Source organism: Lepisosteus oculatus, chromosome 4 (assembly GCF_040954835.1).
Source record: "Lepisosteus oculatus isolate fLepOcu1 chromosome 4, fLepOcu1.hap2, whole genome shotgun sequence".
Lineage (NCBI taxonomy): Eukaryota > Metazoa > Chordata > Actinopteri > Semionotiformes > Lepisosteidae > Lepisosteus > Lepisosteus oculatus.
The window spans coordinates 66,571,488-66,688,933 of record NC_090699.1 but is presented as its reverse complement, the minus strand read 5'-3'; the positions used below and the strand labels follow the sequence as shown (position 1 = coordinate 66,688,933).

At 49.6% G+C, this 117,446-nt stretch overlaps 4 protein-coding genes and 1 long non-coding RNA gene across 23 annotated transcripts; 1 reads left to right on the top strand and 4 right to left on the bottom strand.

Annotated features, from left to right (window-relative positions):
* Window positions 1-10,099: 10,099 nt before the first annotated feature.
* On the bottom strand, window positions 10,100-23,608 carry cidec (cell death inducing DFFA like effector c). Of its 5 annotated transcripts, XM_069189671.1 has the most exons (7): window positions 23,518-23,608; window positions 22,675-22,843; window positions 15,624-15,699; window positions 15,216-15,357; window positions 14,939-15,088; window positions 14,555-14,742; window positions 10,100-13,230 (listed from the first exon to the last, which is right to left on the bottom strand). In XM_069189671.1, exons 3-7 carry the CDS (start codon window positions 15,674-15,676, stop codon window positions 13,056-13,058), a joined length of 708 nt encoding a protein of 235 aa, XP_069045772.1. In that variant the 5' UTR covers window positions 15,677-15,699; window positions 22,675-22,843; window positions 23,518-23,608; the 3' UTR covers window positions 10,100-13,055. The 5 variants fall into 5 exon arrangements, with proteins under 5 accessions (XP_069045772.1, XP_015203607.2, XP_015203610.2 ...); XM_015348121.2 differs by lacking the exons at window positions 22,675-22,843; window positions 23,518-23,608 and adding an exon at window positions 19,465-19,564; XM_015348124.2 differs by lacking the exons at window positions 22,675-22,843; window positions 23,518-23,608 and adding an exon at window positions 19,341-19,430.
* On the top strand, window positions 19,598-33,684 carry LOC138238466 (uncharacterized). Of its 2 annotated transcripts, XR_011189519.1 has the most exons (4): window positions 19,598-19,684; window positions 20,016-20,140; window positions 31,433-31,589; window positions 33,485-33,684. It is a non-coding gene; the product is annotated as an uncharacterized lncRNA (long non-coding RNA). The 2 variants fall into 2 exon arrangements; XR_011189520.1 differs by lacking the exon at window positions 20,016-20,140.
* Window positions 22,909-25,844, bottom strand: LOC107077448 (urocortin-3-like). The gene is made up of 3 exons (XM_015348126.2): window positions 25,696-25,844; window positions 24,657-24,854; window positions 22,909-23,729 (listed from the first exon to the last, which is right to left on the bottom strand). Coding segments are annotated over exons 2-3 (414 nt in total). The 5' UTR covers window positions 24,658-24,854; window positions 25,696-25,844; the 3' UTR covers window positions 22,909-23,316.
* Window positions 30,178-39,274, bottom strand: LOC138238464 (collagen alpha-1(XXVIII) chain). 4 transcript variants are annotated; one of them, XM_069189674.1, is made up of 7 exons: window positions 38,918-39,274; window positions 38,738-38,800; window positions 37,942-38,034; window positions 35,529-35,648; window positions 35,028-35,090; window positions 33,833-34,009; window positions 30,178-31,553 (listed from the first exon to the last, which is right to left on the bottom strand). In XM_069189674.1, the coding sequence occupies exons 1-7, from the start codon at window positions 38,934-38,936 to the stop codon at window positions 31,525-31,527; spliced, it is 564 nt and encodes a 187-aa protein (XP_069045775.1). In that variant the 5' UTR covers window positions 38,937-39,274; the 3' UTR covers window positions 30,178-31,524. The 4 variants fall into 4 exon arrangements, 3 of the variants coding, with proteins under 3 accessions (XP_069045775.1, XP_069045773.1, XP_069045774.1); XR_011189518.1 differs by lacking the exons at window positions 38,738-38,800; window positions 38,918-39,274 and having other exon boundaries at window positions 30,178-30,349; window positions 31,465-31,553; window positions 37,942-38,730; XM_069189672.1 differs by lacking the exons at window positions 38,738-38,800; window positions 38,918-39,274 and having other exon boundaries at window positions 37,942-38,730.
* A 75-nt stretch (window positions 39,275-39,349) lies between these two features.
* Window positions 39,350-108,280, bottom strand: col7a1 (collagen, type VII, alpha 1). 11 transcript variants are annotated; one of them, XM_069189665.1, is made up of 123 exons: window positions 107,960-108,280; window positions 103,015-103,081; window positions 101,937-102,117; window positions 101,665-101,821; window positions 101,093-101,186; window positions 100,263-100,421; window positions 99,785-99,942; window positions 99,142-99,271; window positions 98,891-99,010; window positions 96,547-96,702; window positions 96,215-96,334; window positions 95,629-95,775; window positions 91,416-91,532; window positions 90,433-90,579; window positions 90,062-90,187; window positions 89,693-89,839; window positions 89,400-89,516; window positions 89,076-89,219; window positions 88,576-88,704; window positions 88,344-88,487; window positions 87,791-87,913; window positions 87,165-87,434; window positions 86,777-86,920; window positions 85,935-86,054; window positions 85,325-85,468; window positions 84,918-85,049; window positions 84,598-84,744; window positions 83,997-84,125; window positions 83,323-83,469; window positions 83,072-83,191; window positions 82,562-82,711; window positions 82,325-82,461; window positions 81,959-82,085; window positions 81,498-81,641; window positions 81,207-81,385; window positions 80,079-80,117; window positions 79,805-79,831; window positions 79,528-79,572; window positions 78,881-78,994; window positions 78,589-78,660; window positions 78,436-78,471; window positions 78,214-78,267; window positions 77,714-77,785; window positions 77,275-77,388; window positions 77,007-77,033; window positions 75,576-75,629; window positions 75,370-75,441; window positions 75,124-75,183; window positions 74,846-74,881; window positions 74,420-74,464; window positions 74,251-74,286; window positions 73,748-73,792; window positions 73,590-73,625; window positions 73,315-73,350; window positions 73,191-73,223; window positions 72,949-73,020; window positions 72,130-72,189; window positions 71,822-71,857; window positions 71,278-71,358; window positions 71,068-71,103; window positions 70,791-70,835; window positions 69,936-70,007; window positions 69,785-69,829; window positions 69,441-69,476; window positions 69,028-69,069; window positions 68,795-68,875; window positions 67,824-67,859; window positions 67,209-67,244; window positions 65,912-65,992; window positions 65,792-65,827; window positions 65,480-65,551; window positions 65,095-65,139; window positions 63,876-63,911; window positions 63,313-63,348; window positions 62,788-62,892; window positions 62,506-62,571; window positions 62,264-62,299; window positions 62,065-62,100; window positions 61,604-61,651; window positions 61,460-61,495; window positions 61,202-61,324; window positions 60,395-60,604; window positions 58,529-58,564; window positions 57,960-58,004; window positions 57,099-57,170; window positions 56,732-56,776; window positions 56,570-56,641; window positions 56,356-56,400; window positions 55,748-55,783; window positions 54,719-54,754; window positions 54,188-54,232; window positions 53,736-53,768; window positions 53,357-53,419; window positions 52,590-52,625; window positions 52,418-52,498; window positions 52,267-52,335; window positions 51,881-51,916; window positions 51,684-51,743; window positions 51,126-51,170; window positions 50,424-50,459; window positions 49,941-49,976; window positions 49,758-49,817; window positions 49,139-49,264; window positions 48,903-48,974; window positions 47,875-47,910; window positions 47,419-47,478; window positions 47,011-47,055; window positions 46,674-46,709; window positions 46,416-46,451; window positions 46,049-46,105; window positions 45,500-45,571; window positions 45,130-45,201; window positions 44,497-44,532; window positions 43,620-43,700; window positions 42,896-42,949; window positions 42,520-42,573; window positions 42,211-42,273; window positions 42,024-42,086; window positions 41,798-41,914; window positions 41,231-41,308; window positions 40,128-40,181; window positions 39,964-40,012; window positions 39,350-39,519 (listed from the first exon to the last, which is right to left on the bottom strand). In XM_069189665.1, exons 2-123 carry the CDS (start codon window positions 103,070-103,072, stop codon window positions 39,440-39,442), a joined length of 9,789 nt encoding a protein of 3,262 aa, XP_069045766.1. In that variant the 5' UTR covers window positions 103,073-103,081; window positions 107,960-108,280; the 3' UTR covers window positions 39,350-39,439. The 11 variants fall into 11 exon arrangements, 6 of the variants coding, with proteins under 6 accessions (XP_069045766.1, XP_069045765.1, XP_069045767.1 ...); XM_069189664.1 differs by lacking the exon at window positions 55,748-55,783 and adding an exon at window positions 55,543-55,578; XR_011189513.1 differs by lacking the exons at window positions 39,350-39,519; window positions 39,964-40,012; window positions 40,128-40,181; ... (5 more) ...; window positions 42,896-42,949; window positions 55,748-55,783 and adding exons at window positions 44,763-44,924; window positions 55,543-55,578 and having other exon boundaries at window positions 43,649-43,700; window positions 107,960-108,279.
* Between the last annotated feature and the right edge of the window lie 9,166 nt (window positions 108,281-117,446).

The following is a 117,446-nucleotide window of genomic DNA, read 5'->3' as shown; positions in this document are numbered from 1 at the left end:
CACTTCTCCAGCAACAGGACCGTATACTGATGCACAAATTCTTGTTTTATTGTTTAATTGCAGAAATTGTTGTGATTTTATTGTCCTGAGAGCACAGTAAAGTTAGAAAAATCCTGAAGTGGACACCTTTCACAACACACAACATACACACACACAAAACATAAGTTACTAACACACATCACGCACAGTCAACACAATTCACACAAACTGGTGTTCATCTGGCTGAGTCCTGGCACAGCTGAGGGAAAAGCCCTCTCCTTCACCCTTCGGTCAGTCTGCACAGACAGGTGACTGGGGCACGGTCACCACAGGAGGAGAACAGGAATTCCTTATTTTCTCAGTTTGCTCAGTGAGCCTACAGTTAATTTTTTCTACCAACATTTCTGGGAGTCGCAGTTAAAGGGTTAATTATATAGACAGGTGCACAGGCATATTACAAAAACATCACATGGTATAGGTTTCTAATTAATCCCCTAATTAGCCCACTCTCTCCACCCCCACACACCGCCCTCGTGTTTGGAGTGGAGATCATTAAAGCTTGGTGGAAAAGGGACAGACCCTTGACAACACAGAGGCTTGAAAGGAGGGCTCATATACAAGGGATACAACACCAAGCATAAACAGGAGTTTACGTAAACACATACTTGAACTGGTACAGTTTGGTTTTGTGCAGATCCTGGCACCAACGCCCATCTAAAAGACCAGACCGTACTCAGAGGTGTGGGAGACCTGGATACGTCTACTTTGTTTCTGGGAAGACAAGGTCATGTACTGTACTTGCTGTGGAGGCTCAGGACCATATAATTACAGCCAAGGTGTGCACAGTTAACATCTGCTCAAACACAAGTGGCAGGGAGCAGAGAAGGTGGAAATAAAAAGACAAGGATGAGAGCTACAAATACAGGACAAGCTCACGACGCAAAGACAGAGATGGGGAGAGGGGGGCAGGAGACAGTTACTGGGAACTGGAGTATGAACAAGGAGCAAGAGGGCCGAGTGCATCAGCGCACAGATAATCTGAAGACACTGCCGTCCTGCGCGGAGAGAGGTGAGCTGAGTGACAGCGTGAGTGATTGGTGAGCGGAGAGGGCCGTGCATGAGGAATGAGGGAGAGAGCAAGAAGCAACGGATACAGAGAGAGAAGCAATGTAGGCAATTCCGGATGGGATTGGTGGTTAGCATTCCGGACAGGGTTCTCCAGAGAGCTACCGCACAATCCCAGAATACCGATGGGGAGGAGGAGAGCCCTGGAAGAACTGATCGGAGAGAGTGAGAGGGGGAAAAGAAGGCGGAGAGAGGTGAAGAGTGGAGTAGAAGGATGAAAGGTAAAGGATGGACAGGGAAGCAAAAAACACAGGAGTGACAGGCTGGGTGAAGAAAGAGGGAATGAAGCAGAGAGATGGCAGGTTGTGTGGAAAACAGCTGGATTCACACCTGTCCACCTGAATTTTACTGCAGATTTAAATATGATATTTTGTGATGATTAGCCTGATTATCAGCCTCTGGTACTTAGAGATATGTGATAAAAGTGCCACTGTTTACACAGGCTGTGTGCAGACACGCACGCACATATGCAAAAAGACCCATGGACACACATAGTCTCATGCACACACAGACATGCACAGAACCTTTCTGTTTATTTACGTTTGTCATTGGTGTTGCTGCCCAACACTCACACTTCAACTCTTACAAAAGGATGGGAACTACAGCTGCCTGTCAGTCCTAACGGTCCCCTTGTCACTTTCTCTCCTCCTGCTCTCATTCTCCTTCTGAGAGGACTCCTCATCAGGAATTCCATTAATAAGAAATCAATGGCTTGTAGTTCACAGAGGAGGAGCAGAAACATTCACACACTCTAACCCACAGCTAAACACTCTCAGACAGACACAAACAGACTCTTACACACAACTGGACAACAAAAAGGTGTTTATAGAATAATGTGTGTCTGCTTTGTGTGTTGAATTTGTCCCTGGTTAAATGTACAGTAGATGTGATTTCTCTTGAGTTTGAGGCTGATAACAGTGCCTCCTTCCTACTCACTACCTCATCCCTCTCTCTCTGCTTGTCATGCGCTGCCTCCGTCTCCCTCTGTGAGCAGCAGCTCTTGAAGCTGTTTGGTAACAGTAGAGGATTACCATGCAGTGTGAGACACTGCAGCAGAAATTAGGCCAACTTTAGATGCTGTTTAAAAATAAAATCTGTTTCCTCTCTCCCCTCATTCTCAGCTCTGAAGTATTTCTGGTCCTCCCTGCCTGAGAGAGAAGGAAGGAGAGAAGAGAGATACCATGATACCAGATACCAAAAGGCCACTTTGCGTCAACTCTGACACTGGAGAACAAATCATCACTTGGCAGTTAGATATGCCCAATGCTGTACAGAAATCCCCTTTCTTTCAAATTATGTATATATACTGTTTACATTTGCACAGCATAATGTCTGGATGTGAATTGATGTGCCTGTGTGTGAGATGTTGTGGGTAGAACTGTTATTTGAGTAAGAGGTGAAGAGGGAGGTGGTGACGTTGCTGGACCTCCTGGCACTGTCCTGGACGATGGAGGGCAGAGCTGGGGTGTTAAGGATCAGAGTAAGGTAGAGGAGGGGGATAATGAAAGGAGCAGGAGTTAGAGACAAGAGTGTAAAGTAACCAGGGGGATCAGAGTGAAAGTAGGAGAAGAGGAGATGGGAGAGACAGAATAAGAGGATGTCAACCCTGTAAACAATTAGAAATCCCTTCCTGTCTCCAAGTTACTTCTCTAGCCTGTTTCTGCCCAGAATCTTTCACCATATCAATTTACTTCAGCCTCTCTCTCTCTCCTTTGTATTTCTCTTTTGCTTTGGCATGAATATGTAAAACACATCCACTTTCTCTTCCCCCATCTTCTTCCCCTCTCTCACAGTGGCTCTTAGCATAAACATTTAGAATCATCCTTCCTCTGCCTTTATCCTCTGCCTCTCTGGGCCCCAGTGCAGCAACAGAGAATTCCTGCACAGTAATTGGCTCAGACTGCTGCAGCACAGAGAGGGGTTTAAGGATGATTTGGCTGTGTAGAAGCCTCTGCTCTGTCTCTGCAGAGGACAGTCACTTCCAGTGCAGCTTCAGCAGTCATGCAAACCCTGTGCTAAACACTGTCAAGTGCTACATAAGTGCCATAACAAAACAGAGGCATACTATTATTTGTTGATAAGTAACAATCTTGCAAACTGGGACAACACACTAAGATCATTCCAAAGCATTTAAAGCTATCCAAATGTTTTAAATCACATTTAAAACCCTTTAACACTAAGAAAAACAGGATATAAAGAGCCTGCAAAGGCCTGGCAGTGATGCCAGGGCATATGGGACACAAGAACTAGAGAAAGGTTATAAACTAGCGAAGAACATTCATCTAAGCTCTTCGTGAAGGAGGTCACAGTTGGGACTGTTCCAGACACTCACAACTCTTTGTGTAAAGAGGTTCTTTTTATTCTTCAACCTAAATGTATATACTTTTAGTTTACACTGCGTCCTTCTGAAATAGCACATATCAGGTTTCTTTGCTTTCAACTGAAGAGGATTTGTTCCTTTAAGTTGACTATATACAGCATAATAATACCCTGAGATTAAATAGAATTATTTTTGTTCTTCTTTGAACTCCCTCATTGCTGGTTGTGTATTTTCCATTTCCCTTATTTTGGTATACAGTTTGCCGACTGTATCAAAAATCGCTGAGAGAGATCCAGAACAAAATGGCACACCACTGTTAGAGCTCGTGCCCCTTAAGATGATGCATCGTTTCTTGTTCGCTAATCCATTTTTAATCTATGTGCATGCATTACCCTGGATTCCTAATGCTTTTAATTTCAGAATTAACCTTTTATGAATGACCTTATCAAAAGCTTTCTGGAAATGTCATGTCATAATTTTTAGATGTTTCAACTGTGCTGTTGTTTCTTTGAAGAATTCTGGTAAATAGGTTAAACAAGACCTTCCTTTTCTAAAATCCATGTGGGCTGTTTCTTAAATGCTCATTTGCACTTATCTGCAAACAAGCCATATGAATCATTTAATTCTGGGCTCAGACTGATACGCAATGCAGAGATTGTTAGGGGTACTAATGATTTACTGCTAACTGTTTTTTATGTCCTGCTGGACCTCAGTCATGCCTTTGATAATGTTGATCATATCATCTTGCTGAATAGATTAGAGAGGACTGTTCTGATCTGATCTTCCAAAACTAAAATGCAGGACTGTACCGTATTTAACCAAATATAAGCTGCACTTTTTTTTTTCAAATTTCAGGGTACAAGTGGCCCACAGTTTGTATTCAAATACAAGTAAAACAATGTTGTTGACGTATTTAGCACCACAGTGTTAAATAACAATTAAGATCTAAATATTCCATTAATTTAGCTCCAACTAAACTCCAGCTATTGTTTCCATAAACATACTAGTAACATTGACGGACAACAAGATTAACTGTTTCTGCTTCAGTTCTGTTCTGATTTAAGTAAATTGCTGACATACTTGCAGTTCTCCTGCCTGTGGGTACTGTTCTCATGCTTAGTGACAGTTAAAACATCCTAGTTAAATGTCTATGAATAACAGCCCTCATTCCCTTAAGTATGACTGGCCTTAGAGATTTATTCATTTTAAACTGTCCTAATCCCTGTAATACCTCAATGTCAGTTATACAAAAATCATTCAAGCTACTTCTATAACCAGGGGCATGATATTGACATCTTTGTAAAAATCTGCAAGAAATACAGTACTCACCGAGCTATCATTAAATAATTCCAATCGCTAATATTAATGGGCAGCAATGTGCTAGTGGTTATTATTACTGCCTGGATTCAATTCCTGAGATGCTGTCTGTGTGGAGTTTGCATGCTCTGCCTGTGTTTCCACGGTTTTCCTCCAGGTCATCTGGTTTCCTCCCACAGTCAAAGACATGCTGGTAGGTTAACTGGGTTCTGGTAAAAATGGCCCTGGTGTGCTTGTGTCTGTATCTGCATGTGCCCTACGATAGTACCATTCAGGGTACTTCCTGCCTTGTGCTTGCTGATGGCGCCACCCTGCTTTCATAAGTTGTCTATATGAAATTCGTACATGAGGGTGAAAGGGATGCTTTCCATGATGACGCCCAGGCACTCCCACCACTGTGCTCCCCAACAGCTGCGCCTGGTCTAAACCAGCTCTAAGGGAGTCAAAAATCTCCCAAACAGATGCTGCACAGAGGAGGACAGGCTGCAGTCATCTGTCTCAGGCCTCATCTTAAACAAATTAAACCTCTTCATTCTTTTCAAGAGAAGCACTTAATTAGCGATTAGATGAAGGGAGAAGACTTCTTCAGGCTTCTCCATCTGGAGAGTCAGAGTCTGGAGAGTCCCTCAGAACTCCCTGGGATGACAACATGTACAGATGGAAAGTGTCTGTAAACAACAGCATCCTCTTAGGGCCAGCAAATCTGTTCACCAAGTGTCACTCTGAACCAGTCCACCATGTCTCACTCTGACCCAGTCCACTATGAGTTACTCTGAACCAATTGTAAACTGGCGAATTCTATTTGGTGATAAAGCAAGTGGAAAAGGAAGTATTGCTCATGTGAAAGAAAGAGCACCTGTCCAGAAAAAAGAGAAAGAGAAGGAGACAGAGCACCCCTCCAGAAAAAGAAGGATATCAGGAGCAGTTTCATCCAAGTGACTGATGCTCCTCAGTATCAGGACTGAACGATGAGGAACTGCACCTCCAGCCCTCATTTTCTCTCTGCCCTGTTCTCTGTCCTGGCCTGATCTGGGAGTTTTTCCTCTTTCTTTAGGAATCAAGAAGGTGTTGATACCCAGTTTCTTTTAATTTCTGAAAATATGCTACTGCAACTCCAAGTTTAGGAAGAAGTTTCCTCGGTTGGCATCGGTTTCTTGTGTGAAGTGACACTGCTGACAGCTTAGCACTCATGCCATCCATGCCATCATTACTGCTGCAGTGTCGGAAACAGTGCTGTGCTGTCTTTAATAACAGACACGTCAACCACACAGCTCATGAGGTGATGTCAGAGATGTAAGGTTGAGGTGAGACAGAGTACACGCTGGTGCTGTCAGCTGTCAGCTGTCCACTGCAGATGGACCATGGGGGAATGGCTGCACTGTGCTGACCCTCCAGCTATGGAACACCTTAATGAAACCAGAATAAATGATAGATCTTCTGCTCCCTCTAGCTACTGGCAACACAGGCAGCCTTAACAATGCACCTCATTTAAAAAGCCCGCAAGGCATCTGCCAGCTTCCACAGCAAAGTTCCAGTCCTTCGCATCAGGCCGCTGCTTTAACAGCAAGGACAGAGTCTCCAGGGTCCTCCACTTCTCCTCCCAACACGGAGCTCAATTGCCTAATGAAGCTAATTATTACAACGAGAATCACCATCATCTTGATTAGAGGGACTGCAGCTCCCCACCTTCTTTAACAGTTTGTCTTTCTCCCACAGTCTATCAATGGGCAGAACTACAGTAGGAATAAAACAACAAGTCTTAAATCTTCACGAACATGGTAGCAGCCTCTACACATGTCTTCAGAACCTGAGAAAGGTCACTAATGAGAGGAGGCTAATTGGCCAATTTTACTTACTCAGCTGAAAAAGCCTAGTCTTTTATTGATTGAAGAATTTCATCTTCATAATGGTGAGAAATCTGCCACTTTAACTGAACCTTGTTAAAGACAGACTTTAACAGCATGATCACTGGTGTTAAAAGTAGAGTGTTGCTATTGTTATTATAAATGGTATGTGTTATTATAAAGATGTATGACTCAGTGTGTGCTATTACAACAGCATTAGAATCATTCTTAAGATATGACTCAGCTGGCCTGGCAGGGAGGGAGTGAATGATGCTATAGGAATAGGGAGAGCTACAGCACAAAACATATAGTACTTATATAAGTGACCACATTACATACATTACTCTTAGGTACCTTTAATACTGCTTGTTTGAGAGGCATGAATATGAACCAAGCTCTCTTCCTGCTCTTTCCCATCTTTCTACTGCCTCTCAGTATCTCTCCCATTACTACTATCTCCTCCAGCTCTCTTCCTCTCACTTTTTTTCACTCTTCTTTCACATCTCTCGCGACTCCCTCCCAGGCCATGATGTGATCTGTAAGGATCTCAGACATTTATCTTTTGATCACTCTTTCTCAGGCATGGCTGTCACTTTTCCAGTACCAGCCCACTGTGAGGTCAGTCAGAGAAGTTGGCATGCTGGCATTAGGTTAACAGTGAGTCTTTTGATGTTCTCTAGAGCTGCTCAGTTTCCCAGCACTGCCAAGAGCACCCTTCTGTAAGCCACCGCCCACTCTAGAACCACACCCACAGCCCCACCCTGTCATTCCACACAGTCAGAGACAGCAGCACCCCAGCTCCATTAGTTTGGTTCAGGCCCATTGTTTTATTGAGCTTTGAAACTTCTAAAATAATTTTGTTTTGCAAATTCATTTGTACAGTAACTTATTTAAAAAGATGTGCTTGGAAGGGAGTAGTCTGTTCCTCAAAAAGAAACAAATTTGTTATTGTCCATAACAAATGTGGGACAAAGAGAGAGAGGAGCCACAGATTTGTCAATAGAAAAGACCAACAGCACTGGGAAACTTGGCCACATTAATGAAGAACCAGCGTCTGCTGCTAAACCCTTCTTCACCTGCTGGTGCAGACTGCCTTGATCCATACGAGATCCATTAGAGAGTTAATGAGCACAGAAACATGGAGACAGGCAAGCAACAGAGAAACCTTCACAGTAAAATAAGAGTAACTGAAACTAATCTAGACTTCCCTACCATTCCTGCAAATTTAAATTTTAAGTATAGGGAAATAGTTTGTTCAATTCTTTATCAGTTCGACGCTCCTCCGCTCAACTCACCTCAAATGAGTGCATTTTAAACCACAATAATAATAAAGTACACAGTAACTTTTAAAACCTCCAATAGACCGAAATTCCAGGTATGCGCAGAGCCATGTTCTGCAATTCAGACTGAGGCAAGAAAAGTGTCAGAACTTGGGCATGCATTGCCATCTCTGGAGCTGGCTCACTCATCTTTATTGATGTAATGTAATGGTTGTAGCTGTAGAATGACTGCAGAAGAGTACAGAAACAGCTTGTCTGTATACAGGAAAATACCTCCTCACCCATTAAAAATATGTCACACTTATATAGCGCATTTCCGGACACTGCACTCCAGTATATACACACAGATACACTCAGAAATAAAATGTAATATTCTGTAGTATTGCCTCCTTGTTTATCTTTTCATCTGAAATCCGTAAGAGTAAATAGCAAAAATAGCAATTTTGACTTTGCTGTCCCAATATTACGGAGGGGACTGTAAATATCTGCTACCTGCTATTACAAAACATAAGAAAGATTATTTGCATAAGACTTGAAAATGTATTTTGCAAGCAAACTCCTTACAAGTATTCTCAGTTACCCAAAATAAATGCTTATCAAGCCGGATCAGAATAGGAGATGGGGAAAAAGCTGCATCTGCTGAATTAAAATATTGCATATTGTGCTGCAATCACACACTGATTATCAAGCTATCAAACTCCACCTACAGTAGCTCTCATTAACATGCTCACAGCTCTGCGGCAAAACTAGGGAGAGCTCAGGGCTGAAGCTCTTCACGCGTTCATGTGATCCTTTTGTTGATTTTATTTATAATTCAGACTTTTGTAATGGGAAAACGTACTGCGTTGATTTGGAACAGGCTGTTATTAAACCGGCTCGCCAATGCACCTAACCCTCTGCCTCCACCTCTACTCCTCCTGGCCACGTGAGTTCAGAGGGCACATGACTGTCTCACAGACTGACTCTTACTCTCACTTAAAATTAACTATTCTGCATATCAGGAAGTATATTTAAAACTGAAAACAAGCAACAATTCTTGCAAGAAAGAAGATGTAATCTGGTTTATATAGAGGTCACCTTCTCAGCGATCCTCAGCACCTACTTGCCCTTGTGAAAGCCATTTTCTTCAGTTCAATCCTCAGACTTATAGCGATACCTGTGCACACACACCTTCCGAGACTGCGTCATCAAGCCACTTCTCAGCCCCAGGTGAGAACTAGGAGCAGGACAGCAGATGCGTAAAGACCTGCAGTATAGTTTGGAGAATTCTCCATGTCACACTCTCTATTCCCTTGCTTCTGCAAGGAGCTGGAAGTTCCTCTCCTGATAGTGTAATTCAGTGAAGAAAGTCTTCAGCCCCCTGCCCCCTCCCAAAACACTGCCATCTGGGCTGGAGCTGCACATGCAGCCTGCCGGCCAGGGCAATTACCCTGATCCAGCTGCATCAGTACCGGGCTCTTCACGAGTCTCACGTCACAACTCTTCCTCACACAGGAACTGGGCTCAGAGACAGACAGCTGCAGAGAATGGCGTATATAATGATGATAAGCATGACCTGTTCTCTATTCGTGCCAGTCTTTAGCATGTGCATGCATCTAACTGAAAAGAGGCTCCAAGCTTTGTGCTGTAAACTTTTGTCCCCTTCTAATTGCTTTGTTAAAAAGTGGAATTACATTCTCGTCCCTCCAATCTCAGCTCCCCCTTTCCCTCGTTCTCACCCTCCCACTCCAATGTCCTTTTGTTTTCCATTTCCGAATCGGCCACATGGAAACCCAATTGCAGCTCCGAAGGCTATCATTTCCGCGGGAAGCAGTGGCAGAAGTAACAACGTTAGACCATAGGGGAGGCAGTGAAAAAAGAAACATCACTTATATTAAATTATAGAGATTAAATTGCAAGGGGCAACATTACACAATGTAATCAAACGTCTGACACTCCTGTGCCAGCATAAAGACTCCTGAAGCACAGCTGCACTCCAACCACATCTGCCTTTCTTTAAGGGCACCAATGCCCTGCCCAGCAGCCAAGACAGGATAAACCTCACTCACATTAAAGCAGACTGCCTCCGTCAGGACAGCATGGATCTGAAGATGGGAGACAAGCCGACGTGATGAGTGAGCCAGACTGAGTCTCTCCCAGAATTTGCATTGTCTGAAATACATGAAAAAATGGTTATGGAAAAAAACAAATGTACAGTTGCCTTCCCAAGAAGAAAAGAAAAGGACTGAATGTGATTGAATTTACATGTATTTTTATTGCAGTACAAATTGTAACAGGACATTATAATTTTACTTTAAGGTTTACAGGCATACTGTAGCTATAACACAACTAAAGGAGTGAGAAAGACATTAAATAAAAGAGGAGCAGCTCATTCAGAGAGCAGACACTCTGGGTCCCCTGCCCAACACAGGCTGACACCCACACCTCTAAAGCTATGACAGTACTGCCAGCACAGGGCATCGGGCTTCCTGGTATCCATTAAAGCTATCACGTGCACAAAGGAACATTAAACGATCTCTGGCATTAAGGCAGTAAATAGAAGACTGTTCCACGCCCTGAGGCGTGGGGTTTCCCCATCTGTACATACGAACATATGCATGCCTCAAAGAGTGCTGCAACATGGCTTTCAGCATTAGCCAGATTATATCACAGACGCCAGACCTTGGACTCCTGCAGGCAACTGATAGAGGACAGGAGATTTGCTCTGCAAATGCAGGAATTTAAGCTGCTGGACACCAGAGTTAGTGACATCCTGATCACTGTATTGTGAGCCATTATGCAAAAAGTCCATGAGAGATGTACATTTTTACATTATAAATCTGAAAGCATGCTTCAGCATTGAGTTGCCAATATATTTATAAATTTAAGCTTGTATAAATGTTGCCTTTTAGACCTTTAACCACTGAACTAAATCATTTATCAACCTAACGCTTTTATACTGGATTCAGAGGAGTTTCAGGACCCTATACAGCCTGCAGTGCTGTGCTCTCCAGGGAAGAGGAATAGAGCTTCTCTACTCTCCAGCTCGCATATTCATTATATTTTCATTAATGGATTGACCATTTATTAAATCATGGTCTGCCTGAGACAGATCAGGTGTATATCATGCTTTCCACATTCTGCAATTCAGCTCATCTCGCACAACTATACTTAAAACACCCATTGCTTATCTATAAACAGTTATTTTTTTATATTTATCCTACTGACAAAACTTCTGGTTAGCTTATGCATTAGGATTCCTGTTGAGGAGGCTGCTCTTGCAATGCCTTCCAGTCCCAGCCCTCCACACACGCAACCACCAACTGCAACACAGAGACTGAAGCCCAACATACTCCACTACCGGGCCAAAAGAAACATCAGGCAGATCAGTGACACACACCAGGGCAGGATAAAAGTTTTTACACTTTGACATGAGCCCTATCCTTGTCCTAGATACCCCAACAGTAGGAATGCAAACTCTCCTGCCCTCATTGAGCAGCTTTATGTGCAGACTGGAGGACAGGGCTCTCTAAGACTTTGCACAGCAGCCCTGCACCACTAGAGCCCTTCCGTGTCAGACTGCTTCATCAACAACACAGTGGAACTGTCCCATTTCATGCCACCACAGCAGGTGTATGACCATCACAATTCAAAGTCTCTTTCTGTGCGAAAGTGTTAGCTCCTTCAGAACCTGCATGATGCTCGGATCCTCTCAAGCAGAGCAGTTTAGCTTAAATGCAGAAGGGCTCCACTGACCGTAATCGTTATAAAAAACATAAATAAAAGTCATAAACAGGATAAAGGATCTTCATTTGTTTTCCATGTAAAAATGAAAACTACAAGCTCTGAACTGCAGTCTTTAAATGTGCCCCCCTTTCTTCTCCCCTCGCTACTCCAGCTGCTGTGTGGCACTGCGGACTCCCTGCAAGACCACGAGTGCTCTGTGCATCTCCATGATGTGGGGAAGAAACGGATGTGAGGGTGCGTGTTGGACTGGGAAGCTCTGCTGTGATTGTGAGTGAGCGCTGAGCGACACATCGCAGTGAAAACCACCACCAGACACTGGAAAAGGAGAACAGACCGAACCCCCTAAAGGCACAGGGCTGCATCCGCAAAGCAATCACAGGCAGGCTGCTCCCCAGCTGAAGCTCAGACAGTGCTCTGTCCCCTGGCTGCGTGCAGCTGGACACACTGTAATGACAGAGAAGGTATTCGAGTGGGGAGGGTTGGCAGCAAAGGAACAAGTAGAGGGTTCACAGCTTTCCACACTGAAAAGCAGAAAGATAAATTCCTGCTGTGGAGCTTTATTCATGTATAACACTGTTTTTACTGTCTTTTTACAGTGGAATTACCCTCTACGTATTACAAAGTAATCCATATTTCTATTTTATTATTTTCGTTTTTTCATTAGATCAAGCATGAAACACTCTTTGGCAAAGGAAACCACAAGGAGCAAAACCTGGAGCAGCTCCAACTGCTGGGCAATGGGAGTTTAAACTGCTGTCCTCAGAACTATTAAGACCAAAGTGATAAAACATAAGTCTCACATCTGCAGAGTAGCCCACATTTTGGAAAGACATAAATCAGCTGCCAGGACACAAACCCACACAGTACAGAGGCAGGAAAGAGCTTTCTTGTGAAAGAGTGTAAATCGCCAGCTGAGGACAGCTACAGATGCCATGCAGTGAGTTCTGAGAACAATCAGATTAATATAAATATATATACAGCTGGACGTTTTCTTCATTAATTAAACAGCACTGCTGCAGGTGCAACATCTTAATTCATAAACAGATACCACCAAATAAAATATACTAGAGACAAAAATCTATGTATATGAAATTAAGCTTGAGGCTCAATTTCTGAATACAACAAGCAAATAAATGGTACCAGGAATTTGTCAAAATTCCTAATTCTGTTAAACACCCCCCAAACACACACCTTCTACACTATCTCTGCCCCAAACTGCACATTCATGCAAAAACACCCTACACACTACAGACAAGGAAGGCAGAAATAAATACACAGCATTGAAGTATGAAGCTAGTCTGGTACTGAAACACAAGCCCCAGGTTCCCAACAGCAAGTCTGTGACATCATCCTTCATCAGGACAGAGCTGCATTGTGTTGCCTGGTAACAGGATTCCTCAACGGAGCTCCACCCCCAAGTCACTGCATTCAATCCCATGTGTATGTCTGCGCACTCCTCTGAGGTCACACCCCTGTCTTCCTCCATTGGATGGTCTGCACATGCTTGGGCGGGGCAACAGGCTCCTTAGATACAGCCTCTATTTCCTCCTCATCCAGTAGCTGCTGCATGTAACAAGAGGTGCCCAGCAGGACATGTCCTGTGGCCTGCATGACGAAGAGCGTCCATCTGAGGGCCTCTCTGTGCAGAAAAAGTCAGATTCATCATTAATGTCTGCAGTCTAACCTTTCCGGTCCTGCACAAAAACTACTTTTTACATTGCAGATCACACCTGTAAACTTGGAACTACTGTTTGACCTTTTGATTTAAATGCACTATCAAAATGATGCTCCAGTTCACCCTCGATGTGAAACAGCACGAAGACAGATTTGCACAAAGGCATTCTGCTCCTGATGCTCTGAGGTGTGGAGCAGAATGGCCGGAGAGGGAGGAGCTTGCCCAAGCACATAAAATGCTCCTCCTGCACCATTTAAAAAAAACAGGATAATCCTCAGGGGCTAGATAGCAAAAAGGTTTAGCTGAATGATCAAAGAGAATAACCTCAGAATTAAAGGCCAGTATTGTATTACTGTACTTTTAAGCACATAAAAAATACAAGCAACGTCACTGTTGGGTAACTAAATAGACAAGGGATTGCCTTTATAAATTCGATACAACCAAAGTTTTATCACCTGAATAGCATCTGACCCCTCATAATGATTATATGTAAGATTAACAAAAGCCAAATTGCTCCCATATATAAATGTTTTATTAATGAATACCCGAGTTTCCATGGCTTTTATATTCCACAGTTTTATTAAAGCATCATCTCCAACTCCAAAACACACTGTCGGCCTAACAACATGTTCAGAAACATTTTATATTTTAATATTGGTTTAAGAGCAGCCTTGATATTTATGTTTTATGCACAACATAAAGTGACTGGCTTTTAAGTGTAAATTCAGCAGGGCCCGTATCCTTTCGATATGAGTTCTTTCTTGATTTAAACAAAATATATTGATTTCTAAATAGTACTTTTCATTCTAAGGACCCCAATTTGCTTGGTCCATCACCGAGGAGCAGCTCCCCCTGCCGAGACAGCAGCAGATGTGCACTAGCTGAACTAAGAGGGAGCTTCAGTGAGGCCGGACTGTCCAGTCCACAGTGGAATTTAGCCAGAGCACCCTTACTCAACAGACATAAGATCTTTACTGACCAAAGGACAGAACCTCCTACAGCAGTATCCCTGGTCACAATGGGCAGTAATGTCCCAAAACCAACTAACAACAGCGGTCCCCAGAGGTTCTCTTAGTGGTTGCCCATCCCCACACTAATCTTGACCAGACTTTCTGAGACCTGACCAGATCGAGCCAGGTAACAATAATTTAATGGCGAGTCATTGAAAAACACACACCTTTGTATCTCTACCAATCACTCTCCCCACCTCCACCTCAATCCATCTCTCTTTCCTGCAACCACTTTTAGTCCCTGTCAATCTGTCTTCCACTCTGCCCCTCTTACTCACTTCAACATCTTCTTGGCCCCATGGCAGCGCAGGTCATAGGAGATCGAGTACATCCCATACAGAGTGGCCTTCACGTTCAGGCAGCCAATGAAATCGCGTGGGTTTGACTTGTAGAGGTCAAAGGTGATACGCGCCACATCTTTCCTGCGCTTGGGGCGGTCTGAGAGCTGCAGCCGGGTGTGACCACTCTGAGAAGAAGAGACGGACAAATGTGAGAGAGAAGACAGAACCGAGACTTGGTCTCCAAGTGTGCAGTTCAAGAAAAGCAATGTTAATTATGGATGTAACTAAAGCAAAAAGACTTCCAGAATAGAAGAAGCCGCTGCTTTTAAGGGCTGGAGATGAGGACTTCGGCTCTGCTTGTGTTATATCAGCCTTCCTCACCTGTGCAGGTGTCCACTTCTCCCCCTTATCCAGGGCCATGAACACGGTGTTGTCCTCTAGAGTCTGGAAGAATTCCTCTGTGTCCACCACTGTCCCATCCTCATCCAGCACCAGCGCGCTCACGCAGGGCATGTGCAGGGCATCTCTCACCTGGAGACAGACACCTGGATTAGCCAGACAGGCCGGCCAGTGGACAGACAGGCTCCGGGGGATTAAGGGACAGACACACAGGCACACACACATCCTCACAGAGCAGCTGCGCGTCTCCAGCACACACCTTGTCCAGGAGGTCCCGCAGCCCATCTGCCATGATGCCTTTCTTCACACTGCGGTCGGCGCTGGCAACCCGGAAGGGCCTGGGCCGAGCCGCCGGGCCTGCGAGCAGCTGCTGGGTCATGGACGCGCTGGCAGAGACACACCTGCGGAGAGAGGGAGGGAGTCGTACAGCTGCGCCGACAACCGCAAATCAGCTGAAAATGCAGACAGCCAAAAATCTTATTACAATACAAACACCAAGCAAGGCAGCAGACAACATGGTTAAATAGCTTTAAAAGTACCGTAAGCAGTTTCTGCCAGTTGCTTTGAATAAACCCCTTGATTAAAAACCTAATAATGCAGGTGATCATGAAAAATCATGACAGCAGCAAGCTGTGAGGCCTGCAAGACACTGGTAATTGGCCCTTACCTGGAGAGGGACTTGGTGGAAAGGAGGCTGAGAGATTTCATAGCGTACTCCATCTTCACTCACACGGCAACCTCACCTGCAACACACAGACAGGAGAGAACCAGTACGTCGCTTCCGCCATCAGAGGACAAAGATCTCCTCTTTGAAAAACAACGAAACATTACTGCCCCTGTGTTCCAGGAGCAGGCCTATGATGGATTCATGTCAGAACTGTCTGGAGGTTCTGAACAGGATGGGTACTAAGCCGAGTCAAGCCCTTTGTTCACACGAAGCGCCTCTCACACGTCAAGGTGCAACACCAAATAATTACCACTAGAGGGAGCTCTTGGCCTACAATTGCCAGTTCTAAAATTGCCCATTTTAAAATACTATGTCATAAAGGGCAGTTCAACTATCCTAAAATAAAGACTGCTATTCCTAAAAAATATTTTTAAGTGATATTTTAAATTAAATGCAACAAAAAAGGTTTTTGTTTTTTTTAAAGAAAAACCCAAAGTAAAATCATCATAAAGCAGATTTGGCTTCAGTTTTTGTTTGGACAAACCGCTGTTAATTAGGCTAAAAATCACAACAGCTACTAGATCAGACTTTCCATTTGCTACAGGTTTTAAGGGACACAGACAGACCTCTAATATACAGCAGATGTGGCACCAGCTGGTTAGAGAAAAAGACTCTCCAGTCCCCACTGTCTCGCTATAATCTACAGGTTTGGTAATGACATTTCATCCTCAACAGAACTGTGCTAAACTTCATCAGGTGTTGAGCACTTCAGACTTCTAAAAACATGTATATATAAACCTTTTTATCCTGATGTCTGTTCACACACACAGAGGGCAGCCCTGGGACAGAAGCGCAATTCTCGAATTCCCGTACGGACTTCCCCTCCTGATCGCACTGCTCAAACTCCACCCTTTCCCAGCTTTCTTCCCAGTCCTGCACGGAGACCCGACTGAGAACAGAGCAGCCTCAGTGCCTCTCTCCAGGCCCGAGAAACCGCGACAAGTGCTGTTTCTCGAGTCAAGTGCCGCTCTCACCCGGCCGCTCTAGTGTTCTGCTGCTGAACACCACCACTGGAACAAGACCACAGTACGTTCTAGTGAGACCTGCCCTCAGCTCACAGTCTGACAATCCCGGTAGACTCAGTAGACACCCCCAGTCTTTACGTCTCAGATGTTGGGGATCGTCTACAACTCCAGCTCCCTGTGCTGATGCCAACACGGCACCAGGGTGCTCTGGACACTGAGTGGAATTTCCGGATAACATTAATCACAGCCAGAAAAGCAGATTCTGCTCCCATCTCCTGCCTCACACCCTCGAGCTCATATTTAAATCACCAATTTAGAACAGATTCAAAATCTGTATTTTATGAAGCATGGAAAGAATGAACACAGCAGCGATACAGTGAACAGAAGCTGATCAGAGGCCCAGTTCAGTGAAACAGTACCTTCACTCAGTGCTTCTTTGCTATGATCCTGCCTGGTCAGTCACTGTGCTCACAGAAGAGTCTCTGTAGCTGTTCTAACAGCTGTCTCTGCTGCTCTCTTCCAGCTCTGCTGTGTCCTTTCACCTCAATGCAGTGATGTCAGCATTGATCAGTCGACTTTATTGAGCAACACTCTTCTTCCGTCCCTCCCCACCTCTTGCACTCCTCCCTCCCTTTGTGGGAAAGTATTTTAACTGCCCCCCCTCTTCCTCAAACAGCCCCTCCCTGCCACTTACACCCCCTCCTGATCAGTGAAAATATCAATGTTTGGCTTTTCTGCTCAATCTGAAAGTTTTTCTCCTTATCACCCCTCACTCTAACTCTGTGATCAGTGCTTACGAAATCATTCCTGCTGTGGCGAAATCAAATCTATAGCGGCCAAATAAATTACATTTACAATATCAAAACAACATTTTAGTCATATGCAGGAACTTTTAAATTACCTAATGACTTGTGTGGCATTCTATAGCTTGATTCTTTTATGCCAGTTTTCATCTCAGAAATACAAGAAAATGCTAAATACAGGAGTGACTTCCTGTATGATGTTGTCACTCTCTACTCCTCTTTTCCCAGATTATTTATCCTTTCTTATCCTTCTTTCTCAATCCCCCTGTGTTATGAAACGGCAGCGTACAGCAAGTTCCTCTCTCTCCCCTGGAGTTTCTCCAGTCTGTCACCCAGTCTCTCTGCGTCGTGCACTTTCAACCCCTCTCAGGCATTATGTGAAGTATGTGGGTGAGAGAACACCCCAGGTCAGGATAAACCTGATAATAATGATAAATGTAATTTTATATAGCACCTTTAAAGGTGGCTTCTCGAAGCAATAAATTAAATAAATCCCAGAAGCGCCAGACACTAACAAATGCCTCTGTTCACACACATACACAACAGACCTTCAGCCAAATGCAACCTAAAGGCTAGTACAGCACAGGACAGAAGGCAACCTGGGACAAGCACCTAGCAGCATGTTTAATATTTGAAATGTTGAGGGAGGAAATGATTAAACTCAAGACCTGATGTAATTTATAATGAACAAACACATAACACATTCAGACACAGCATGACAAAACATAAAACACACTAATGAGAAGAAAAAGGGATTACTTACTGGCAACACCATCAACATGCTGCTGACTCATTAACTTGTGGATTGATTAGATTATTGATTGGTTTATTATCCACTCACACTATACAATGCCCTTGACCCCCCCCACCCCAGATCACATCATCCCCCAACTCTGTATCACAGCTCCCTGGTGTCTGGCAGGGAGGCTGAGCTCAATTTCACATAATAAAGCCCCATTGTAGGTGTGACCCCAGGCCTCCTAATTTCTCAAGACAGTCCTGAGGCCAGGAGAGTGTGCCCAGCAATTTCGCCACCACCGTCTGTGAACCCAGGCGCTGGCGTCAGCAGAAGAGCCAAATACAGCATCCAGATCTGCACTCTCACCCACCTAATCAGCACTCGTTCACACACGCACATTCACACAGAGTGCCTAGGTCCATCCATGCTGAAGCACTTGTTCCTCCAAAGACTCTGTCACTCGTCTTGAAACACAGGCACTCTCAGGTGGGGAGGTGCAGCTTCAAAAGCACACAAGACAAAAAGTTGGCAAACACTGCTGACAAAAATAAACAGTCTGTGATCAAAAATAAATCGAATAGCCTTTTCTCTTTCCCTGCTTCTTGAAGACATTTAAGCAAACATTACCACATCTCCTGGAAGACAAGAGTCTTTGATAAGGCACTCTGAACACCAGCTGAACACACAACACTGGGGACTACAGAACCCCTCTCCAATTCATACACCTGCCAAATACAACCCACAACGATTTTGAAGCAAAAATATTTGCTGCCTGAGGATCTGGCTTTGCAAACGGAATGTTGTGTGTCCAAGGATTCATCCCGCAAGCCCGTGAGCTAAGAGAGACCGAAATAGTGGCTCAAAGTTTAAATACAGAGTTAATTATATTGAATCAAAACTCCAAGTAAGAACCAGCGATGAGCGTGACAGGCAGGAGAGGTGACTGTGGACCTCGGCTGTCCGAGAGGCGAGTACGCGCGGGCCGCAGCTGCCAGGAGCAGTCTTGACCCTTCGCTCTCGCATTAGTCGGGCAGTATTGCTTTAACCCTTTCAGGAGAGAACACCCCCCTACCGTTTCCACCGGTCAGCGCTCGGGCGCTCCCCCAGCCCCCGCAGCGGTTTCAATGTGACCACGCACGGATTGCCTCACCACAAACCACGGTACCGGACTGTACAGGGTCTTTTACTCGGGTATGCGCACAGTAACTGCCCCTTCCCGCTCGGCACCTGTGCACCGTGAAGTAACGAGGTACAAATCAAAATATGGTACTCACTGGCTCTCCGGCCGCTCCTACCCCTGTCCGTCCAGCTACTATCGACCCAAGACTGTGACGTCTGGAGAGGGGGGGGCGCAGGGAACGAGAAACAACCGACCTCGGTCATGTGACAGGAGCCCTAATCAGGGCAAAGGTCATTCGTGTGACTGGGTCAGCGTGTCTAGCGCACACCTGCATGATGTCACAACATCAGAGGAGCGGCACACGAGGGAATCAGGTATTTCTAATTTTCCTCGATACAAAATCTAAGATATATGTGGATTTTTATATGAGGTGAGCTGCAAATAATTAGGCAGAAGTTAGTCCCAGACTGAAAGGTAAAGGGGAGAGTTCCTAGCTTTTGAGAATTTGACGCGGTTTAGCTCGTTTTATGAAGAAGCGCTGGTGATGTAAAACTGACATCATTCGATCAAACTGAACGCAGCAGGAAACGCTCCTGGCGAAAGTTTTATGTGACAAAGAGCTCGTAATTGCGATCCTGGCCAGACGGGCGTTTCCATTTACACGCGAGAAACTCTCCCCTCCGTGTCTGCTTGCTTTATTTGTAGATGCGTGGAGTTTCTGAAGACTGAAGAAACTGCACTGTAGGCGAAAACAAATCGTTTCCGGTGTCTTAGAGCTCGTGGTGAAGAGGGCGGTCCGGTCCGGTCCGGTTACTGTGTCCCGTGGCCCGGTTAGTGTGCCAGCCGGGTAGAGAAGCAGGGGACCCGGTGTCGTATCCAGTTCAGAAATATCTTGCAGGAATCGTCCCGAGAGACGTTTTGTATGCAAATCCTTAGACTTAATTATAATTGTATGTGTCGCACGTTACCAGTGTTTATTTGTCTATGTTAATACCTTTCATACCTGAAGACATATATACTGCATGTCTCTTAAAAGGAAACATTGAGTTACGGGCATAGATAGAGCTGACAGGAAAGCTCTCTGAATTGACCAATAACATTACTAACAGAAACATGAGTGTTTTAGAGTAGCAAGTTGCATTGTGACATTTAACACTGAGAGAGAATGTGTGAGGCACACTACCAAACAGCTTTTGTATTGTAGTGTTTAGTTTTCATTTATTTGTTAAATCTTTCTTGTTTGCTTAATGATTTTTTAGTTACCTGCCAGCTGGTAGCCTAAGCAATTTTGTAAATTACAGTAAGTGGGCAGTCTAATTGTAATATATGATTTGTAAATATATTATTTTGTTTCTAGCTTATATACCCTCATATTGATTATTAACCTAACAGGTTAGAATATAAAAACAAAAGGGTGGTCATGAAAAACTTGTTTTATTGGGTAAGCCTTTCATAACATGACTGGAGGGAAATGTTGAGAGCTACACGATGTGAATGAATATGTTCTATCTGCTGTTTGGCTCATGTTTTCTCAGTAATATGAGAATTTCAGGAAGAAACAGATTCAAGATAATATAATACACATGGAAAAGGTATTCATGTGGAATTAATGTAATGTTGTTGTTAATCAGTTTAGTGATTCTGTTATTTCACCTGGTATAAGGCTAAGAAGTCCTAGTGATGGCACACAGTGAGCTGAGATAGTGAAAACTGCTCAGCTGTGTTGGAGAAACAATTTCACAGTTATACACAGAAAATTAATACTGATATTTTCTGTAAGAGTTATTTGTTGTTCCTGAGCACATGATCATCAGTTCAACATAACGGACATAACGGCACTGTTGAAGTACAGCAGCTGTACTGTTTTTTGTCTTTGTACTTTGGACATCATTTTTGTTTTTGTTTTTAGTATGTTTAATTCTATAGACATTGGGGGACAATCAGACAGAAATGATAGGTGAGGGATACTGGGATTCTCTGTCCCCTGCAGTGACTGTCCAGACGGAAGAGTAACGCGATTATAATTCTCGTGTGGTAAGAGAGGAAATTCAGAAAGCGCAGGCTGGCTGCTGATCGCAGCGTGCCAGTTTACGGTATAAAAGCTGCAGAAACGAGCTGTCCAAACAGTGTGAGCCCCTTTCTGATGTGAGCAGTAATCAGGCAGCCCAGCGCGCCCGAGGCGCCTGACTCGTCCCTCTTCAGTCACAGTTTATTTCCTTTCCTCTCGCCGAGCGGCACAGTATGTACTGTACGTCCATAGACCCAGTTTTGTCATCGGCTTGTTGCAGTTATCTGCGTGTCTGAGGTCCAGACTCGGGTTGTGTGACGCTGACACCTTGTCAAGCCTAAATCTCATCTGCACTCCAGGGCTCTTCACTGAGCCCAAAGCTGAGCTAATTGACCTGCTAATCGGAGCACCTTCACTATTTTCAGTCTATAGACATGGCAGATTTCAAATTGCATGTAAACAGTAATAGTTAACAGGTTCAAGTTAGGTGTTAATGGAACAGTTACACTTCCCATTAAGCAAATTAATTTAGTTAAAACGTATAATTAAGGACCTAGGACCTGGGTCGCAATGAGAAGCGGAAGACAGGGGGTCAAGATCCAGGACTGGGAAGCCTGGTCTACAGAGCTCCTTAGAGGGTAAAGAGTGGGATTCCTGCAGGGAGGAATCCGTAAAGGTTTTTACCTCTAAAGGAGAGAGAGAGATCAAGTGCTCATAAAGTTTGTTGGCCTATTCAGCAACTTATAATGAAGAATGTGGCCTCCAGCAGGGCAGTCCTTCACATTTCCTGAGGTTTAAGTGTCCAGGTCAGGGTGTCCAGATGTGAAACTGTAAATTGGTACAATAATGAGCTGATTTAATAATAACTTTTATTTATAAATCGCCTTTTCAAACCTAGGACAGCCGAACAGGAATAAAAACCCGCAGGAATGCCAGCCCTCCAGGGCTGAAGATTGACCTACCTGGCCCACACTGTGGAGCACTGAAAGCTGGACCATGGCCTATTATAGTACACACCAAGTGGCCCTGATGTACAGCAGTACCTCAGCTGTGCTGACTATTTGGTAGCCTGGAAACACACTGTTCACCCACTAGTGGACACTGTATAACTAAAGTTCACCATATTTGCAAAAGGAAAAACCTTATTGTCACAACAGTGCCAGGTGCCTGGGGTCTGCGAAAACCATTATCCTGAAAGATTAATATACACATCACTTCATAACAGCTTGTTTTGAAAAGGAGGAACAAATAGGTGAAATAATTCAGAGTGCTGTTAAATGATTTATGAACTCAGATGTTGTTTGATTAGCTTTTAGTTCATCCTTAATCAGGAATAGTAGACCATCCAGCACTTACTGTGCAACACCTCATGCAGCCCAAGCAATGCAACACTTTGACATCGCATTCAGACTCCCAGTCTTGTTTCTCCAGCCCTCTTGAGATTTGAACAGTTGGATGTGACTTTCCTCCTCCTCCACTTGTGTCACTGGAAGACATGTCCCACTCACTAAAGCGTCTTGGTTAGCTGTAGAAAACAATCAGTTTACTATGACCACTACTGAAGCACTAAAAAGATACCCAACACTGCATGGAGTAACAGGTTTAATTCAATAACTAATGGACCAGTAAATATATATATTATACAGTAGTCCAATAAAGAGCCCCTTGCTCCTGTCCTGAAGTGTGTGCCAGAGTAGTACAGAAAGATTAGAGTTTTATGAAACGTGCACAGAGCCCATTTTAAAACATGCAGCTTCAAGGGCAGTAGAATTATCCACTTTTCTCAACACGCTTCCCCTTTGATCCTGAGTACCTGCCTGCAGGCTGTACAAGTCCAGCTGTGTTACTGGCTGCTACGTTTTTGCTTAGTATTGTCCAGAGCAAAGCAGCTCATGTTCACTGGGCAGGGCTCTGTATATCAGCGCCCCAGTTTCCCACTATCCCCGTCACCCCTTTGCCACCCTCGTTCCGCATGTCCCTAAGTCTCCAGCCCTGTGGTCATTTCCGGCGCCCGATGCGTGCCATGAGCTCTGCGTTGGCAGCGGCCTTGGCTCGGAGCTCCTTGGCCTTTGCCAGGTCAATGAGGATGCTCAGGATACTGGTGGGGACGTCCAGGGAGAGGGAGAACCGTGTCCCCTGTGGGTTCCTCTTGGGGGCCGCGACCGATGCTCGGTGCTGAGTCCGTTTCCGAGGGCTCACCCGGGCGCTGACAGGGACCGGCACTGCGTCCAGCAGGGAGCTCAGCGCTCTGCCTCGGTCCAGGACGCTGATGGCCAGCAGGTCTCCAACCTCATACGCCTGTCTCCTGGCTGCGGGGAGAGGCTGCTCCCGCAGCTTCATGGCTTGGCCCAGGGCACCCCACAGCATCAGGAGCAGCAGGAGCACAGCCCCCCTCGCTGAAGGCGTGACCACTGAAGGGAGAGGCAGAGCAAGACAGGGGGTCCCGTTGCTGAGGGAGCTGAGAAAGCACATGCGCACGGGCTCTCAAATGAGAAAAGACAGCAGCAAGAGGACTCTGTTCATCTAATGCAAAATTTATGTTCAGACAAAGAGCCGGTGAAAGGATATAAAGACTGTATCAGTCAAGGAAAACTGGTAAAAACAGTCTGCCGTTTAGTAAGAGAACAAGTCTGCGACAGTTCAGCACCCTCTAACGCACTGTTTTTTTTTTTACGATCTCATGCAGCCCTAAGTGGATCTTTGCCCACTTTCTTAGAGAATTCTGTCATCCTTGTCGGAACGCCACAAAGTGTAGCATTTGTCATCTCTTCCTATGTGCAAACTGTGCTAGGAGAGAAATTTCCCGAGTCCAGCTCTGACCATAACACTGCGATATAAAAATGCTCCAGGATTCTCCATGAAAAATACATAACAGTATAATCGAAAATGTTAATTTAACGTGTGTATGTGTGCTTGTTTTGCTATATTCTGTACGAACTTTATATTAACATGTGCCATATGAAATTTAATCTTTTATTTTCTAAACATTCCAAAACTAATATTTCACTCTGTTAATACTCTGCTAATTGGAACCACAGTCATGGTTCTCGTCTGAGAGAATTTCTTTCTTTGTCAAACTGAGAGATCGCACCGCCGTGTTAGTTCCAGTCACAGTGTGAACACCTTGAAAATAGGAGAGAGAGAAGAGCTACGGTGTATGAAAAGGAAATTAAAACAAAAGTTTAATGATTTTTTGTGAGCTTGGTAAACCTTCCAAGACACAAATGTCAACTGACAGTACCTGACTCTAAAAGCAGTAAACTTGAACCTGTAACCACAGACAGTCCCATGGGCACTTGCGTTCACGTCTCCACACACAGGCTGCCTGACGCACTTACTTGGTGCAGCTCTTCCGGGCAGGTCTTCGTCAGCCGATGGAGTCCTTTACTTTTTCTTCGGGAATGCGGCAGGAGTCCAGCTCAGTGGCAGGCTTTGAGGCTCTGTCTTCCTCTCCTTCCTCTGTGTTGGTGTGTGTCTGTCTGTCCAGATGTGTCCAGCTGTGTGCTGCCCGTGGCTCTCGGCTCCAGCACAGTCTGCTGTGTGACAGCACTGATCAGGAGCCACTCCTCTCCTCTCCTCGACTCTCTCCCCCTCTCTCCCCACCGCCCTGTCCCCAGCATCATCTTCCCTCCATCCCTCCCATCATTCAGCTCTCCTCCCCATCCTCATCACTCTCAGCTCCAGAACATGTTATAGCACTTTTGCTTTCGCCCTATGAAAGCATTTGTACCCATTCTATCAGGCTGAAATTCTTCAAACTGAGACCAGTTCTCAAACAGAGCGTTTGACAACCTGCTCTCCAGCCATAATTCACCTGCAGTATTTCTGAATTTGCTAAGTCCTTCTGATGTCACAGTGACACCTCCTTTCAATTTCTGTGAGCACTTATTCAGCACAGCAAGCTTGACAGGGTATGAAGACCTATTGTGCAACTATAGTTAGCTCATTTGAAATCCAAGCTACCATGTGTTTGGAAGAGGCAGTGTTCAATAAACGAAAAAGAGGAATTGTTGTCAAGTATAGACTTCTTATTTATTCATTAGATATGTTAATGGTGGATGGAGCATGCCTGTAATCAGAACTACCTCGGATCTACAGCTTGTCTCTGTGTGCAGTACTGAACAGGTTTATTACAGCAGTCTGTTGTTTCAATTTGTTACACAGGAGAGATCAATCAGGCTTGACTGAAAATCCCTGAAGCATTCAGAATAGAGCCCACGGATGTAAAAAAAAGTGTAGAAGTGAAACAGGGCTCTGAAAACCAGGTACCAGAGACAGAGTTTCTCACAGCTCTGCTGGAGCTGTCCGTAAAGAAGATTGAGACCTGATCCTTCACACCCTGCTCAACAAAGTCCAGATTTACTGCTCAACAGTTACCTGCTGTCTGTCCCGTATGCAGTCCATCCTGTTCTCCGATTCCATACCTCTGCCAGGTGCTGCTGGGCCAGACAGATCCCCCGCACAGGGCAGTCCAGCCCTGCTACAGGCTCACTGCAAACCAGTAGCCTGCTCCGGGTCACTCTGGGTGAATGCTGACTCCCAGTCTGGGAATCGTTGATAAGTACACTGTTCACAAGTGTGCGTGGAGCTGGATATAACACTCCGATACCTGCAAAAATGGAGGTCTTTAATCAAGTTGGAGTGTTACTTCTCCTACTTTACTATATCTTTGTAGAATTAAAATGTGTAAGTCCTCAGGAACACCCTTAGAGGTGGAGGTCATCTCTCCGTCCAGTAGCTTGGCCGCGTGGCGGAGCACTTCTTCCTGAGCTGATCCACGGTGCGTGGGTGGCATCTGTCTCCGGATCAATGAGGCCTATTTATAACTGCGCTCATTATGGCCCAGCGAGCGCAGCCTCTTCCCATCACGGGGAAGAAAGTCAAAGAGCCTTAAAGCAATTAGTTCAATTTAATCAGTAGCAGCTCCACTACACACAGGGACTTTTAATCAGTGGAACATGCTGGCCGTGTCATCTGAATGCACAATAAATGCCGGTGTAATTACTTTGCAGCCTTACCAATAAATTGAGGACTTGCAGATAGTGAGATGTGGAGGCAAGGAGAGGGGACCTCGGTAATAATTAAAAAAGGAAAACAGCAGAAGTGAACTCTCTGGGCCTGGACTTGAGCACCATTATTGCACAAGGGAAGGAGCAGAGCTACAGTGAGACAGTGAGGCTTCTTGCCATCATGATTCCCATAGATTCCACTATCTTCTCCTCGTCTATGAATGATTATTTGTGTTCATCAAAGCGACTCTCCTAGACTAAGGGTGGTCAGCAAGGGCAATCACTGATAACAGGGCTTCAGTCTAAATTGCCTCTTCTGAAGACAAAGCAGAAGAAGGTTCAGTAACTCAGGGACTTGAGAGTCAGGGGCGACCAAGCAGCAAAGAGCCACAGAAACAATGTGCATTTCTCTTCACCTGTGCAACCTCGCATCATTAATCACAATTGCAAGTAAGATGTGGTCCATTCATCCTGTTGGGCTGTTTCTATCAAAAGAAGACAAGAAACCCCAGCCCCGTGATCTGTGCCCCCAACTCTTTCCTATCTAGCTTCCCAGAAAGCTGCACTGACAGCTTCACTCTATCTCAGGGCAGCATTGATGGGTGACTCACAATGATGAGCAATCAGAGCCGCTGAGCTCATTTTTTAGCCCCTTGGCCGTTACTCATTCACAAACGGCAGACTTGCTGGAGCTGCCTGTCCTCCATAAAATGTCCTGCCACCCTGCAGTCTGTGTGGCTCCTAATGCCCCTAATGAGGGGGACACTATAATGTTAAATCTGTGTCGTCCTCCGGGTGAGACATAAAACCGAGGTCCTGACTCTCTGTGGTCCTTAAAAATCCCAGTTCGTTTCTCCAAAAGAGTAGAAGTGTTTAAATTTCTCCCCAGCCTTTACAAATCATCGCCTCCTAATAATCCCCATCTCTGAACTGGCTTCACTCTGAGAGCTGGTGTGGGGAGCTTACTGGCGCACTCTTGTGGGGAATACACATTGGTGGTGGAAGGGGGTAAAGTGATTTGAGTGGAGTCTGCAGAAAAGCGTTAAATGAGTATTTATTATTATTAGGTGAGGGTCTCAGCAGGGAGGGAGTATGAAGCCAGGTGAGTGACTCACAGAGGGAGGCAGAGCAGGTAGAAGTGTTTTTCCTGTGAAAGGTGAGTGGTCAGTGAGGGAGGGGGTACGAGGCCATGTGGGGGTCTCAGCGGGAGAGCTGGTATGAGGCTGTTACGTCCCAGTGTGTGTTCTTTGTGTGTTTTTTCTGTTATGTCCACACTGCTGACCCTTGATTGTTCTCCCTCCCCCATTGGCCCACCATCACACCACTGTTTCAGTATGACGTCATCATCAATTAGCTCTCAGCCAATCAGAACACATCTTATTCAGCATATAACATGGAGGTTATCAGCAAGGAGAGGCCTTTCGTTTGACTTCAGTCCCGTTTGGTTTTGGTTATTGCTTCGCTTTTGGTTATTGCTTCGGTTTCGTTGGTTTGCTTTGTTTTACTTTGTGTGTGTGTATTTTCGTATAGCTTTGGCTTTGTTGTTTTGTTGGTTTTCTGTTAGTTTATTTGTACTTTTGTTTTTGTGTGTTCATCCTTGTTTTGCCATTATCTTGCCCTAACATGTTACATGTTCAACCTTTGTGTTCTTTTGTACCCTGTTCCTGTTGATTACTCTTGTTTTCCCTTTTTTTTTGTATTCCTGGTTCACTTGTGTTTTTGTGTGAACTTTTGTATATAAGGTTAGTTTAGGTTGTTGGGTACACTTTACACACTTAGTTGATTTTGTATTAGTACACTAGTTTAGTACGGGTGAGTGCCATTTGTCTTGTATGGTTTTGGGTAGTCAGTGGAGGTTAGTTTGGGTGTTGAAGATGCCGAAGACTGTGTGTTTCGAGTTTTCTTTTGCAGTCAGGTTAGCTTTCCCTCACAGTCCTAGCCAGCTCCATTTTGCAGGCATGTGTGACAGGGCTATGTGGTGCAGAGGGGACTCTTGTGCTGCTGGAGTCGCAGGAGAGGGCTGCAGACTGACAGCTGCCTGGGAGGCAAGGCAGCGTTGGGACGAGGAGCCCCTTTCCATCCTGGTCAGACAGCTCCATTACCGCAGTGCTGTTTGTCACTCTGATGATGTGGCCAGAGCAGGTGCAGTCTGCAGAGAGAGGCCCAGGGCTGCTCTCGGCACTGCGCTGCTTTAATTAAGACCGGGAAAGCTCCAGTCCCCTCGGACCTGTTTATTGATCTCTCCTCTTCCGTCTTTTTCAGAGTATTTATGTACTTCTTTGCGTGGGTGAGTTTTTAATCATTTAAGGCCATCGAAAGACAAGGGTCCACGAGTTCTTTTATCAGTCTTTTTGAATGTCATTTACTGCTTCTACTATGTCTGCTGTCCTGCCCTTCAAAGGCTTCACTGTAGTTCGGGCATCAGGCAGTCACAGGCAGAGTAACGCCTCTCGATGAGTCAGTCAGTCACTTACAGACTTCATGTTGTTTCTCAGATTTGCTTTACCTGCATTTGTCGGGTCCGTAAGTCCATAATTAAATTACAGCTCGCACATAATGACATGGAAAATCACATCTACTTTTATTTGAAATAATATGCATGAACGCTTTCAGTGAATTGTATGTGTATTTTATTCGAAAGTGAAAAATGAACAATTAGCACGTGTCTAGTCGGCTGTGCCTTAACCTGGCCATGAAGGAGACGCCCTAAACAAGGGGGCCCAATAAAAATAATTCAATTAAATTACAAACACAAAAAACATCCAGTAAATAAAGTAAATATAGCCTGAGCAGATGCAAAACAGTGCTATAATGATAGTTAATTTAATACAATCAAAATTTAAGAATGAATGATTAAAACAGCAATTAAGCAGAAGTACGCAGCTATACTGTAGATTTTAGATGAGAATATTAAAACCCTAAAGAGCTGAACTGTCGTGAGTATCTCTGGCACCTTAACCTTGATGGTTCTTAGCTGTTTTTCAAGTCCATATCCTAGGAAAGCTCTTATCCACACGTGTTGAAGTGGAACACAAGAGCAAGGTGCACCGCTTCATCACGAGGAATAGAGCCTTCAGCAAATACCTGTCATGTAATAAGTCTGTAAGCTTTTAGCATGAAGCCTCCTGGAACTTTACATCTGGCAGGGAAATCACTTCTCCAAGACAACACACCCTCAACCACTCACACAGATGGCCACCTGCTCGGGCCTTTCAGCCCAGGGATGAGGGTTCGATGACAGGCATGGCTCTAGTCCGTCATTAGGGCTCCTGTGTTTGTGTGCATTCAGGGGGCATCATAGAAAGACGTGGAGCCTTTTGTCTACATGTTGGGGACCATCGAGCACAAGTGTCTAATTTCACCCTGGCAGTGATTTTCAACAACATACTTGTGAAAGATTTGGCCAGTTGTGCAGATGCTTTAGCTTTGAAACATTAGCCATCACACAACATTCAATTACTTTAGGTTTTTTTAATAATTTTTTTTTTTTACATTTTGAAAATAAGACCTGTATTTAATACATTGCTTTAAAATTCCACCTTCAGTTTTTACAAAAAATGGCAGATTCCATCTTAATTTAAAACATAAAAGCTTCAATACAAATAACATTAAATATAGCACCATTCATTTGTGGAGACAAACATGCAAAGTTAAAAAAACATATTTCAGACAAAAAAATATGATTTCCCAGGCAATATAAAAACATTTGTACATTATATCAGATTCCCTTCTCACCCTAACGTGCACATGTTTAGAATATCTGACCATACATTTTTAAAGCTGGTTCTAGGCATTGGGGAGTGCATATATATAAACTGAAATTCCACTCAACTGTAAGGCAAAAGAGACGGTTGTGGACATCCTGGGCTCCCTCCCTGTACTACTGCGCTATTCTGTGGGACCAGATTTCCCCATGTCTCTGCCTCTCCAAGAACAGGATTCTCGTGCAACAGGCAGCAGGAGAAGGATGTGGCCGGTGCCTGACTCCTCCTGTGAAGGACTGAGCAGCAGGAGGAGCTCACCTGGGGTGACACACAGGGAGCAGCTGGCTCAAGCACTCACCTCGGGTCATGTGCTGGCCGGGCGCCAGAGTCTGAGCAGACAGGCAGGCAGTGGGCGTGGCGGCAGAGGGCGTGGCATGGTATGTGCTTTCAGCCTCGCCATTTGGCCACAAGCGAAACAGGATTTGAGATTTTCACACAGGTTTTAAAAGAAGGTAAAAAGAGCAGAAGATGGCTAACACACATGAGAGTCATCACACACCCCTCTGAGAGAGACTCGGGCACTAGTCCCCCTTCATCAGGGAAAGACGAACTGTCAGAAAGAGAGGTGCTGTCCAGGGTGCTGGTTTAAATTGACTACTGCAGAACAGCATTGTGTAATGTAAGTTGTAGGCAACGGGTCTTTGTTCCCTTTTCTATAATATCTACATAGATCTTCGTCTGAGAATCTGTTGAAAGATTGGCTGTGTGTTCAGGAGCTCTGCTGCTGACATCCAGTGTTTTGCTCCAAATTCCTTTGAATTTCCAGCCAGCACTGGTTGAAAAAAAGACAGTGTCCATGGCACTAAGCATTTTATCCATTCCCAAAGAATCAGTTCTGACTAAATCATATTTGGGGATTCTAGGATTCTTCCATGTGGAATATCTCAGGAATGACTGAGAATAGATGCTGCTATAGTTTTCTTAAAATATTTTTTGACAGTTTAATGGATCTTCAGTGTATATATAATTGAATTTGCCTGTGTGTAATAAAATAGTGTAAGGTTCAGTTTCCATAACACTAAATTTTCCTGTTTCTTTAGGAAAACTAAGTTCAGTTGTGAACACATGCTTAAATATACTTCTTTGATGCTGCATTTAGAGTTGGAACTGTCTGCTCTTTCAGCAGTTTAAAATCAAGAGTGTTTCAATTGTTAGTTTGTTCCTGTTCTGCCTCTTGCATAACAAATAGGTACGGCCAACACACATGGCACTGTTCATGTCTGTTTTCTATGTCAATCATTGTGTGTACTTTTCCCCAGTATCTTTGTGATTGTGTCTCCATCTGGCATTATTTGTGTGTGGCAGTGTGTGCAGCTCATTCCCCCATGTCTGTGTGTGCAGGGAGGGATGTGTCAGAAGTATGGGGTGCCTACTGCAGAGGTGAAAGGGAGTCCATTTTGTAAACTGCTCAGCGATGGATTGCTATGACCATCTCAGCTGTCCTTCTTCTCCAGCGCTGTGTCTGAAACAGAGAAACCCACAACTCAGCACACCGCAGGTAAAAGGCCGAAGCCTGTTGGGGCTCAAAGGCAGAGTTTATGCTGTTTTCTGACATGGGAAAGTGCATTACAGTGTGCCACCCAAGTGGTTTTCCCACAATTACTGTATCCATCTGGACTGGATAGAGGAATACAGGGGAAGTACAGCACCTTAGTGTCCCCAAGGGGATTTAAAACTCCCACTCCCCAGGGAAGGCTCCTATACTTGGTTCACCCAGACTCTCAGCCCCAGAAACCTGGGGAAATTGATGTGGGAGTGTAAACATTTCTTTTGAAAAATGTTGGGGGGCCTGGGAGAAGCTGTAACCCCCCTCCCCCCACCTCAAAAAGCAGAAGCTGTCACTTAGATCTCAGTATCTGGACACAGATATAGTTGTGACTCCAGTCAGCAAGAACAGGAGCCTGTAGCTCCAAACACCCATCTGCCCATGAAGCCTGGAAGCGCAGGCTGCTGGACGTACGTCTTTCTTACTGTGAGCAGAAGCATGCTGGAGCAACAGCCACGTTCCCAAAATAAGGAAAAAAGGAAGAAGAGGCTGAAGAAGATGATATAGAAAACTGTGCCTTTTAACCTTCTAGGACACAGAAGAATGACCCATTCATACAAAGAATCTACAAAGCCCTGCTCTGCCTGTGAAGAGCTCTTCCCAGTGTCTGTGCACTGTTACTGGTGCAGATACAGGTTATGCTTTGTGCAGGGTTGTGTGCTTCACTTTCCTGCCTGTGTTCCTGTGTGCGTGTGAGAGTGTCGTGTACAGTGAAGAACAGAGACAGACAGTTCATATGCAGTTCTCAGCTGATTTTATTTATAGCCATGTGTGTCTGTTCAGCTATGATAGGAGGAGAAAGATTCTAAATAGCTCATGACCCCAAGCACTAAGCTGAGTTTTTAGACATCATCTACCCCCAAGATTTCAGAATGATAAAGTCAGCACAAAGCAATACAGAGAGAGACAAGGATGTAGAGAGAGAGGATACAGAGAGACAGAACACTAGAGAAGGATAGCTGTGGGGAGAGAGAAAATACAGAATGATCTGTGAATGCTTCACCATATTAATCTGTCCTCTCCGTAATGAGAAGCGACTCTCACACAGATACATAGCTCTTTTAAAACTCCAGTGCTTTACAAGTAGCATGCAAAAAATATTGAAAATAAAGCAGGGCCAAAATATTTTTCTTTGAAATTGGATGCCAGTTTATATCTCAGTATCCTAAACATACAATTTTAATATTAACTACAGTTCTAATCCTCAAGCCCAGCATGTCTCCAAGTATTTTGGGTCTCTTTGTCCCCTGAGAGCACCAGCATTTGAATAACAAACTGATTTAGGTCATTACCAGAAAACATGGAATGAAGACCCAGAGGCAAATGGACCCTTCCAGATCAGCCATGCTGGCTCTTGCCTTAAACATATATATCACATGCAGGCTCTGTCCTAGTTTTTGCTTTTAACCTGCATTTTTTCATACTTTAGAATAGCCATCTCCTCATCTTTTCAGCTGTCCTCACTACAAAACACATAAGATGCAGACTCTCAGCATGTCCTCATATACATGTAATTCCCAGACAATCCACAAATGTTTCACTCTGAGTTTGGGCTCTGTCAGTAGCTGACTGAGACTGTCTTTCTCTAGTGCTGAAGGGGATGGTCCTGTGTCATTAGCTGACTGAGACCAGGTTTCTCTAGTGCTGGAGGGGATGGTCTTGTGTCAGTAGCTGACTGAGTCTGGGTTTCTCTAGTGCTGGAGGGGATGGTCTTGTGTCAGTAGCTGACTGTCTGGGTTTCTCTAGTGCTGGAGAGGATGGTCCAAGTGGCTTTGGCTATTCCACTCAACAGTGAGCACTGTTCTTATGAGCTAGAAACTTCTGAGCCTGTGATCTCTCCACTGCAGGTCAGAATGGAAAGAAGCATATAGCTCTGACAGGGCATGCTTCACAGGATTCCATTTTGCTCCATGCCTCTTCAAAGGATGCTGCGTACCTCTCCTGTTCTGTCTGACAACTGACACTTCTGATTGGTAAATTATGAAACACAAATTCAACTTTTTGTTCTTTGGAATATTGCGTCAATAAAAAAACAGCAAGACATCCATGAAGTGCTGAAGTGATATTTTTGTACACTCATCTTCTTCCTCGCCTGCTCCTGAAAGGCCACTCAGGTACAATTCCAGCCTGACAACAGCAGGTCTCCAATCTCCACACTCCTACACACCTGCCACTGCAGGTGGCAATGCCCTTACCTGCCCGCTTGCCCTGGCAGTGGAGCTGACAGTCCTCTTTAGAGGTGAAGTGGTTGGCGTTTCCTCCGCACCCGCTGTAGATGAAGGGGCGGCAGTCGGACACCCGAGAGTTGAAGTACCAGCGCAGGGTGTAGCGTGAGCAGGTGCCCTCCTCCAGAGGCAACAAGCAGGAGTCTGCTGGGCAGGGGAAGGCAGCATGAGTTCAGCTCTGGTTGCAGCTCTGTTCTGATGGGTTTGCGTTGGAGCTATCTGGCAAACTAACAGGCTGGAAGTGCTGTCATACTGACTTGTGTAACAGGATGTGCAGGTTTTGTAAGCACAAGCAAGTACAGACAGGCCTCCAGCTCTGTCTCAGTAACACAGAAATGTCCAATATGCATTGGTCACCACAAACAAGACCTTTTCATGCATAAAACACCAGTTTCCAAAACCACCAGTCTGTACTGCCAGGTCATGCCGACATGCAGAACTCAGCCAGCACCACCGTCCCTGCGTGCACATGGCCCTGGAGGGATGTTAGTAAAACTTGCACCAGAAACAAGGCAAGACCTTGATGGAAAAAGCTACAAAACAAAAGGCAGTTTTAGATGGTTAAACCTAGGAAATTAAGCAGGACACCAGCATGGGCAGCACTTCAGATCTGTGCGTTCCTGCAGATAAAGGCTGCAGAGTGACTCGGACTGTGTCATGGGACTGTTTAAACTCCTCAGACTGAAAGAGGGAATTCTAGTTGAGGCCTTTGCAGATCTCCAGTCTCACAAGTGCTTTGATCACTTAATTGATTCACTGGTACTTCTAATTAATACTTTGTTTCTGTCTAGTAGGCTGATAGGTTAGAGAAGCAGTGTGTCTCAGCATTAGTTTTCTTTCACAAGGGCTTTCACTTCATCTGATCACTTAACCACAATGTCTAAGTAACTCTTTGCTCAAATGCATCAACTGAATCTTTGTTCAGACTGGAGATCTGCACGCCTGCTGCGCTGCAGGAACACAGCTGGAAACCACAGACTCCCAGGTTGTTGCAGGGGCTGAAAGAAAAGAGAAGTGTCCAGCTGCCATGAACAGAACAGGTCCTGACCACTGGGCCACACCCCACCCATCAGTCCCCCATCAGCTCAACCCTGTCTGCCAGAAGAAGCTTTTGAAAGCAGCCAGCCTGGAGCGGTGAGCCGTGGTGCACCAGTAGCACCGTTACCTTCACCAGCGAGCGCTCGCCTGCTGCGCAGGGCCTGCCGGGGGTCGATGGTACTGGTTTCGCCTGAGGAGACAGAACAGTACAATCACTGCTCAGACCAGCACACGGACCCACTGGCAAGGCAAGAGCTACTGGGCATACAGCGACTGAGGGGGAACACGGTCAGATCATCATCTTCATCTTCTAGTGACTAAGGACTCACATCATGACTAGGCACTTTGAAATCAAGAGTATTTTAATGCTGGTTAGCTCATTAATGCAGCATAATCCAATCGTCAATAATACTAAATTTCTCTTGTGTGAGCAGTGCCAATTTGGAGTAGCACAACCTACATAAAAAATGTTCCACAATTTTTTCCACTTTTCCATAGCAAGTACCATGCTTTGTTAACACAGTAACTTACCAGCCATACCAGCAAAGCACTTTGTATTTGAATCTGAATTTGTGGGAGAAACAAGAGACTGAAGTACAGAGAGGTGAGAGGAAAGGAGCATACTGACCCTCAGTTAAGGTGACGGTGGGAAACAGGTCTTCCTCTGTGGGGTCATCGTAGCTCTCCACAGAGTATACATGCTCGTAGTCAGGGTCATTTGTATTCACCACCACACGCAGCTCCCGCCCTGAAACATAGGGGGCGCCAGACAATCAGAGCCCCCTCTGCCCTACACTGCCTGCCCTGCTGACCTACAGCTGTCTGTCCATCAGGCAGTCATCACTCCATCAGCCCAGATTATCTGTAGCGTTCAGTTTGTCAGTCAATCAATGGGTCAGTCAGTCATCCGGTCCCATTAGGGACTCAGTACACTGGCAGTCAGTGTCATCCAATCAGACACACTGGCACTGAGTCCCCATTTCGTTCAGCCAGACCAAACAGCAGGGCAGGCTGGACCAGGCCAAGCTTTTCAGCACTGCTGAACCAGCCACTGGAAGCCGTGTCTGCAGAATGGAACTTCCTCTGCTGGACAGACCGGGACGAATTCACTCAGGGACCAGGCTGTGGGAAATGACAGCACCCCAACACACTCCACACACATTCTGTACACCCCCAAACCAACAGACAGCAGACTGGCTTCAAGCAGAGCTCAATGATGAGAAAGAGTGGCCCGCTACACAGTCCTGCCATGCTAAAATGAGCCTCTCATTTCCCCCACATTTCTTCTGCAACCTTGTTTTCTTCGTGACTTTGTGGCCCGCATCAGGCCCTGCAGCAAGCACAAGGCTCCAATTGTAGCCTTGGACACTGCTGCAGCTGGGTCTGCTCCAATGTGTGTTCAGGGTTGTGACATTATCTCACAGATCTGCTCATTTTAACATGGGAAGACTCTGATCTTCACGGCTTCAAACACTGCTGACTGATCTGCAGAAACAGGGCTGGCCAGAAAAAGCATTCCAAAGCAAGAAGCTAATATGATGTTACTCATATGCACTTCACCAAAGTGATCTCTCAGTTACACACAGGTACAAAGCATACACAGGAGTAAGTATGGCCCAGTAGTTGAAGAAAGGACTGATCTCATGAAACAACCTGGTAATTCTGTGGTTTGCCCTGCTGTTGCCCCTGTACAACACCTAGGATTGACATGTCCCAGAATGCTCCACTCTGCACCCTTTACTGAAGCTAGAGCTGAGCCCCCCAGGTGTTTCTGCAAACGGCATCTCGTGTTCCGACAGTGCTCTGCGAGCCTGCAGGCTCAGTGGGTTTTCTTAAGCCTGCTTGACTGTGCCTGACCTTGCTCACCGACACTGACAGCAGCAAGCTGATTCAGCTGGCAACCACAACAAGATTTTACAGGCCTTGAAAATAAAACCTTTAAAAATATGTACAAAAAACATTAAAAGTACAGCAAATGAAGAATAAGAGAGTGGCAAAATAACAAGGACAGGGACAGAGAGAGAAGATGAGGTGATCAGCACACTTGGAGCCCAGTGAATGTCAAAGCAGTGAACAGGGAGATGAACACAGAATCGCAACACAGCTCCCACCCTGAAAACAGTGGACCTGTGTTGTCACTGCAGGTCTATCAACTGCAAAGACTTGTGCATTAGTCCACAGCTCTAACTGTGTTGATGACGAGGAGGAGCAGGCAATCGGAACAGAAGCACTTTCAGTTACCCTCAGTGTAGCCTGTTTCAGTAACAAACACGTTTTATATCAATAGTTCACTGTGTTCATTAACAATGTTATTTCCATTTCAAGCAGGAGGAATAATGAACTGAGAAGCTTATTGATCGATCAGTATTGTTCGTGGATTGAAAAGACTGAGCTTCAGTTATGTAATTTCACAAAAATGGAAATATTTCCTACTGAATCCTATTGTTTACCTGATCTGTAGAGTATATTAAGATTTTGACATTTAAGTTTAAAATATTTGATACAATCCATCAGACCTGAGTTACATTTTTTGTAAAAAAAAAATCACTCTCTCTCTCTAAATATATAGGGGGAAGAGTGGTGGTACTGTGGCTAAGGATCTGCACCTGTGGCTGGAAGGCTGCCGGTTCAAATCCCACGGCCGGCAGAGGAATCTTACTCCGATGGGCCCCTGAGCAAGGCCCTTAACCCCAACTGCTCCAGGGGTGCCGTATAAATGGCTGACACTGCTCTGACCCCAAGCTTCTCTCCCTGTCTGTGTGTCTGTGTCTCATGGAGAGCAAGCTAGGGTATGCGAAAAGATGAATTTCTAATGCAAGAAATTGTATATGGCTAATAAAGTGATCTTATCTATGTTTTACACTGCATTGACACTCTCTTGAGATGACCTGGATAAAAGCATTAGAAAAGACACACTCACATGCAGAGAGAGTGAGGAAGACACTCACATGCAGAGAGAGAGTGAGGAAGATACACTCGCATGCAGAGAGAGACAGGTGGGCAGGCAGATGGACGAACAGCAGATGGACAGACGGACTCACCCTGCTCGCCTGACTGCGACAGCTTCAGTACTGGAATGGGCCGGGTGCGATAGGACTGGGCAGGCAGGCGGGATGGGGAGTCTGGGACAAAACCTGAGAGGGGCGGGGCAGTTGGGTGTGTGTGGAGGACATGAGCAAGACCCAAGGAGAGAACAGACAAACTCGGCTCGTTAGTAAACAACATAAGACAGTCACAGCAACAACATCAAGAAGACAGTCAGATGGAATCTTGGGGGTGACTTCTGGGACAAAGAAGCATTCACAACAGAGGAGAACAACACAGTACAACAGAAGATGGCACTCGCAGAGTTGTTATTCCTATTTGAACAACTTATTATGGAAAAATGACCATCTCCCATCCCCAGAAATCCAACGAAACATCACCGTAGGAAACCAGTGGGTTAGAGACAAAGGTGTGAGTTAGTAAGAGCCACTGGCGCTGTCAGCTGGGGTCACATGACCCCACTGCACAGCAGATTGATCCAGTTCTGGTTTTTACTAACTGGCAGGCTGGATATTTTAAAATTGTTGGTTCAATGTGGGTACATTTTCATAAGCAAGAGGTTTGGAGTTACAGTACAGTACTGCTGTTTCTTTTTTTGATTAACAAGTAAAAACATCCTGTAGCTCATAATACTCAAAACGAATCAATCAGCTGTGCTGTAGGAGTCAATGTGTTCCCCTGGTGTCGGATTCTGTCTCCAAGGGTGTGCCGGTCTCTGAGTCAATGTGCCTGTGTGCAAGAGTACTTCTATACTGTACATAACCAAACACAGAAACAGAAAACAACAATTACTTTCTGACACCTCTGTCTCTGCTCCCAAGGTGTCGAAGACTGGCGGCTTCATCCTGTAATTCCCTGAAGCATAAGGAGACACAGACAACCTGAACAGACAGCAGCCACAGGCTGTCGAGAGAGCTCGCCGACAGTGTCAGGCTCCCATTGCACAGCAGTGTGAGCCACTCCAAGCTTTACCTGCTGCCAGTTCTTGCATTTAAGCCGAGTCCAGGAGCTGGATCTTTCACTCTGCGGGCTTATTCAGAGCAGACTCAAATACAGTCTGTTTTATCAACGCAAAGCTCCGCAGCTGGTGAAACTTGAAAGGGGTCAATGGGAGTCTACCTGCACAGCTGATGTCCTGTGTATTAAATAACATCCAGTCCAGCCTGGAAAAGGGGAAGTGTATGAGACTGTTGCAGAAACGCTGACAGGCTAGCAGGAAGGAGTACACCATTGTCCCAGTGAACAGTATCCACCAGGGAAAGGCATGTGATGCCTTAACCTCACTGTGCCCTCCTGCTCATGGTGCAGAACGTCAAAGCCCTACAAGAAGAGTCTTCACAGCATTTACATCTGTTTTACAGGTGGGGACTCAAATACTCAGTTTTAAGCATGCCCAATACAAAGTGGACTTTATCACCAGTTCATACTCAGTCACCTATGCGAGAGAAAAAAAAGCTCGGACGAGCTCCTGAGTGTCTCAGCCAGGAAATGCATTCAGTCGGAACCCTGTAGTCCAGTCTGGACAGAAAAGACAGTAGTGCTATTGTAAAGTGGTGGGTACTTACCCCCGCAGGCTGAAACACAAACAGACAGTACAGTGTTACTACAGCCTAAAGGCACACTAATATAAATCTCACCTCAAACACAAAGTCCCTGTCCCAACCCCAAGCCCTGAACAGGAAGATACTGCTCAGCCTGCCTGGTCTATCCTACAGCCATTAGGATGTCTGTGTGTGAGAGTGTGTGACTCCCTCTGCTGGTGTCTGTGTGTGAGAGTGTGTGACTCCCTCTGCTGGTGTCTGTGTGTGAGAGTGTGTGTCTGAGTGTGTGACTCCCACTGCTGGTGTCTGTGTGTAAGAGTGTATGACTCCCTCTGCTGGTGTCTTTGTGTAAGAGTGTATGACTCCCTCTGCTGGTGTCTTTGTGTAAGAGTGTGTGACTCCCTCTGCTGGTGTCTGTGTGTCTGAGTGTGTGACTCCCACTGCTGGTGTCTGTGTGTCTGAGTGTGTGACACTTACCGCAGTGCTGACTCATCTCTGAGCGGACATATGTGCGAATCTCATCCTCCTGGAAAAGATGGGAGCAGAGGGGACAGTGATCACAGTGTGTCCAACCCTATAACTGGTCGCTCCACAGTCTTGTGTCCAGTCCTGTTACTGCCCTGGGATGCGGAGAGACTCACCGTCATACCAGACTCCCCCTTATCTCCCTTTGGTCCATCAGGACCCAGATCGCCCTGAAATAGAGAGACACAGACCTCAGACAGCAGGAGTCACAGGGGCCCAGACATGCTCACCGGCTCTAACAAGGACTGTACAAGCGGGTCTGAACTAAACTAGCCACCTGCTAAACTCCCAGGACTAACATGTGTGGCACTACACGCGAGGGGCGTGTTCAGTGTGGAGGCGGAGCCCTGGAGCCAGGGCGACACCTTGCCTTTGGAATCACAGCTGCACACACTAATCAAAGACGAGCCGCAGCTGTGAGGGCTCTTTAAAGGCACACAGAGCACCAGCCCCCCAAAGAGGACGAGCAAGGCGACCCCGGAAGGGGAGGATCGGTACACCCTGTCCTGTGGCTCTACCGGGGCAGGCTGACCCTTTTCCACGTTTAGTGTTATTCTGGCCTCCCGCTCCCTGCCTGCTCTCCCAGACTGGACACCTCTAAACACGGCAAGCCCAGTCTGGTCCCTGCCGCCAAGCGAGTCTGCACGACAGTGCCGCGCCGCTTTACTTAATAGCGCAGTTTAGTATTTTTCCTTTTTGTTCTGTTTCCGTTTTCTCTCTGACCTCACACCAGTGCCTCCACCCCCTCAGACGGGGCGTAGACTCTAACTGGTGCGGCCGCGGCTCCTCCCTCTCCCGCCTCGCTGCACATGGGACATACGCTGGCACACATGACATTGCTACACAGCAAAGTGAATGCGCTTACTAATAAAGTGAGCTGTTGTTTTCAAGTAACTGTGTCATGAAACCACTGCAACACACAGCAAGGTCTGCTGACATGCAGAGAAATGTGTTCCTGGGGAACAGCAGCACCTCACGCCAGCGGGCTCTGTGTCAGTTCAGTGATAGCGTGAGATTTCCGAATGTGTTAACAGCTCATATCAACAGGAAGGACGTGCACTCTGTACTCTTAAAAGACCAGGTGTTTGTGTACTGAAGCTCTAATGAGGATACATGCGGAAGGAAGGTGCACATGTACAGTGGCTCCTTCCTGCACAGAGGAACCCGAGGCTCAGACAGAAGCACAGGACAGGAGTCAAACAGGAAGACTGCAGCTCACCTGCTCGCCTCGGTCTCCTGGTATGCCTGGGATTCCCCTGGGGCCCACCATCGAGGGCCCTGGAGGGCCACGCTCACCCTGAATTGGAAAATGTATTAAACACACTGTACATTATACACGTTATACTTCCTTTCATTGCCAGCTCAGAGCAGGCGAAAGAGTGCCCTGCCTGCTGGGAGTGAACACAATTGGCAAGCGGAGGGCCGGACAGTCTGGCTTGGGCGTGCCGGTCTGCTCCACAGGGACTGCAGCTGGCCTTGGCGTCTGGTGGATTGTATGGGACTGGAGCTGAAGGGGACAGCCAGAGAGCAGAGCTGTGCTGCAGTGGGCTGGGAAACTGGATTCAGGCTGGACTAGGGTGTGAATGAAGGCTGAAAGGGATCTGAAGGTTTCTAGGAAAACTGATCTGGGCCTGGAGGTAGTGCTCAAGAAGAGATCCTAGTCTTGATCCAGCCTAGGGCTGTGGACTGACTGTGACTGACTATGAAGCCTTTACTGCTCTTGAGCTACGCCTGTGTTGTGGCAACCTGCTGTCTGAAGTTAGAAGAGGACAGAGATGTGCGATACCTTCTCTCCTTGCAGCCCCTCAGGGCCTTTCATCCCAGCAGGCCCCTGGGGTCCAGTCAGTCCAGGTAGGCCATCATTGCCCCTGGGTCCAGGGGGGCCGGGCACACCGGGGGGGCCCTGCACACAGGAGAGAGCACAGGGATCACAAGGAGAAGGGGCTGAACGCGACCGGAGAGACGGAGACAGTAGATAAAGGATCACTGCCCCCCTCAGGGGCTCAACTCACCCTCTCGCCCTTCTCTCCCTGTGCGCCCTTTGGGCCCTGCAGCCCATCAAACCCCCTGTCACCCTGCAGAGACACACAGAGCAGCTCTGAGCCTGCGGGAACGCCACGCACACACCCTCCTCTCTCCCCACGCAGCTACTCATCTCTCTGATAGCCTTCATCCAAGCAAGCTCTCCCCCCCCCTTACCTTGGGGCCAATCAGTCCCTCCTTCCCAGGTGTCCCCGTGACTCCTGGGGCCCCCACCTCCCCCTGGAAGAGAAAGTGAACAGTGCAGAGCTGACCGCTGGAGTAAAGTCACAAGCACAGCTGGAAAAGGATCTCCAGCATCAACACTTTGGAGGATATAAACAGAATATGTAACAATATATTTATTATTTAAAGATAATAATAGTGCATTTAATAGTGCAATAAACAATCACATTAAATTATTTATTTTTATATATATTAATGTATTAACCCTGTCCAGACCCCAGGCATCTGCACAGGATGGCTTACCGACTCTCCCTTCCTCCCAGGCAGGCCAGGCCGTCCTGAGATCCCTGTGTCACCCTAAAAACAGCAGAGCACACGACACAGAGTTATAGACTCACTGCAGGGGAGAGCACACGACAGAGTTATAGACTCACTGCAGACTGAAAGCACTTATACAAACACAGAGTTAAAAACAGGCTCTGCAGAGCACAGGGGTCATGACACAGTGTAGTGGATAAGGCACAGTGTAGTGGAGTCGGGAATAAAACCAGTGTCCCCTGACTCTGGAATCTGACTTCTCCATAGCCAAGGGGAAAATCAGGCTTATTACACAGTCTGAGCTGCAGGGATAAAAACACACATCAACAAACACAGACGGCAGCAGCACAGTCTCTCTCACCTTGTCACCCTTCAGACCATCAGTCCCACAAGCACCCTTGGGGCCCCGGTCTCCCTGGAAAACAGACAGACAGGTGTCAGTCAGACGGCTCTTCAGTCAGACAGACAGGCTGTCAGTTAGATGGGTTTTCAGTCAGACAGACAGGCTGTCAGTTAGACAGGTCTTCAGTCAGACAGACAGGCTGTCAGTTAGACAGGTCTTCAGTCAGACAGGTCATCAGTTTGACGGGTCTTCAGTCAGACAGACAGGCTGTCAGTTACAGGTCTTCAGTCAGACAGACGGGTCTTCAGTCAGACAGACAGGCTGTCAGTCAGACGGGTCTTCAGTCAGACAGACAGGCTGTCAGTCAGACGGGTCTTCAGTCAGACAGACAGGCTGTCAGTCAGACGGGTCTTCAGTCAGACAGACAGGCTGTCAGTTAGATGGGTTTTCAGTCACACAGGTTATCAGTCAGACAGGCAGATACGTATTGAGTAAGGCAAACAAACACATCTTCATGCAGATGGTCAGTCATATAGTCAGTTAAGTAAAGCAAAATCAGAGAAATAGTCAGGCAGATAGTCAGTCAGTTGGACTATCAGGCAGGAAGTCAGTTGGGCGCTATCCTGTACTGTATATCTGTCGGTTTTAGGATATCCCAATCTATTATTAGGTACACAGAGAGCAGAAATTTCTGTCCAGCTGGGGTTTCTGTTACCACACAGACACAGAAAAACAGACAGACCTTGACTCCTCTTAGTCCCATGATCCCAATCTCTCCCTTCTCTCCTCTTGGTCCCGGGAAACCGTCTTTTCCTGGTTCACCCTGAAAAGGCACAGAAACACTTTACAATAAAGAGAGAATTTACACTGAGCTAGAGTGCCATTACAACATTACAACAGTGTATAGAAATATTCCTGTTATAGTCCTGTTATTTTGGGGAGCTATGGGAACAGTGCAGTAGACCAGTCTGTTATAATAGGGGCTTCAGTCCCAGTACAGTAGAACAGTCTGTTACAATACGAGCTACAGTCCCAGTGCAGTAGACCAGTCTGTTACAATAGGAGCTACAGTCCCAGTACAGTAGAACAGTCCTGTTACAATAGGAGCTTCAGTCCCAGTGCAGTAGATCAGTCTGTTACAATAGGAGCTACAGTCCCAGTACAGTAGACCAGTCTGTTGCAATAGGAGCTACAGTCCCAGTACAGTAGAACAGTCCTGTTACAATAGGAGCTACAGTCCCAGTGCAGTAGAACAGTCCTGATACAATAGGGGCTACAGTCCCAGTGCAGTAGAACAGTCCTGATACAATAGGGGCTACAGTCCCAGTGCAGTAGAACAGTCTGTTACAATAGGAGCTACAGTCCCAGTACAGTAGAACAGTCCTGTTACAATAGGAGCTACAGTCCCAGTGCAGTAGACCAGTCCTGATACAATAGGGGCTACAGTCCCAGTGCAGTAGAACAGTCTGTTACAATAGGAGCTACAGTCCCAGTACAGTAGAACAGTCTGTTACAATAGGAGCTACAATCCCAGTGCAGTAGAACAGTCCTGATACAATAGGGGCTACAGTCCCAGTGCAGTAGCAGCAGTGAAGAAGAAGAAAGGAATTATTACTCACAGGCTCTCCAGGGATTCCTGGCTGCCCTGCCTCTCCCTGTATACAGAACACACAGGTACAGTCTCTCAGTGCCACAGGCTGCCTACCTTTGTCATTCATGCAGGGTTCAGTTTTTAATTTTCTCTCCCTTTTTATTTCAGCTTTTCTTTACCTTTTTCCTACACTTTCTTTTTCTACTTTTGTAAACTAATTTATTATCAGTGAATAAATTAATACAAGTTTAGACATGAACGTTCAATTCAATTCAATTTATTTTTATATAGCACCTTTCACAACAAGGTTGCTCCAAGGCATTTAAAGTGGGAGACAGCAGGTGAGCCCTAGTGCTCCCAGTCAGCTCTGGACTCGAGAAACAGACAGTGAAGATTTGAGCACCAGGCTGCTGTCCCCGTCAGTCAGCTGTGTTCACACTAGTGCACAGGAAGCATCTAGAACAGAAGCCACCAGATTCTCTGAATTACAGCGTCAGTGAAAAACCTTTACCATCCCTGCAATATGGTACTACTAAACCAGGACTACCCATCTTGGTGAACTTATTACTGTATTTAAATCAAACTGTAATTTAGCCCAATACAAGATGAACCCCGAGAAGCTTGTTGAGAGAACGGCACTGATCAAAAGAATGGGGGTCACCTTCTGTCCGCCAGGTCCACGGGCTCCCTGGAACCCCATGGAGCCCCTCTCGCCTGCCTCACCCTTCGGACCCTGTGGAGACAGAACAGCTCAGGTCACCCGTCTAGGAGTCTGTTCAGTCGCCTTCTGACCCCAGCGTGAGAGAGACCCAGCAGAAAAGCCCTGTGCTCCGGATCGCAGGAGGGGACTTGTGAGTGAAGATGTGGGGACACTCCCGAAGAGTTTTCAAGAGGAAGAGCTGCTGCATCTGCAGGAACCTGCTAGTGCCTATTGCACCATGATATAACTGCCGCCCTGCGAGACAGTTCATGCACAAGACATCGGTCATACCTGTTCATACGATCAAAGAGCCAACCCCCATCATCCTCACCTGCTGCCCTGGTGGTCCTTCCTCACCCTTCACCCCCTTCTCCCCCTGCAGGCCCTTCGGGCCCCGTTCGCCCTGCAACACAGACACGTGTGACCCCAGGTGACCCTCAGATGACCCCAGGTAACCTCTGGTACTCAGTAGAGCTCAAAACAGACACAGCAGTGCACTCCGTTGACATCTAATTACAAAAGACTGGATTCAGAGCACTGAACTTCAACACATGAAGAAAAAAACTGCAACTGAATGTAAATACATAAGATTATAAAATCGTCCCTGTTGTATCACAGAGTTTTCCACAGAGGTGGCAAGCAGACACCCATAGCAGGGCATCTCAACCTTTTCCAGGTTCTGTGCATTGTGTGCTCTTGTACACACAGTACTCGAAGAACAGAAAAGCAAATAAATGCACATATACTGTCTTTTATGGGCTCAACAAGGAGCTTAACTCACAAAGAGCCGTTAAGTATTTAAACTGCAGAGGCTCAGACTGCTGTGAAAGTCCTGGCTCTGTCCACCCCTCCATCACTCCTGAAACCGGGTGACACTCACATTCTCGCCTTTGTTGCCCCGGGGTCCTGCCGGTCCGCTGACTGACACCGTGTCGCCCTGCGTTAGACACACAGAGGCACAGTTACAGTCCCGCTTGTCCAAGAGCATGTGACTCAGGGGTGCCACCATCTGCTGTGCATCAAAGGCTCGGACAGCATGAGCAGACACTGGTCCTGTCGCAAACCCTAAGCACAGCTTTCAGACAGGGCTCAGCTTCTGCAAACACCCACATTCCCGGGGAGCTTCTGGGTTCGTCGACAGGTGTGTGTGTTAGGAGTGGCTTAACAACTGAGCAAGGGTTCAGCATACAGTGACCAGTTTACAACAGGGACTTAGCTCAGATGGGATGTAGCGATCGTGCAGGTACCTTGTCTCCTTTTTCACCTAAGGGCCCAACGTCGCCCTGGAGCAACACAAAAAGAATTCAGTGTCACCACAGTGTCTCAGGTCACACTGCTGTGACACAGAAGTGACACAGAACTGCTGTAGATTCACTAGTCATGACATCTACTCCTCTCATGCCCAGTCTACTCCTGACCAGCACGTATTACAAGTGTTACTAAACATTTGTTACCACAGAACCTGGAATTCAAATGCGAGAGAGCAGATCGACTGTTGCTCTTACCTTCTCCCCCCTCTCTCCTCGACTGCCTGGCGGGCCCTGGAACACACAGGAGAGTCACTGCAACCGCTGGCCACGTATAGTGTAACACAGTAATAACAGTGTAATACAGGTGTAAGGCAAGACAGTGACAGTAAGACAGTGGGATTTCCAAAGCTTTTGGCTATAGACCAGAACATGACAACACTAGAATGCAGAAATGACACTAGGCAGTATGACAGCGCGTCTGGAGAACTAGCTGCGGCGCACTCAGAGTCAGAGTCATTCACAGCATCTGCCCTGCAGCACAGAGCTGTGATGAGCTGTGATGTGTGACAGAAATCAGCAAGAGAATAATTACTGTGGGTCCTCTCTCTCCATCCAGGCCAGGCCTGCCCTCTTCTCCCTGCAGCAGAAAGATTCGATCAATCTTCACTACCATCAGGCAACAAATACAGACTGCTGGGATACAGACAATACCATTCAGCACAAAAACTTTCAGAAAAGGTTTCTGCTCAGAAGTCTTCATGGAGAGCTGGGCTTAGTAGAGAAAACCAACCTAAAGGAAAGCAGTGCAGTACCTCCCCTTTGCTACCTTCCACCCACCTGTATCTTGATGTGCTATCGCCTCAGTAACAGGAGAGGTTACACAAGGAAAAGAGGCAGCGGTGGTACAGTACACTGAATCTACACTACAAGGCCTCAACCGGCTGTCCAAATCATGTCAATTAATTCATCAGTTAATGAATGAGTTTGATAAGTAGCGTACCCGGCTACCCTGGTCTCCCCTCTCTCCCCGTGGTCCTGGCAGACCGACTCCCACATCTCCCTGATGGGGGAACAGAAAGGCAGCAGAAAAAATCATTCTTGTAAGACAGACAGATAGAAAATCAACGATTAACAAAATAAAGATCTTCTCTTGCTCATGAAGACTGATCTCTCTAAGGCCCCTCCTGGACTCTGCCTCTTGCATGTTGAAACTCTTTCATAGAGCTGGCCAACGTTCTGAATTACAAACACACTCGTGGGTTCAGCACTCAGTCACCTCCAGCCCTCAATCAGACAGCAGCACATGGAGCATGGCTGGACACGGCCTAGAATCAGCTCCCTCTGCCTCATGTGTGACTCTTTCAGTGTGATTCAGGGCTTGAGCCTTGCGACTGTGTTGAGAGCGCTCAGTGCGTTTACCATGTCCACATGGTGCAGGAGCAAAATGCAGACTCACCTTGTCTCCCTTCGGCCCTGCAGGTCCTGAAGAGCCCTGAGAGAAAAGCAAGGCACAGTTTAGAGTCTGGCACTGCATTGGGCTTGGAACCCGTGAACCCCACTGCCTTGAGAGGTACAGCATGTAATGATTTAATAGCTGGATGTCATAATTTATGCATTCTAGAATCTAAGATTATTTGAACACTTATGGCCAGTGAGAAAACGCAAAGTGATAAAAACTGTTGCTAGACCACATTTTTACCACTTGATAAATGCTTTGTAATTAAAATTTCTGGTACGTAAGTTGGTCTTGTTAGTGTTTAGAAAATGTTAATAAATGCTATAATACAAACCTCAAAAAGGAGCTAACTCTACTGGAAGTGTAGATGCCCATAATTCATAAATCATTCTCCACCACACTAAGTTACAATTTTCTAAAAAGGAAAGAAAGCTCACAACATTTGACCTACCAACAGGAAACACCAGGGGACAGTGTGGAGTAGTGCTAAGGTTTGTGGAAGCAGAACAATCTCAGTTCACATTGTGGATCACAAATTCCACCACCAACTGTCTGGCCTGCAGACAGCACCGCTCGGTGCACGAGAATATAGCTGTACCCCAGTTCCAGATGTGTGGGCACCAGCACCTCTGGAGAGTTTACCAGTGTTGGGGGGGCACACAGCTGAAGGGTTCACCAGTGTTGGGGCTGGAGAGTTCACCAGTGTCAGGGGAGCACACAGCTGGAGGGATCACCAGTGTTGGGGGGCACGAGCACCTCTGGAGAGTTCACCAGTGTCAGGGGAGCACACAGCTGGAGGGATCACCAGGGCACACAGCCAGGCACCAGGTGAGTCTTGCAGTCTCAGATCCCCCCTGCTGACCCGCCCAACTTCTGAAGGACATCACTGTCACCTGAGGCAACCCCAGGAGGTGGATTGGACACTTTCCACATTCTTAGTGGGTTTTTTTAGTAAGAAAAAAACAAAAGAGGTGGAAACGGTGTGCAGGAGAGTGACCGCGGAGTCCAGACCGGTATGGGAGACTCACCGCCAGCCCAGAGGGTCCTGGGGGCCCGGGCTGCCCTGTGTTTCCGTCTCGTCCCGGGAATCCCTGCAGGCCCTGCGCACACAGAACATACACAGCAGACGTGGAGTCATGCCAGGGAGGGGTCCAGAGGGAATTTCACAGAACTGCAGTAAAGCACTTCAGAGAACAGTTTCACATAAGTGGAGGCCAAATAGCCCATCCTCTCAGGATTCAGGTGGGCACAGTGCCCCTCTTACCCTCTCTCCCAGGGGTCCTGGGGGACCGGGCTGCCCTGTCTCTCCCCTCAGCCCTGGCAGCCCAGGGTTCCCTGCGATGCCTTGGGGCCCTGGGGGACCAGAGGGACCAGGAAGTCCTGGGTCACCCTGGAAAAACACAACAGCAGTACAGTGCAGGAGTACTGTGGTATCACTGTCCGTCCATTAGTCCTAATCAGGAACAGTACAGAGCTCCTGTAATGACTCAGGAACAGTACAGAGCTCCTTGAATGACTCAGGAACAGTACACTGCTCCTGTAATGACCCAGGAACAGTACAGAGCTCCTGTAATGCTTCAGGAACAGTACAGAGCTCCTGTAATGCTTCAGGAACAGTACACAGCTCCTGTAATGACCCAGGAACAGTACAGAGCTCCTGTAATGACACAGGAACAGTACAGAGCTCCTGTAATGCTTCAGGAACAGTACAGAGTTCCTGTAATGACCCAGGAACAGTACAGAGCTCCTGTCATGACTCAGGAACAGTACAGAGGTCCTGTCATGACTCAGGAACAGTACAGAGCTCCTGTAATAACTCAGGAACAGTACAGAGCTCCTGTCATGACTCAGGATCAGTAGAGTGCTCCAGTAATGACACTCACCTTTAATCCCTGAGGTCCAGGTTGGCCTGTGGGTCCAGGCAGTCCCACTCCCCTCTCTCCCTGGAACACACCCAGGAACAACAATGTCGCGTCACAATATATCGCACTATTGCAACACAGAATGTCCCACTGTGACATGACAATATACTGTATCACAAGAAGCCTGAACCATCCATCACTGACCTTGTCTCCTTTGGGTCCAGGCTCTCCTTTTGCTCCCTGAGACACAGAGACAGGCTCATTAGCTCACATCACAGCCACCTCTCCCAGTATGCCAGTGCAGGCACCAGCACAAGTCCCAGCTCACAGCCCAGCAACAGGCACCACCTCCGGCAGCCCTGGGCTCTCAAACATTTCTAAAACTGTGCAAACCTGTGTCCTTTTCTGTATCGTTACCTGGCTACTGGCAGCTTTACAGTATGTTGTCACCAGCATGTACGTGCACACATTCGAATGCTCTTACCTGAGCTAAGAGCATAAGGAAGGCTAAAAAGGCTATTCGGCCCATTATCCTGTTCGGCAGTAATAAATGCTGTTGTCCTGTACTGCTCCCTCACCTGCGCTTCACTGTGTAACAGGACTGGTGAAGCTTTGTGAGCTTTGTAAAAGAATTCAGATTGTTAGTTATGTCTCTAAAATGTTTGATTTATTAGTCAGTCCACTCACATCTTCTCCCGGCTCTCCAGCTTCCCCCGAGTCTCCCTGAAAAACACATAAGCAGACAGGTTTCAGACACCCTGACACTGAGCTTGCAGAAGAGTGCCAGTCAGACAGGAAGCAAGAGCATAACACCATCCAAAAACATCCAGCTGAGTAACAAGGAGAGGCTGCTCAGAACCCAGCACTGCTTGTCGCTTACTGGCTTGAGAATCTCATCTAGCGGTTTCCTGAAGAAGCTGGACTGTTGATTGCAGAGCTCCATAACTGTAAAGAACAGTGCCTCCTCTTCACAGGAGAGGCCCTAATCCTAACCCTAGCCCTGAATGCACACCCTGTAATTTCCAATAGTGATCCCGGACCTGTGCTTTTCTGCAGGTTCTGACTTTGTCAATACATTTAATTTTAAAAACTGTGCAGTCTGCTCTGTCACAGACTAAGAGCTTCAGTTTGTTTAGCCAGCCCGTGTGTGAGAAGCAGCTGTCCTGCTCACTCTTCTCAGATCTCTGGACAGCTCTGCCCTTTCAGAAATGTGATGCACAGTCTTCACAGCAAGGTCTTACTAAAGCTCTGGATAATTAAAGTAAATAAATGACTTTGTTTATGCTAGAAGACAATAACAACAGTGTTAAAAGCCACCTGTCTTCACACTGTAATTATAATGACTTTTACCATCAGCATCATTGATATTGGTAGAGACACTGTTCTTACCCTCTCTCCTTTGTTCCCAGGAACTCCTTTATCTCCCTTTTCACCCTGAAATTAAAAAAGCAATTAACAAAGCGTAACACAAAAACCGGACTAATGAAAACTAGTTACAGGACGGCACAGTGGTTTGATGGGGAGCAACGCTGCTTCTGTGCTCTTGGATGTGGCTCCTGCCATTTCAGAGTTTGGATGTTCTCCCTGTGTTCTCAAAGTCAGTGGTGTCTCTAAACTGCCCTTGTGTGTGGCCTGTGGTGGACCGGGCCTGTGGTCCTGCACTGTGTCCTCTGTCTGCTGTGCTCTTGCCAAGCCAAGCATAAAAAACCAGAAGCCTTTGACAAGCAAAGCTGGCAGCTGAGCTTTTCCCTTCACAGCACTGGGCGCAGTTTAAACAGGTTGGTCCAGTTGCAGGAATCACTGCAGAGTCCAATCATGAAGGGACTGGAGGCCTGCTAAGATCAAAGTACAGCAGCAGAATGGGATGAACATGGCTGCCTACCCGTGTGCTCGGGAGACAGCTGCTCTGTCCTTGGCCCAGCCCCCCTTTCCCCACTGAACTCTCACCTGCTCCCCGGGGAGACCCCTCTCGCCCGACAACCCTGGCAGAACCAAACCTGCAGACCCCTGGAAAGACAAGCCCGTGTTTATCACATGTTCATGTTAAGTCCAGTATCTTTCATAGTGGCAGTAATCTGTGATCCAGTGCCATTCTAACATGCTCCTGAGGATGAGGACACCAGCTGCGAACGTCTCACTCTTACCTTCTCTCCTTTCGGTCCCTGAGGGCCCACTATGGACTGCAGAGAAAGGAGAGAGCAGGAAGGGAGTGTTGGTTAGATGTTTGCCTGTTATATTCATGAATAACTCCTTCTCCTGCTGCTTCTCCTCTTATTTAGATCTGCAGATGCTTTTCTATGTGGAAGGCGTCTGGGGCAGCACTACAGTATGTATCTGGTTACAGTCTGGCCACGGGCTGGCCTGCCGAATCAAATCAACAGCACCAAGACCAAAGCAGCAGGAACCCAGGAACAGGCAAATCCGTCTTTTTCTTCACGAGGGTGTGGAAGACAACAGGCAGCTCTAAGGACAGTGTCTTTCCTTCAGCGCAGTGACATTTCTAAAGCAGCTGGACACATGCGTCACCCACCTCTCCTGGAGGACCAGTGTCGCCCTGCTCGCCCTTCAGGCCTGGAGTACCCGCTGGGCCGACCACACCCTGGGAGAGGCAGAGAGTTAGGGAGAGACAGAGAGAAGGACGAAGCGCAGGAAAGCTCTCTGCACTGGTCTCTCCTCCTTACCGGCTTCCCTGACAGACCAGGCTCTCCGTCTTTCCCTGGCACGCCGTCTCGGCCGGGAACGCCAGGCTTTCCCGATTCTCCCTGAGGAGAGCAGAGACACATGGGCCTGAGAGTCCCGCCTCACACACCTGAGAGCCCCTCCCCTGCACCTGCAGCAGAGCTCTGTACTCACCACCTGGCCCGGCAGCCCGGGGGGGCCCGGAGGACTCTGGAGAGAGACAGAAAGAATCACTCGTTTCGGACTTCCGCTGCACCTCAGCTTCCAACATTCACGTTTTATTTTCAAATTACTACAAGCATCACATTGATCAATATAAAGAGAGCTACATATATTAAAGTTACATACTGTATATTGCAGTTAAAGTTACACATACTACACCATGATGTAGACAAGGACATTTAAATGCATAAACTCAAATACACTTACAGTAAATATAATATTCTGGGTATATATGCGGGATGTGTGTTAAAAATATTTGCTTCACCATTCTTCTGCTTCACATATCGTTTATAGTTTTCACACCTGAAGAAGGCTCCACAGCCAAAACGTGTTTCTTTTCTTACCTTTTCAGAACGGAATAAACCTTTACTTGTTCCCTTGTTTATGTGTGTACAGTATGTCACTTACTAAATAACATTCTGCTTTGGTAAAACAAAGTCTGGTCTCAGGACAATAATGCAGCTGAATGTGAGAGAATGAGACCTGGACAGTGGCGACTCCAGAGGAGTGAGGGCTAGCCTTCAGCCTCCCGTATTGTGCTGCAGCTTCCTAAGGCTGTGGGAAGCCTGCAGACTGTGGGAGCTGCTCACTGGATTCAATCAGCTCTTTCAGCTCCCAGCACAGCCCAGACCCAAGACCCAAGTGTGGCTGTGGGGGAACCGTTGAGACATGCCCGTGGTGGGCTCTGATGCCCGTCAGGGGAATTCAGTGCCACTTACTGCAGCTCCTGGAGGCCCTGGAGGACCTGGCAGTCCCATGTTGCCTTGTGGCCCTGGCAGTCCCTGGCACAGAAAACAAGAGCAGTCAGAATGAGCTCTGTGGTCTCAAGGCCTCCTTCTTCCATACAGTCAGATACAGCACCACTTACAAACCTGTTTGGCCTAAATTCATTTTACATACTTGTAAGTTCAAAACAGATTTCTATCTAAGTGGTATCTACGACTGTTAAACAAAATGTCACCACTAACCATAACAAGAATGACATAATTAGAGAGGATACTGGATCCCAGTATCTGAACTACTGTATGCTGCGGGTAGAGGTGTGTAGAATATTACTGGTCTTACTGGAACAGAACATTTCATTCCTATAGGCCTTACCTGAATCCCAATGCCTGGCTCACCCTGGTTACCCTGCAGACAGAGGACAGGCAGAATTATAGTAAATAAGCACAGATGCCAGATGTCTTAAGCAGCACACGACAAGCAAACTGAAGTACTCTAGTGCACTAGTGTAAAGGACAGCACACCACAGCTCAGGACATTCTACTAACATACAGGTCAGCAGACTACAGCACTGTAGAAGACAGCACAGTGCAGCACTGTACAGAATAACACACTACAGCTCATGGTTGTAAACTACACATTGCTATTGTGCAGCAAAGCACACTACTCTATACAGTACTGCTGGCACTAGTAGAATCTAAGCTGAATGAGTCTGTTGAGCAGAGGGATAATAACACTGAAAAGTATTACCAATAAACTGATTGTCATTCCTGTTCTTCCTGTTTGGCTAGAAGCTCAGGATCAACAAGAAGAAAAAGCAAACCAACCTTTAGTCCAGGGGGCCCCTGTGGACCGCTGGGGCCAGCAGGACCCTGCAGAGACAAACAGAATCTGTATCAGCTGGGAGACACTGTCCCACCTGTTCACAGTCCACTACTCCACAGCTGTTCACCAACATTCACCACTGGAGCTGGAGCAGTGTAAAGAAGTGGGCAATACAGACAAACTGCCATCAAGCAGCTCAGTGGATTGCGCTCTCTCCTGGCGCTGGAAAGACCCAGCCCTGCAGGAGCTACAGGGAGCCAAGAGGCTCCTGATCCAGAATCAGGGAATTCAGGACAATTTAAGTCACTGATTGATTTAATGAAGCTATTAACAGCTCAAATTGAGTGGAAACCAGTGGAATATATATGTAATGTAAAACACTTTGTCAGAGTGACAATATTCATGGTATAAACAGGACAGTGGGCAGCTCTGATCCCCCTGATGGTATTAAGTGGGCAGTGGGCAGAAATGCTGATCTTTGTAGCCATTCAGTGCTGCTGGCAGGTGCTGCAGAGACCGTGTAATCTACTCACTGGGGGTCCTCGAGTTCCTGGTTCTCCCGGGTTTCCCTACAAAACAGATCCAAGTTAATCTCAGTCCAGCAGTGAAGAAGTGTCAACAGAGCACAGTGATACTGACACACTTACACATTCACACTGACATCGCATGCACACTCACACTGACACGTTCACACCGTCCCACTGGCACACACACATGTACACATTGACACTGCATACACGCTATCCACTGACACATACACACTGTTACACAGACATCTGTGGTGCACAGTGTTGGCAGGCTATTTCAAGTAGCACTCTGTATGCTACTTACACTATAGCAACACACTTGCAATTGTTAATAACGGTGCTGATGCATGTGCAGAGAGCTCACAGGCAGGACTGGATGATTCAGCAGGGCGGCGTCTCTCAGATGAGCTTGCATGGCTCAGGTGCAGCATGCAAGGTGGAGCCGGTGCAGGGTTCGATTTAGAAAGATGTTCTGCCACTGAGAAAAACAGTCTTGCAGCTCTGGTCTCGGTCATGTGTCCCTGTCCTCTCGACACCAGAGGGAGTCTAGTGCCAGACCTGCCAATCTAACCCACTGCTGGTGTTTGATACAACCTGCTGCTTATTTACACTATTAAACTTGATCATCAATTAAGGATACCTACTTCTTAAAGAAACCATTAATCAGATTAATAATTATTTTACACAAATATCTGAAAGTTTTATTTAGAAATAATGTGATTTTTTCAAAATAAATGAATAACCTGCTGAGAGGTTAAATAAGACACAGAGACCAAGGCTGCAGCCTCTGTCTGCAGTGTGATGCTTCACAAACAGCACTGAGCACCTACCGGTCTGCCCAGCACTCCGGGGAACCCAGGCAGGCCCTGCGAGAGAGAGGGAGAGAGTGCAGCCACAGGGTCAGACAGCGCTAGCAGGAGCACAGGCTGCGGACAGAAGCAGTGCGGACCGTGCTACAGAGACCGAGCAGCCCCGCGCACCAGTGCGCTTGCAAACAGACCCAGGCACAGGCCCAGCGCGCCTACTGTTACTCACTGGGCGGCCCTGGGGTCCGATCTCCCCCTGCCAGCCCTGGACGTGAGGCAATGAGAGAGTGTTAGAGGAGGACTGCCTGAGCCCTCATCCTGCCCCCCGGACCTCCGTCCACCCCTGTCCTGAAGACTCAGAAACATTCCCTCCCCCCCACTGGAGAGAGTCTCCACCTACACCCCCCCCCCTGGAGAGAGTCAAGAGTCTCACCTGCCCACCGCCCTACCCCATTGGAGAGTCTCCCCTAATTCTAAAATCTAATCCTGCAGCAGTTTTACCAGTTTTGGCAAATAGAGAGTGAAATTTCCCCCAATTCCCTCTGTCGGTCTTGCTCCTCTCATCAATTCTACCACCACCCTCAAGTACCCCCAAGTCATCCCCTCCCACTAAGGAGAACACAACCATTGAGGTTCCATTTTTCCATTACTAGCTCCACTCACCCATTCTACAGCCACCCCATTGGTTCCTAGTGTTCTAATCCCACCCTTTCATTTAACCACACCCCTCATTTCCAATCTCCCCCCCTCGTTGTCACCCTTCCCCACAGCAGCAGCTTCCCCACTTGACCATGTAACCTGCACCCAAATTCTGACCCCAGCTTGTCCCCTACTCACTGGCTTCCCATCAGGTCCAGGCTGCCCTGGTTCACCAGGAGACCCCTGAAAATAATCAGATATTTTTAAATTTTACACTTCATCCTGTTAGTTGAAGACAATGAGTATACACCAGATTTACTATAAACAAAATCACAATCCATTCAATTCTATGTTCATTCATATTAATCACCCAGACCAGCCTGTTAGCATAGGTCAGGGGCAACAAGCTTACCGAAAACCCATCTCGTCCCTTCTCACCCTGGTCACCTCTCTCGCCCTTATCCCCACGTGATCCTTCTGCCCCCTACAGGACAAACATGAGCACTGCATGAGCACACATCTGCACATCTCAGTGTGAGTGTAAATACCCGAGGGCAGAGATAGGACCACTCACCTTGTCTCCTTTGGAGCCTGCTGGTCCCTGGAGCCCTGGCTCCCCCTGCAGGAGACCAGAGACACTGCGTGAGGCACATATCACACACACTGATAACACCATTGCAATCATCACTCATACTGCTCCTGCCACCATTCCTGGTATTATAAAACTGTAACTGCTTCTCTTACTGATCACACTACTGCCACTGTTACTGCTGATAATACTCTACCTACTGCTAATAATAACAATAACTGGGTCATGAAAAACCTTTTGCATTGGTCATTGAATGTTCAAACTACAACTGTCTGAAAGCAACACCCTCACAACAGTCCATCCAAGAACTGCCCCTCCTGCCCCTGTCCTAAGCCCAGTGAATGACTCTCACCTTCTGTCCAGGCAGTCCAGGTAGCCCCCTCTCTCCTGGGAGCCCTGCACCTGACATATCCACAGGATCCCCCTGGAACACAACAGGCAGAGAGGACAACTGCTTTCAGCTCCCTTGCCTACATTTTTACAGCAGAACTCTGGTCAGTCAAACCAATGGGCACTGACAGCTTTGTGTAACTCATGTCTCAAGACATCAGTTATACACTGTAAGTCACAGCATGTATATTTTGTAGAACCACCGCAGAGGGATGTGTGTGACATGAGGACCACTGCGTCCTACAGGTGCCAGCTGTGATAAAACTCAGGTTTGACTTCTGTCTCCAGCAGCTCAGCCCCTCATGCAAGGAAGCGACCAGACAGAGAAGACAGAAAAGGTCTACATTAAGTGGTGTTTCCGTTTTCTAAAATGATGCTGTCACAGAACAACTTTCAGATGAGCGATTTCCCCAAACTAGGGAATTGTGCAATGTGTTGTGGGTTGCATATTCATATTGTCTGTTCCCATTGTAACAAGGCCCCTTTCACTAACAGAAAACTCAATTTGTTGTCTTTTTCAATTTTTAGACACAAATTCTCCTGAGGCACCGTTAGACACACTGGATTCCCCTGGCTGTGTCACAGAGCTGTAGCTGCACAGCGCAACTTACTCTTCTACATTTCACAATGTCGACTGCTATCTCTACAAGTGCCGGTCACCAGGATGGAGATTCTCGCTTTACTGTTTGCAGACCAGAGCACCTATTCAATATGATGATGAAAAGGTGCACGACAGGCTCTCTGAGGAGAGAAAGTATAACAGGCAGAGGACAGGCTCAGACTGCTGGACAGAAAAGGTGTTTAGGGTGCAGAGGGGTCTCACCTTGGGTCCTGGGAGGCCAGGGGGCCCAGCCTGGCCATCTTTTCCCTGCAACACAGAAAGTAATCAAGTCCTGCATTTCCAAACATAGAAGTATGACGACAGACAGCACAAGCAGGAGTTTGTATAGCTGTCTTAGTCCCAGGAGCCACCTTCATCATTCCGGTGTTTGTAAAAGTACAGTACAGGAAATTCTACATAAAATCTCCCAAATTTCAGACAAAACTTGTTTTTGAAAACTGAGGTAGAATGTGTAGAGTGCCACATGAAATTGCTCATAATGTCCCTACTGGTGATGTGTCCAACTCTGTCTCCCATGATCAGTATAGCCCTCTCTAATGTGCCATTTGTCTAATGCAATTTAACTGTGCCTAATGACATTCCATTGTGCTTAGTATATCAGAGTATACCTAGTATAGCAGAGTGCATCATGTCTCCTGTCTGGGATAGTTATAGGTACAAGCTATCCTGTGTGGGACAGTTACAGGTGTAGTGTCTCCTCTCAGGCTGCCTGGGGTGTGAGTGCGCAGTGGCTCAGTCCAGGCAGTCAGAAGTGAAGCAGCTGTACTCACCCCACTGCCTTTCTCCCCTTTCTCTCCACGCTCCCCCTAAAAACACACATAGACAGACACACAGCACCGTGAGGATACACACACAGCACTGAGAGAACACACACACACAGAGCTGTGAGGATACACACACAGCACTGAGAGAACACACACACACAGAGCTGTGAGGATACACACACAGCACTGAGAGAACACACACACAGAGCTGTGAGGATACGCACACAGCACCGAGTGAACACACACACACAGAGCTGTGATGATACACACACACAGCACTGAGAGAACACACACACACAGAGCTGTGAGGATACGCACACAGCACTGAGAGAACACACACACAGAGCTGTGAGGATACACACACAGCACCGAGTGAACACACACACACAGAGCTGTGAGGATACGCACACAGCACCGAGTGAACACACACACACAGAGCTGTGAGGACACACACACACAGCACTGAGAGACCACACACACACAGAGCTGTGAGGATACGCACACAGCACTGAGAGAACACACACACACAGAGCTGTGAGGATACACACACAGTACTGAGAGAACACACACAGAGCTGTGAGGATACACACACAGCACTGAGAGAACACACACACACAGAGCTGTGATGATACACACACACAGCACTGAGAGAACACACACACACAGAGCTGTGAGGATACACACAGTACTGAGAGAACACACACAGAGCTGTGAGGATACACACACAGCACTGAGAGAACACACACAGAGCTGTGAGGATACACACACAGCACTGAGAGAACACACACACACACACACACACACACACAGAGCTGTGAGGATACACACACAGCACTGAGAGAATACACAAACAGAGCTGTGATGATACACACACAGCACTGAGAGAACACACACACACACACACACACACACACACACACACACACAGAGCTGTGAGGTAAACGCACAGCACTGAAATAACACACACACAGAGCTGTGAGGATACACACACAGCACTGAGAGAACACACACAGAGCTGTGAGGATACACACACAGCACTGAGAGAACACACACACACACACACACACACACAGAGCTGTGAGGTAAACGCACAGCACTGAAATAACACACACACAGAGCTGTGAGGATACACACACAGCACTGAGAGAACACACAAACAGAGCTGTGATGATACACACACAGCACTGAGAGAACACACACAGAGAGAACTGTGAGGTACACACACAGCACTGAGAGAACACACACACACAGAGCTGTGAGGATACACACACAGCACTGAGAGAACACACACACACAGAGCTGTGAGGATACACAACACAGCACTGAGAGAACACACACACAGAGCTGTGAGGATACACAACACAGCACTGAGAGAACACACACAGAGAGAACTGTGAGGTACACACACAGCACTGAGAGAACACACACACACAGAGAGCTGTGAGGTACACAAACAGCACTGAGAGAATACACACACACAGAGCTGTAAGGATCTACACACAGAACTGTGAGGATACACACACAGCACTGAGAGAATACACACACACAGGACTGAGAGAACAGACACACAGAGCTGAGAGGATACACACTCAGCACTGAGACAGAGGAGGCAGACAAACAAAAAACACCAGATAACAGATGACAGAGAGGAGAGAGAAAAGGGGAACAAGAGAGGAGGGAGAGAGGAGACAAGCAGGACAGACGGCAGGACAGAAGAAATTAAAAAGTCCCAGAAGAAAGGGACAAATGTGTAGTAGAAAATAAAGAACTGCAGTCTTTACCAAGTCACTCAGAAAATAATGAAGATCTCGGGGATATAAAGGAGCTGAAGTTAGCAGGAGACTTAGAGGAGGAGAGCAGCTCCCCTCTCACCTTGTCGCCTGGTCGCCCCGCCTCGCCCAGCTCCCCTGCCCGTCCTGGGACCCCAGGGATGCCTGGCTTGCCTGGCTCCCCTGCCTGTCCTGGGGGCCCCTCTGGGCCACGCTCCCCAATAGCACGACCTGGGGGTCCCTGTGGCCCAGCCGGCCCGGCCTCACCTGCCTCCCCTTTCTGGCCTCTTTCTCCCAAGTCACCGCGAGGACCCTGAAACACAGACAGCAAGCCTGGTCTGATCTCCACCTGGCCTCTCTGACCAGTGGATCAGTACCACTCAGCCCGGCCCTGCCTGATCAGTACCACTCAGTCCAGCCCAGCCTGATCTCCACCTGACCTCTCTGACTATCGGATCAGTACCACTCAGTCTGGCCCAGCCTGATCTCCAACAGACAGAACCATCAGTCCAGTTCATCTGGCCCCTAAAACACTCCTGCACTGAAGGCGCTGGACAGTATGCAGTTTTCTATATACAGTATATTCATTCACAGAAGACTAGTAAAGGAGTTTTACCAGCTGCAGGGCTCTTGAGCACACTGTACTGGCAGGGCAGAGAGAGAGACTGTGCAGAACCATTACTGCAGTGTCCGCGTATCCGAGTGTCCGCTGCTGTGACTGGACGGGTCGGGCAGGTCCAGGAGAGGAGGCGCTCACAGAGCACACCCGGCTCCGTCGGCCTGGCACTGCAGCGGGATCGGAACGGATCGGAATGCAGTGACGACGAGTAGAGACCTGCAGTCAGCAGCTCGAGGACGCACCTGGACCACTGAGGACTGACCACGGCCGGAGCATCGGCGCATCTCTAACCTGTGGCCCAGGAGGACCTCTGTCTCCTGTGTTGCCCTTCTCCCCCTTCGCCCCCTTCTCCGCTTCCTTCACCCTCTCTTCCCACTTCTCCTTCTCGTCCACCACCAGCTTCAGATGCAGGATCTGGAATGAAGGAGAATCCATCACAGACGCCAGCTTTAACACAGATGGTGGCAGAGCAGCTGGGTTAGCAAGCCGGTCTGGGGGCTTCTGGATCCACAGAGTTATTTCAGGAACTCCTAAAACAGAGGAACCTACCTCAATTCCATATTCAGACAGGGCTTTTTTGACATCCTGAAATAAAACAGAAATAAAACCGACTCAGAAAACTGACAAAAGACAATGCTGTCTGTTTAATCACCCACCCCTTCCGTTTTCCCTGCATCAGGGATTTCCTCTTACCACTGGTGTCCCAGGCCGGCCAGGTGTCCCATCCTCACCGGGGTCCCCCTGCAGAGCACAAGCATCCAGACGGTGAGCAAAGACCGCAGCGCTGGCCTCGCCGACAGACCGCAGCGCACACGGGGCACAGTTGTTTATGTTTTTGGTGATTCCTTTAATGTTTTTGTATTGAAGCATACATGCAATAAGCATTTCATTGCACAGGTTCAAGACAGTAAATTAGATCTGTCTTGCTGCAGGTGTGAGGCTCACCCCCCGCAGCTGGCACAGGCAGAGACACCACACACCACACACACCACACACACCACAACGCACTGTCTCTGGGGGCTCAAAGGCAAACTGCCCACCTGCTTGACCACGGACCAGGCCTTTGAAGAGCCGTATCTGCTGGGAGCTCTATGGCAGAGGTAGGGACTAGTGTCAAGAGCTAAGAAAGGACTGACAGATGGACAGACACTCACCGCGTCTCCCTTGGGACCTGGGGCTCCCTTTTCACCCTGAAAACACAGAGACACCCGTCAGCCAGGCCTGGCCACAGCGCCGTCACTGGACATGTACTGAACCAACATTCCTCTTGCATGAGAAGCACAGTCACAGGCAGGCACTGCCGAGAAATGGACTCAACGTGTGACAGGCGGGTGCCCACAGGCACAGACTTACTCTGGGACCGGCAGTGCCAGGAACTCCTGGGATTCCCTGCAGGACGGAGAGAGAAGAGGACAGTGGATGAGACACAGGCTCAGGACAGAGCCGGAGAAAGAGATGGAGGGAAACAGCAAGGAAGGCAAAGCAGTGCGGTCCACCTTGCTTGTCCGCGTTCTCCGTGTCTAATCGATCGAAGGATCTGATCCAGCAACCTCATGAAGGGCTGCAGAGAGCCGACAGTTTTTTGGGTGACTCACCGGAGTGCCAGGAGGACCCTGAGGTCCTGGGATAGATGTGGATTCCCCTCCTTTCACATAGACTGTCTACAGGGGGAGACAGAGGAAAGGACAACAGTGACACCTTCACAGACAGGCTCGTTAACTGCGCTTAGATCTCTCACTCAATTAGGAGACAAAAAGGGGCAGGGAGAGAGAGAAGAAACAGACAAGTAAGGAGAGAGATTTGCGGGGCAGCAGGCAGGAAGAGATGGACAGAGAGACTTGAGGCACAGGGACGATGGGCAGAGAGCAGAGACTTACCTGTCCGGGAGGTCCAGGATTGCCAGGGACTCCAGGGAGACCAGAGGAGCCCGGAGGACCTGCAGGCCCCACCTCCCCCCTTTCTCCTTTCACCCCGTCCCGACCCTGAAACAAAGACACTGATCACAGCCTGCACACCTGAGAGAGAGAGGAGAGACAGGAGAGAGCGGAGAGAGGGGAGGGGAGAGAGACAGGACAGGAGGGAGTGGAGAAAGAGTGGAGAGAGACAGGAAAGAGTGGAGAAAGAAACAGAGAGAGAGACATGATGGAAGAGAGAGAGATGGGAGAGAGTGGGTAGCACAGGGATTATAATCTGCAGAAAGGAAAAGAGCAAAACAGCAAAGTAGTAAAGAGAAAGGAAGACCATCTGATAAAGGCAGAGGGAGAATGAATCATTCTTAAGCAGAGAGAGAAGACATGCGTGAGGAATAAAGTGACCAAGATCAGGAGTGGAGGAGAGACTGACCACAGTGCTGAGAAAGAGAAATGGAGGGAGAGGGCAGTCTGTCACCGGATAACACTCACATCTCTCCCAGGGCTTCCTGCCTCCCCTTTATCACCCTGAAAAGACACAACACAGGGTTCAGACACTGCTTCAGGGCACAGAGCGCAACACAGGGCCCAGACACTGCGTCAGGGCCCAGAGCACAACACAGGGCCCAGACACTGCTTCAGGGCACAGAGCGCAACACAGGGCTCAGACACTGCATCAGGGCACAGAGCGCAACACAGGGCTCAGACACTGCGTCAGGGCCCAGAGCACAACACAGGGCCCAGACACTGCGTCAGGGCCCAGCGCACAACACAGGGCTCAGACACTGCTTCAGGGCACAGAGCGCAACACAGGGCCCAGACACTGCGTCAGGGCCCAGAGCACAACACAGGGCCCAGACACTGCATCAGGGCACAGAGCGCAACACAGGGCTCAGACACTGCATCAGGGCACGGAGCGCAACACAGGGCCTAGACACTGCATCAGGGCACAGAGCACAACACAGGGCTTATTTAGCTATAGTTTAAAGAGATGGAATGATTTAAAAAGAACGTGTTTCACCCTCAGTCCAGTAAACCTCTGGAGAAGCACTAACCTTCCTTCCATCTTCCCCAGGAGTGCCGTCCTCGCCCTGCACACAGACACACGTGTTACACAGGACAAACAACACGCAGCCTCCTGAGACTGTCCCGAGTCAGAGGGCACAGAGTTCCCTTGTTCCCAAGGTCCACAGCCCAGCTATCTCACAGCTCACTAGTGGTGCTGGTCCCAGTCTACTGGAACCCAAGTGCTGGTGATGATGTCTGAGGGGTGTAGGAACGTGACTCCTGTGTCTTTGTTGGTCAGGCTTAAGGCCAGACACACAGACTTGGAAAGGACAGGGTAGGAGCATCAGGGCACAAACTGGACCTCTTTTCCTGCCTCCGAGTGCACACATGGGCTTGACACTGAGATGTCTGCATGTACTGTATGAGCAATAAACATCAAACACCTAAATATAACCTCTTTGAATGAAAATATATATTTATGAAGATGGGCAGGTCTGGGTTCAGGTCTGGGGCTGCTGGGCGCTGGTGCCACTCACACACCTGCACATCCTGCTGTGCCCAGAACCAGCCTCCAGACTTTCTTAATGAAAACCCCAGAGAGGCGCGAGTTGAACTGACTCATACGCTACAGCAAGAAGCAGCCCGTCAGTGGTGCTGCCCTGGAAAAGGTACGAGGAACGTGCTGACAGCTAGGAAACAAGAGCTACAGCTGTGCCAGACTGTCTTTCCTGTTTCCTATGTGACACACCCCAAGATGTTGTGTTTCTTTTCTTCTCTTTTCAGCAGGGAACAAACCTTTACTTTACAGCAGGGAATAAACCTTTACTTTACAGTCTGTGCACGCTGATACAGCTCCTGCTTGAACTACTGTCTTTCCTGGTGCTGTTTAACAGCTGAAGCAGCGACACAGAAGAATGGACAGGCCACCGCGGCCTCATGCTATATGTGTTGCCTAATAAACTGGGTTTATCAGAGAGCAGAATTTATTCCAAATTTGGCAAAAGAAGGTGCACCACTGATCCAGGACTGGTGCTGGAACAAGAGGCATTAATTCAAAGCAATAGAGAAGACCAGGAATCTGGAATAGAACAGGGATCTGGAGTAGAACAGGGGTCTGTAGCTTAGTAGATCAGGAGTCTGAGACTGAGACTGGATCTGCCTTTTGGGAAACTAGGGGAGTAATCAGGGCTCAGCAGAAATCACCCCTGCCTCCATGACAACAGGACACAATCAAAAGGGTGAAGGAACAGGAGCTGTGAGACTCACATTCTTCCCAGGCTGTCCAGGCTTCCCATCCTCACCCAGTTTTCCCTGGAAACATAACAAGAATAAAGATTAACCGAAGAGAAGCAGGAGATGTGTTTTGTCCTTCATTGTAAGAACATAAGAAAAAAAGAAGAATCAATCTTGCCAGTTCAGAAATTTGTACTTAATTGAGCCGAGGAAAATAAAGTAAAAAAATAACTTTGTATTTGATACATTTTTTAAACTGCATGTGTTTCCCTAGCTGGGAAGGGCCAGTGTCCCAGCAGACGACACCAGGTTCCCTGCTGGTGACAGGTGGAGATGAGCAGGCAGCTGTGTGGGTCACAGCTCAGGAGTGATCAGGGGTACCAGGGATTAACAAGGGTGTCCAGCCAGCTATACTCACAGGTGAGCCCTGACTCCCAGGGGGCCCCGCAGGCCCAGGAGGTCCCTGCTCCCCCCGCAGTCCTGGGAGACCCTGAAAGAGAGTGAACATGCTCAGATCAAAGTTCACAGACACAAACTTTCAGACAGCGATTATCATGTTACTGATTGACAGCTCCAGTCAGCTCCGGGCCTCAGGAGCTGCAGGAGCTCAGGAGCTATAGGAGCTGCAGGAGCTGAGGAGCTGGGGGTCTGTGCTCCCCTTAGCCCTCCGCCCCCTGGCTGTCAGGGATGGACAGTAACGTCAGAGAAAGCCAGAGGGAACTCCACTCACATCCCGACCAGGGTCCCCCTGCTTCCCCGGATCTCCCTGGAAAGAGAAAGAGAGGTCAGGACTGTTCAGTCTGCTGTGCCGTAGTGACCGCTCACTCTGGTCACAGTGCACTGTACTTACCCTCAGGCCTGCGGGTCCCAGAGAGCCTGGCTTGCCGTCCAGTCCATTGCGCCCATCCAGGCCTGGAGGCCCGCGATCTCCCTGCAGAGACACACACACTGAGCACCTGATCACACTCTCATACACACCGGCAGACTGGCGTGGGCCGGCCTCAGTCTCATCCACAGTGTGGTCTGAGAAGGGCTGTCGCAGCCCCAGCAGAACGCCAGCCTGTCACATCTGTCACACCTGTCACAACGACAGGAACAGCCAGTTGCTCTCAGCAGGTGGCCTGCTGCAGGGATCCTGCGGCCCAGGACACTGCTGTGCAGGGTGGTGCTCAGTCAGGGGGCAGACTCGCTCCCCGGAAACAGATGGTGCACAACAGCCTGGCTGGCAGCTGCTGTTGCTCAGCGCCCGCCATGCTGTGCCTCATCCCACTGGGAATCTGCAGTCAGGGAACAGGATCCGGTGGAATGAAGGACAGCAGGAAGAGCCGATCAGCCAGCCAGTGTCGTGGCAGCTGCAGAGCACGCAGAGGGTGCACAGTCTGACGGCCTGCTGGCTCTGGTAGGACTGTAACCTCACGACAGGCAGACACAACACAAACAAACTGCAAATCCTTTAATCAAGTGTATCCTGCTTCCAGCACATGGTGCTAAGCTGTGCTCCCCTGTCTCATTGCACCTTCGCTAGGCTTTACCATAATCTTCAGTATGTAAACATATATAGATATGCATGAACACAGACAGGTCCTAATGCCCCAGTATAGTGATGGGGACACTATACTGTAAACAGGCGCCGTCTTTCGGATGAGACGTAAAACCGAGGTCCTGACTCTCTGTGGTCATTAAAAATCCGAGGGCATTTCTCGAAAAGAGTAGGGGTGTAACCCCGGCATCCTGGCCAAATTTCCCATTGGCCCTTACCAATCATGGCCTCCTAATAATCCCCATCTATGAATTGGCTTCATCACTCTGCTCTCCTCAACACTGAGAGCTGGTGTGTGGGGAGCGTTCTGGAGCACTATGGCTGCCGTCGCATCATCCAGGTGGATGCTGCACATTGGTGGTGGTGGAGAGGAGTCCCCATTACCTGTAAAGCACTTTGAGTGGAGTGTCCAGAAAAGCGCTATATAATAATAATTATTATTATTATTATTACTACTGCATCCCCTGAGTGAGAAAAGACTGTGCTGCCTCTAAAGGCAGGGAAACAGAGACCTCCAGTGGCACATTGCAGAACTGCAGGTGTGTTGAGCCGTGTGTTTAACCAGTCAAATATTTTCAAAACTTATAACGAACAATAATCATCTTACCTTCTCACCTGGGCTACCTCTGTCCCCTGTGTCACCCTATAATAGAATGTAATAAGAATACAATGTAAAGTCACACACAGAAATCTTTCAAGAGCTGACCTGTGCAAACACAGCAGATAAAGTAATATGGAAATATGGAATATATGAACAGATAGATAGTGTCAGGTACTCAGGAGAAGCAAAACATGCAGAAGATCAGAGAAGAAGATTGAGACGGACAAAGAAAACCGGACAGGTCCAGATCTGTAGAGAGAGAACCGGAGAAGTCCAGATCTGTAGAGAGAGAACCGGAGAGGTCCAGATCTGTAGAGAGAGAGCTGGTCAGGTCCAGATCTGCAGACAGAGAGAGAGCAGGACAGGTCCAGATCTGTAGAGAGAGAACCGGAGAGGTCCAGATCTGTAGAGAGAGAACCGGAGAAGTCCAGATCTGTAGAGAGAGAGCTGGACAGGTCCAGATCTGTAGAGAGAGAGCTGGACAGGTCCAGATCTGCAGACAGAGAGAGAGCTGGACAGGTCCAGATCTGTAGACACAGAGAAAGGTGGACAGTGGAATAATCTGTAGACACAGAGAGAGTTGCTACTCTCTCTTGCTCTCACAGTTCAGTGTTTACTCACCCTGGGCCCTGGCTGACCTCTTGGTCCTTCAAGCCCCTGCAGAAACAAACAGACTCAGTTCAGACCAAAGCTCACATTACAATGTAATAACACCTCTCACCTTACAGCACACACAGCAATAGGTAAACTCACACGCCACACCTTACAGCACACAAGCTTCACAAACCTCACCATAAAGGACAGCACACACAGTTACACACACTTCACCACACAGCACACAAGCTACACATGCCACACATTACAGCACACACAGTTACACACACACCACACAGAAGAGCACAGATAGCAATAGGTAAAAACGCACCTCAATACACAGTACAGCACACACAGCTACAGGTATACACACAACACACGTCACCATAGAGCATACAAACTGCACACACCCCACACAGTTACACACACACCACACAGTACAGCACACACAGCTAAAGGTATACACACAACACACCTCACCTTACAGCACACACAGCTACAGGTATACACACAACACACCTCACCTTACAGCACACACAGCTACAGGTATACACACAACACACCTCACCTTACAGCACACACAGCTACAGGTATACACACAACACACCTCACCCTACAGCACACACAGCTACAGGTATACACACAACACACCTCACCTTACAGCACAGAAGCTGCACACACCCCACACAGAACAGTACACACAGCTACATACACTCGCCACATAGAACAGCAAAAAAAAATGATAAAGATTATGATAATTATAATTATTAGGATACTAAAATTATTACTTTGTATTACAATATTCATTGCACTGTTACTCATTTCACCGAAGTCCCGCCAGACTGTGGAAATGAAGATGCGCACATGCCGAAGTGACTGTTTGGCTCATTGGCTGGGATTTCTTTGGACTGGAAGGCAGGCCGGAGTGAATAAAGCACAGAGATCACAGAAAGGTGCAGAGGCCTACAGCCATACAGAACAAGACAGAGAGCGCTCACTCGTTCACCAAGTTGCCCAGGGGGACCCGATTCCCCCTTCTGACCTTTGGCCCCATGCTCCCCAGGATCACCAGGGTCGCCCTGGAAGAAAAACATGAAGACATACAGGAAATGACATTGTGGTAGGTGTGCAAAACCGGAATAAAGATCATGGTCTGGCTTTCTTTTTCCTCCTCCTCTGGGCCAGAAGCAGGAGTTTCTTCATTTCTAGTGCAGAAGACCGGCTCCCCTACCTTTTCCCCCCTGTCGCCCCTCAGCTCTCTCTCCAGGTCAATCTGCCAGAGAGGGGAGACACAGTGGGTGAGTGGGGAGAGGAAAGGGGAGACACAGCAGGTAAAAAGGAAAAGGAAAGGGGAGACACAAGAGGTGAGCAATGAGAGGAGAGGGGAGACACAGCTGGGGAACAGAGAGAGAGAGGCGACACTCAACAGGCAGCAATGACTTAGTCCAGCTTGTCTTGCTGTGAATCTCATGCCTCCACAGTAGGTCTGTAAGCATTTTATTATTTTTTTTCTTTCTGGATAAACCGGGGTCTCTGCTGCAAGAGAGCCCAGATTAGAGGGGTCACCCAGACAGAGCTGAATGAGAGCCCGGGGCAGGAGAGCTGAACACAAAGGTCTTGACACGAGCGAAGCGGGGGACTCACCACCCTGCCTGGGGGGCCGGGGGGGCCCTCTGGGCCCTAGGAGAGGGAGAAACGAGAGGGTTAATTAATGCTGAGCATCCCTACAGCCGTTCTGAATAAAGGCTGTCCCAGACTCCACCACACTGTGTTTCTTTTACTAAAGGTTTTCAACTTTTAACATCGTCCCTGGACTTGTATTCTCACGCCAGGAAGGGTTTAGAATGAACGTCCTGTGGCTGGGCTTAGGCAGCAGCCCTGCACGGCAAACAGAGCAAGCGCCCCCTGGTGCTCTGGAGGTGCAGTACTTGGGATCCCTGAATATCTGCCTCTCCAGATGAGCTTGCTGTGGAAAGGCTGATTCTCACCCGGTCTCCCTTCTCTCCTCTGGAGCCAGCAGGTCCTGGGCTGCCCTGTGGGGAGAGACAGGCAGCAGGTAGTTGAGGTCATCGCTGGCACTACTATGACTAACTGTCTATCAGCATTCATATTTAAGCCAATGTCTGATCAAGGGCTCACATTTCGTCCATTTTCTCCAGGGTCGCCTACGTCACCCTTCTCTCCCGGACGACCCGGCTGTCCTCCCAACCCCTGAAAAGGCAGAGGAGAACCAATCAGAGCAGCCCAGGGGATGCAACTGTCCAATCAGCAAGCACCATGCGCCACAGAGAGGTCGTGGTCTTTTTGTCTGACATGAAATACGTTGTCATTCGACAGAATCCTCACTTCGCCTAAAATCAGACGGCTTTCCCGATTACACTTTGCTCTACACACACAGCCCCTGCTTGGCGCATTCCTTTTCAGGCACTATGGCCTCAGGACCTCAGAGCAGGGTGCGAGCTGGCAGCGCGAGGAGACACCTGGGCACGACTATGGACTCCTCTCACTCCCAGGCACGGAGGCGAAGCAGAGCCGCTGGGAGGAAGCTGAGCTCCCCAGGGTGTCCTGCAGTGCCAGCTGGAAGAGGACATGGCACAGGCTTCACCCTGCTGTGCGCGTGGGCACGACAGCTGACTCCCACTGACTCCGTGACCCTACAGCTCTCTGGATAAACCCGTCAGCTGAAGAGCCGTGCTGGAGGAGAGAGACTCCTCTCAGCCGAGGAGATGAGCTCTATGGACAGACGTAACTTCGACTTCAGTCCCTGGATGTGGCGGAGGTTCCCAGTGAAACGGACCCCTCGGCATGGAGAGACCTGATGAGTGAACTGGGAAGCTGGTTCTCGTACCGCAGTGAGTCTGTCAGATGTACCACACACCCTCTAGACCCAAACAGCCTCAGACTTCTACACCATCCGAGACTACAGAATGAGCTCAGGAGTTCTGCACATGCGTCCAGCTCATTTATTTCTTGGGCAAACAGGAAGACACTCACCCTCAGGCCCCTCTCTCCTGGCTTCCCTGGCAAGCCCATCTCACCCTGGAAACAAAGGCACAGCGGTTAGACAGCAGAGCTCAGGACAGCCTGGCACTGAGGCCCCAGCCAGCAGGGCCAGAGACAGAGCCAAGCTAAATGTAGAAACCCCAGACCAGATCTTCAGCGCTGCTTTTTTACCCCTCTGTGTGAACATCGCTCAGTCCACGAATGGCCAAGCCCTTGTTTTGCTTTACAAATAAACACACAACACATAGCAAAGAAGCAGGGTGCTTACCGGGGTGCCCTCGTCCCCCTTGTCTCCTTTCTCCCCCTTCAGAGAAAAACAAGACAGCAGTCAGTCAGCTGGCAGGCAGGTCAGTGTAGGTGACTCAGAGCACACAGAGGTGGACAGAGGTGACACTTTCATGGCTGCAGTGGGAGAAGCTGAGACTGACGAGCTGACAGTGGTTTTTCCAGAGGTCTGCAGTAGGACAGTATCTCTCACCTCTTTTCCTCTGAGTCCAATCTGTCCTGGAGGACCTGCCCTGCCTGGGTCCCCCCTCTCTCCTGGATCTCCAGGGTCACCCTGTAGCACAGCAGCAACAGACGGAGATACACTGAGATAAACTCATACAGCTGCAACACACTGATACAACAGCAACACACTAAGACAAACTGACACAGCAGCAACACATTGAGACACACTGAGACAAACTGACACAGCAGCAACACACTGAGATATTAATACTGACACTACACATTCTCGCACAACGACACACTGGGGGCACACTGGGACAGTACTGGGGCACACTGGGACAAACTGACACAGCAGTAACACACTGAGACACAAACCCTGACACTACACACTCTCGCACACTGGTACAGGCCTGCACACACTCTCACACAACGACACACTGGGGAACACTGGGACAGTACTGGAACAGTACTGGGACACACTGGGAGAGTACTGCACACACTCTCTCATACAACAACACACTGGGGCAGTACTGCACACACATACAATTCCACACAGAACCCAGGAAACTCACCTTCACTCCAGGTCTCCCTGTCAGGCCGATGTTCCCCTGCAGAGGGATGGGATACGCACAGATTACACTCTGTATGGGTGTGGCACTGAATTCCCAGCATATTCCCAGTAATATAAACCAGCAAAGCACTGGAAATCATACAGCAAAGCACTTTATTTACACACTGCAGCTATGAGGCTTCAGCCTCTAGCACAGTTCTGCTTGTGCACCTGTCTCCCCCGAACACCTCAGGAGACGCGTGTTATCTTTTCCTGGTGTATAAACAGCATGCTGATTCTGTTCAAATACCAGTATAGAGACAAACTCACCCTCTCTCCCTGTTCGCCTTTGGGTCCAGGCTGTCCTGGGACACCGTAGCCTGGTGAGCCCTGCGTTCACACAGACAGGAGAGTCAACACCATGCTGCGCTGTTCGTACAACATAATTACTCTAATTACTTGGCCTCCTCTTCTTTGAAAACGTATGATTTGCAAGCAAAAGAATTCTGCCCGACAGGCTTACTTGAGTTGCATTATCTAACAGATTTAAGGATTTCATCAAGCCATTTATTGAAGAATCCCAGAGTATGAGCTTCAACAACATGGCTGGGCAGTTTGTTCCACACACCCACAACCCTTTGTGTAAATAAGTGTCTCCTATTCTCAGTCTTAAAGGCACCTTCTTATGGCTTTCTCTTTTTTCCATTCTTACATGTTCTAACTCATGGTCAAGCAAGCACAGCTGCCACAGAGAGCAGCTCCTCTCCTACTGACACTCTTAGCTCGGAGAGCAGTGTCATCAGACAGGAAGTTATACTGAAGAGCCGAACTCTCACACTGCTGCTGCTGAAACACAGAACTCATGTCCTTAGAATTGAACCAAACAGAGAGCCAGAGAGCAGAGCTCTGAGTTATCAACTTCTAAATCAAGTGAAACTCAGAAAATCCCCCAGCACCTCCATACCCATTGGATAAATAAATATCAAGCTCCTCAAATACCCCAGAGCGCCTGAGCAGCGGCCCTGAGCTCTGGGCTGAAATACCCCAGAGCCTGACACAGCAGGGCAGGAGGCCGTGACGTTGTCAGCTCTGTCAACATCTTCCAGCAGAGGGCGGCACAGAGCACTTCAACCTCAGGGACCAACTCACTTTTTCACCTTTCTCCGCGGGGTCACCCTTCACACCTTTGGGGCCCTCTGGCCCTGGCAGTCCCCGTTCCCCCTGAAAGAGAGGGGGGGGGCAGAGAGGGAGTGTGAGAGAAAGAGGTGGAGGCAGAGGCGAGCAGAAAGGAGGGAGGGAGGCAGATATGTGCTTTCTCTTGTTTTCTCAATGCGCACTAACAGGGTGAGACAACTGCTCAGAGCAATGAAGAATGTAGAACAGGTCAGTACCTTGTCTCCTTTGTTCCCTGCTGGCCCTTGAATCTGTGAGGACAACAGATAACACCAGTGTGAAAATGACAGAAAAAGCACTTTCCTTATTCGAGAAAAACAATGAATTCTCCAGTAGACTCACAGTTCTTCCAGGCTCTCCACGAGCTCCTTCATTACCCTGGAGACAGGACAAGGAAGAGACAGAGGAGGAGGAAGAGGAGGGAGAGAGGACATGGTCAGTGTCACTTTGTGACAGACATGTGCTGAAACACTAGAGCAAGAGCTCAGCAGATCATGAGAAACACGACACAGTCTGGCCTGAGAGACACACTGGAAATAAAGCACAATCTCATCACTCCTGCGGGCTCACGCCTCACTGAAGACCCATTGGTCACCCTGTCGCCCCTGGCTGCCTACCTTCTCTCCCGACTGGCCTCCGGGCCCAGGCAAGCCCTGGACAGGACAAAGACCACAGAGCATCGTTAACACACAGAAGACAGCTCTGGAGCACAGACACTGAGCCGCCTCAATAATAATAATAATAATAATAATAATAATAATAATAATAAACTCACTCTGAGTCCTGGAGGCCCAGGTGCACCAGCTTTTCCTGAATCCCCCTGGAAGAAACAGCACCACCCAGTGGTAACTTGCGGTATTGCACCCTCCTACTTGCCCACCAGCCCAAAGCTCAGACAGATGCCCCAGACTCACTCACAGGCCTGTGCACTGAGAGCTGATTGCTGTAATTCCATATGAGGGTGCATTTTACATTCATCTTCAGTTTTATAGGATATTTATTGTGACACAGAAAAGTTTTCCTCTTGATCCAAAAACACCACTAGACTTGTTTCATTCTAGCTGAGCTCTCAGTTAATTCTAATTCAATTGTTTTTATTAGCTGTCTACCATTAAACGGGCATAGGTTTTAAGATAAATACTTAAAAGGTTCAATTCTTAAAAGTGTTTTGCAATCTGTCTCTGTCACGGCATAAAACCAATGTTTTTTTTAGTCTTGACCTGGAGCTGCTGGATGAGTTATGCAGACGGAGTGGGCAGCGCTGGGCAGTGTCCTTACCTTCTCCCCGGGAGGTCCAGAGAGGCCCCTCTCTCCCTGGAACACACACAAGGCAACAGGGTGAGCCTGAGCCCCACTGCTGCCCCACCCCGGACACGCGGGACAGCAGCGGAGGAGGAGACCCTGTCGGTCTCTGAAACACGGGTAAGAGGAGGGTCTGGAGACTCACTCTGTCGCCCTGGATCCCTGGCTCACCCGCCTGCCCTCTGTCACCCTGAGCACGGAGAGAGGCGAGTGGTGGAGGTTAGTGTGGTAAGATCATACACTGTCGAGCTCAGACACACAGACATGGACTCTGCACACAGACAGACATGGACTCTGCACACACACACACGCGCGCACACACACACACACGCGCACACACACACACACGCGCACACACACACACACGCGCACACACACACACACACGCGCACACACACACACACGCGCACACACACACACACGCGCACACACACACACACGCGCACACACACACACACACACACGCGCACACACACACACACACACGCGCACACACACACACACACACACACGCGCACACACACACACACACACACACACGGAGCACTTCTCTCGAGGGGTAGTAACTCACCTTAGGGCCGCTGTCTCCTGGAGGTCCCCGCGGGCCCTGAGGAACAGAGCACACTGTCAGCACAGCAGTGTGAGAGAGGACAGAGGACAGAGTGTCACAGCAGTGTTAGAGGAGTGTCACAGCGGTGTGAGAGAGGACAGGGGACAGAGTGTCACAGCAGTGTGAGAGAGGAGTGTCATATCGGTGTGAGAGAGGACAGGAGCAGACAGAAGGAACAGGACTAGATCAGCAGAAGGACGGGAGAAGAAGACTTCAGAAATGCTGAAGACGGCTCGTACCCGGTCCCCTGGGTCTCCTGCACGCCCTGCCATCCCTGGTAACCCCTCTCCTGCATCTCCCTGGAACAGACGGGCGCAGAGGCAGCAGTGAGTCCAGGGCACCAGCAGTGGCCACCCAGCCCTGCTACAGGACTGCGGCAGAACCACACCGCTTTACCAACAGCAACACTGCAGCCCTGTACTGCCCAGGCCCGGGTCTCCAGGGAGCAGAGTCCCAGCCCGACGGTCCGGCTGGCGCTCGCTCACCTTGTCTCCTTTCGCCCCTGCCTCTCCAGCAGGCCCACGGGGTCCAGGGCTTCCTGTGGCTCCAGGGGGCCCCTGAGGAACAGACACGAGTCCAGCGTCAGTTAGCAGCCCTGCCAGCTAAGGGGGCGAGTCAGCTGCAGGAATCGCTCGGCCCCGGGGCAGCGGTCAGGCTGCGGGGCTCGATGAGAGAGGAGGTCAGTACTCACAGGCAGTCCGCGCTCCCCCTTCACGGCCTCGCCGCTCCCCACGCCCGGGGGGCCCTGCCACACAGGGAGAGACGCTCAAGACACAATCCGCCTTTCAGGGTGATACAAGCTTAGTGTGGTGATCAAACCTGCTGCAGTGGACTGTAACAGTGTCATTGCCCAGAGAAACTGTAGGTGGTAAAGATTTCACACACTTAATAATATCTAATTGTTCCGGATTGTGGGGAGGGTCACGTGGGGTTTTGGTATGTATAAGAGTGTGTCTGTACACCAGAAGGGTAGCAGCTGTGTCAGTTACCATCTGAGCCACAGCTTTTTTTATGAAGGAGACAGTTTTGATTTGTTTATCATTTTGTGTCACATCTTAATAAATCCAGGAACTGCTCCAGGATCCCTGGGAATCTCTCCTGGAGTCAAGAGACTCCCAGGTGTATAGGTGTGATATTCCCCAGTGTGGGATCCTGCACACCGGCCAGGAGCGGAGAGATCAACTAGGGCTGATCCTGCAGATGCTGTTTCTTAAATAGCTCATGTATTGTTGTAACCACTGGAAACCATTTCCACATCAGCTCTACAGGGACGCAGTACAGCCTTGATTGCTATAGCCTGTTATAAACTGACTTTTACTAACCTTTTTGTGACTAAAATATTTTAGGGAACATTAAGGCAGATATCACAGCCTTCTACTCAGACAAACCAAGAAGGAAAATTCACTTCAAAAACATCTAGTGAGCTGATTAATAAAACACTAGTAAAAATGAGAAAAATCATAAACACAACCCTATCTTCATGTGGGTGAATCCCTTAATTAATCCTGAAAAAATCAACGTCCCAGTAATCCTGTCATCATCAAGAAATCTGTCAATCCCTCACTGCAATAAAGGTCTAACAGCGCCCCCTGCTGAGGGCAACAAGAACTGCTGCTCCTCGGATCACACAGACGAGGGCGGCCTGTCTTGTTCTGGGGGAGCCCCAGTTTACTGGCAGCTCCCCCAGGTTTCCACCCTGTCCTGTGGGCCGCTGAAGGCGGTGAAGGTGCTCGCCTGGAGGCACAGGCAGCAGCCCCTGCAGAGAGGAGCCCGAGAGGGACAGGCTACAGGACAGGGCTGGATTGTGGATCATTTTCAATATCACAGGTGTAAGATGCAGTTTATTTATTTATCATGAAAAGATTTGTTTTTATAATTTGCTGGTGGTCTTGCACTTTTCCACATTTTTACTGACTTATGCAACAAATATCAAACCTTCTCTAAAACCAGCTTTCAGTTACATTGTGCCGAGGGCAGAAATAAATCTGAAGCTGACTGTATGTGGCCGACATGAGCAAAATAGTTACTAAATTATCGAGATTATCCATCACACAACCCACACACACAAGGGGGAAAACCAGGAGAAGATTCCCAGTTAATAAAACAGAAAAAATGTGCTCACCCTCTCACCCCTCTCTCCTTTCTCTCCCTGCAAAGACAGGAAAGGCATCAAGTTCACTGGTGCCAGAAACATTCCATAACACACCAGCACTGGGAATGAAGCAAACTCTGCTGGCTCAGACCTCCGACAGCACACACCCCCCAGAGCCCAGAGCTGCAGCACATCCCCCCTCACACTCCCTCACAGCTCCTCAGGGTCCCCCAGAGCTGCAGCAGACACCCCCTCACCCCCCGTCACAGCCCCCCAGAGACCAGCAAATGTTTCCAACCTTGACTGAGACCCCTGGGCTGCCTGATAACCCTGGCTGGCCTGGCAATCCTGGAGGTCCCTGTGGCCCAGTGGCCCCTCTTGCTCCTTCAGCTCCTGAGCGCCCAGGAATGCCCTGCAAATTCACGACTCAGAGTCACCCAACACAGCCAGTGCACTGCTGCTACACAGCCAGGCCACACTGCAGCCAGTGCACTGCTGCTACACAGCCAGGCCACACTGCAGCCAGTGGCTGCAGCAGTCACATCACACTGCAGCCACCTCACAGTCACATCACACTGCAGACACTGCACAGTCACATCACAATACAGGCATTACTTGTGCAGGCAATCTCAAATACATTTTCTGCCATGCTGTTCGATGTACCTGGCCGAATGAGCACAGTGCCCAGCTAGGCTCCACATGTGCTTCCCTGTGTCCATCCGGGACTGGTCACTCACCTGCGGGCCTGGAAGTCCAGGTTCTCCTTTACGTCCAGGCAGTCCACCACCGATTGCCACACCCGGATCCCCCTGCAGGAATCCGGAACTCCGTTACAGCAGTGGACAACCTCACTGGGAATCCAGTGGGATACTGGGAGCACTTGGATTGCGGCCAGTGTTCCAGCCTCTGGAAAGTTACTGTGCCTCAGGGGATACTGATAAAGCACTGGTAGTCAGGCTGCATGTTTTCAGAAACACCAGCATGGGAATATAGCTAGATATACAGCTTCACCTCTAATGTGATGAGATTATGGTAACTGTGGGAACACTGGCACAACCTGCAGGAGAAACAACATTAAGGACACTGCTACAGTACAGCTCTAGGAAAAGTTCATAGGACATTACTATCCAGCCTAGAGTGGGAATGGTACCAGGATACTGGTAAGTCATTACCAGAATGAGGGCTTTAGGAAGTTACAGAACAGAACTGCCCACGGGCCTGGTTCTGACCCACTCACCCTTTCACCCTTCTCGCCCTTCAACCCCACTGGCCCTGAAGCACCCGGCCCCCCCTGTAATAACAGAAAAGAAGAGCACAAGAACATTGTGTTTTAGTGCACAGTTACAGCAAAGCTAACAGGCTTGAAATATCCACCTGTAACCAGCAGCAGGTAAAAACAATCTCAAGCAGATCAAAATCTTTTGGAAGATGTAAATTAATAAATATGGCTAAAACTCACAGGGTCTCCTCTGCCTCCAGGCAAGCCCTGACTGCCCTGCAAACAACAGAGGTAAAGAGTCACCTTGCAGCCAATAGAAACAGAGCAGGCATGAAGAGATCCCACCCACTCATATCTGGCCCCGCCCTCAGCCCAGCCCCGGTCAGTACTCACAGGAAGTCCAGGTGGCCCCGGATTCCCCGGTCGTCCAGGCGAACCAGGTGCCCCACTCAGTCCCGGGAAACCCTGACGAGAGAGGGAACAGTGTTTGCAGTGATTCAGACTTCGCTGTACAACCCCCCCCGTAAACTCACTTGAATGCTGTCGTACGGCTGACATAATGACATCTAGTCGGACTTAGATGCAATGTGCTGTACATACTTAGAAGTAATGTACCCTTTCAATACTGCCTCTACTATGCTACACTTTTCATTCAAACACTCCGCTGGTATTAAAACACACTCACCCTCTCTCCCTTCTCCCCAGGCTGCCCGGTCTGAGACCCCTCGCTGTTCCCTGGCAACCCTGGGGGCCCAGGGGGTCCACGTGTTCCATCCCTTCCTGGAAGACCATCTCGACCCTGAAATACAGACAGGCAGCAACACACAGACACAGACAGGCAGCAACACAGCACAGACACAGGAGGCAGCAATACACATACACAAGAGGCAGCAGCAACACACAGACACAGGCAACAGCAACACAGCACAGACACAGGAGGCAGCAACACAGCACAGACACGGGAGGCAGCAGCAACACAGCACAGACACAGGAGGCAGCAACACAGCACAGACACAGGAGGCAGCAGCAACACACAGACATAGGCAGCAGCAACACAGCACAGACACAGGAGGCAGCAGCAACACAGCACAGAGACAGGAGGCAGCAGCAACACACAGACACAAGAGGCAGAAACACAGACACAGGCAGCAACAACACAGATACAGATACCCAGTCAAATACACATAAAAATACACACACAAAAATAGAACTATGTTAATGAGGTAACTGCTGTCCATTAAGAAATTCACAGTAACCCCAGATCCATGTCTTTCATGTACTTGTGTATTTTGTTAAAACCACTGTTTAACTGGGAGACGGACGATCACTCACAGGCTCTCCTTTCTGCCCATCAATCCCATCTCTGCCTTTCTTTCCCTGAAGGAGAGATCAATACAGCCCATCACTGATCCACAGAATCAATTAAATCCCCAAATCAGGAGGTGATCGACCAATATGCTCCACGTTCCAGAATCAAAACACTTTTAATAATCATTTTAACTGCAGTGTCGTAAGAGCAGCAGTGGCTGAACACGGGCAGCTTCCGCCTCATGAATCAGTGATTCTGAACGTGGTTTAAAGAGAGAAACAGGAGAACGGGGCTCCTTACCTTTTCACCTGGTTCTCCTTTCTCACCCTGCAAGAGCAAAGGGGATAAAGAATGTCAGACAGCAACAGACAGGGGGCGCTGTTTCCTTTGCAGCACCTACAGAGGAAGTACAAACATCCCAGCAGAACACAATACTTGACGTGACGCCACAACACAGACAGCCAACACAACACACAACACAATATACTGCATTTTACAGCCTGGCCACAAGCACCAGACATCCAACGCACTTTCCGAAATGACAGGACACTGATGACTCCATGCTCCAACTCACCTGTGGACACTGCACTGTGCACTGCTCCGGCCTGGGCACCTGCAACACAGACAGCCTTTACTGCAGCCTCCTCCCCCCACCTGGCCAGCTGCCCCCTTCGAATCGCCCCTCTCTCAGGCCACATCCGTCATTCTACTGTCACGTGCCTCCGCCAGCCGACCCCCTCTGCCCCCCTTAACTTATAACCCCCTCTAGCCCCCCCTCAACAGCCCTCCAGCAGGATGCTCCCGCGCTCAGGTTCGAGTGCAACCAGAGGGTAAGAGGGGGCTTTGCAGAGTTCAGCTGCTGTGGAAGTAGGAGTAACAATGGAAAAAGTGTCTAGAAAATGAAACAATCAGACTCTCCCTTGTGGGGGTTGGGGGTGATAAAGCCAGTTTATTTGAGGAAAGGTCTCCTGGGGGTCCTGGAATCTGGAGGGTTAGTTTGATGCTTTTCTACTCTGTTTCCATGCACTCAGATACCCAGCCCGTCAGCCAATCAGATCCCTCTCCTGCACGACCTCCCTGAGAGGTCACTGGGACGTGGAGAGTGTGGGCAGCTCCCAGTTCCCGGAATAAATCCCGGCACATGGATCCCAGCCAGGCAACAGTGCAGGGAGGGGCTCTGGGTTGCTCAAGGCTCTGGAGCAAAAGCAAGTCAGCCTTGCAAAACCAGCTTCTTTTCCTCCGGAGTTAGGAACAGTGAGAGAATGGCCGTGGAGACCGAGTGAGGACAGAGGCTACGTGAGCTGTCCAGCTCGGGGTGGACTTCTGATGCAAAGTGGCCCAAAACGCTGGAGAACACAGGCCTCACACCAGGCTCACACCAGTCCGGGACCTGCGGTCACCGCGGTCACTACAGTCATTGAAGTCACTGCTGTCATCATAGTCACTGTGGTCACTGCTGTCATCATGGTCACTGTGGTCATCATGGTCACTGCGGTCACGGCGGTCATCATGGTCACTGCGGTTACTGCGGTCATCATGGTCACTGCGGTCATGGCGGTCATCATGGTCACTGCGGTTACTGCGGTCATCATGGTCACTGCGGTCATGGCAGTCATCATGGTCACTGCGGTTACTGCGGTCATCATGGTCACTGCGGTCACGGTGGTCATCGTGGTCACTGAGGTCACTGTGTGACACTAACCTGCCCGCCACCCTGCCCCAGGGAGATCTTGCACACCAGCTCTGCCAGGTCGCTATGGAGACGGGCCAGCTGGGCCGTGTCGCGGGCGAACAGGACGTTGCTCGGGCTGCCGCCAGTCACCGCGCGGCGCAGCTCCTCCGACTCAGCCTGGCCCAGCCCCACGGCCAGCACGGTCACCCCTGCCACACCAACACACCCACAACAGTTTCAACGGCACGATCTGGGACGCCGGACGGCAGACAGAGACTCCGGCGGCAGGGCGGGGGAGGCCGGCTCGGCCAGCGGACTGACCGGCAGCCCTGATGGCCTCCGAGGGAGCACCGAGGTCGTCCGCTGATCGTCCGTCGGCGACGATGACGAGGACACCGGGGACTTGGAGACGGCGGCCCGCAGAGGCAGCAAAGACAAACTGCTGAGCGAACTTTACTGCCTCGCCTGCAGGGGGCGACAGCACACTCACACATGGCTCGTATCCCACACGAAGCTACACAACGCTGCAAATCTTGACAAGGCAAGGGAAAGCATCACGATAAGATACCAAACAGCCGGGTGCCTCATTACAAGACAGTAAACACTAGTCGGCTCGGTACTGCACCCAAAAGCTCTGTACAGTGACACAGCACAGCTCTGCGCTGTAGAATGTGAGCAGCAAAGTTTAATACAGCCCAGAGCAGCTGAATAGATGGTGTCCATGGGGAGCATGCTGGGGTACCACATGGCATCTGGGGGGACGTGCAGGGAGTGTACCCTACCAATGCTGTTGCCGGGGGTGTCGTCGAAGGGCACAGCCTCGATATCCTGCAGCAGGGTCTCGCGGTCGCTGTGTCGATTCAGCAGGAACCACACCTTCCCCCGCGAGCCGTACACTACCACCCCCACCTGGCCGGAGACAGGCAATGCAGAAAATTACGACAATGTGACATGAGCGTTGTAATGCTTTCCATTATCGTCATCATTGGTTATTACTGTACAAGAAACTAAGAAAAATGTAAAAGCACAAGCACAATTAATTAACAATGCTCTTTTTGATCTAACATTCAGGGCAGCAGGAGCACATTTCCCAGTGTTTGGGACACATCTGGATTTCCCAGGATTCGGAGGGGCAGGTGTGAGCTCACCTGTGTGTCCTGCACTCCGATCCGGGAAAAGGAGGCAGCAGTGCTGTACAGGAGAGAGCGGATGGCCTCTGCATACTGGACACTGTCTCTCGAACCATGGACCAGAAACACCAAATCCACCCGGCCATCAGTGCACGCTGAAAGAGAGAGATGGGAGCAGTCAAGGAGGCAGAGACAGACAAATGGGAACCAGGTGAGAGAGGAGAGAGTTCATTCCTATGATGCAGTGTGACTGACCTGTTCTCCCCTGGACAGTTGTCTCTGGTCCCAGGTCTGAACCGAACACAGGCTGGATGGTGACGCCGTACTGCTGGCCCAGGCGCAGCCCTGTGATCCGGTACGACCCCACTGACCCAGGCAGTGTGATCCTCTGCTGGTCCTCTCCATCTGACCCAAGAGAGACAGCAGTGAGGTCAGTCAGCTTCACTCTCTCACCGATCTCTCCCTCACTCTCCACACTCTTTCATTCCTGATCGTCCCCACTTTTTTTTCCCTCTGGTCCCAGATCTGAGCCAAACACAGGCTGGATGGAGACAGCTGTACCATACTGCTGGCCCTAGTCTTTTTATATCCAAAGCAAATCAAGGGATTTTTAAATACCAATGAGAATCACAGCCACCTCTGCCCTGCAGATTTTACTAGCACTAATTTGTCCCAGTATCTGACACCTGATCTGACTCTGCTGTTTCCTGCATAATTAAGCCACACAATCCAGCTACATCCAGCTGTGATGCAACATGGACTCACCTCGGGAATCTCTCCAGCTCAGGACGTACCCGCTGGCACTGGGCACCAGGCTCCAGCTCAGCAGCATTGATGTCTGGGTGACGTCAGACACCTGCAGTCTGGAAGGAGGCTGCAGGGGGGCTGTGGGGCAGATCGTACCACACCAACCAGTCAATCAGCACAAACGACTAATGCTGCCGATCATGCCGCCTACCAGACTGAAGATCAAAGCAGTGAAAGAGAAGAAGAAGACAACGGCAGTGTCGCGGTACCTGTGCTGGCCACGACAGACACTGCATCCCCCTCTCGGTTCCCCAGAACCGCTGCAAACCGGATCGTATAGGTCAGCCCTGGCTGGAGCCCATCCAGGTCCAACGAAGACGCGTCTCCACCAATCAGACGGCTCTTCTCTGGCTCCCCTGCCAATCACAGACAAGGTCACGGGGGGCAGGTCTCCCCAGTCTATCCAGTAAAAAAACGCTTCATTTTCTCACAGCAACTGTGAATATTCTGAAGTACAGAACTGCAGTAGCCACTACTGCTGCCTCAGAGATCTAGGTTTTCCTGGAGTTTTATTTTCTTTAAAATATTTGATGCTTTAAATACAAGATTTTAGCAAGAGAGACTAGGTAAATCGCTCAGACTGAGAACACAATCCCCTTTTATTTAATCTCTTAAATGACTGAGGCACTGCTCTGTGAAGAGTCTGCATGTTCTCCCCAGGTTTGCTCCAGTTTCATCCCAGAGACAGGGTGACTGGCTTTTCCCAGGTCAGCCAGCTACTCTGAACTGACCACTCCATGGGGATGGTAGCTGGTTACTCTGCCCTTGTCACGTCACCACGCAGCTGTTCCGAACCAGAGCGATGGCTTCAGGCACAAGAGCCACAGCCGCTCCAGTGTGGATCAGAACAGCTAGAGTGAGCACACTGACACTAGCACATTACCTGCAGAGGATCTCCAGTAGATGCGGTATCCTGTTACCCCAGGGACTTGTGTCCAGATAAAGCGCAGCCTCCTCATAGAGGTCTCCACCACTCGGAAACCCCCGACCCTGTTGATCTCTGGCTCCAGGGCTGCAGGACAACCAGCATCAACACACCATGACATCAAACACCACCTCTATACAACATGCCATCATCATCAACACAACAGAAGCACACCATGACATCATCATCAACACACCATGAAACAACATCTATACTACATGAGATGACATACACAACATGACATCATCATCAACACAACAGAAACACACCATGACATCATCATCAACTCACCATGAAATAAAAACACAACCTCTGTGCAACATGACATCAATATCTACCTCAAGACTTCACAGTATCAACAAAATATGACAGCATCACAGAGTCAGAACAGTATGTCAACATCATCACAACACGACACAACACCACCAGCATAACACATCACAACAAATACATCCACACATCACAACATTGACACAAGCACATTGCAACATACTGCAATACCGTCAGCATGCACACAGGTGCAGTCCCACCCCTCCTGCGGGCGGCGGCTCTGACTCACGCGTGGTGACGCTGATGGTGACTGGCGGCCCCTCGCGGTTCTGGACCAGCGCCGTGACGCGCACCTCGTAATTGGAACCTTCATCCAGACCTTCGAGGTCCACGGCTGTGACATCCCCTGGAACCACCCGGCTGGACTCTGGGCCTCCTGGCCGGGCGGAAACACAGAGAGGAAGTGAGGGACCTGAGGCAGACTGCAGTACAGAGGCACTGAGGCAGACGGGAGTACAGAGGGACTGAGGCAGACTGGAGTACAAAGACAGACATCAACAGAGAGAGGGAGAGACGAACTGGGGACACAAGGGCACCATGCCCACATACCATCGGTGCGTTGCCACACTATCCTGTAGGAAGTGGCTCCCTGCACTCCAACCCAGGTCACCCTGGCAACATTAGCGCGTGACTCCAACACCTGCAGCCGGGTCACTGTCCCCACCGTGTCCTGCTCCTTGGCTGGGGGCACAGCAGAGCACAGTCACAGAGCAGTCGCAACAAGGCAGCAGACCAGCCCAGCTCCCCGACTACTTGGCAAAGCATCGCCCACCAGGCGGGCGTGAGATCGCGTGAGCACCAGCTTCAACATGATGACACCACATCGGACTTTTGAAGCTTTTAATAATTCATCTGTTTCAGGTGGCATGTCCTGGGACAGGTCCTTCTGCCCAGTGTTGTCTGTGTGCCCGTGTGCGAGCAGGTGGCCACAGGACTGACCAACACGTCTCCCTGACCTGTGCGTCCAGAAATGGTGGCTGCCGTGCCGTCCCGGTTTCCAAACACAGCGGCGACACGGATGCTGTAGGTGGTGTCTTCCTGGAGATTCTCGATGGAGAACGTAGTGGTGTCAGCAGTGACCACACGAGAGATGTCCACTCCTGATGTTGGGAGAGAAGCAAAACAATACAGCCAATCACAGCGCAGAACTACAGCAGACCAGCCAATCAAAAACCAAGCAATACACAACCTAACCAATGCCAGCAAAGATAAGAAAAATATCTCACCAATCACAGCACAACATCCCCAGTTAAAACAATATGAGAAACCATGTGTTCAGCAAGATCAACAATAATCTCACCGATGACAGTGATGACAGTGATGCAGTAAGGTAGCAGAGCAGTGGTACAGTCGCCTGTGACTCTGTGTCACCGACCTTCCAGAAGAAAGACGAAAGGCAGAAAAAAAAAGGAGGAAAGTGGAAACATTAACACCTTGAGTAAAGGAGAGAGAGGCAAAGAGAAATAAAGAGGAGATACAAAAGAGAAGAGGGGCAAGGAGCGAGACAGGGCTATAGATAAGTGAGTGAGAGGAGGTGGTGTTTGCTTGTCAGTTTAGGAGTGCTACCATCTCTCTTCCTCCAGGTGATCCTGTATCCCGTTGCCCTGGCGACAGGTGTCCAGGCGATGCGGATGCTGCTGGTGGAAGCATCCAGGGTGCTCAGCTTAGTCAGTGTCCGTACTGGCTCTGAACAGAGAGCGAGGGGGAGGGAGAAGGAGACATAAAGGGGGCAGAAAGAGAAGAAGAGAGAAAGGTGTAAGTGTTGGTCACCACACACTCACTGGCTCAAATATTAGGAACCCCTCAGGCTGGGCCTGCAGGCAGAAAGATGCAGTTTGTATTCCAAATGATTCTAAAACACATCCCCCCCAGTCCCAGTCCTGAGTTTCTGAAGAGCTGTGAAGGTCTCTAGGACTGAAAACACCTCCTGTGCCACTGGTTTCCAACAGAACTGAGGTCAGGGCAGTGCTCCAGCACTCCTCTGGCTAGGACAGTGAGGAAAGTCACCCTCCTGCTCCCAAAACAATCATATTCCCACTGACAGTCTGATCAACTGACCCAACTGGAGATCCTAATATTTTGGCCAGGGCATTTCATCAGACCAACAGCAGTAGGAGCTGCGAGTGTCCTCTGCTCGGACCCAGAGCCAGAGAGCGAGCATGCTGCTCACAGCAGTCTCCTCACAGGAGGGGCAGGGCAGACAGGGCCTGACAAGCCCAGCTCAAGTCATGGAAATTCCAAACCACATCAGATTAAACACTCGAAAGTGAACTAAGCATCTAAAACCAGCTATCTCCTTAGTCACCAATTCCCAAAATCCTCCTTATTCTTGGATCAGGTATCAGACATTCTGACTTTTCTTCTGGCTACAAGATGTGTTGGAGAGAAAATGTGGGATGAAACCCTACCTGTCCTGGCATTTAGAGAGGCAGGACTTCCTTCCCTTGAGCCAATTAAGGCAGAGACTGAAACTCTGTAGGCGGAGTCTTCCTGAAGTCCATCAACGGTAAAGGAAGTGACATCACTGCCTACCCTGCGGGAGGATTCCTCTCCTACAGAGAGACCAAGAGAGAGAGACTGAACAACAGGGGACAGATTTATTGGGCAAGAGCGTGACATTCACAAGCCACCACTTCTGAATTCCACCTTCCCCCAGTGACTGTCTGCATGTCCATGTGGAAGCTAAGTCAGGTTAAAGAACAATCAGGCAGTATAAAGGGGAAACATGGCAATTTTAATTTAATCTGAGTAAGTATGTCCTTGACACAGCACTATGGAGGCCCATGCTGTGCCTACCGTCATCACGACGCCAACTGATCTTGTACTCTGTTGCCCTTGGCAGTGGAGTCCAAGCTATCCGGATCCTCCTGTTCCCCGTGTCCAGTACCCGCAGGCCAGACACCCTGCCCACCAGCTCTGGAGCTGTCCTGGAGGACAGAGTGACCGCACTGCTCTCACGCTGGCCAATAAGAGTGTAGACAGCAATGACCAGGGACTCGTCAGCCACCAGCCCCTCCATGGTGAATGAGGAGGAGTCGCCTGGCAACAACCGGGACTGCGCTTGTGCTGGAAAAACACAAAATCTGTCAGAATCCACTGCAACAGTGACTTCGCCACTCCAGCATCAGTGACATCACTGCCACAGCACTGCCACAGCATGAGTGATATCACTGCCACAGCATCAGTGACATTGCCACTCCAGCATCATTAACATCACTGCAACAGCATCAGTGACATCACTGTTACAGCACTGCCACAGCATCAGTGACATCACTGCCACAACAGCCTTACTACAGCTTCAATAGTCACACCAGTGTTTGAATTGTATTGTATTATTAACACTGCACCAATATACTATATATAGTTTATAGAAAGGTTTGCACTCTCCAAAAACACACCCAGAAATAAAAGACGCAACCTACCACTGCCCTGCCTCCAGGTGACCCGGTAGCCTGTTGCTCCAGCAGCCCTGGACCAGGCAATGCGCACTTGATTGCTGCTGGTGTCAGTCACCCTCAGGTCTGTGACCCCGCCCACCGATTGCTCTGCCAGCAGGAACAGGAAGTGCTTCACACACAGGGAAATCCACAATGCCCACAGCCCACTGGCTGAACAGCAACACACTGGCTGAACCGCAGCCCACTGCTTGTCACTCCACTGCAGCCCTCTCCCTCTCACTCCTTTACACCTCACTCCCTCTCACTCCCTACAAAATACTGCCTCTCACTCTCTCACACCGCTACACCTCACTCCCTCTCACTCCTCTACACTGCTGCACTCCCTCTCACTCTCACTCTCATTCATTCCCACTCACACCACTACAGCCCACTCCCTCTCACTCCTCTACACTGCTGCACTCTCTCTCGCTCACTCCCTGCCAGCTGCGCACCATGCCTCCTCACGTACTTGTACCTCAGTATCTCACTCCACCAGGACCCCCTGACCCTGTCCGTCCCCTCCCCCAGCCCAGCTCACCGGTCCTGGTGCTGACAGTGGTGGGGTTTCCTTCCACCCCCCCGACCAGCACCGCCACGCCCACTCGGTACCCCTCGTTCTCCCGCAGGCCCACGATTTCGTAGGAGCTGGCGTTCCGGGGTAGCGTCTGACTGAGCTCCCTGCCTGCAGCACAGAGGCAGAGAGACATGGGAACCGGGTCAGTGGCCACGGCCAGGGGAACCGCAGCAACAGTGGCAGGACCGGGACTGACCGTCACCGCTGCGCCAGGTGACCCGATACCCCGTGGCCTGTGCGATGCCAGTCCAGCTGATCCTGATCCGGTCACTTCCTCTCTCCAGGATTCGCAGGTTGGTTATGATGGGCTCGGAGACAACCTCCTCTGGAAAAGGACACAGGATTGCAGTGTCGCCGCATCGCAGGAGGGCTGAAACTTGTCTGAGCGCTCCATCCCAGAGAGCCTTTAACTGGAGTGATTCTGCAGTTTCTGCTGCCTCTTCCACACTCTCGTTGCTCCTACTGAACACGTCCCATCTGTCCTCTCCTGCATCCCACACCACTTCCTCACTCCCTGCACAGCTGCCTCTGTCCCTGCTTCCCTCCTCCTCTTCTCTCCATCCTGACTCCCGCTGCCTCCCTGCCTCTCGGTGCGTCTCTCCAGGCTATGATCCTTCAACCCTCACACAAAGTTCCTCCTTCTCTTATTCTGCAAATCTCTCCTTCCTGTCCTACGATTCCTGTTCCTGCTCTCACCAGTCCTGATGCTGACAGACACGGGGCTCCCCTTCTGGCTCCCCACAAGCGGTGTGACAGTGATAGTGTAGGTCACCCCAGATGCAAGGTCGCTGAGGTCGATGGAGGTGCGGTCTCCCAGGAGTTCAGACTGCTCTGTCCCATCTGGAGTGGAAGACACAACCACAGCACAGAGTTACAGCACAGAGCTGCAGCAACAGCACAGAGTTACAGCACAGAGCTGCAGCACAGAGTTACAGCACAGAGTCAGAGCAACACCATAGAGGTACAGCACAGTGATAACTCACTGAGTTATGGTTCTCTCACAATCAGGAATGTACTCACCCTGTGTGTTGAGAACAGTCACTCTGTAACCTGTGGCTCTAGACACTCTGGTCCAGGTCAGTCTGACCCGGCCTCCTCCCAGATCCTGGACCTGGACATCCCCCACACTCTGCACCTCTGTAAGGACACACAGGCTGGGGGTCAGACACACAAACACTCACCAGTGCACTCCCGACAGACACTCTGGAGACACGTGTGTCAGACCCCCCCTCCCCAGAGACACGTGTGTCAGACAGACAGTGGATGTGATCCCCCTCCTGGCGGCTCGCGGTACTGTGAGGAGTCCCACTCACCTGCCCTGATGGTGACAGTGACGGGGGTCCCCTCCCTGCTTCCCACCAGCGCGGTCAGACTGATCCTGTAGGACACCCCCTCCTGCAGGTCCTCCAGGTCCAGGGTGGTCTGATCGCCTGGGATGCTGAGAGAGCGCTCCTTCCCGTCTGCAAGAGCAGAGAGCGGTCAGTTACAGCAGCCTCCTCCCACAGCCCAGAGCAGACCAAGCTCCAGCTGAAAGAATCTTCACATGAGGCTTACAAGCTTAGCAGCAAACTTTCTGGGGACAATGAAGAGTCAGAGCAGGCAACAGGAAGAGAAGTGTGTGTGTCCTGATTAAAAATATTGAGCACGCGCACGGACACTGGTCATGTCCAGGTGGTACCCACCCTCGGTGTTGATGATGCGAATGAGGTATTCGGTCGCCCCGGCAACGCCCGTCCAGCCCAGCCTGACCGTTCTGCCCAGAGTCTCCAGCACCCGCAGGTTAGACACGCTGCCCACAGGCTGATCCACTGCACACACACACAGCAGTTAACACCACAACACAGGGAGCAGAAATCATTTTCCTCAATGATAACTTCACTGCACTGTCTTAAGACAGTGCAAGTGCTTAGCACACCGGGCCAAGCTCCACAGAGAAGACACCAGGAGTCCCCCGGCTGGGGCGCAGTGCTGGCCCAGGCTGGGCGGCTCGAGCTGTACAGGTCAGCTGTGCCACAGCGCCGTCGGGACAGCGAAGCTGCTCTCGAGAGCTCACCTGTCAAGGAGGTGGAGGCGGGCGTGGCCACTTCCCGGCCCTCGTACAGCGTGTACAGCGTGATGACGTACTCCGTCCCAGGCTGCAGCCCAGTGATCTCGTATCTGTTAGTGCTGGTGGGAAATGACAGCCTCTGCGTTTCGCCCCCTGTGGGCCGGAGGACAGAATTGCAGGCATTATTCCACAGGCGCTGACGAGACCAGAGTGACCTCAGGATTTCATTCCAAACCAGCTATGAATGGCTGAATTGATGGAATGATCAACTGACTATTCAACAATGATTGAGAACCATTTATTTAATTTATGTAATTAATTAATTTTATGTAATTAATTTTAAAAAATGTTTTCCTTTTCATAAGTTTTGGTCACTGTTTTTGATATATTATTGATATATTGATATACCAGACCGTCTTAATGGAAAGAATGATAATTCAATACACTTTCAAGGGGTATTAGTGACATGAGCATAGTTCAATAAATCACATTTATTATAATAATACATTAACGAGTCAGATTAAACGTGCTGTGGTATAAAAATATCCTAACTTTAAGTGTTCTTTTAATAAGAAATTATACTAACATCTTGCTTTTGTATAGTGTTTTTCCTTTCAAAGCATCCTAAAGCATTTCATCCACACTAAAGTGCAGCCATTCCGATCAGGTAGGGACCTGAGATATTGCTCTATTAATTGAATTGCGGGAAACTTTTAGGGAGGCTTGATTTTCATGTCCAGAGTGGACTTTATCCAGGAGACCAGAGGAAACAGGGGCTTCCTTAATGACCAGTACTCAGGACGTCAGTCCAGAACAGCGCCTCCTACAGCACAATGTCACCACACTGGGCCACTGGTCTGCACAGTGGTCTTCCATCCCACAGCTGACCAGGTCCCTGCGACCTGCAGGAGGACAGAGCTGCTGCCCACTGCAGTCCACATCTCTGTGCCGGGACACTCATTTCCCCAGGTCACCCAACAGAACCTCACCTGCAGCCCGCCTCCACTCCAGCCGGTAACCCTGTGCTGACTGGATCACGTTCCAGGTGACCCGAATGGAGCTGGGCCCAATCGTGAAGGTCCGGAGAGTCTGCTGCTCTGATCTCTCTGAGGGGGAACAGAACCAGAACAGTGCTGACTTTCACACTTGGCTATGACATGCTGACGGGCAGACATGGGGTGAGAGGAGAAGCCGGGACACACGGTCCGCTGGAGGTCAGGGCACAGTATGAACAGCTCTCAGTCCGCTGGAGGTGAGGGTACAGTATGAACAGCTCTCAGTCCGCTGGAGGTGAGGGTACAGTCTGACAGCTCACAGTCTGCTGGAAGTGAGGGTACAGTATGAGCAGCTCACAGTCTGCTGGAGGTGAGGGTACAGTATGAGCAGCTCACAGTCTGCTGGAGGTGAGGGTACAGTCTGACAGCTCTCAGTCCGCTGGAGGTGAGGGTACAGTATGAACAGCTCTCAGTCCGCTGGAGGTGAGGGTACAGTCTGACAGCTCACAGTCTGCTGGAAGTGAGGGTACAGTATGAGCAGCTCACAGTCTGCTGGAGGTGAGGGTACAGTATGAGCAGCTCACAGTCTGCTGGAGGTGAGGGTACAGTATGAGCAGCTCACAGTCTGCTGGAGGTGAGGGTACAGTATGAGCAGCTCACAGTCTGCTGGAGGTGAGTGTACAGTATGAGCAGCTCACAGTCTGCTGGAGGTGAGGGTACAGTATGAGCAGCTCACAGTCTGCTGGAGGTGAGGGTACAGTATGAGCAGCTCACAGTCTGCTGGAGGTGAGGGTACAGTCTGACAGCTCACAGTCTGCTGGAGGTGAGGGTACAGTCTGACAGCTCACAGTCTGCTGGAGGTGAGGGTACAGTCTGACAGCTCACAGTTTGCTGGAGGTGAGGGTACAGTCTGACAGCTCACAGTTTGCTGGAGGTGAGGGTACAGTCTGACAGCTCACAGTCTGCTGGAGGTGAGGGTACAGTATGAGCAGCTCACAGTCTGCTGGAGGTGAGGGTACAGTATGAGCAGCTCACAGTCTGCTGGAGGTGAGGGTACAGTATGAGCAGCTCACAGTCTGCTGGAGGTGAGGGTACAGTATGAACAGCTCACTGTCTGCTGGAGGTGAGGGTACAGTCTGACAGCTCACAGTTTGCTGGAGGTGAGGGTACAGTCTGACAGCTCCCAGTCTGCTGGAGGTGAGGGTACAGTATGAGCAGCTCACAGTCTGCTGGAGGTGAGGGTACAGTATGAACAGCTCTCAGTCCGCTGGAGGTGAGGGTACAGTCTGACAGCTCACAGTCTGCTGGAAGTGAGGGTACAGTATGAGCAGCTCACAGTCTGCTGGAGGTGAGGGTACAGTATGAGCAGCTCACAGTCTGCTGGAGGTGAGGGTACAGTATGAGCAGCTCACAGTCTGCTGGAGGTGAGGGTACAGTCTGACAGCTCACAGTCTGCTGGAGGTGAGGGTACAGTCTGACAGCTCACAGTCTGCTGGAGGTGAGGGTACAGTATGAGCAGCTCACAGTCTGCTGGAGGTGAGGGTACAGTATGAGCAGCTCACAGTCTGCTGGAGGTGAGGGTACAGTATGAGCAGCTCACAGTCTGCTGGAGGTGAGGGTACAGTCTGACAGCTCACAGTCTGCTGGAGGTGAGGGTACAGTCTGACAGCTCACAGTCTGCTGGAGGTGAGGGTACAGTCTGACAGCTCACAGTCTGCTAGAGGTGAGGGTACAGTATGAACAGCTCACTGTCTGCTGGAGGTGAGGGTACAGTCTGACAGCTCACAGTCTGCTGGAGGTGAGGGTACAGTATGAGCAGCTCACAGTCTGCTGGAGGTGAGGGTACAGTATGAGCAGCTCACAGTCTGCTGGAGGTGAGGGTACAGTCTGACAGCTCACAGTCTGCTGGAGGTGAGGGTACAGTCTGACAGCTCACAGTCTGCTGGAGGTGAGGGTACAGTATGAACAGCTCACTGTCTGCTGGAGGTGAGGGTACAGTCTGACAGCTCACAGTCTGCTGGAGGTGAGGGTACAGTATGAGCAGCTCACAGTCTGCTGGAGGTGAGGGTACAGTATGAGCAGCTCACAGTCTGCTGGAGGTGAGGGTACAGTCTGACAGCTCACAGTCTGCTGGAGGTGAGGGTACAGTCTGACAGCTCACAGTCTGCTGGAGGTGAGGGTACAGTATGAGCAGCTCACAGTCTGCTGGAGGTGAGGGTACAGTATGAGCAGCTCACAGTCTGCTGGAGGTGAGGGTACAGTCTGACAGCTCACAGTCTGCTGGAGGTGAGGGTACAGTCTGACAGCTCACAGTCTGCTGGAGGTGAGGGTACAGTCTGACAGCTCACAGTCTGCTGGAGGTGAGGGTACAGTCTGACAGCTCACAGTCTGCTGGAGGTGAGGGTACAGTATGAGCAGCTCACAGTCTGCTGGAGGTGAGGGTACAGTATGAGCAGCTCACAGTCTGCTGGAGGTGAGGGTACAGTCTGACAGCTCACAGTCTGCTGGAGGTCAGGGTACAGTCTGACAGCTCACAGTCTGCTGGAGGTGAGGCTACAGTCTGACAGCTCACAGTCTGCTGGAGGTGAGGGTACAGTATGAGCAGCTCACAGTCTGCTGGAGGTGAGGGTACAGTATGAGCAGCTCACAGTCTGCTGGAGGTGAGGGTACAGTATGAGCAGCTCACAGTCTGCTGGAAATTCTCAGCTCATGCTGTAACTCACTCATCCGCCCACATCCTGCCAAGATCTGGCCATGTGCTGTTTACACAGGAGGATTCACAGCTCTGTGTGAAAATCTCTCCTGGACACTCACTGTTGAAAGGGGCAGGACTCTCACTGCAAGCTTGAACTGGTCGACTTGAAGGAGGAGTGTTCAAAAATTAAAGACTACAAAGGAAGAATTTTCCAGGCATCAGACGTTCAGAGAATTAAACTCCTGATGACTAGAGATGTACTAGGAAAGTGAGATGTGAGTTTATCTGCCCTGCGGCAATCTAAATATACGCAATGGTGTGCAGGTACCATCACTCTACATACACAGCAGTTGTGCAGGTACTATCACTCTATACCAGAACTGGATGAAATAAGGCCCGCAGGCCGGTTCTGACTGGACCGCCGTGTCCAAATCAAACCAACTGTATTTTACAAATTTGACAAGTGCATAATTACCAAGGGCACAGTGTTAAAATTCAAAGAAAAGGTTCCGCTAATGAACACCAATTAATACTGTAGCGGTCTCCGTTTCTTCAGCTGACGAAGATGCGTTGCTGGGGCAGAAGGGGAGGTTGACGCAGTGAGCTATGTGTTTCATGCCAGACTCATGCAGGTAGAAGACTGTCCTGAACAACTTCTTTTCTTTTATGGCTTCTTCACCAGTTTGGTTTGTAATAAGATAATTGTACATCACCGCATCAACCTCAGTCACTCATGCTACAGTACTTTCACTGTCAGTCGCTCAGGGGACTTTTATTATGATACTACTCTTACACTGCCACCGCATGTTGCTATGGCTACAATACAGAACTGTTTGAATGGCAGGTTGACGTGTTTTTTGCAAACTCTAAAATGGTTCTGTCCAGAAAAAGAAAAGGAGACACTGGCTGCAGTGTGTTTAATCAAGAATGGGCAGTAAAGTATTTATTAACTGAGTGGAACACACTGCCCTTGTCCAAGCCCATCAGAGACTGCACTCCTCTGAGTACAGTTTTCTTTGTGTTACATTACAAAACTGAGCCTGAAGTGTGGTTGCTTTTCTCTGTAGTAAATAAAATGATTGAATATGACTGTCGGTAGAATATTACTAAACAGTAGGCTTATATGGACATGGAATATAGTTTGAGGATTCTGTGGGACACCTCCATTGACTCATAGTTTGGGATAAAAAGTTGCATGTGGCCCATGGACACATTGTGCATTCATCATGTGGCCCTCAAAAGAAAATAACTGCCCAGCTCTGCTCTATACACACCAGGAGTGCAGGTATATACTTTAGTGTACAGGTACTGTCGCTGTATATCCTGTAGTGTCAAGGGGTGCAGGTACTGTCAATGTATCCTGTAGTGTCAGGTGTGCAGGTATCGTCACTCGATACACACCAGCTGTGCAGGTATATACTTTAGTGTACAGGTACTGTCAATGTATCCTGTAGTGTCAGGTGTGCAGGTGTTATTTGGAGCCAGTGTTCTCGCTGGGGCGCTGTGCCTTACCTATCTTGAAGCGCGCGGTAGCTGCAGGCCCCTCTGTGGTGCCGTACAGAGCGATGACAGTCACAATGTACTCGGTGTCAGGCTGCAGGTTGGAGATGGTGTGGGCCTCCGTTCCCACGGGAATATTGAGCCGGTCCACCTCCCGGCCTGAGAGAGCAGGAAAACTGTTAGAACACACAGCAGGCGGAGCAAGGAGTTCGCCAAGGAGTAGAGGCAGTAGGAGGCAGCAGTCCTGCAGGGTGCAAATCCCATGAGATTTCACTACCTCCGCACTCAGTGACCTCACTGGGCTGATCATCATCTTAACAGCACCAGTTCCACACTTCTCACCATCCTCAGATGGTACCTTGAACCAGGCCCTGCCCCTCACCTGTGAACGGCCCCCAGACCAGAGGGGTCTCTGTAACCAGGCCCAGCCCCTCACCTGTGAACGGCCCCCAGACCAGAGGGGTCTCTGTAACCAGGCCCAGCCCCTCACCTGTAAACGGCCCCCAGACCAGAGGGGTCTCTGCAACCAGGCCCAGCCCCTCACCTGTGAACGGTCCCCAGACCAGAGGGGTCTCTGTAACCAGGCCCAGCCCCTCACCTGTGAACGGTCCCCAGACCAGGCGGTACCCTGTGGCTCCTTCTGCTGCCCTCCAGAGCACGCGGACACTGCGAGGAGACACGGTCTGCACAGAGAGCTGCTGCACGGGCTCCAGACGCACTGCCACACACAGAGACACATGGTAAGACGGCCTGATGCAGACCGCACAGCCTCAGATAAACACCTGATGCAAAATCGCCAAGATGTCATATTGCCTTTTTAAACTTCTGGGATACAGCAACATAAAAGGCAGAGGCCATAAACTGCAGTACAGACATCCTCCCCCAGGTGGCGGCATGACTGCCTTTGCACAGCGCTTCGGGGTCACTCACAGGTGCGTGCTGTAGTGGAAGACGGCGCAGCAGAGCTCTGGGTGTACAGTGGGTACAGGGTCAGGGCGTACTCAGTGTCAGCCTGCAGACCCTCCAGCGTGACAGATGAGGCATCGGGCAGAAGAGTCCGTTCCTCCAGCTCAGCGTCCGTGCGGCCTGAGACACACGGGCAGAGGAGAGACAGAGGGACAAGTGGACACACAGTCAGAGACATGCGGACAGGCCAGTGGGAACACACTGGGAAGAGACTGCAGGCGCCAGTGTGGTCCACCCTGTCAGTCTGAGCTCCGCGGACAGTGCCAATCTGCTGTCAGCTGGCATGAAGCACCTTTCACATTTCTGCTTCTGTGTTTTAGCATCGTTCGCTTTTGCTGGGTCCACTCCTGTCCCACAGCTTGTCGAACCCGTGTTCAGTGCTAAACCAAGAAGGAACAGTGTCCCCAGCAACGCAGATGAGATACAAAACAGAAGCAGGACTGAAACCTCAAACAGCCATTCCTGTCTTGAGTGGAAGATCTCTTTACCACTCGTTCCTGCTCGGTGGGAAAAACCCAGTAAAGAGAAACTCACCAGCCCCCGCAGAGAGGCTCACACAGCGGACCCCTGCCCCACCTACCCCCCTCAGCCAGACATGAAACAGACGTGCGCCTCTTTCCCGCGATGGGTTCAGGCAGGGAGGCCGGGACGAGACTTGCTGCGGAGCCGGGAGACGCTGCCTAGCTGTTGCTGTGTTCATGGCAGGCAGCTGGCTGGCCCGCGTGCCTCCAGGCGCTGCATTTTTCCCGGGCTGGCAGAGAACTGAAGCAGGGCGTGGCACAGGGTGGGGGCGGCCGGCTGGCACCCAGCCAGCGGAGCAGCAGCATGTGGGGCGGGGGGGACACGCGGACTGACACACCTGGAAACACCTGGGCACGTTCGTGCACAGCAGCAGCACACTCCTCGGCTCTGCCTGCTGCGCTCCGCTCCCACCGAGAGTGAACACGCACTCCTGACGCAGCTGAAGAGCTCACACTGCTCCCCGGGAGCGCAGTCAACAGGCACTACTGCACTGCTGCCGTCTCTGGCTGTTCCTTAGGAACAGCCCTGCAGTCAGCAAGAAGCAGCATAGTGCTGACAACAGTTCCACACTGCACAATAGGCAAGAAGACAAAAAGCAGTGACTTGCAATGCTTTTGTACTTGGTTTATGGTTGTTGTACACGACTGCATTTAACTCATATGCAACACTGCTGCACAGAAACTTGTGAGAGAGACGGGCAATATTGACAGGCAGACAGGCAGACAGGCAGCACTGTGGTCGCCAGCCCAAGCAGCTCACAGGGCCTGAGCTGAGGCTAGTCTCTGGGTCTTAGAGAAGTGAGGCTGGAAGGCTTGAGGGGTGGCACTGTGGCGAAGAATCTGTGCCTGGCGCTGCAAGGGTGCCGGTTCAAATCCCATGACCGGCAGAAGAATCCTACTCCATTGGGCTCCTGAGCAAGGCCCTTAACCCCAACTGCTCCAGGGGACGCTGTACAATGGCTGACCCTGCGCTCTGACCCCAAGCTTCTCTCCCTGTCTGTGTGTCCATGTCACATGGAGAGCAAGCTGGGGTATGCGAAAAGACGAATTCCTTACGCAAGAAATTGTATATGGCTAATAAAGTGATCTTATCTTATCTTCTGTGCAGGCACCCAGTGCAGAGACCCAGAGACCCATGTACACCATCTGGTTGAATGAAGCAAGCAGGCTGAAGTCACTAAAGCACCAGTCTGCAATCCTGCAGGCCCTGGTAGCCCCGGCACACTGTGCACTAGCACTCTCAGGCCTGTCTCGGGTCTCAGCCTCAGACTCAGCCCCATGCAGGCATGCAGCGATGGGTGGTCATCTTACTGGACTTGCGGCTCCATGATCATGAACCTGCCTACAGCACTGCTGATCCAGGCTTCTAAAACCCTCCCCTCCCACTTTACCATGTTCCCAGCCTTTCCTCTGGTTCTAATCCTCCCGGCTGTGAGCAGGGGGCGAGACCAGGGAAATGCCTGGGGTCAGGTGTCCCCCTGTCTGCAGGACCTCAAGGGGATTAACAGGGTTGTTCACTGTTTAAACAAGTGTGTTTTAAGCACTGTTTGTGAACACAAAGGGCTCTTTCATTCTCATCTGCCCTTTCCTGGGGCCAGAACCACATCCGGACAGGAGGCTCCAGTGAGCAGGGTGAGCAGGGTGAGCCCCCCAGCGCCTGCAGGAGTGGCCAGCCTGGCGATGTGCTGCCTGCAGTCCCTCCTCCGGACTCCCTGACTCCCGGACTCAGCTGAAGCCACAGTGAGAGCGGAGCACTGCCGGACCACCTGCGGAAAACCGTCCCTCACCTCTGGGCCCGTACGTCAGCCTGTACCCCTGGGGTCGGGAGGAGGGGGGGCTCCAGGACAAAGAGAGGGAGAAATATCCCCTCCGGACAACTCGGAAGTTCGTCGCGCCCGGCAGGGAGTCTGAGAGAGGAGACGAGAGAGAGGGATGTGAGAGAAACCGGGACACGAAGGAAAAACCAGATAAAGACGGAGAGCGATGGAGCAGCTCTCCTGCTGTCTTCCTCTCTCGGGCCTTGTACTGCAGTACTCACTGGTCCTGGTTTTTCCAGACACGGACTCGCCCACGCTGTTCGGATACTGAGCAATCACTGTCACCAGGTAGTCCGTCGCCGATTTCAGCCCCCGAGCCACATGGCTCCTTTCCGCGGATCCCACGTTCACCTGCGCACACACAGGAACCAGCAGGGGCGCTGTTACGGCTCTCAGGACTGAGGGTGGGGACACAGTGACCACAGCCAGAGAGCTGGACCTTCTGGATGCTGTGACTGGCCCTGGCAGAGCCCAGAGCCGCCTGGACTGCTCCGACAGAGGGACCTCAGAGCCCCCTCCTTCATGCATGACGTTCGCCACAATACTACGTAACTCTGGCTTGAAAACCTGGAGAATTAATTTCTTTTATCCAGATCTACACTGTCTCAGGTGTTCAGCACCTTCAGAATTTTACCCTTTTCAGAAAAATAGAAGCAAATTCTACTGTAAAATGAGAAACAAATCTGTCATTTTCCAGTCTTTACCGTTTTGCTGTCATACTGCTCATACTGTTGCACTTATCCGGTCTGTTGCCTATATCCAGTCTCCTACACTGCGCTAACCTGTGATTTATTACCTCACAGTCTACCCTGGTAAATCAGCCCGACCGATAACTCAGTGGTGTAGAAACAAGTCCTCCCCCACCTCTCGAAGCTCAGCTGTGATTGGCTGTCCCAGCCCAGAGAGGGGTGTGTACTGAATCCTGTAGCCAATCACGGGGCCTCCAGCAGGGCTCCACCGGAACCGCACAGAGTCGTATGTCTCCCCAGAGAACTGCAGGCCGGATGGCCCAGTGAAGACCTCTGAGACACAGGGAGGAGAGTCACCATCACAGCACTGTCACAGTCTCACACAGTAACACTGCTAAAGCCTAGCAAACTACTGCACAGCATCACTTGCTAAAACCTGCACGATTTTCCTGTTTATTCTGTTTGTTTACTGAACTACTCAAGGCTGTAGCTCTTTAATAGGGACATAACCCCCCTTGGCCCCCTTCATGTCCGACTGCCACACCACCACTCACTATCTCCCAGCAAACTGGCTTGAAGCCCCTTCTACACAAGGAAAAGGGAATGGCTCCAAACAACGTCAAAGCAGGTTCACATGGCAACCGGGCCCATACCGTCGCTGACGTAGGTGCCACCGGAGCTGGAGCAGACCCGCGGCGCCACCAGGGGCAGCAGAGTGTTGAGGATCTTGAAGTCGCCGATGTAGAAGGAGAATTCGTTCCGCGGCTGAGAGGCCAGCTGACCCAGCTCCCTGCGGTCCGCGTTCTTGATACCTGAGTGAGAGAGGCTGGGTTAGGCGTGGGGCTACAGGGCTGTGGCTAGGGTGTCTGGATTTGGAGTGGGGCTACAGGATTAGGGGTGGAGCTACAGTGGTGAGGTTAGGATGTCTGGATTAGGGGTGGGGCTACAGGATTAGGGGTGGAGCTACAGTGCTGAGGTTAGGATGTCTGGATTAGGGGTGGGGCTAAAGGATTAGGCGTGGGGCTACAGTGCTGAGGTTAGGATGTCTGGATTAGGGGTGGGGCTACATGATTAGGGGTGGGGCTACAGTGCTGAGGTTAGAATGTCTGGATTAGGGGTGGGGCTACTGGATTAGGGGTGGGGCTACAGGGCTGTGGTTAGGGTGTCTGGATTAGGGGTGGGGCTACAGTGCTGTGGTTACGGTGCCTGGGTTAGGTGTGGGGCTACAGTGCTGTGGAGAGGCTAGCAGTAATGTTATGGGATCAAAGTTGATGGCAGAGTTATGACCTGGCCTTTTAAACAGTCACCACTTCCCAACAGCCTTTGGTCTGCAGTCAGTTGTGGCCATTGTCGCAGTTCAGCCTCTGAGAATAGACAGAAGCTGGAGATACTCCTGCAGATATCTGAAGAGGACAGATGGAGAACCTGTTCCTCCAAACCCACCTCAGCCTCCAGATGAACTCCACGTCCCGCAGGGCCTTACCTACAGCGAACACCTTCACCCCCAGGTCGCGCAGCTTCTGGGAGGGCGGCTCAACGTTGTCCTGAGACTTGCCATCCGTGATGAGGACAGTGACCTGAAATACAGCAATTACACTACTCAGTCCACATCCCTACTGTCCACACCCCTACTCAACACTCATGACCCACTGTCCACAACCCCAGTGTCCACACCCCTACTCAACACCCATGACTCACTGTCCACAGCTCTGCTCAACATTCAACACCCACTGTCCATACCCCTGATCAACACCCAGCTACAACTGTCTACACCTTCACTGTTCACACACCTGTTCCAACACTCAACACCCACTGTCCACACCCCCACTGTCTACACCCCTGCTCAACACTCATGACCCACTGTCCACACCCCCACTGTCCACAGCTCCTAGTGTCCGCAGCTCTGCTCAACACTCAACACCCACTGTCCACACCCCCACTGTCTACACCCCTGCTCAACACTCAACACCCACTGTCCACACCCCTGCTAACAACCCAACCACAACTGTCCATACCCTCACTGTCCACAGCCTCCCCCCCCCGTCTCTACCTCACCTTGGGCACATCCCGGAGTGCCGCCCTGCTGAAGAAGTTGTCTGCGACGTACTTGAGCCCTGCGCCGGTGCGCGTGTTCCCACCCTTGTAGTTGAGGTTGCGCACGGCGCTGATGAGCTCGCTGCCATTCTGGTGCGTGGCGAAGGTGAACTCCTCCCTGCGTGTAGACAGACAGGCGTAACCACACTGGCAGAGGCGGGCAGAGAGGCGTCAGGCCCAGGCAGGGCGGGGCTCGCCGGGGACGGGGACGGAGTGGGGCTCGGCGGACAGACCTGGAGGTGTCGCTGTACTGCACGGCTCCGAAGCGCACTCCCGTCCTGCTCACCGCGCTGGCGAACGGGGCCACGATGCCCGCCATGAAGCGCTTGACTTCCTGGAAGTTCGATCGGCCGATACTGGAGGAGCCGTCCACCAGGAACACGATGTCCGCCGCTGCCACATTCCTACATGTCCCTGAGAGAGGGGAGGGACGGAGACGGGAGGAAGGACAGAGAAGAGAAAAAAGACAGAGGAGAAAACCGACAAGGACAGGAGGGACAGAGAAGAAGAGAAGTAAGGGGTCAGTTTGGAGGACAGAGAGGAGACAGAACAGGGTGGACAAGGAAAGACAAGGAGGAGATGTAAAGTGGGGATTTTCTTCTCCTTCCTGACTCCTTTCTTTTTTGCCTCCCTCCTTCTACTCTACATGCCTTAAACCCTCCTTAGCTAATAATAATAATAATAATAATAATAATAATAATAATTGCTTATATAGCACTTTTCTGGACACTCCACTCAAAGCACTTTACAGGTAATGGGGATCCCCTCCACCCCCACCAGTGTGCAGCCCCACCTGGATGATGCTCCAGTCCTCTCACACACACCAGCTCTCAGTGGGGAGGAGAGCAGAGGGATGAAGCCAGTTCAGAGAGGGGGGTTATTAGGAGGTCATGATGGGTAAAGGACAGGGGGATATTTGGTCAGGACACCAGGGTAACACCCCTACTCTTTTCGAGAAACACCCTGGGTTTTTTAGTGACCACAGAGAGTCAGGACTTAGGTTTTACGTCTCATCTGAAGGACGGCGCCTATTTACAGCGTAGTGTCCCTGTCACTATACTGGGGCATTAGGACCCACATAGACCACACGGTGAGCGCCCTCTGCTGGCCCCACTAACACCTCTTCCAGCAAAAGCCTTAGTTTTTCCCAGGAGTTTTCCATCCAGGTACTGACCAGGCTCACACCTGCTGAGCTTCAGTGGGCTGCCAGCTGTGAGTTGCAGAGTGATATGGCTGCTGGCACAATGTCTAATATTACAGTGTAAAGAGCACTTCCCAGAAGCACCCTTGTGATCAGGTGCAGTACTGTACCTTGGCCTTCAGCATGGGGTAGTAAAGGGAGCAGGACAGCCAGCACAAGAACCCACATCTTCCCAGCCTGTAGACACACAGACACAGACATGAAGAGACAGACTACATGATACAAATGAGGAAAATGTTCACTAGTTAATAAACAAGGTCTGCTGTTCCATTACTTAAAATAATCTTAAATGTAAATTTTCAGCAACTGTTTGTTTTATGTCAGTGGCAGGTGTTCTGTCCAAGTCTCAGGCTAAATCCCATCTCCAGGCCACATCCTGTGCCCAAACACTCCCACACCTGGACTCAACAGCCACCTTGCTGTGCCCAAACACACAGCTGTTGGGCTGTTGCTGTGCCCAACAGCCATCCTGTGCCCAAACACTCCCACACCTGGACTCAACAGCCACCTTGCTTCAGAACGAGGTCAAAAACAGATGAGAGGAGTGCTTTCACCCCAAGAATCTACAAGAATTCCATAGGGAGTCTGAAAGGGTCCCGGAGACACGCCCACACCCAGCAAAGTGTCTTGGGAGAATACTGCTCAGAACTGGAATGTTAGAGCAGCAGGACAAGGCTGCGGAGAGCCTCTTTCAGACAGACAGAAACTGGAGGAGAAGCCCCACCTGGGCCCGTTATTAAAAAGAGACAAACAGGTCCTGCAACTGGGAAAGTGACTCACAGACACACTGCAGAGAGCTCTCTCTTACTCCCCACACAGCAGAGAGCTCTCTCTCACTCCCACACACAGCAGAGAGATCTCTCAGTCCGACACACAGCAGAGTGCTCTCTCACACACTGACACACAGCAGAGTGCTCTCTCACTTCGACACACAGCAGAGATCTCTCTCTCACTCCCACAGCAGAGAGATCTCTCAGTCTGACACACAGCAGAGTGCTCTCTCACACACTGACACACAGCAGAGTGCTCTCTCACACACTGACACACAGCAGAGTGCTCTCTCACTCCGACACACACCAGAGTGCTCTCTCACTCCGACACACAGCAGAGTGCTCTCTCACACACTGTCACACAGCAGAGTGCTCTCTCACACACTGTCACACAGCAGAGTGCTCTCTCACTCCGACACACAGCAGAGAGCTCTCTCACCCCATCACACAGCAGAGTGCTCTCTCACACACTGTCACACAGCAGAGTGCTCTCTCACTCCGACACACTGCAGAGTGCTCTCTCACTCCGACACACAGCAGAGTGCTCTCTCACTCCCACACACAGCAGAGTGCTCTCTCACTCCCACACACAGCAGAGTGCTCTCTCACACTCTGTCACACAGCAGAGTGCTCTCTCACTCCGACACACTGCAGAGTGCTCTCTCACTGTCACTTGCCTAAATATTTAGAGCACCAGTTCAGCTGCAGGATGAGTGATTCACCAGCCCTGCAGCCCCCCACAGTCTGGGGACTCCCACACAGAGAGCTCCCCATGGCGTGCCGATCCAAACCACTCCCCCCAGAGACCACCCACTCGTGTAAGCAGACACTCCACGAGGAGACAGGAGATCATGGAAAACAAGGATCTTAAAACATGGGAAAGGCTACAAAAAGCACAGGCCAATAGGCTCTTCTTTCTCTAACTGATCCGAGAAAACTGATCTGAAAGATTCCAGCAAATCAGCATCATCAATATAGCTGGATAGATTGTTCCAGACCCCCACAACCCTTTGTGTAAAAAAAGTGCCTCCTGTTCTTGATCTTTAATACCCTTTTGTTTCATGTCTTCTTATGAACTTTTTGACTGGGCAGTGTGTTGATGGTAGTCTCAGTGGTCAGTGCTCAGTGTGCTGAGAGTAGATCTGTAGTCAGTGGTCAGTGTGTTGAGAGTAGGTCAGTAATCAGTGGTCAGTGAGGGTAGGTCAGTAGGCACCCGGTCTCCCTGCACTGAGGCTTCTTCAGTCTGTCCCTCCACACGCCTGACTGTTCTCTGCTGCTAACCCTGAGCCTGCCTGCGCCATAAACCCTGGGATTACAGCCCTCCATAAAGACACCGAAAAGGCGCGCGCCCTCTCACAGGCTCTACGGACTGTTCCTCTGACACTCCCATAAAACTGCTCGCCGCCTCTTGAAAGTCTTGGTTCCCTGCAGAAACGCCCTGCATGCAGCTCCATCGCAGCACAGAGAGGACCAGGATGAGTCAGAGTGCTTATCAAAAGGGTGAGAACTCATTCCCTCCTTCCTCACTCATCAAACCAAGCAATTTAGGGAACAGCTGAGTGCAGTGCAGCCACAGCCTCAGGGCACCAGAAAAATTCCTTAAAGAACGCAATAATACTAAAGCTTAGCGTAATTATACCAGCCAGTAAGTACTTGTACTCTCACCAGCGGCTGGAAGCGAACCCTGACTACACTTGCCTACACCTCACTGCAGCAATACCCAGAGTTTAACTCTCATCTCACCTTGTTCAAAACCACAGTCAAGCTCACCAAACACTCAACCAGCACAAAGGCTCCCTTTCAAGCTGCTCTCAGTGGTGTGTAACTCCTGTACCGGCTCCACTGCACTCGCTCACTGTGAGACTCAGAACCAGCTGGAAAAGTCTCAGAAAAGTCTATGTTCAAGGCACTGAACAGCTCTACACCAATGTATAGTGCTTTGAGCTGGGTGTACATGAAATTTTTCACACTCGAAGAAGGCTCTACAGTCGAAATGCTCTTCTCAGCATGGAATAAAACTTACTTGTACATGAAAGATGCTATATATGAGATTATACTGTAGAAAAACAATATCAATCACAAAACCATCAACTTCATTTTACCTAAACATCATTACTACATCAATAACTGACCAACCTGCCATTCCACCAAGCAAACTAACCACTCACCACAACCAACAACCAACAAAATGAACTCGTCTACCACCTGAATAACTAACCTGCTGGCCAACATGGTAGGTTCCCTTTTAACACCCCAAAACTGATCTTGCTTGGATAGGATGACCTAACTGACACAAGGACACCATGATGGACAGCCTGTGCAGTTTAGTTCCACAATCAGAGCTATTTCTCATGTTGGTGACCAAAGGTACATGGCTCTACTACAGCCTACAGGCTGGGAATCATTCATCCACCGAGCCTGAGAAACGTGGAATTGAACAGCCAACCCAGTGACCCACCTGGTGCATCAACACCAAGCAACTCAACAGCTGACCACAACCCACTCAACACTCAACTGGGCCATCACACCACAGCCCAGCCCCACTTTACTAACAAACCAGCAGATCATTCACCCAGCCAGCCACTAACAAACCCACTAGCCCAGTTCTGTCCCGTCCTGCCTCCAAACTCACTGACCCTCCTGCTCGCCAGCCTGCCCAGCCCTGTGCACCTCACCTCCTGACCCTTCTGCTGCACACTGGCAGTTCTCACCACAGACACTAGGTGGTGCCAGTGAGTAAAACTGACCCCGACTCGACCTGCGGAAACACAGGATCCTCCCTGACAACCAGCACACCTGTGCTGTGTTCACTTTTGCTTCCTGGCTCCGGGATTTCCCAGAGAAAACAAGCACCTTCCCTCTCTGTAATTACTGCTCCCATTGTCTCCCAGCCGCTGTGGCTCTCCCCTGCGGCACTGTAACCTCACACCCGCATGCCTCAGCCACAGCTCCATTCGCAACCCCGTCCTGTCTTCACACAGCTGCTCTTCCAGGCTGGCAGCAGGAGAACCTCCCGGCCCGGGCTGGCGCAGGCCTGGCAGCCTCCACGCCCGACCCGCGTCCTCCCCTGTCCGTCCCCCAGGCCGCCGCTAAAGCTTCTCCTTCTGACAGAATGGTCCTGCGACTGGAGCTGTTTCTCCAGGCTTGGTGATCAGTGGCCAGCAATCGTCTGGTCTGCACAGCCATCTTCCCACAGTCCCCTTAACCAGCCACTGTGTCACCTGCAGGTCCACATCCAACCTGTCCCTATCTGTCCCTCCCTGTCCCGACCTGACCCCACCTGACCCTCCCTGTCCCCACCTGACCGCAACTCACTGCACCAGCGCATTGCTGGCAGTGACCTCCCATTGACCATGTCAGAGAGTGAGAATGAAGGCCCCCCACTTTATTAGGGAATCAAAGCACCTGTGCTAGAAGGACATCAGGAGTCTCTGAGTTTCCCCATCTGGCCTGGTTGGTATTGGTCTGAGATCTCATCCAGCTGCTTCTTGAAAGACGCCAAGATATTGGTTTCAACACCATGGTGGAAGCAGGAGTTTTCCAGGACCAGGACATATTGAACAGGAGCCCTGGTTTGGGATTCACCAGGCCCAGCTACAGGGCAGCTGCTGAGAAACACCATCACCAGGGACGGGCACAGAGCACTGATACAGGCACACAGCACCATCACCAGGGCTCTCAGGAGAGGGGCACAGAGCACTGATACAGGCACATAGCACCATCGCCAGGGCTCTCAGGTGAGAGGGCATGGCATGCTGATGCTGTACCCCCAGGACACACAGGATCCGGGTAACAGACCCTCCCAGAAGTGTCTCCTGCCCATGATGTTAAAAGTGACTTCACCGGCAGGTTTCAACAGCAGGACAGCAGCACTCCAATACTAATGGACCACAGGTCCTGCCAGCGCGTTTCATAACTGCAAATTTAAATGCATCTTATTATTTATCTTTAATGCCGGCCTAATCCCCATGTTGCGTGCCGGCCGCCCTGTTGCGCTTTCCCACTTCAGATAACGGAAACGCGACAGACGGACAGGGAGACGCGTAGGATAATCGCTGGTAACCGTAAAACAAAGTTCCTGCAACCCTTACATGTGGTGCTTAAATATCGTCACAACAACGACAATGACAATAGTAATGATCTCCCCTCGCAGCGGAATTGGTATGAACCCGCTGTGTACCCGCCGGACCAGGTGAGCGCCGGTCACTCTGACCCCTCAGCCTGTCCGCAGCCCAGTCTGTCCGGCTGGACCGCAGCGCCGCTTCCGAACCGACACCGCACTCACCGCTCAGATGCTGCTCATGCTCCAGACCGCTCTTCCTCGCTACCTTGGCCGCCTGGGAACTTTCTATAAACACGGATCTGTTCACAGCAGCGTGCGTCCACCCCTCTCGAGTTCAGCGCAGCAACAGCACGGAGCCCCGGACCATCTCCAGTCCACGCAAATGTGCAACCGGGCGGAATCTATTTTTCTTTCTGCGTCTGTTATTTTAGTATTACTCCCCCCCTCTCTCTGTCGGCTCAGGCTCTCCGCTGCAGTCCCAGGCTTGCCCGACCGCCTGAAGCGACTTTTCCTCTCTGTCTCTTCTCGGCTCTTTGAGCTTCTTGTAAGGAGGTCGCGTTCCTCCGCACCCCCTCCTCCCGGCCGCCTCGCAGCCAATAGGAGCTCCGAGCTGGGCCGCGCGCCCCCCGCCCTGCAGCGGCCCGCAGGTGAAGCTTCCCCTGTTTGCCAAAATCCCGGATTACAGAAAATGCGAGTCTTCCCGAGGATGACGCCCAGCCCCGCGGGGAGCAGACACGCGCCCAGCCACTCGTCCTTTACCAGGATTTCCCCGACCCCACGCGTGTGCTCCTGGCCCCGCACGAGAAACATTGCCGGCACGTCTGAAAGTGGCCGTTCAAACACGAGGCAGAGAGCGGCTTTCCAGGGGGAGTCACTCTGCGGGAAGAGTGCTGCTGTCACCTCTGAATAAATTAACTTCAGCTATCCACTGCCTGTGCATAGCTGCCCAAAACACAGCCTGGACACACACACACTCCTGACCTGACCAGAAACACAGCCTGGATACACACACACCCCTGACCTGACCCGAAACACAGCCTGGATACACACTGCCTGCACCCCTGTGGACACACACACACTCCTGACCTGACCAGAAACACAGCCTGGAAAAACAATGCCTGTACCCCTGTGGACACACACACACACACACTCCGACCTGGCCTGATCTGTGCCCCAGGTACCCCTATTCTGACCAGCAGTTATAGAGGTGTTCCTCAGGCTGGTGCAGGTCTGGTCCCTTTACAACCCATAAATATACAGCGACACAACAGAGGGTCACTGTCAGCTGAGATCAGTTTCCTTGGACATCGTTTTCCTAAACAAAGACAGCTGATGGTGTTACAGCTGATACCCTGGCTTCTTTCAAGAAACAGCTGGATGAGATCCTGGGATCATTTAACTGCTATCTACCAAACAGCCCAAGTGGGACAGCAGACTCCTGTCCTCTCTCTTTCTCTTTCTTCTGTTTATATTTCAAGTGTCGTGATCAGGCTGGTTGAAGTACTGTCCACCTCGCACTGCTGTCTGAACAAGCTCACAGGCGACACTCTCCATCGGTCCTGGGCTGCAGGATTCCAGGCCCACAGGGCGCATCCCGCAGAGGAAAGTGGATCTGGAGAGAAGTTACACTCACTCAGTCTGCTCAAGACAGGTTCTGTGATTACACCAGGTGCTCCCGATTTTAATGACTTAATGACGTCATTTTTCCTTCCCCTTTCCCCCTGAGCACTTGCACCAGGCAATCTCACCACTGATCATGAAACCCTCTCTTCTACCTTGATCTCTGTTAGTGTCAAGGACAGGGACACATTGGAAAGGCTGCAGTTATCCAACCCATTCCAGACTAGAGCGGCTCAGCTCATTCGGACCAGAACCAGAACCAGGCTCAGCTGTCCTGCTCCTACAGCAGCAGTGTCTTTCCTGTAGCATGGGGACCTGAGCTGAGCTCATTGCTCCATGTGAGGTCTAACCAGCGCAGAGTATCATGATTAGAAGATTATTCCCTTGATTTGAACGCCACACTCCTCCAGGCTCTTACTTGTTTAACCAAAAGCATTGTTGTCCCTTGTTGTGCTGCTTCTTCTAGTTCAGTATCACCCAGTATCTTCTAGTTCAGTATCACCCATCTGGGTTTGGACATTTTGCAGCTGAAGCAGTTAGTTTCTCTGCCAGTGTGGCAGCAGGGCCAGATCTCTTCTTGCACACAGGCAGCGCAGTGAGGCCACATCTGTGAAATGAGGGAGTTCCAAGATACTCCTTTGATGCTCTTTTTCAGACAAAAACAAAACACAAAACTCTCAGTATCTATGAAAGAATTTGAGGTCCTGACCTCACAGTGACCCCCCATAACCACCACGTTCTCTCCCAAGAGGCTTCCTGGGTCAGCTGACCCCTGACAGGCTTGTGCTGACCAGTGCTGACCCTTGGCCTGGAAAGGGGGGTGTACAGGGGTGTTCCTCAGTTTTCACTGGGACATCCTGCCACTTTCTTCCTCCTGGAGCTCAGCCTGCACTGTCCTCTCCTCCCAGAGCTGAGGGTGAGAGGCTCGTCCATATTGAAGTACTGTACATCTGCACACTGTGTCGAGAGCAGCCAGTGTTTGGCACCGGCAGCACAGATCGCAGATGAAGCTGTCAGTGTCCTCCTGCAGCGACGTGCTCACACCGGTCTGTCGAACTGCACTCTGTGATTTTCCTCAGACAAGTCTTGCTCTCTCTTCTGCAGTCGGGCTTCCCAAGCTGCTGTTCTTCAATAAAAAGGCACTGAGTGTGTAATTGTCTGATATCAAACACATTGCTGCTGTACTGGGTTGCCCTGTAATTAAATTATTTAAATACCATTTTCTTCTAAAATAGTTCCACAACACCAGAAGGCATAATCAACATGAATTGCTAATATGAACATTAAAATCACGATTTAGGAGCTGCATCTCGGCGCTCAGTGGGAGATTATAACCTGCTGCAGCGTCTGTATGACATTGATGGTTCACAAACAGCACTTTCGCTGTTGTGTCTGTTCATCCTGCAGGACGGAGCTGCCCGGCTGCAGCACATGAGTTCTGCCCGGAGCTGGAAGACTACAGACTCGCTTCAATCAGTCATCTCATTGTCTGGAGCCTCCTCCCTTTAACGCCAGCGATCCGTGACTGCCACCAGGCTGATCCGTGATTCCAGGGAGGATGGACAGATGGATGCAGGGAGACAGGTCCAGGCAGAGCACTGGCGGATGTGTGCGAGACTGTTTTCCAGAGTTCCTCAGTGCAGGCCTGAGGCAGCATTGACAGACTGGGCTTGGAGGCAGCTGGCCGCACTATAAGAACTCTGACCCAACGGAGCTGTTGGTTTCCCAGTCTTCATTCTGGCTTCTAGGAAAAAACCTGGGCTGCTATGGGCAGGGGCCTGGCCAGCTCACACCTGAGCACAGAGGCACCACTATCCAGGCAGAGCAGTCCAGGGTCTCCCCCTGACTTTAGGCTCTTCTTCAGGGCCTCTGTGATCCTGAAGCACCGTGCATGATAAGTGTAGTGTCAGAGGAGTGGGGTCAGTGTCCACAGTGAGTGTGTCGAAGAGTGGGGTCAGTGTCCACAGTGAGTGTGTCAAAAGAGTGGGATCAGTGTCCACAGTGTAGTGTCAGAGGAGTGGGGTCAGTGTCCACAGTGTAGTGTCAGAGGAGTGGGGTCAGTGTCCACAGTGAGTGTGTCAGAGGAGTGGGGTCACAGTTCTCATGGAAGAGACCTGGACTGATTAAACATTCGTCATTTCAGCAGACAGAAGAACAGAAGAGCTCAGTCAACCAGCTGGACTCCTGAGCTTTTCCCCAGGAGCATTTTACAAGAAACAGATGTGAGCTGTAGCAGCGAGGATGAGAACTGACACGACAGAATAAAGACTTGAACTTGAGTGACACTGGTCCATCCTCACATCTGTAGGAATGAGCATTGACCAGCCACACCCCAGACCTGAGCACAGACTCCTGGCCTAAACAAGTCTCCTGGCCTGAGCACAGACTCCTGGTCTGAGCAAAACACCAGACCTGGAGCACAGACTCCTGTTCTGAACGAGACCCCAGAACTGAGCACACCAGCCTAGCTGGAGTGACACACCAGACCCACAGACTCCTGGCCTAAACAAGTCTCCTGGCCTGAGCACACCAGGCCCACAGACTCCTGTTCTGAATGAGACCCCAGACCTGAGCACACCAGCCTCCTGGGACGGAGCTGTCTGTGGCAGTGTGGGACAGCTGTGGGAGAGGCAGGCCTTTGAAGCTACTGGCAATTAAAACACACAACATATTGCAACAATTGAGTGCACATTCCAGCGCCGAACATACTATTCTGGTGAGTGAGCTCGTCTGCGGCCGGGGGAGAGGAGAACTGTGGGTCTCTTTCTCAAGGAAACGGCCTGCCTCCTGGCCAGAGCACACCGGCCCCCAACCGCTGCTACTCTTATTGGTCCAGGACTGACGGACGAGAGGGAGTCTCTCAGGACAGGATTTTGTATCAACAGATATCCTGGGGTCTGCTAACATCTAACATCTCTCCCCGGGTCTCTCCGGCCAGCAGCCCCGTGGCAGGGCTCTCTGGACTGCACCGGGCTCAGCTTGGGCTCCGATGGAAAGCCAGTCCAGGCTGAGCCACCTGTCCGAGATGGGAGACACGGTGACGTCACAGCAGCAGCAGAGCAGTATGAGGCTGCAGAGTGTTTCCCACACAGCTCGGATTGCTCTGCTTCAATGTGTAAGGAGAGAGCAGAGGGGCTCCTGTCATAGCCTGGTACACACTGCTACAGACTGGCACACAGTGGGGCAGTGGGGCAGATCTGCAGTGTGGAACACACTGGGGCAGATCTGCAGTCTGGAACACACTGGGGCAGATCTGCAGACTGGCACACACTGGGGCAGTGGGGCAGATCTGCAGTGTGGAACACACTGGAGCAGATTTGCAGACTGGCACACAGCAGGGAAGATCTGCAGTCTGGAACATACTGTGGCAGATCTGCAGACTGGAACACACTGGGGCAAATCTGTAGTCTGGCACACACCAGGGCAATGGGGCAGATCTGCAGTCTGGAACACACTTAGGCAGATCTGTAGTCTTGCAGAGAGTGGGGCAGGTCTGTATTCAGGCACACATTGGGGCACTGGGGCACTGGGGCAGATCTGCAGTAGGCCACACACTGGGGCACTGGGGCACTGGGGCAGATCTGCAGTAGTAGTAGAGGGTTGGACTGGGCTGGACTGAGTTAGAGAGGTCTGTAGAGGGGTGGACTGGGTTGGCATGTCTCTGCAGCTGCTTTAACAGAGGAGGTGTGTCCCAGATGTCGGAAGGGACGAACTGTGGAATGGCAGGAGAGCGGAAAAGACCCTATGCGAAGCAGCGGAACGGGGACTAAGCCCGGGCTCAGCAGTGCAGGAGTTCAGGAGTGCCGTATAGAAACCTGTGCCCTCAGGCCACAGACGGAGCGGCGGCCTGGTGCTAGGTGGGTCTCAGGACAATGCTGAGCAAAGGTGAATGAGTGATCCGGAAATATATAGCCCCAGAGAGAGAGACGCCGGAAAGACAGCTAAGCACAGGAAAGTAGGGACAGGACAGAGTAGGAGCACCCTCTGGCTGCAGAGGGCGTATCAGGTGGAGTCCAGAATCCCACTGCCCAAGGGGACAGGTGCATCACAGGGGGTTATAGAATCCTCTTAATCTTAACTGCCCATCCTGCTTTTTACCTCTCTTCACTCCCCCTGTCCCCCAGACCTGCCCGGCCCGGGGGAGAATGACGTCACTGCCTGCGTCTCTCCCTGTGTGTAAGTTTGGGTGTGTGTGGATGACTGCAGGATACACCTGGGTAGGAAACCCAGGCACAAGCAGTGCAGTACTGAGCACTTTATCTGCCTGCCTGGCTGTCTGCATGTCAGTGTGTCAGTGTGTCCTCCTGCCTGTCAGCCTATCTGTGTGTCTGTCCATTTGTCAGTCTGTCCACCTGCCTGTCTGTCTGTTAGACTGTGTGTCAGTCTGTCCACCTGCCTGTCTGTCAGTCCAGCCATCCATACACCCATTAACACAGCAGCTGTGATGGAAACTCTTTCCATCCAGTGACTCACACACACACATCTGGCCACTGGCTAAATATTTAGTCTTCATTGAAAACAAGTGAGACACCATGGGCCTGGGTTAACAGCACAGAGCTTTCTGAATGAAGAGGCTGGGGCTGTAAGAGGGGCGTGTCTGTTAGGCTGTAAGGAGTGCTGCCTAAAATGTAAAACTATGGAAAATAATAAAAATACATTTCCTCTTTTTTCAAAACGGAGAAGATCTTTGCAAAACACAGACTTGTGGTTTGTTTCATGTAGACTATAATTAATCTAGTTTTTCTCTTTTCCTGAAGGCAAATCTAAAATCCTTTTACATTTCACTTAGTAAAAATAATAATTAAGAGCAATCCTTTGGTTTTTTTTAATCTGTTACAGTGGCTATTGCTGTCTCATGGCACATTGTGTGAAATAAAGGACTTCAGTTCCAGAATTAGCAACTGGCAGAGAATATTTCATCTTTAATTTCAAGGAAAACTATCTCTAATGTTACCCCACAGGAAGTCTGTGAGTGGAGGGTAGTGTATGCTGTGTGTGTGCTGTGTGCGTTGTTTGCATGTGTCGTGTGTGTTGTGTGTGTATGCTGTGTGCATATGTTGTGTGTGCGTGCCTAGCTGTCCTTGCGTGCTAGTGTAGAAAAGACATGCCTCAGCTGAGTCTCAGGCTCGGGACTCCTGACTGAAAGCCTGAGCTGTTCGCTTTCCTTGACGGGGAGACACTGATTCCCAGATGGACCCTACTGCCTGGGGATCACAGCTCCTGTAGTTTTATCAATAATGACTCAACACTGTTTATACAACAACAAAAACCACCCTGGTTTGCAATAGAAGACGCAGCTGTGCTGCAGATCGCCGTGTGGGAGACGTCTCTGCTTCACTCTGTCAGGACAGCCAGCGTCTGAACCCCAGAAGCACACAGCGCACCTGGAAACTGCTATCAGATACCAGTCGTTTCGTTAACAGGGATGAAACCAGAGCAAGGGGCATCACGGAAAGCTACAGAGACAAGAATGAGCAGGTAACGACCTGCTGCTCCAGTGAAACAGGGGGACTTATGGCACCCCAAGAACCCCACAAACTCCAGCGGGCCACACACACACAGATCAGGAGGTGACCCCCTGCAGAGAGACCCTGACCCACTGCTGTGTGATGGGGTCTTATTCCCTACCCTGCAGCTCTGGAATTGGAGCTTCAGGGTCTGTGGAGACCCATGGATTTGAACCTGGACCCTCACCAGCTACTGCCCAGCACCCTACTGGAGGAGCCACAGCTCTGGAACAGGAACGCTTCACAAATTTGTGTGCCATCATTGCGCCCATTCCTGGCAAAAGAGTATTTTTATATACACTGATTACTTTTTACAGTACTTGCATTAATAGTATTATTTTGTATAAAGATGTTAATATGGATAGATTTATTTATCATTTATAAATATGTACATACATTTGTGTGGGATACATGTAGACAGAGTTCTAACACACACCTATTCTTGATGTGCAATATATATTTCTTTACCTATTTATATCTTGTATGTCATATGTCTCTGTATATCTGGTTTGTATGTTTGTACATGTTGTATGAGTAACAAGTCTAATTCCATGTATGTGAAAACTCATTTGGCCAATAGAGTGATCTACTGTGTGCAGTTCTTTATATTTCATTTTTATTGCACTTTTTACTGATTGTACTTATTGTATTATAATATTACATATATTATATTTACACTGTGCTAATTGTGCCTTGATGCTTGATAAAATAACTTAATAAAGCAGATTGCTGGAATCAAACCTGTGCACTTCTGTGCAAGGCTGCCCTCTCGCTGTCCTCTGCTCCACTGGAGCCCCTACCTTTCCTGACTAGGAGATTGCTCCCCATCCTCCTCTGCAGCAGCCCGTGCAACTCAAACCTGTCCTGTTTGCTGTACACGAATGAAAGAATACTGCATTTCAGAGAAAACAATTAATGCAAGGCACAGTCTCAGATGTCAGCTCTTATTTCTGAGTATAATTTAGCCATTTGCTGTGTTCAATCCCCCATTTCAGGAGAGCATAAATCTGCATGAGGTCTTCCCCAATTAACACATCAGCTGGAGCATTTCATCAGCTAACGAAGTGGTTGGAGATTAGATTCTTTGTCGTTTTGCTGGAAAGATTCTCAGTGGTTTTGCATTAAGTCCTGAAGTGCAGCAACACTGAGAGGAGAGAGCAGGACAAGACCTGCTGTAGCAGACTAATCTCTCATCCAGCACTGGGCAAGCATTCAAGGATTTGCAGGGGAGCTGAGCTGGGAAAGTGAAAGGTTTTCTGCTGAAGTGCTGCTGGCGTTTGGAAATAAATCCTGATCACATGCTGAGTCTGTGCTGAAAGAAAGAAGCACGCAGGACAGACCAGTCATAGCCCGAGCAGGAGAGAGGTGATCATAAAGCTCTTCCTTTATCTCTGCGAGGTCAAATGAGATAAACAGCAGCTTCTGGAGAGATCAGAATTGTATCTCTCTGTCAAACCTTGTGCTGGTGCTCCATTCTCCATCATTATCATTAAAAAATTCTGTTTTGGTTGGATGTTCTACAGTATTGGCTAGTTAATAGTGTCTTTATGCATTAAGTTTTGTTTTTTTAATTTTACTGTCAATTACTTGAAAGGTATACTCAATTAAAATTAAAACTAAACTACAAGCATCAGGACCAAATCATTTTGTGTCAGGGCGTATTTTTGTTCAAATCTGTTATTCTAAAGCATGTATGACACCCACTACAATCCCACTCTCATGGCTGTGTACTGTTATACCCATTGATTACCTAACTGCTGACCAAAAATGACCAATTGAATATTCTAATTGATGAAAAGCCCTAATACAGATACATACATTTGTTCTTATACTCTATAGATATGTAGCCATGTGAGTAGATATGACACAACACCACAAGCAGAAGCTGTTGAAGTGACCATACAGGTAACTGGTCTAACTGGTTTAATCTCCAAGTAAACCAAGAGTCTAAATGAGCAATTAGCAACAGTAGCTGGAACAAAGTCTAGCAGGCACAGGGATCCTCCAGGAGTGGGGCTGGTAACTCCTACAGTTGACCACACTCTGAACACCGGACATTCCTACATCAGCCTGCGACTCTGTTAGACACAGCAGAAGTGCAACCTGGCTGACCCTGTACTCATACACCATCTCCGTGTACAGCATGTATGAACACGGGCTGCGCTGGAGTCAGGTAGAATATCTGAGTCATTATTCACTCCGTCTCTCCGGAGAGGGCGAAGACATGATTCACTGGCCCAGCCGTCTCCTTCGCTGTGGGCTCCCCCTCTCCTCTCCCGCCGGGTGTCCAAATATTTGCAGAAGGGAAGATGTGCAACGACAGAGAGGGACAGGTTTCTGCGAGAGAACCGTCTGAAGAACCCAGACAGTCTGTGACTCAGGAGCTCAGGAGCTCAGGAGCAGTGAGAGGAGCCCGGCGGTGTGGTGCACGCTGCGGGGCGCACGGGACTCCCCCAGTTTCACTGCGTCTCTCTGGGCAACACTTGTGGGGAAAAATCCATAAGACCATTTGGTCATCTAGCCTGTCTGGGTAAAGAGCTGTCACCGATCTCGCTGGTAAATGCAGAGTCCGGGTGGCTTGT

Bases quoted from the DNA above. Each gene is read 5' to 3' on its own strand.
- col7a1 (XM_069189665.1), bottom strand. From the start codon at position 103,072: ATGTGGGTTCTTGTGCTGGCTGTCCTGCTCCCTTTACTACCCCATGCT. The intron at 99,943-100,262 runs GTATGGGCCCGG...CCTGTGTCTCAG, and splicing joins TGGCACCTACGTCAGCGACG to AGGTCTTCACTGGGCCATCC. The intron at 79,832-80,078 runs GTGAGTTGGAGC...TTGCTCTTGCAG, and splicing joins GCACAGTGCAGTGTCCACAG to GGTGAGAAAGGAGAACCAGG.
- cidec (XM_069189671.1), bottom strand. From the start codon at position 15,676: ATGGAGTACGCTATGAAATCTCTCAGCCTCCTTTCCACCAAGTCCCTC. The intron at 15,358-15,623 runs GTAAGGGCCAAT...CTCTCTCCGCAG, and splicing joins TCCACCAAGTCCCTCTCCAG to GTGTGTCTCTGCCAGCGCGT. The intron at 15,089-15,215 runs GTGTGTGCTGGA...GTCTGTCTCCAG, and splicing joins TGCGGGACCTCCTGGACAAG to GTGAGAGATGCCCTGCACAT.
- LOC138238464 (XM_069189672.1), bottom strand. From the start codon at position 38,125: ATGTTGTTTACTAACGAGCCGAGTTTGTCTGTTCTCTCCTTGGGTCTT. The intron at 35,649-37,941 runs GTGAGTCCGTCT...CCTATGTTTCAG, and splicing joins GTCGCAGTCAGGCGAGCAGG to GGCGGGAGCTGCGTGTGGTG. The intron at 31,554-33,832 runs GTAAGGGCATTG...TCTCTGTTTCAG, and splicing joins CTGCCAGGGCAAGCGGGCAG to ACACAGCGCTGGAGAAGAAG.